This window comes from Gasterosteus aculeatus, chromosome 2 (assembly GCF_964276395.1).
Source record: "Gasterosteus aculeatus chromosome 2, fGasAcu3.hap1.1, whole genome shotgun sequence".
Classification (NCBI taxonomy): Eukaryota; Metazoa; Chordata; class Actinopteri; order Perciformes; family Gasterosteidae; genus Gasterosteus; species Gasterosteus aculeatus.
This window is the reverse complement of record NC_135689.1, coordinates 7,887,765-8,031,213: the sequence shown is the minus strand read 5'-3', so window position 1 is coordinate 8,031,213 and position 143,449 is coordinate 7,887,765. Positions and strand designations below refer to the sequence as shown.

The window sequence follows — 143,449 nt, the reverse complement described above, 5'->3', positions numbered from 1 at the left end:
TTTAATCTTGTTTGTTTTTCCCCGAGCTTTGGAGGTGCTGGAAGGGGGGGGGGGGGGGGGGGTTGTAACCTCCATGCAGACAGAGCCAGGGTTTCCCCTTGTTAGCGTAATAGTGGTGTTGGCCGACCATGTTAATTAGTTGGAATGCTTTAAGCATTCCAAGTATTGTTCTTCTAATCTTTATTAGTTGGAATGCTTTAAGCATTCCAAGTATTGTTCTTCTAATCTTTATTGTTGGAATGCATTAACGATGCATTCCAAGTATTGTTCTTCGAATCTTTATTCTTCAGCTTCTTCTTCTATTTCTTCCGCGGCACCTTTCAACTCCTTCACACTTTCAGCTATTTAAACCGTTCAAATATTAAAATGTTCAGCTCCTTTCTGGCTTGAGGGCTATGACTTTTCAGCTTTCTACCTCTTATGCTTGAATTTATATAAATCAATAATCATTAATATTTTAACATGGTTTTCAAATGGAGTTTGCTTTTCAAATCCTCTTCAACTTCTTCAACTTTCAGATTTTTCAGCTTCGCCAATCTTTCAGCTACAGACACCATTTCAACTCTCAAATGTTCACACAAGTCTCAACTATTTTATGAAAAAAACTGCTTCTTGATATCTATTGTACTTTTTTCATAATCACTGATTATGTTTCACTAGTTTTTCGCTCCGTTTCTGACTTTTACATGAGTGTGTATTGCGTCTGCTAGAGGCGGGGCCTCGCAGGCTAGAGTGTGGGGCATCGCAGAAATCTGGTTTAAAAAGTATGGAACTTCTGTCCTTGCAGCCAAAGTATACACTCTAGAGGCTTCATTTCTTCAGATTAATGAGGGTATGGTTGTGCTGATTGGATTAATGTGTTCATGGAATCCCAGAGTTTTTTAGTTTTGGCGCAAGGAGTGTTTGAGTGACACAACCTCTGCCAAAAGCCCCATAGGCTCCAATACAAATCTGCCGACATATTTCTCACAAAAATCCACAAGGTACACGTTCTGTCAACGGCCATAGGAGCCGTATTTATTACCGGACAGACATAAAACGCACATCCACGCGTTCGGTAGAGTCTTGGGTCTCATACAAACGCCGTATTTTTTAGATAGCTGTTATAGTTTTGCGCTGGTTCTCATTTGTTTGAGGTGTGGATTCTGTGTAACTCGCTGTCCTGTGTCTGCCCCTTTGCAGCCGCACAGGTGCGGCGTTGTCGTGGTTACGAGCACTCACATGCTGCAGGATCTGTCTGTGGCTCACAGCTGCTCCTTGTGACCTGATTAGTGGAGTCACATGACGCAGCTATGCTTTCTGTCAACAGACCAATATGATAAAGACACTCGCCCCCCCTCCCCCCTCCACCCTGACCTCTACTTACTGTTAATCACTCTCAGTCAGTCAGTCAGTCTAATTCTCCTCCCCTCTCCCTCTCTTCCTCACCACCATTCCCTTCCTCACCCTCTCACCCTCCCTCCCTCTATCTACACCCCCCCACCCCACCCAATGCAATAGGTGCGCCGTTGCCGTGGTTACTCGTAAACACGCTGCAGTATCTCTGTGTGTGACTCACAGCTGCTTCTATGACGTGATTAGTGGAGTCACATGACGCAGCTATGCTTTCTGTCAACAGACCAATATGATAAAGACACTCGCCCCCCCTCCCCCCTCCACCCTGACCTCTACTTACTGTTAATCACTCTCAGTCAGTCAGTCAGTCTAATTCTCCTCCCCTCTCCCTCTCTTCCTCACCACCATTCCCTTCCTCACCCTCTCACCCTCCCTCCCTCTATCTACACCCCCCCACCCCACCCAATGCAATAGGTGCGCCGTTGCCGTGGTTACTCGTAAACACGCTGCAGTATCTCTGTGTGTGACTCACAGCTGCTCCAATGAAGTGATTAGTGGAGTCACATGACGCAGCTATGCTTTCTGTCAACAGACCAATATGATAAAGACACTCGCCCCCCCTCCCCCCTCCACCCTGACCTCTTCTCACTGTTAATCACTCAGTCAGTCAGTATGTCTGTCTATTTCTCCTCCTCTCTCTCTCCCTCTATCTCTTCCTCACCACCCCTCCCTTCCTCACCCTCTCACCCTCCCTCCCTCTATCTACACCCCCCCAACCCACCCAATCCAATCATTTCAAAATAAAAGCCACATGGAGGGAATTTTTACTGTAATGTTTGTGATGAGGCCTATTAATTAAAAACTTCTTAGTTTGAATAACAAACATTCTGTCTCCCACTACGAATATTACTCGTAATTCTAGTACTACAACTGATACTTCTACTACCATACTACTAGTATTTCTACTGCTATTAATACTACAACTACTACTAATGTTATTACAAATACGACTATGGCTAATAGTATTACAGCTGTTTCTACTGCTATTGATACTAAACCTACTATTACTGCTAGTACTACTAATACCACAATTATAACTAATACTACTACTAATATTACTACAAACAATTTTAAACAAATTTAAGCTCCTGCAACTTCTGTTTTTAGAAAATCTATTGAAATTCAGCTTCCCCACTTCCTGTATTTTCAGCAGTTCTTTAAAATAATTTCAGCTATTCTTATGCCTCTATCAACAGCAATTTTTCAATATTCATTTCTGTATTTTTTTGCAATATTTCAAATTTATTTCAGCTGTTTTCATTTCTGCTTTTTCAGCAAATCTATTGAAATTCCTTTCAGCTTCTCCCATTTCTGTATTTTCAGCAATTTCAAATTCATTTCAGCTTTTCTAATATCTATAATTTCAGCAAATGTATTCAAATTCCCTTCAACTTTCTGTATTTTCAGCTATTTTAAAAAGTTCATTTCAGCTTTCAGCTTTTTGCATTCCAACGCATTTTCAGCAGGAAATGCATTTTCTAGTTAAACTTATTATTAGTTGGAATGCTTTAAGCATTCCAAGTATTGTTCTTCTAATCTTTATTTCAACTTATTCTTATTCTATTTCTTCCGTGCCACCTTTCAACTGCTTCCCATTTTCAGCTATTTAAACCGTTCAAATTTTAAAATATTCAGCTTATTTCTGGCTTGAGGGCTATGTATGTTCAGCTTTCTACCTCTTAAGCTTGAATTTATATAAATCAGTAATCATGAATATTTCGTCTAATGGTTTTCCTATGGAGATCGTGTTTAAATCCTCTTCAACTTCTTCAACTTTCAGATTTTTCAGCTTCGCAAATCTTTCAGCTACAGACACCATTTCAACTCTCAAATGTTCACACAAGTCTCAACTATTTTATGAAAAAAACTGCTTCTTCATATCTATTGTACTTTTTTTATAATGAATGATTATGTTTCACTAGTTCTTCGCTCCGTTTCTGACTTTTACATGAGTGTGTATTGCGTCTGCTAGAGGCGGGACCTCGCAGGCTAGAGTGTGGGGCATCGCAGGAATCTGGTTAAAAAAATATGGAACTTCTGTCCTTGCAGCCAAAGTATACACCCTAGAGGCTTCATTTCTTCAGATTAATGAGGGTATGGTTGTGCTGATTGGATTAATGTGTTCATGGAATCCCAGAGTTTTTTAGTTTTGGCGCAAGGTGTGTTTGAGTGACACAACCTCTGCCAAAAGCCCCATAGGCTCCAATACAAATCTGCCGACATATTTCTCACAAAAATCCACAAGGTACACGTTCTGTCAACGGCCATAGGAGCCGTATTTATTACCGGACAGACATAAAACGCACATCCACGCGTTCGGTAGAGTCTTGGGTCTCATACAAACGCCGTATTTTTTAGATAGCTGTTATAGTTTTGCGCTGGTTCCCATTTGTGTGAGGTGTGGATTCTGTGTAACTTGCTGCCATGTCTCTGTCTTTTGCAGCAGATCGTTAATGATCACAGGTGCGCCGTTGTCGTGGTTACGAGCACTCACACGGCTGCAAGATCTGTCTGTGGCTCACAGCTGCTTATATGACCTGATTAGTGGAGTCACATGACGCAGCTATGCTTTCTGTCAACAGACCAATATGATAAAGACACTCGCCCCCCCTCCCCCCTCCACCCTGACCTCTTCTCACTGTTTATCACTCAGTCAGTCAGTATGTCTGTCTATTTCTCCTCTCTCTCTCTCTCTCTCCCTCTATCTCTTCCTCACCACCCCTCCCTTCCTCACCCTCTCACCCTCCCTCCCTCTATCTACACCCCCCCACCCCACCCAATCCAATAATTTCAAAATAAAAGCCCCATGGAGGGAATTTTTACTGTAATGTTTGTGATGAGGCCTATTAATTAAAAACTTCTTAGTTTGAATAACAAACATTCTGTTTCCCAACCCCCCTCACCCAATTCCATCATTACAAACTAAAAGCTTCAATGATTATCTGTACCTTAACCATGAAGCGGTTTCGTTGAAATACGCATTGCTCTTTCAAATACTACTATAACCACTACGAATATTACTAGTACTTCTAGTAGAACTACAACTGATACTTCTACTACCATACTACTAGTATTTCTACTGCTATTAATACAACTACTACTAATGTTATTAAAAATACTACTATGGCTAATAGTATCAGTATTCCAGCTGTTTCTACTGCTATTGATACTAAACCGACTTCTACTGCTAGTACTAATACCCAAATTACAACTAACATTACTACAAACAATTTTAAACCTCTTTTTATTCATCTCAGCTTTTGTTATTTCTGTACTTTTTAAAATTCATTTAAGCTCCTGCAACTTCTGTTTTGCAATATTTCACATTTATTTCAGCTGTTTTCATTTCTGCTTTTTCAGCAAATCTATTGAAATTCCTTTCAGCTTCTCCCATTTCTGTATTTTCAGCTATTTCAAATTAATTTCAGCTTTTCTAATATCTTTTATTTCAGCAAATGTATTCAAATTCCCTTCAACTTTCTGTATTTTCAGCTATTTTTAAATATTCAGCAAATGTACTCAAATTCCCTTCAACTTTCTGTATTTTCAGCTATTTTTAAATATTCAGCAAATGTATTCAAATTCCCTTCAACTTTCTGTATTTTCAGCTATTTTTAAATATTCAGTGCAGCTTTCAGCTTTTTGCATTCCAACGCATTTTCAGCAGGAAATGCTTTTTCTAGTTATTATTCTATTTCTTCCGCGCCCCCTTTCAACTGCTTCCCATTTTCAGCTATTTAAACCGTTCAAATTTTAAAATATTCAGCTTCTTTCTGGCTTGAGGGCTATGTATGTTCAGCTTTCTAGCTCTTAAGCTTGAATTTATATAAATCAATAATCATTAATATTTTAACATGGTTTTCAAATGGAGTTTGCTTTTCAAATCCTCTTCAACTTCTTCAACTTTCAGATTTTTCAGCTTCGCCAATCTTTCAGCTACAGACACCATTTCAACTCTCAAATGTTCACACAAGTCTCAACTATTTTATGAAAAAAACTGCTTCTTGATATCTATTGTACTTTTTTCATAATCACTGATTATGTTTCACTAGTTTTTCGCTCCGTTTCTGACTTTTACATGAGTGTGTATTGCGTCTGCTTGAGTGGAGAGCTCGAGGCTAGAGTGTGGGGCAGCGCAGAAATCTGGTTAAAAAAGTATGGAACTTTTGTCCTTGCAGCCAAAGTATACACTCTAGAGGCTTAATTTCTTCAGATTAATGAGGGTATGGTTGTGCTGATTGGATTAATGTGTTCATGGAATCCCAGAGTTCTTTAGTTTTGGCGCAAGGTGTGTTTGAGTGACACAACCTCTGCCAAAAGCCCCATAGGCTCCAATACAAATCTGCCGACATATTTCTCACAAAAATCCACAAGGTACACGTTTTGTAAACGGCCATAGGAGCCGTATTTATTACCGGACAGACATAAAAACACATCCACGCGTTCGGTAGAGTCTTGGGTCTCATACAAACGCCGTATTTTTTAGATAGCTGTTATAGTTTTGCGCTGGTTCCCATTTGTTTGAGGTGTGGATTCTGTGTAACTTGCTGCCATGTCTCTGTCTTTTGCAGTAGATCGTTAATGATCACAGGTGCGCCGTTGTCGTGGTTACGAGCACTCACATGCTGCAGGATCTCTGTCTGTGACTCACAGCTGCTCCTTGTGACCTGATTAGTGGAGTCACATGACGCAGCTATGCTTTCTGTCAACAGACCAATATAATAAAGACACTGGCCCCCCCTCCCCCCTCCACCCTGACCTCTGCTCACTGTTAATCACTCAGTCAGTCAGTCTGTCTAATTCTCCTCCCCTCTCCCTCTCTATCTCTTCCTCACCACCATTCCCTTCCTCACCCTCTCACCCTCCCTCCCTCTATCTACACCCCCCCACCCAATCCATTAGGTGCGCCGTTGTCGTGGTTACTCGCTCACACGCTGCAGGATCTCTGTCTGTGGCTCAAAGCTGCTCCTATGACCTGATTAGTGGAGTCACATGACGCAGCTATGCTTTCTGTCAACAGACCAATATGATAAAGACACTCGCCCCCCCTTCCCCCTCCACCCTGACCTCTGCTCACTGTTAATCACTCAGTCAGTCAGTATGTCTGTCTATTTCTCCTCCTCTCTCTCTCCCTCTATCTCTTCCTCACCACCCCTCCCTTCCTCACCCTCTCACCCTCCCTCCCTCTATCTACACCCCCCCACCCCACCCAATCCAATAATTTCAAAATAAAAGCCCCATGGAGGGAATTTTTACTGTAATGTTTGTGATGAGGCCTATTAATTAAAAACTTCTTAGTTTGAATAACAAACATTCTGTCTCCCAACCCCCCCTCACCCAATTCCATCATTACAAACTAAAAGCCTCAATGATTATCTGTACCTTAACCATGAAGTGGTTTCGTTGAAATACGCATTGCTCTTTCAAATACTACTATAACCACTACGAATATTACTAGTACTTCTAGTAGAACTACAACTGATACTTCTACTACCATACTACTAGTATTTCTACTGCTATTAATACAACTACTACTAATGTTATTAAAAATACTACTATGGCTAATAGTATCAGTATTCCAGCTGTTTCTACTGCTATTGATACTAAACCGACTTCTACTGCTAGTACTAATACCCAAATTACAACTAACATTACTACAAACAATTTTAAACCTCTTTTTATTCATCTCAGCTTTTGTTATTTCTGTACTTTTTAAAATTCATTTAAGCTCCTGCAACTTCTGTTTTGCAATATTTCACATTTATTTCAGCTGTTTTCATTTCTGCTTTTTCAGCAAATCTATTGAAATTCCTTTCAGCTTCTCACATTTCTGTATTTTCAACTATTTCAAATTAATTTCAGCTTTTCTAATATCTTTTATTTCAGCAAATGTATTCAAATTCCCTTCAACTTTCTGTATTTTCAGCTATTTTCAAATATTCAGCAAATGTACTCAAATTCCCTTCAACTTTCTGTATTTTCAGCTATTTTTAAATATTCAGCAAATGTATTCAAATTCCCTTCAACTTTCTGTATTTTCAGCTATTTTTAAATATTCAGTGCAGCTTTCAGCTTTTTGCATTCCAACGCATTTTCAGCAGGAAATGCCTTTTCTAGTTGTTGGAATGCATTGAGATGCATTCCAAGTATTGTTCTTCGAATCTTTATTAGTTGGAATGCTTTAAGCATTCCAAGTATTGTTCTTCTAATCTTTATTGTTGGAATGCATTAACGATGCATTCCAAGTATTGTTCTTCGAATCTTTATTCTTCAGCTTCTTCTTCTATTTCTTCCGCGGCACCTTTCAACTCCTTCACACTTTCAGCTATTTAAACCGTTCAAATATTAAAATGTTCAGCTCCTTTCTGGCTTGAGGGCTATGACTTTTCAGCTTTCTACCTCTTATGCTTGAATTTATATAAATCAATAATCATTAATATTTTAACATGGTTTTCAAATGGAGTTTGCTTTCAAATCCTCCTAAACTTCTTCAACTTTCAGATTTTTCAGCTTTGCAAATCTTTCAGCTACAGACACCATTTAAACTTTCAAATGTTGACACAGGTCTAAACTATTTTATGAAAAAAACTGCTTGTGGATATCTATTGTACTTTTTTCATAATCACTGATTATGTTTCACTAGTTCTTCGCTCCGTTTCTGACTTTTACATGAGTGTGTATTGCGTCTGCTACAGTGGAGAGCTCGAGGCTAGAGTGTGGGGCAGCGCGAAAATCTGGTTAAAAAAATATGGAACTTCTGTCCTTACAGCCAAAGTATACACTCTAGAGGCTTCATTTCTTCAGATTAATGAGGGTATGGTTGTGCTGATTGGATTAATGTGTTCATGGAATCCCAGAGTTTTTTAGTTTTGGCGCAAGGAGTGTTTGAGTGACACAACCTCTGGCAAAAGCCCCATAGGCTCCAATACAAATCTGCCGACATATTTCTCACAAAAATCCACAAGGTACACGTTTTGTCAACGGCCATAGGAGCCGTATTTATTACCGGACAGACATAAAAACACATCCACGCGTTCGGTAGAGTCTTGGGTCTCATACAAACGCCGTATTTTTTAGATAGCTGTTATAGTTTTGCGCTGGTTCCCATTTGTCTGAGGTGTGGATTCTGTGTAACTTGCTGCCATGTCTCTGCATTTTGCAGCCGTTAATGAGCACAGGTGCGGCGTTGTCGTGGTTACGAGCACTCACACGCTGCAGGATCTGTCTGTGACTCACAGCTGCTCCTATGACCTGATTAGTGGAGTCACATGACGCAGCTATGCTTTCTGTCAACAGACCAATATGATAAAGACACTCGCCCCCCCTCCCCCCTCCACCCTGACGTCTTCTCACTGTTAATCACTCTCAGTCAGTCAGTCTGTCTAATTCTCCTCCCCTCTCCCTCTCTCTCTTCCTCACCACCATTCCCTTCCTCACCCCCTCACCCTCCCTCCCTCTATCTACACCCCCCCACCCCACCCAATCCAATAGGTGCGCCGTTGTCGTGGTTACTCGCTCACACGCTGCAGGATCTCTGTCTGTGGCTCAAAGCTGCTCCTTGTGACCTGATTAGTGGAGTCACATGACGCAGCTATGCTTTCTGTCAACAGACCAATATGATAAAGACACTCGCCCCCCCTCCCCCCCCCACCCTGACCTCTTCTCACTGTTAATCACTCAGTCAGTCAGTATGTCTAATTTTCCTCCCCTCTCCCTCTCTATCTCTTCGTCACCACCATTCCCTTCCTCACCCTCTCACCCTCCCTCCCTCTATCTACACCCCCCCACCCCACCCAATCCAATAATTTCAAAATAAAAGCCCCATGGAGGGAATTTTTACTGTAATGTCTGTGATGAGGCCTATTAATTAAAAACTTTTAAGTGTGAATAACAAACATTCTGTCTCCCACTACGAATATTACTCGTACTTCTAGTACTACAACTGATACTTCTACTACCATACTGCTAGTATTTCTACTGCTATTAATACTACAACTACTACTAATGTTATTACAAATACTACTATGGCTAATAGTATCAGTATTCCAGCTGTTTCTACTGCTATTGATACTAAACCGACTTCTACTGCTAGTACTAATACCCAAATTACGACTAACATTACTACAAACAATTTTAAACCTCTTTTTATTCATCTCAGCTTTTGTTATTTCTGTACTTTTTAAAATTCATTTAAGCTCCTGCAACTTCTGTTTTGCAATATTTCACATTTATTTCAGCTGTTTTCATTTCTGCTTTTTCAGCAAATCTATTGAAATTCCTTTCAGCTTCTCCCATTTCTGTATTTTCAGCTATTTAAAATTAATTTCAGCTTTTCTAATATCTTTTATTTCAGCAAATGTATTCAAATTCCCTTCGAGTTTCTGTATTTTCAGCTATTTTTAAATATTCAGCAAATGTACTCAAATTCCCTTCAACTTTCTGTATTTTCAGCTATTTTTAAATATTCAGCAAATGTATTCAACTTCCCTTCAACTTTCTGTATTTTCAGCTATTTTTAAATATTCAGTGCAGCTTTCAGCTTTTTGCATTCCAACGCATTTTCAGCAGGAAATGCCTTTTCTAGTTAGTTGGAATGCTTTAAGCATTCCAAGTATTGTTCTTCTAATCTTTATTAGTTGGAATGCTTTAAGCATTCCAAGTATTGTTCTTCTAATCTTTATTCCGACTTATTCCTCTATTTCTTCCGCCGCACCTTTCAACTCCTTCATACTTTCAGCTATTAAAACCATTCAAATATTAAAATGTTCAGCTTCTTTCTGGCTTGGGGGCTATGACTTTTCAGCTTTCTACCTCTTAAGCTTGAATTTATATAAATCAATAATCATTAATATTTTAACATGGTTTTCAAATGGAGTTTGTATTCAAATCCTCTTCAACTTCTTCAACTTTCAGATTTTTCAGCTTCGCCAATCTTTCAGCTACAGACACCATTTCAACTCTCAAATGTTCACACAAGTCTCAACTATTTTATGAAAAAAACTGCTTCTTGATATCTATTGTACTTTTTTCATAATCACTGATTATGTTTCACTAGTTCTTCGCTCCGTTTCTGACTTTTACATGAGTGTGTATTGCGTCTGCTAGAGGGGGACCTCGCAGGCTAGAGTGTGGGGCAGCGCGAAAATCTGGTTAAAAAAATATGGAACTTCTGTCCTTACAGCCAAAGTATACACTCTAGAGGCTTCATTTCTTCAGATTAATGAGGGTATGGTTGTGCTGATTGGATTAATGTGTTCATGGAATCCCAGAGTTTTTTAGTTTTGGCGCAAGGAGTGTTTGAGTGACACAACCTCTGGCAAAAGCCCCATAGGCTCCAATACAAATCTGCCGACATATTTCTCACAAAAATCCACAAGGTACACGTTTTGTCAACGGCCATAGGAGCCGTATTTATTACCGGACAGACATAAAAACACATCCACGCGTTCGGTAGAGTCTTGGGTCTCATACAAACGCCGTATTTTTTAGATAGCTGTTATAGTTTTGCGCTGGTTCCCATTTGTCTGAGGTGTGGATTCTGTGTAACTTGCAGCCATGTCTCTGCATTTTGCAGCCGCACAGGTGCGGCGTTGTCGTGGTTACGAGCACTCACACGCTGCAGGATCTGTCTGTGGCTCACAGCTGCTCCTTGTGACCTGATTAGTGGAGTCACATGACGCAGCTATGCTTTCTGTCAACAGACCAATATGATAAAGACACTCGCCCCCCCTCCCCCCTCCACCCTGACGTCTTCTCACTGTTAATCACTCTCAGTCAGTCAGTCTGTCTAATTCTCCTCCCCTCTCCCTCTCTCTCTTCCTCACCACCATTCCCTTCCTCACCCCCTCACCCTCCCTCCCTCTATCTACACCCCCCCACCCCACCCAATCCAATAGGTGCGCCGTTGTCGTGGTTACTCGCTCACACGCTGCAGGATCTCTGTCTGTGGCTCAAAGCTGCTCCTTGTGACCTGATTAGTGGAGTCACATGACGCAGCTATGCTTTCTGTCAACAGACCAATATGATAAAGACACTCGCCCCCCTCCCCCCTCCACCCTGACCTCTTCTCACTGTTAATCACTCAGTCAGTCAGTATGTCTAATTTTCCTCCCCTCTCCCTCTCTATCTCTTCGTCACCACCATTCCCTTCCTCACCCTCTCACCCTCCCTCCCTCTATCTACACCCCCCCACCCCGCCCAATCCAATAATTTCAAAATAAAAGCCCCATGGAGGGAATTTTTACTGTAATGTCTGTGATGAGGCCTATTAATTAAAAACTTTTAAGTGTGAATAACAAACATTCTGTCTCCCACTACGAATATTACTCGTACTTCTAGTACTACAACTGATACTTCTACTACCATACTGCTAGTATTTCTACTGCTATTAATACTACAACTACTACTAATGTTATTACAAATACTACTATGGCTAATAGTATCAGTATTCCAGCTGTTTCTACTGCTATTGATACTAAACCGACTTCTACTGCTAGTACTAATACCCAAATTACGACTAACATTACTACAAACAATTTTAAACCTCTTTTTATTCATCTCAGCTTTTGTTATTTCTGTACTTTTTAAAATTCATTTAAGCTCCTGCAACTTCTGTTTTGCAATATTTCACATTTATTTCAGCTGTTTTCATTTCTGCTTTTTCAGCAAATCTATTGAAATTCCTTTCAGCTTCTCCCATTTCTGTATTTTCAGCTATTTAAAATTAATTTCAGCTTTTCTAATATCTTTTATTTCAGCAAATGTATTCAAATTCCCTTCGAGTTTCTGTATTTTCAGCTATTTTTAAATATTCAGCAAATGTACTCAAATTCCCTTCAACTTTCTGTATTTTCAGCTATTTTTAAATATTCAGCAAATGTATTCAACTTCCCTTCAACTTTCTGTATTTTCAGCTATTTTTAAATATTCAGTGCAGCTTTCAGCTTTTTGCATTCCAACGCATTTTCAGCAGGAAATGCCTTTTCTAGTTCCGACTTATTCCTCTATTTCTTCCGCCGCACCTTTCAACTCCTTCATACTTTCAGCTATTAAAACCATTCAAATATTAAAATGTTCAGCTTCTTTCTGGCTTGGGGGCTATGACTTTTCAGCTTTCTACCTCTTAAGCTTGAATTTATATAAATCAATAATCATTAATATTTTAACATGGTTTTCAAATGGAGTTTGTATTCAAATCCTCTTCAACTTCTTCAACTTTCAGATTTTTCAGCTTCGCCAATCTTTCAGCTACAGACACCATTTCAACTCTCAAATGTTCACACAAGTCTCAACTATTTTATGAAAAAAACTGCTTCTTGATATCTATTGTACTTTTTTCATAATCACTGATTATGTTTCACTAGTTCTTCGCTCCGTTTCTGACTTTTACATGAGTGTGTATTGCGTCTGCCAGAGTGGAGAGCTCGAGGCTAGAGTGTGGGGCAGCGCGAAAATCTGGTTAAAAAAATATGGAACTTCTGTCCTTACAGCCAAAGTATACACTCTAGAGGCTTCATTTCTTCAGATTAATGAGGGTATGGTTGTGCTGATTGGATTAATGTGTTCATGGAATCCCAGAGTTTTTTAGTTTTGGCGCAAGGAGTGTTTGAGTGACACAACCTCTGGCAAAAGCCCCATAGGCTCCAATACAAATCTGCCGACATATTTCTTACAAAAATCCACAAGGTACACGTTTTGTCAACGGCCATAGGAGCCGTATTTATTACCGGACAGACATAAAAACACATCCACGCGTTCGGTAGAGTCTTGGGTCTCATACAAACGCCGTATTTTTTAGATAGCTGTTATAGTTTTGCGCTGGTTCCCATTTGTTTGAGGTGTGGATTCTGTGTAACTTGCAGCCATGTCTCTGCATTTTGCAGCCGTTAATGAGCACAGGTGCGGCGTTGTCGTGGTTACGAGCACTCACACGCTGCAGGATCTGTCTGTGGCTCACAGCTGCTCCTTGTGACCTGATTAGTGGAGTCACATGACGCAGCTATGCTTTCTGTCAACAGACCAATATGATAAAGACACTCGCCCCCCCTCCCCCCTCCACCCTGACGTCTTCTCACTGTTAATCACTCTCAGTCAGTCAGTCTGTCTAATTCTCCTCCCCTCTCCCTCTCTCTCTTCCTCACCACCATTCCCTTCCTCACCCCCTCACCCTCCCTCCCTCTATCTACACCCCCCCACCCCACCCAATCCAATAGGTGCGCCGTTGTCGTGGTTACTCGCTCACACGCTGCAGGATCTCTGTCTGTGGCTCAAAGCTGCTCCTTGTGACCTGATTAGTGGAGTCACATGACGCAGCTATGCTTTCTGTCAACAGACCAATATGATAAAGACACTCGCCCCCCTCCCCCCTCCACCCTGACCTCTTCTCACTGTTAATCACTCAGTCAGTCAGTATGTCTAATTTTCCTCCCCTCTCCCTCTCTATCTCTTCGTCACCACCATTCCCTTCCTCACCCTCTCACCCTCCCTCCCTCTATCTACACCCCCCCACCCCACCCAATCCAATAATTTCAAAATAAAAGCCCCATGGAGGGAATTTTTACTGTAATGTCTGTGATGAGGCCTATTAATTAAAAACTTTTAAGTGTGAATAACAAACATTCTGTCTCCCACTACGAATATTACTCGTACTTCTAGTACTACAACTGATACTTCTACTACCATACTGCTAGTATTTCTACTGCTATTAATACTACAACTACTACTAATGTTATTACAAATACTACTATGGCTAATAGTATCAGTATTCCAGCTGTTTCTACTGCTATTGATACTAAACCGACTTCTACTGCTAGTACTAATACCCAAATTACGACTAACATTACTACAAACAATTTTAAACCTCTTTTTATTCATCTCAGCTTTTGTTATTTCTGTACTTTTTAAAGTTCATTTAAGCTCCTGCAACTTCTGTTTTGCAATATTTCACATTTATTTCAGCTGTTTTCATTTCTGCTTTTTCAGCAAATCTATTGAAATTCCTTTCAGCTTCTCCCATTTCTGTATTTTCAGCTATTTAAAATTAATTTCAGCTTTTCTAATATCTTTTATTTCAGCAAATGTATTCAAATTCCCTTCGAGTTTCTGTATTTTCAGCTATTTTTAAATATTCAGCAAATGTACTCAAATTCCCTTCAACTTTCTGTATTTTCAGCTATTTTTAAATATTCAGCAAATGTATTCAACTTCCCTTCAACTTTCTGTATTTTCAGCTATTTTTAAATATTCAGTGCAGCTTTCAGCTTTTTGCATTCCAACGCATTTTCAGCAGGAAATGCCTTTTCTAGTTCCGACTTATTCCTCTATTTCTTCCGCCGCACCTTTCAACTCCTTCATACTTTCAGCTATTAAAACCATTCAAATATTAAAATGTTCAGCTTCTTTCTGGCTTGGGGGCTATGACTTTTCAGCTTTCTACCTCTTAAGCTTGAATTTATATAAATCAATAATCATTAATATTTTAACATGGTTTTCAAATGGAGTTTGTATTCAAATCCTCTTCAACTTCTTCAACTTTCAGATTTTTCAGCTTCGCCAATCTTTTAGCTACAGACACCATTTCAACTCTCAAATGTTCACACAAGTCTCAACTATTTTATGAAAAAAACTGCTTCTTGATATCTATTGTACTTTTTTCATAATCACTGATTATGTTTCACTAGTTCTTCGCTCCGTTTCTGACTTTTACATGAGTGTGTATTGCGTCTGCTAGAGGGGGACCTCGCGGGCTAGAGGGTGAAGCAGCGCAGAAATCTGGTTAAAAAAGTATGGAACTTCTGTCCTTGCAGCCAAAGTATACACTCTAGAGGCTTCATTTCTTCAGATTAATGAGGGTATGGTTGTGCTGATTGGATTAATGTGTTCATGGAATCCCAGAGTTTTTTAGTTTTGGCGCAAGGAGTGTTTGAGTGACACAACCTCTGCCAAAAGCCCCATAGGCTCCAATACAAATCTGCCGACATATTTCTCACAAAAATCCACAAGGTACACGTTCTGTCAACGGCCATAGGAGCCGTATTTATTACCGGACAGACATAAAACGCACATCCACGCGTTCGGTAGAGTCTTGGGTCTCATACAAACGCCGTATTTTTTAGATAGCTGTTATAGTCTTGCGCTGGTTCTCATTTGTTTGAGGTGTGGATTCTGTGTAACTCGCTGTCCTGTGTCTCCCCTTTTGCAGCCGCACAGGTGCGGCGTTGTCGTGGTTACGAGCACTCACATGCTGCAGGATCTGTCTGTGGCTCACAGCTGCTCCTTGTGACCTGATTAGTGGAGTCACATGACGCAGCTATGCTTTCTGTCAACAGACCAATATGATAAAGACACTCGCCCCCCCTCCCCCCTCCACCCTGACCTCTACTTACTGTTAATCACTCTCAGTCAGTCAGTCAGTCTAATTCTCCTCCCCTGTCCCTCTCTTCCTCACCACCATTCCCTTCCTCACCCTCTCACCCTCCCTCCCTCTATCTACACCCCCCCACCCCACCCAATGCAATAGGTGCGCCGTTGCCGTGGTTACTCGTAAACACGCTGCAGTATCTCTGTGTGTGACTCACAGCTGCTTCTATGACCTGATTAGTGGAGTCACATGACGCAGCTATGCTTTCTGTCAACAGACCAATATGATAAAGACACTCGCCCCCCCTCCCCCCTCCACCCTGACCTCTTCTCACTGTTAATCACTCAGTCAGTCAGTATGTCTATTTCTCCTCCTCTCCCTCTATCTCTTCCTCACCACCCCTCCCTTCCTCACCCTCTCACCCTCCCTCCCTCTATCTACACCCCCCCAACCCACCCAATCCAATAATTTCAAAATAAAAGCCACATGGAGGGAATTTTTACTGTAATGTTAGTGATGAGGCCTATTAATTAAAAACTTCTTAGTTTGAATAACAAACATTCTGTCTCCCAACCCCCCCTCACCCAATTCCATCATTACAAACTAAAAGCCTCAATGATTATCTGTACCTTAACCATGAAGCGGTTTCGTTGAAATACGCATTGCTCTTTCAAATACTACTATAACCACTACGAATATTACTAGTACCTCAGTAGAACTACAACTGATACTTCTACTACCATACTACTAGTATTTCTACTGCTATTAATACAACTACTACTAATGTTATTAAAAATACTACTATGGCTAATAGTATCAGTATTCCAGCTGTTTCTACTGCTATTGATACTAAACCGACTTCTACTGCTAGTACTAATACCCAAATTACAACTAACATTACTACAAACAATTTTAAACCTCTTTTTATTCATCTCAGCTTTTGTTATTTCTGTACTTTTTAAAATTCATTTAAGCTCCTGCAACTTCTGTTTTGCAATATTTCACATTTATTTCAGCTGTTTTCATTTCTGCTTTTTCAGCAAATCTATTGAAATTCCTTTCAGCTTCTCCCATTTCTGTATTTTCAACTATTTCAAATTAATTTCAGCTTTTCTAATATCTTTTATTTCAGCAAATGTATTCAAATTCCCTTCAACTTTCTGTATTTTCAGCTATTTTCAAATATTCAGTGCAGCTTTCAGCTTTTTGCATTCCAACGCATTTTCAGCAGGAAATGCCTTTTCTAGTTGTTGGAATGCATTAACGATGCATTCCAAGTATTGTTCTTCGAATCTTTATTCTTCAGCTTCTTCTTCTATTTCTTCCGCGGCACCTTTCAACTCCTTCACACTTTCAGCTATTTAAACCGTTCAAATATTAAAATGTTCAGCTCCTTTCTGGCTTGAGGGCTATGACTTTTCAGCTTTCTACCTCTTATGCTTGAATTTATATAAATCAATAATCATTAATATTTTAACATGGTTTTCAAATGGAGTTTGCTTTCAAATCCTCCTAAACTTCTTCAACTTTCAGATTTTTCAGCTTTGCAAATCTTTCAGCTACAGACACCATTTAAACTTTCAAATGTTGACACAGGTCTAAACTATTTTATGAAAAAAACTGCTTGTGGATATCTATTGTACTTTTTTCATAATCACTGATTATGTTTCACTAGTTCTTCGCTCCGTTTCTGACTTTTACATGAGTGTGTATTGCGTCTGCTACAGTGGAGAGCTCGAGGCTAGAGTGTGGGGCATCGCAGGAATCTGGTTAAAAAAATATGGAACTTCTGTCCTTGCAGCCAAAGTATACACTCTAGAGGCTTCATTTCTTCAGATTAATGAGGGTATGGTTGTGCTGATTGGATTAATGTGTTCATGGAATCCCAGAGTTTTTTAGTTTTGGCGCAAGGAGTGTTTGAGTGACACAACCTCTGCCAAAAGCCCCATAGGCTCCAATACAAATCTGCCGACATATTTCTCACAAAAATCCACAAGGTACACGTTCTGTCAACGGCCATAGGAGCCGTATTCATTACCGGACAGACATAAAAGCACATCCACGCGTTCGGTAGAGTCTTGGGTCTCATACAAACGCCGTATTTTTTAGATAGCTGTTATAGTTTTGCGCTGGTTCTCATTTGTTTGAGGTGTGGATTCTGTGTAACTCGCTGTCCTGTGTCTGCACTTTTGCAGCCGCACAGGTGCGTCGTTGTCGTGGTTACGAGCACTCACACGCTGCAGGATCTGTCTGTGGCTCACAGCTGCTCCTTGTGACCTGATTAGTGGAGTCACATGACGCAGCTATGCTTTCTGTCAACAGACCAATATAATAAAGACACTCGCCCCCCCTCCCCCCTCCACCCTGACCTCTACTTACTGTTAATCACTGTCAGTCAGTCAGTCAGTCTAATTCTCCTCCCCTCTCCCTCTCTTCCTCACCACCATTCCCTTCCTCACCCTCTCACCCTCCCTCCCTCTATCTACACCCCCCCACCCCACCCAATCCAATAGGTGCGCCGTTGCCGTGGTTACTCGTAAACACGCTGCAGTATCTCTGTGTGACTCACAGCTGCTCCAATGACGTAATTAGTGGAGTCACATGACGCAGCTATGCTTTCTGTCAACAGACCAATATGATAAAGACACTAGCCCCCCCTCCCCCCTCCCCCCTGACCTCTACTTACTGTTAATCACTCTCAGTCAGTCAGTCAGTCTAATTCTCCTCCCCTCTCCCTCTCTTCCTCACCACCATTCCCTTCCTCACCCTCTCACCCTCCCTCCCTCTATCTACACCCCCCCACCCCACCCAATCCAATAGGTGCGCCGTTGCCGTGGTTACTCGTAAACACGCTGCAGTATCTCTGTGTGTGACTCACAGCTGCTCCAATGACGTGATTAGTGGAGTCACATGACGCAGCTATGCTTTCTGTCAACAGACCAATATGATAAAGACACTCGCCCCCCCTCCCCCCTCCACCCTGACCTCTTCTCACTGTTAATCACTCAGTCAGTCAGTATGTCTGTCTATTTCTCCTCCTCTCTCTCTCCCTCTATCTCTTCCTCACCACCCCTCCCTTCCTCACCCTCTCACCCTCCCTCCCTCTATCTACACCCCCCCAACCCACCCAATCCAATCATTTCAAAATAAAAGCCACATGGAGGGAATTTTTACTGTAATGTTTGTGATGAGGCCTATTAATTAAAAACTTCTTAGTTTGAATAACAAACATTCTGTCTCCCACTACGAATATTACTCGTACTTCTAGTACTACAACTGATACTTCTACTACCATACTACTAGTATTTCTACTGCTATTAATACTACAACTACTACTAATGTTATTACAAATACGACTATGGCTAATAGTATTACAGCTGTTTCTACTGCTATTGATACTAAACCTACTATTACTGCTAGTACTACTAATACCACAATTATAACTAATACTACTACTAATATTACTACAAACAATTTTAAACAAATTTAAGCTCCTGCAACTTCTGTTTTTAGAAAATCTATTGAAATTCAGCTTCCCCACTTCCTGTATTTTCAGCAGTTCTTTAAAATAATTTCAGCTATTCTTATGCCTCTATCAACAGCAATTTTTCACTATTCATTTCTGTATTTTTTTGCAATATTTCAAATTTATTTCAGCTGTTTTCATTTCTGCTTTTTCAGCAAATCTATTGAAATTCCTTTCAGCTTCTCCCATTTCTGTATTTTCAGCAATTTCAAATTCATTTCAGCTTTTCTAATATCTATAATTTCAGCAAATGTATTCAAATTCCCTTCAACTTTCTGTATTTTCAGCTATTTTAAAAAGTTCATTTCAGCTTTCAGCTTTTTGCATTCCAACGCATTTTCAGCAGGAAATGCATTTTCTAGTTCCGACTTATTCCTCTATTTCTTCCGCCGCACCTTTCAACTCCTTCATACTTTCAGCTATTAAAACCATTCAAATATTAAAATGTTCAGCTTCTTTCTGGCTTGGGGGCTATGACTTTTCAGCTTTCTACCTCTTAAGCTTGAATTTATATAAATCAATAATCATTAATATTTTAACATGGTTTTCAAATGGAGTTTGTATTCAAATCCTCTTCAACTTCTTCAACTTTCAGATTTTTCAGCTTCGCCAATCTTTCAGCTACAGACACCATTTCAACTCTCAAATGTTCACACAAGTCTCAACTATTTTATGAAAAAAACTGCTTCTTGATATCTATTGTACTTTTTTCATAATCACTGATTATGTTTCACTAGTTCTTCGCTCCGTTTCTGACTTTTACATGAGTGTGTATTGCGTCTGCTAGAGGCGGGGCCTCGACGGCTAGAGTGTGGGGCAGCGCGAAAATCTGGTTAAAAAAATATGGAACTTCTGTCCTTACAGCCAAAGTATACACTCTAGAGGCTTCATTTCTTCAGATTAATGAGGGTATGGTTGTGCTGATTGGATTAATGTGTTCATGGAATCCCAGAGTTTTTTAGTTTTGGCGCAAGGAGTGTTTGAGTGACACAACCTCTGGCAAAAGCCCCATAGGCTCCAATACAAATCTGCCGACATATTTCTCACAAAAATCCACAAGGTACACGTTTTGTCAACGGCCATAGGAGCCGTATTTATTACCGGACAGACATAAAAACACATCCACGCGTTCGGTAGAGTCTTGGGTCTCATACAAACGCTGTATTTTTTAGATAGCTGTTATAGTTTTGCGCTGGTTCCCATTTGTCTGAGGTGTGGATTCTGTGTAACTTGCTGCCATGTCTCTGCATTTTGCAGCCGTTAATGAGCACAGGTGCGGCGTTGTCGTGGTTACGAGCACTCACACGCTGCAGGATCTGTCTGTGACTCACAGCTGCTCCTATGACCTGATTAGTGGAGTCACATGACGCAGCTATGCTTTCTGTCAACAGACCAATATGATAAAGACACTCGCCCCCCCTCCCCCCTCCACCCTGACGTCTTCTCACTGTTAATCACTCTCAGTCAGTCAGTCTGTCTAATTCTCCTCCCCTCTCCCTCTCTCTCTTCCTCACCACCATTCCCTTCCTCACCCCCTCACCCTCCCTCCCTCTATCTACACCCCCCCACCCCACCCAATCCAATAGGTGCGCCGTTGTCGTGGTTACTCGCTCACACGCTGCAGGATCTCTGTCTGTGGCTCAAAGCTGCTCCTTGTGACCTGATTAGTGGAGTCACATGACGCAGCTATGCTTTCTGTCAACAGACCAATATGATAAAGACACTCGCCCCCCCTCCCCCCCCCACCCTGACCTCTTCTCACTGTTAATCACTCAGTCAGTCAGTATGTCTAATTTTCCTCCCCTCTCCCTCTCTATCTCTTCGTCACCACCATTCCCTTCCTCACCCTCTCACCCTCCCTCCCTCTATCTACACCCCCCCACCCCACCCAATCCAATAATTTCAAAATAAAAGCCCCATGGAGGGAATTTTTACTGTAATGTCTGTGATGAGGCCTATTAATTAAAAACTTTTAAGTGTGAATAACAAACATTCTGTCTCCCACTACGAATATTACTCGTACTTCTAGTACTACAACTGATACTTCTACTACCATACTGCTAGTATTTCTACTGCTATTAATACTACAACTACTACTAATGTTATTACAAATACTACTATGGCTAATAGTATCAGTATTCCAGCTGTTTCTACTGCTATTGATACTAAACCGACTTCTACTGCTAGTACTAATACCCAAATTACGACTAACATTACTACAAACAATTTTAAACCTCTTTTTATTCATCTCAGCTTTTGTTATTTCTGTACTTTTTAAAATTCATTTAAGCTCCTGCAACTTCTGTTTTGCAATATTTCACATTTATTTCAGCTGTTTTCATTTCTGCTTTTTCAGCAAATCTATTGAAATTCCTTTCAGCTTCTCCCATTTCTGTATTTTCAGCTATTTAAAATTAATTTCAGCTTTTCTAATATCTTTTATTTCAGCAAATGTATTCAAATTCCCTTCGAGTTTCTGTATTTTCAGCTATTTTTAAATATTCAGCAAATGTACTCAAATTCCCTTCAACTTTCTGTATTTTCAGCTATTTTTAAATATTCAGCAAATGTATTCAACTTCCCTTCAACTTTCTGTATTTTCAGCTATTTTTAAATATTCAGTGCAGCTTTCAGCTTTTTGCATTCCAACGCATTTTCAGCAGGAAATGCCTTTTCTAGTTAGTTGGAATGCTTTAAGCATTCCAAGTATTGTTCTTCTAATCTTTATTCAACTTATTGTTGGAATGCATTGAGATGCATTCCAAGTATTGTTCTTCGAATCTTTATTCCGACTTATTATTCTATTTCTTCCGCGCCCCCTTTCAACTCCTTCACATTTTCAGCTATTAAAATCCTTCAAATATTAAAATGTTCAGCTCCTTTCTGGCTTGAGGGCTATGACTTTTCAGCTTTCTACCTCTTATGCTTGAATTTATATAAATCAATAATCATTAATATTTTAACATGGTTTTCAAATGGAGTTTGCTTTCAAATCCTCCTAAACTTCTTCAACTTTCAGATTTTTCAGCTTCGCCAATCTTTCAGCTACAGACACCATTTCAACTCTCAAATGTTCACACAAGTCTCAACAATTTTATGAAAAAAACTGCTTCTTGATATCTATTGTACTTTTTTCATAATCACTGATTATGTTTCACTAGTTCTTCGCTCCGTTTCTGACTTTTACATGAGTGTGTATTGCGTCTGCTAGAGGGGGACCTCGCAGGCTAGAGTGTGGGGCATCGCAGAAATCTGGTTAAAAAAGTATGGAACTTCTGTCCTTGCAGCCAAAGTATACACTCTAGAGGCTTCATTTCTTCAGATTAATGAGGGTATGGTTGTGCTGATTGGATTAATGTGTTCATGGAATCCCAGAGTTTTTTAGTTTTGGCGCAAGGAGTGTTTGAGTGACACAACCTCTGCCAAAAGCCCCATAGGCTCCAATACAAATCTGCCGACATATTTCTCACAAAAATCCACAAGGTACACGTTTTGTAAACGGCCATAGGAGCCGTATTTATTACCGGACAGACAAAAAAAGCACATCCACGCGTTCGGTAGAGTCTTGGGTCTCATACAAACGCCGTATTTTTTAGATAGCTGTTATAGTTTTTCGCTGGTTCCCATTTGTCTGAGGTGTGGATTCTGTGTAACTTGCTGCCATGTCTCTGCATTTTGCAGCCGTTAATGATCACAGGTGCGCCGTTGTCGTGGTTACGAGCACTCACACGCTGCAGGATCTGTCTGTGACTCACAGCTGCTCCTTGTGACCTGATTAGTGGAGTCACATGACGCAGCTATGCTTTCTGTCAACAGACCAATATGATAAAGACACTCGCCCCCCTCCCCCCTCCACCCTGACCTCTTCTCAATGTTAATCACTCAGTCAGTCAGTCTGTTTGTCTATTTCTCCTCCTCTCTCTCTCCCTCTATCTCTTCCTCACCACCCCTCCCTTCCTCACCCTCTCACCCTCCCTCCCTCTATCTACACCCCCCCACCCCACCCAATCCAATAATTTCAAAATAAAAGCCCCATGGAGGGAATTTTTACTGTAATGTTTGTGATGAGGCCTATTAATTAAAAACTTCTTAGTTTGAATAACAAACATTCTGTCTCCCACTACGAATATTACTCGTACTTCTAGTACTACAACTGATACTTCTACTACCATACTACTAGTATTTCTACTGCTATTAATACTACAACTACTACTAATGTTATTACAAATACGACTATGGCTAATAGTATTACAGCTGTTTCTACTGCTATTGATACTAAACCTACTATTACTGCTAGTACTACTAATACCACAATTATAACTAATACTACTACTAATATTACTACAAACAATTTTAAACAAATTTAAGCTCCTGCAACTTCTGTTTTTAGAAAATCTATTGAAATTCAGCTTCCCCACTTCCTGTATTTTCAGCAGTTCTTTAAAATAATTTCAGCTATTCTTATGCCTCTATCAACAGCAATTTTTCACTATTCATTTCTGTATTTTTTTGCAATATTTCAAATTTATTTCAGCTGTTTTCATTTCTGCTTTTTCAGCAAATCTATTGAAATTCCTTTCAGCTTCTCCCATTTCTGTATTTTCAGCAATTTCAAATTCATTTCAGCTTTTCTAATATCTATAATTTCAGCAAATGTATTCAAATTCCCTTCAACTTTCTGTATTTTCAGCTATTTTAAAAAGTTCATTTCAGCTTTCAGCTTTTTGCATTCCAACGCATTTTCAGCAGGAAATGCATTTTCTAGTTCTTCAACTTCATCTTCTTCTATTTCTTCCGCGGCACCTTTCAACTCCTTCACACTTTCAGCTATTAAAATCCTTCAAATATTAAAATGTTCAGCTCCTTTCTGGCTTGAGGGCTATGACTTTTCAGCTTTCTACCTCTTATGCTTGAATTTATATAAATCAATAATCATTAATATTTTAACATGGTTTTCAAATGGAGTTTGCTTTCAAATCCTCCTAAACTTCTTCAACTTTCAGATTTTTCAGCTTTGCAAATCTTTCAGCTACAGACACCATTTAAACTTTTAAATGTTGACACAAGTCTTAACTATTTTATGAAAAAAACTGCTTCTTGATATCTATTGTACTTTTTTTATAATCACTGATTATGTTTCACTAGTTCTTCGCTCCGTTTCTGACTTTTACATGAGTGTGTATTGCGTCTGCTAGAGGGGGACCTCGCAGGCTAGAGTGTGGGGCATCGCAGGAATCTGGTTAAAAAAGTATGGAACTTCTGTCCTTGCAGCCAAAGTATACACTCTAGAGGCTTAATTTCTTCAGATTAATGAGGGTATGGTTGTGCTGATTGGATTAATGTGTTCATGGAATCCCAGAGTTTTTTAGTTTTGGCGCAAGGAGTGTTTGAGTGACACAACCTCTGCCAAAAGCCCCATAGGCTCCAATACAAATCTGCCGACATATTTCTCACAAAAATCCACAAGGTACACGTTCTGTCAACGGCCATAGGAGCCGTATTTATTACCGGACAGACATAAAAAGCACATCCACGCGTTCGGTAGAGTCTTGGGTCTCATACAAACGCCGTATTTTTTAGATAGCTGTTATAGTTTTGCGCTGGTTCTCATTTGTTTGAGGTGTGGATTCTGTGTAACTCGCTGTCCTGTGTCTGCACTTTTGCAGCCGCACAGGTGCGTCGTTGTCGTGGTTACGAGCACTCACATGCTGCAGGATCTGTCTGTGGCTCACAGCTGCTCGCTCCTATGACCTGATTAGTGGAGTCACATGACGCAGCTATGCTTTCTGTCAACAGACCAATATGATAAAGACACTAGCCCCCCTCCCCCCTCCACCCTGACCTCTACTTACTGTTAATCACTCTCAGTCAGTCAGTCAGTCTAATTCTCCTCCCCTCTCCCTCTCTTCCTCACCACCATTCCCTTCCTCACCCTCTCACCCTCCCTCCCTCTATCTACACCCCCCCACCCCACCCAATCCAATAGGTGCGCCGTTGCCGTGGTTACTCGTAAACACGCTGCAGTATCTCTGTGTGTGACTCACAGCTGCTCCAATGACGTGATTAGTGGAGTCACATGACGCAGCTATGCTTTCTGTCAACAGACCAATATGATAAAGACACTCGCCCCCCCTCCCCCCTCCACCCTGACCTCTTCTCACTGTTAATCACTCAGTCAGTCAGTATGTCTGTCTATTTCTCCTCCTCTCTCTCTCCCTCTATCTCTTCCTCACCACCCCTCCCTTCCTCACCCTCTCACCCTCCCTCCCTCTATCTACACCCCCCCAACCCACCCAATCCAATAATTTCAAAATAAAAGCCACATGGAGGGAATTTTTACTGTAATGTTTGTGATGAGGCCTATTAATTAAAAACTTCTTAGTTTGAATAACAAACATTCTGTCTCCCACTACGAATATTACTCGTACTTCTAGTACTACAACTGATACTTCTACTACCATACTACTAGTATTTCTACTGCTATTAATACTACAACTACTACTAATGTTATTACAAATACGACTATGGCTAATAGTATTACAGCTGTTTCTACTGCTATTGATACTAAACCTACTATTACTGCTAGTACTACTAATACCACAATTATAACTAATACTACTACTAATATTACTACAAACAATTTTAAACAAATTTAAGCTCCTGCAACTTCTGTTTTTAGAAAATCTATTGAAATTCAGCTTCCCCACTTCCTGTATTTTCAGCAGTTCTTTAAAATAATTTCAGCTATTCTTATGCCTCTATCAACAGCAATTTTTCACTATTCATTTCTGTATTTTTTTGCAATATTTCAAATTTATTTCAGCTGTTTTCATTTCTGCTTTTTCAGCAAATCTATTGAAATTCCTTTCAGCTTCTCCCATTTCTGTATTTTCAGCAATTTCAAATTCATTTCAGCTTTTCTAATATCTATAATTTCAGCAAATGTATTCAAATTCCCTTCAACTTTCTGTATTTTCAGCTATTTTAAAAAGTTCATTTCAGCTTTCAGCTTTTTGCATTCCAACGCATTTTCAGCAGGAAATGCATTTTCTAGTTATTATTATTATTATTATATTTCTTCCGCGCCCCCTTTCAACTGCTTCCCATTTTCAGCTATTTAAACCGTTCAAATTTTAAAATATTCAGCTTCTTTCTGGCTTGAGGGCTATGTATGTTCAGCTTTCTAGCTCTTAAGCTTGAATTTATATAAATCAATAATCGTTAATATTTTAACATGGTTTTCAAATGGAGTTTGCTTTTCAAATCCTCTTCAACTTCTTCAACTTTCAGATTTTTCAGCTTCGCCAATCTTTCAGCTACAGACACCATTTCAACTCTCAAATGTTCACACAAGTCTCAACTATTTTATGAAAAAAACTGCTTCTTGATATCTATTGTACTTTTTTCATAATCACTGATTATGTTTCACTAGTTCTTCGCTCCGTTTCTGACTTTTACATGAGTGTGTATTGCGTCTGCTAGAGTGGAGAGCTCGAGGCTAGAGTGTGGGGCAGCGCAGAAATCTGGTTAAAAAAGTATGGAACTTTTGTCCTTGCAGCCAAAGTATACACTCTAGAGGCTTCATTTCTTCAGATTAATGAGGGTATGGTTGTGCTGATTGGATTAATGTGTTCATGGAATCCCAGAGTTCTTTAGTTTTGGCGCAAGGTGTGTTTGAGTGACACAACCTCTGCCAAAAGCCCCATAGGCTCCAATACAAATCTGCCGACATATTTCTCACAAAAATCCACAAGGTACACGTTTTGTAAACGGCCATAGGAGCCGTATTTATTACCGGACAGACATAAAAACACATCCACGCGTTCGGTAGAGTCTTGGGTCTCATACAAACGCCGTATTTTTTAGATAGCTGTTATAGTTTTGCGCTGGTTCCCATTTGTTTGAGGTGTGGATTCTGTGTAACTCGCTGCCATGTCTCTGTCTTTTGCAGTAGATCGTTAATGATCACAGGTGCGCCGTTGTCGTGGTTACGAGCACTCACACGCTGCAGGATCTGTCTGTGACTCACAGCTGCTCCTTGTGACCTGATTAGTGGAGTCACATGACGCAGCTATGCTTTCTGTCAACAGACCAATATGATAAAGACACTAGCCCCCCCTCCCCCCTCCACCCTGACCTCTACTTACTGTTAATCACTCTCAGTCAGTCAGTCAGTCTAATTCTCCTCCCCTCTCCCTCTCTTCCTCACCACCATTCCCTTCCTCACCCTCTCACCCTCCCTCCCTCTATCTACACCCCCCCACCCCACCCAATGCAATACGTGCGCCGTTGCCGTGGTTACTCGTAAACACGCTGCAGTATCTCTGTGTGTGACTCACAGCTGCTCCAATGACCTGATTAGTGGAGTCACATGACGCAGCTATGCTTTCTGTCAACAGACCAATATGATAAAGACACTCGCCCCCCCTCCCCCCTCCACCCTGACCTCTTCTCACTGTTAATCACTCAGTCAGTCAGTATGTCTGTCTATTTCTCCTCCTCTCTCTCTCCCTCTATCTCTTCCTCACCACCCCTCCCTTCCTCACCCTCTCACCCTCCCTCCCTCTATCTACACCCCCCCAACCCACCCAATCCAATAATTTCAAAATAAAAGCCACATGGAGGGAATTTTTACTGTAATGTTTGTGATGAGGCCTATTAATTAAAAACTTCTTAGTTTGAATAACAAACATTCTGTCTCCCACTACGAATATTACTCGTACTTCTAGTACTACAACTGATACTTCTACTACCATACTACTAGTATTTCTACTGCTATTAATACTACAACTACTACTAATGTTATTACAAATACGACTATGGCTAATAGTATTACAGCTGTTTCTACTGCTATTGATACTAAACCTACTATTACTGCTAGTACTACTAATACCACAATTATAACTAATACTACTACTAATATTACTACAAACAATTTTAAACAAATTTAAGCTCCTGCAACTTCTGTTTTTAGAAAATCTATTGAAATTCAGCTTCCCCACTTCCTGTATTTTCAGCAGTTCTTTAAAATAATTTCAGCTATTCTTATGCCTCTATCAACAGCAATTTTTCACTATTCATTTCTGTATTTTTTTGCAATATTTCAAATTTATTTCAGCTGTTTTCATTTCTGCTTTTTCAGCAAATCTATTGAAATTCCTTTCAGCTTCTCCCATTTCTGTATTTTCAGCAATTTCAAATTCATTTCAGCTTTTCTAATATCTATAATTTCAGCAAATGTATTCAAATTCCCTTCAACTTTCTGTATTTTCAGCTATTTTCAAATATTCAGCAAATGTACTCAAATTCCCTTCAACTTTCTGTATTTTCAGCTATTTTTAAATATTCAGCAAATGTATTCAAATTCCCTTCAACTTTCTGTATTTTCAGCTATTTTTAAATATTCAGTGCAGCTTTCAGCTTTTTGCATTCCAACGCATTTTCAGCAGGAAATGCCTTTTCTAGTTTCTTCAACTTCTTCTATTTCTTCCGCGCCCCCTTTCAACTCCTTCACATTTTCAGCTATTAAAATCCTTCAAATATTAAAATGTTCAGCTCCTTTCTGGCTTGAGGGCTATGACTTTTCAGCTTTCTACATCTTATGCTTGAATTTATATAAATCAATAATCATTAATATTTTAACATGGTTTTCAAATGGAGTTTGCCTTCAAATCCTCCTAAACTTCTTCAACTTTCAGATTTTTCAGCTTCGCAAATCTTTCAGCTACAGACACCATTTCAACTTTCAAATGTTGACACAAGTCTTAACTATTTTATGAAAAAAACTGCTTCTTGATATCTATTGTACTTTTTTCATAATCACTGATTATGTTTCACTAGTTCTTCGCTCCGTTTCTGACTTTTACATGAGTGTGTATTGCGTCTGCTAGAGGGGGACCTCGCGGGCTAGAGTGTGGGGCATCGCAGGAATCTGGTAAAAAAAATATGGAACTTCTGTCCTTGCAGCCAAAGTATACACTCTAGAGGCTTCATTTCTTCAGATTAATGAGGGTATGGTTGTGCTGATTGGATTAATGTGTTCATGGAATCCCAGAGTTCTTTAGTTTTGGCGCAAGGAGTGTTTGAGTGACACAACCTCTGCCAAAAGCCCCATAGGCTCCAATACAAATCTGCCGACATATTTCTCACAAAAATCCACAAGGTACACGTTTTGTCAACGGCCATAGGAGCCGTATTTATTACCGGACAGACATAAAAACACATCCACGCGTTCGGTAGAGTCTTGGGTCTCATACAAACGCCGTATTTTTTTAGATAGCTGTTATAGTTTTGCGCTGGTTCTCATTTGTTTGAGGTGTGGATTCTGTGTAACTCGCTGTCCTGTGTCTGCACTTTTGCAGCCGCACAGGTGCGGCGTTGTCGTGGTTACGAGCACTCACATGCTGCAGGATCTGTCTGTGGCTCACAGCTGCTCGCTCCTATGACCTGATTAGTGGAGTCACATGACGCAGCTATGCTTTCTGTCAACAGATCAATATGATAAAGACACTAGCCCCCCTCCCCCCTCCACCCTGACCTCTACTTACTGTTAATCACTCTCAGTCAGTCAGTCAGTCTAATTCTCCTCCCCTCTCCCTCTCTTCCTCACCACCATTCCCTTCCTCACCCTCTCACCCTCCCTCCCTCTATCTACACCCCCCCACCCCACCCAATCCAATAGGTGCGCCGTTGCCGTGGTTACTCGTAAACACGCTGCAGTATCTCTGTGTGTGACTCACAGCTGCTCCAATGACGTGATTAGTGGAGTCACATGACGCAGCTATGCTTTCTGTCAACAGACCAATATGATAAAGACACTAGCCCCCCCTCCCCCCTCCCCCCTGACCTCTACTTACTGTTAATCACTCTCAGTCAGTCTAATTCTCCTCCCCTCTCCCTCTCTTCCTCACCACCATTCCCTTCCTCACCCTCTCACCCTCCCTCCCTCTATCTACACCCCCCCACCCCACCCAATGCAATAGGTGCGCCGTTGCCGTGGTTACTCGTAAACACGCTGCAGTATCTCTGTGTGTGACTCACAGCTGCTCCAATGACCTGATTAGTGGAGTCACATGACGCAGCTATGCTTTCTGTCAACAGACCAATATGATAAAGACACTCGCCCCCCCTCCCCCCTCCACCCTGACCTCTTCTTACTGTTAATCACTCAGTCAGTCAGTATGTCTGTCTATTTCTCCTCCTCTCTCTCTCCCTCTATCTCTTCCTCACCACCCCTCCCTTCCTCACCCTCTCACCCTCCCTCCCTCTATCTACACCCCCCCAACCCACCCAATCCAATAATTTCAAAATAAAAGCCACATGGAGGGAATTTTTACTGTAATGTTTGTGATGAGGCCTATTAATTAAAAACTTCTTAGTTTGAATAACAAACATTCTGTCTCCCACTACGAATATTACTCGTACTTCTAGTACTACAACTGATACTTCTACTACCATACTACTAGTATTTCTACTGCTATTAATACTACAACTACTACTAATGTTATTACAAATACGACTATGGCTAATAGTATTACAGCTGTTTCTACTGCTATTGATACTAAACCTACTATTACTGCTAGTACTACTAATACCACAATTATAACTAATACTACTACTAATATTACTACAAACAATTTTAAACAAATTTAAGCTCCTGCAACTTCTGTTTTTAGAAAATCTATTGAAATTCAGCTTCCCCACTTCCTGTATTTTCAGCAGTTCTTTAAAATAATTTCAGCTATTCTTATGCCTCTATCAACAGCAATTTTTCACGATTCATTTCTGTATTTTTTTGCAATATTTCAAATTTATTTCAGCTGTTTTCATTTCTGCTTTTTCAGCAAATCTATTGAAATTCCTTTCAGCTTCTCCCATTTCTGTATTTTCAGCAATTTCAAATTCATTTCAGCTTTTCTAATATCTATAATTTCAGCAAATGTATTCAAATTCCCTTCAACTTTCTGTATTTTCAGCTATTTTAAAAAGTTCATTTCAGCTTTCAGCTTTTTGCATTCCAACGCATTTTCAGCAGGAAATGCATTTTCTAGTTAAACTTATTATTGTTGGAATGCATTGAGATGCATTCCAAGTATTGTTCTTCGAATCTTTATTCTTCATCTTCTATTTCTTCCGCGGCACCTTTCAACTCCTTCACACTTTCAGCTATTAAAACCGTTCAAATATTAAAATGTTCAGCTCCTTTCTGGCTTGAGGGCTATGACTTTTCAGCTTTCTACCTCTTATGCTTGAATTTATATAAATCAATAATCATTAATATTTTAACATGGTTTTCAAATGGAGTTTGCTTTCAAATCCTCCTAAACTTCTTCAACTTTCAGATTTTTCAGCTTCGCAAATCTTTCAGCTACAGACACCATTTAAACTTTCAAATGTTGACACAGGTCTAAACTATTTTATGAAAAAAACTGCTTGTGGATATCTATTGTACTTTTTTCATAATCACTGATTATGTTTCACTAGTTTTTCGCTCCGTTTCTGACTTTTACATGAGTGTGTATTGCGTCTGCTACAGTGGAGAGCTCGACGGCTAGAGTGTGGGGCATCGCAGGAATCTGGTTAAAAAAATATGGAACTTCTGTCCTTGCAGCCAAAGTATACACTCTAGAGGCTTCATTTCTTCAGATTAATGAGGGTATGGTTGTGCTGATTGGATTAATGTGTTCATGGAATCCCAGAGTTTTTTAGTTTTGGCGCAAGGAGTGTTTGAGTGACACAACCTCTGCCAAAAGCCCCATAGGCTCCAATACAAATCTGCCGACATATTTCTCACAAAAATCCACAAGGTACACGTTCTGTCAACGGCCATAGGAGCCGTATTCATTACCGGACAGACATAAAAACACATCCACGCGTTCGGTAGAGTCTTGGGTCTCATACAAACGCCGTATTTTTTAGATAGCTGTTATAGTTTTGCGCTGGTTCTCATTTGTTTGAGGTGTGGATTCTGTGTAACTCGCTGTCCTGTGTCTGCACTTTTGCAGCCGCACAGGTGCGCCGTTGTCGTGGTTACGAGCACTCACACGCTGCAGGATCTGTCTGTGGCTCACAGCTGCTCCTTGTGACCTGATTAGTGGAGTCACATGACGCAGCTATGCTTTCTGTCAACAGACCAATATGATAAAGACACTAGCCCCCCCTCCCCCCTCCCCCCTGACCTCTACTTACTGTTAATCACTCTCAGTCAGTCAGTCAGTCTAATTCTCCTCCCCTCTCCCTCTCTTCCTCACCACCATTCCCTTCCTCACCCTCTCACCCTCCCTCCCTCTATCTACACCCCCCCACCCCACCCAATGCAATAGGTGCGCCGTTGCCGTGGTTACTCGTAAACACGCTGCAGTATCTCTGTGTGTGACTCACAGCTGCTCCAATGACGTGATTAGTGGAGTCACATGACGCAGCTATGCTTTCTGTCAACAGACCAATATGATAAAGACACTCGCCCCCCCTCCCCCCTCCACCCTGACCTCTTCTCACTGTTAATCACTCAGTCAGTCAGTATGTCTGTCTATTTCTCCTCCTCTCTCTCTCCCTCTATCTCTTCCTCACCACCCCTCCCTTCCTCACCCTCTCACCCTCCCTCCCTCTATCTACACCCCCCCAACCCACCCAATCCAATAATTTCAAAATAAAAGCCACATGGAGGGAATTTTTACTGTAATGTTTGTGATGAGGCCTATTAATTAAAAACTTCTTAGTTTGAATAACAAACATTCTGTCTCCCACTACGAATATTACTCGTACTTCTAGTACTACAACTGATACTTCTACTACCATACTACTAGTATTTCTACTGCTATTAATACTACAACTACTACTAATGTTATTACAAATACGACTATGGCTAATAGTATTACAGCTGTTTCTACTGCTATTGATACTAAACCTACTATTACTGCTAGTACTACTAATACCACAATTATAACTAATACTACTACTAATATTACTACAAACAATTTTAAACAAATTTAAGCTCCTGCAACTTCTGTTTTTAGAAAATCTATTGAAATTCAGCTTCCCCACTTCCTGTATTTTCAGCAGTTCTTTAAAATAATTTCAGCTATTCTTATGCCTCTATCAACAGCAATTTTTCAATATTCATTTCTGTATTTTTTTGCAATATTTCAAATTTATTTCAGCTGTTTTCATTTCTGCTTTTTCAGCAAATCTATTGAAATTCCTTTCAGCTTCTCCCATTTCTGTATTTTCAGCAATTTCAAATTCATTTCAGCTTTTCTAATATCTATAATTTCAGCAAATGTATTCAAATTCCCTTCAACTTTCTGTATTTTCAGCTATTTTAAAAAGTTCATTTCAGCTTTCAGCTTTTTGCATTCCAACGCATTTTCAGCAGGAAATGCATTTTCTAGTTATTGTTGGAATGCATTAACGATGCATTCCAAGTATTGTTCTTCGAATCTTTATTCTTCAGCTTCTTCTTCTATTTCTTCCGCGGCACCTTTCAACTCCTTCACACTTTCAGCTATTTAAACCGTTCAAATATTAAAATGTTCAGCTCCTTTCTGGCTTGAGGGCTATGACTTTTCAGCTTTCTACCTCTTATGCTTGAATTTATATAAATCAATAATCATTAATATTTTAACATGGTTTTCAAATGGAGTTTGCTTTCAAATCCTCCTAAACTTCTTCAACTTTCAGATTTTTCAGCTTCGCGAATCTTTCAGCTACAGACACCATTTCAACTCTCAAATGTTCACACAAGTCTCAACTATTTTATGAAAAAAACTGCTTCTTGATATCTATTGTACTTTTTTCATAATCACTGATTATGTTTCACTAGTTTTTCGCTCCGTTTCTGACTTTTACATGAGTGTGTATTGCGTCTGCTAGAGGCGGGGCCTCGCAGGCTAGAGTGTGGGGCATCGCAGAAATCTGGTTTAAAAAGTATGGAACTTCTGTCCTTGCAGCCAAAGTATACACTCTAGAGGCTTCATTTCTTCAGATTAATGAGGGTATGGTTGTGCTGATTGGATTAATGTGTTCATGGAATCCCAGAGTTTTTTAGTTTTGGCGCAAGGAGTGTTTGAGTGACACAACCTCTGCCAAAAGCCCCATAGGCTCCAATACAAATCTGTCGACATATTTCTCACAAAAATCCACAAGGTACACGTTTTGTAAACGGCCATAGGAGCCGTATTTATTACCGGACAGACATAAAAAGCACATCCACGCGTTCGGTAGAGTCTTGGGTCTCATACAAACGCCGTATTTTTTAGATAGCTGTTATAGTTTTTCGCTGGTTCCCATTTGTCTGAGGTGTGGATTCTGTGTAACTTGCTGCCATGTCTCCCCTTTTGCAGCCGCACAGGTGCGGCGTTGTCGTGGTTACGAGCACTCACACGCTGCAGGATCTGTCTGTGGCTCACAGCTGCTCCTTGTGACCTGATTAGTGGAGTCACATGACGCAGCTATGCTTTCTGTCAACAGACCAATATGATAAAGACACTTGCCCCCCTCCCCCCTCCACCCTGACCTCTACTTACTGTTAATCACTCTCAGTCAGTCAGTCTGTCTAATTCTCCTCCCCTCTCCCTCTCTATCTCTTCCTCACCACCCCTCCATTCCTCACCCTCTCACCCTCCCTCCCTCTATCTACACCCCCCCACCCCACCCAATCCAATAGGTGCGCCGTTGTCGTGGTTACTCGCTCACACGCTGCAGGATCTGTCTGTGGCTCACAGCTGCTCCTATGACCTGATTAGTGGAGTCACATGACGCAGCTATGCTTTCTGTCAACAGACCAATATGATAAAGACACTCGCCCCCCCTCCCCCCTCCACCCTGACCTCTTCTCACTGTTAATCACTCAGTCAGTCAGTATGTCTGTCTATTTCTCCTCTCTCTCTCTCTCTCCCTCTATCTCTTCCTCACCACCCCTCCCTTCCTCACCCTCTCACCCTCCCTCCCTCTATCTACACCCCCCCACCCCACCCAATCCAATAATTTCAAAATAAAAGCCCCATGGAGGGAATTTTTACTGTAATGTTTGTGATGAGGCCTATTAATTAAAAACTTCTTAGTTTGAATAACAAACATTCTGTTTCCCAACCCCCCTCACCCAATTCCATCATTACAAACTAAAAGCTTCAATGATTATCTGTACCTTAACCATGAAGCGGTTTCGTTGAAATACGCATTGCTCTTTCAAATACTACTATAACCACTACGAATATTACTAGTACTTCTAGTAGAACTACAACTGATACTTCTACTACCATACTACTAGTATTTCTACTGCTATTAATACAACTACTACTAATGTTATTAAAAATACTACTATGGATAATAGTATCAGTATTCCAGCTGTTTCTACTGCTATTGATACAAAACCGACTTCTACTGCTAGTACTAATACCCAAATTACAACTAACATTACTACAAACAATTTTAAACCTCTTTTTATTCATCTCAGCTTTTGTTATTTCTGTACTTTTTAAAATTCATTTAAGCTCCTGCAACTTCTGTTTTGCAATATTTCACATTTATTTCAGCTGTTTTCATTTCTGCTTTTTCAGCAAATCTATTGAAATTCCTTTCAGCTTCTCCCATTTCTGTATTTTCAGCTATTTCAAATTAATTTCAGCTTTTCTAATATCTTTTATTTCAGCAAATGTATTCAAATTCCCTACAACTTTCTGTATTTTCAGCTATTTTTAAATATTCAGCAAATGTACTCAAATTCCCTTCAACTTTCTGTATTTTCAGCTATTTTTAAATATTCAGCAAATGTACTCAAATTCCCTTCAACTTTCTGTATTTTCAGCTATTTTTAAATATTCAGCAAATGTACTCAAATTCCCTTCAACTTTCTGTATTTTCAGCTATTTTTAAATATTCAGTGCAGCTTTCAGCTTTTTGCATTCCAACGCATTTTCAGCAGGAAATGCTTTTTCTATTTTTAAATATTCAGTGCAGCTTTCAGCTTTTTGCATTCCAACGCATTTTCAGCAGGAAATGCCTTTTCTAGTTATTCTATTTCTTCCGCGCCCCCTTTCAACTGCTTCCCATTTTCAGCTATTTAAACCGTTCAAATTTTAAAATATTCAGCTTCTTTCTGGCTTGAGGGCTATGTATGTTCAGCTTTCTAGCTCTTAAGCTTGAATTTATATAAATCAATAATCATTAATATTTTAACATGGTTTTCAAATGGAGTTTGCTTTTCAAATCCTCTTCAACTTCTTCAACTTTCAGATTTTTCAGCTTCGCCAATCTTTCAGCTACAGACACCATTTCAACTCTCAAATGTTCACACAAGTCTCAACTATTTTATGAAAAAAACTGCTTCTTGATATCTATTGTACTTTTTTCATAATCACTGATTATGTTTCACTAGTTTTTCGCTCCGTTTCTGACTTTTACATGAGTGTGTATTGCGTCTGCTAGAGTGGAGAGCTCGAGGCTAGAGTGTGGGGCAGCGCAGAAATCTGGTTAAAAAAGTATGGAACTTTTGTCCTTGCAGCCAAAGTATACACTCTAGAGGCTTAATTTCTTCAGATTAATGAGGGTATGGTTGTGCTGATTGGATTAATGTGTTCATGGAATCCCAGAGTTCTTTAGTTTTGGCGCAAGGTGTGTTTGAGTGACACAACCTCTGCCAAAAGCCCCATAGGCTCCAATACAAATCTGCCGACATATTTCTCACAAAAATCCACAAGGTACACGTTTTGTAAACGGCCATAGGAGCCGTATTTATTACCGGACAGACATAAAAACACATCCACGCGTTCGGTAGAGTCTTGGGTCTCATACAAACGCCGTATTTTTTAGATAGCTGTTATAGTTTTGCGCTGGTTCCCATTTGTTTGAGGTGTGGATTCTGTGTAACTTGCTGCCATGTCTCTGTCTTTTGCAGTAGATCGTTAATGATCACAGGTGCGCCGTTGTCGTGGTTACGAGCACTCACATGCTGCAGGATCTCTGTCTGTGACTCACAGCTGCTCCTTGTGACCTGATTAGTGGAGTCACATGACGCAGCTATGCTTTCTGTCAACAGACCAATATAATAAAGACACTGGCCCCCCCTCCCCCCTCCACCCTGACCTCTGCTCACTGTTAATCACTCAGTCAGTCAGTCTGTCTAATTCTCCTCCCCTCTCCCTCTCTATCTCTTCCTCACCACCATTCCCTTCCTCACCCTCTCACCCTCCCTCCCTCTATCTACACCCCCCCACCCAATCCATTAGGTGCGCCGTTGTCGTGGTTACTCGCTCACACGCTGCAGGATCTCTGTCTGTGGCTCAAAGCTGCTCCTATGACCTGATTAGTGGAGTCACATGACGCAGCTATGCTTTCTGTCAACAGACCAATATGATAAAGACACTCGCCCCCCCTTCCCCCTCCACCCTGACCTCTGCTCACTGTTAATCACTCAGTCAGTCAGTATGTCTGTCTATTTCTCCTCCTCTCTCTCTCCCTCTATCTCTTCCTCACCACCCCTCCCTTCCTCACCCTCTCACCCTCCCTCCCTCTATCTACACCCCCCCACCCCACCCAATCCAATAATTTCAAAATAAAAGCCCCATGGAGGGAATTTTTACTGTAATGTTTGTGATGAGGCCTATTAATTAAAAACTTCTTAGTTTGAATAACAAACATTCTGTCTCCCAACCCCCCCTCACCCAATTCCATCATTACAAACTAAAAGCCTCAATGATTATCTGTACCTTAACCATGAAGTGGTTTCGTTGAAATACGCATTGCTCTTTCAAATACTACTATAACCACTACGAATATTACTAGTACTTCTAGTAGAACTACAACTGATACTTCTACTACCATACTACTAGTATTTCTACTGCTATTAATACAACTACTACTAATGTTATTAAAAATACTACTATGGCTAATAGTATCAGTATTCCAGCTGTTTCTACTGCTATTGATACTAAACCGACTTCTACTGCTAGTACTAATACCCAAATTACAACTAACATTACTACAAACAATTTTAAACCTCTTTTTATTCATCTCAGCTTTTGTTATTTCTGTACTTTTTAAAATTCATTTAAGCTCCTGCAACTTCTGTTTTGCAATATTTCACATTTATTTCAGCTGTTTTCATTTCTGCTTTTTCAGCAAATCTATTGAAATTCCTTTCAGCTTCTCACATTTCTGTATTTTCAACTATTTCAAATTAATTTCAGCTTTTCTAATATCTTTTATTTCAGCAAATGTATTCAAATTCCCTTCAACTTTCTGTATTTTCAGCTATTTTCAAATATTCAGCAAATGTACTCAAATTCCCTTCAACTTTCTGTATTTTCAGCTATTTTTAAATATTCAGCAAATGTATTCAAATTCCCTTCAACTTTCTGTATTTTCAGCTATTTTTAAATATTCAGTGCAGCTTTCAGCTTTTTGCATTCCAACGCATTTTCAGCAGGAAATGCCTTTTCTAGTTGCTAAAGAAAGCCAATAACCGAAATATCAAACTATTCTTTTAAATGAATCTGTGTTAGTCATGTTGAGATGCTTTTCCTCCTCGAATTACAATACAAAGACATATTTTTTAACAGATGTACTTTTAGCTTTATCTCATTTGCATATGTAGTCCCTTGACAGGTTATAACAAGAATAAGACCATAACAAGACGAGAAAATATAAGTTGTGAAAATAATACACAAGAAGAAGAGATTTGTGATGGTAAGTTGTTTGATATGTTCTGCATCTCTGTCAGAAGCCGGCCTTCCCCAATTATACCTTATTCAAGGTTTATTTTTTATTCTTAAGCAAATACGTAGTTCAGCAGCTTTGAAGCTATTATTGTGTTACTCACTCTGTCAAGTATGTCAAAAAGGAAACCACAGCGAGCAACCTCCCACTGATGACACGACTCCGGGAAGCCTCTGTGCCCGGTCAAGAAACACTTGGTCTAGCACGTAACTCCCTGCAAAACCCAAACTGGAATATGTGTTGCATCACTGACGTGTCCGAGTGCAGTCACAGCCCGAAGCCAGAGAGAAATAACCCCGTCTTTGTGTTACATCTGTGAGGCTTCCTTTACCACAAAACCCCAGTTATCAATGCATTCTTATTGAAAAGATGATCATGAGTGTGAATATCAGTAATCATCAAGGAACTGTGGGCCATCCTCAGATCAGTGGTTACGTGGTGATAACCCTCCAGATCCCAGCAGTGGAATCAGCCCGTCTCTTCTCAAGAAAGGCCTGCTTGTCCTGGTGCCACCTCCAATCTGTTCCCACCAAAAGGCTTCTTTTGGAGAAGAGGGGGAACACCTGGCAGGTCAAGGTCAGAGGAACCAGATGACACCTGAAGGATTCTTGGGCCAAGATGTGGAGCGCCTAAACACCTGGGTAGTATAGTCTGGGCACTGAGGTCATTCCTTCTTGCTGGGGCTTTTTTTTTTTATCAGACTGACATGTGTTGACATGCGAAAAGAAAAGATCATCTTTAGATCTCTCTCCAGAGCCCCGGATCAAAAGCGTGGAACCATAATGATTTATCAATCATGTTTTCAGTCTGTTTCCTATCAGTCCACTTCACATCTAAGGGCCTTTCACAATGCGCTGTACTGAATTTACCTCATTCCTTTTCTCCTAAGTCTACGCGGTGACTTTAATTGGCTGTGGGAGGTTGCGGTTGGAGACGTAAGGACGCCTGACATGGCTTCTATGGAAATAGCACGTTATGAGCAAAGGAAAGCCTTACTCACAGAGAGTGCACGGGGAGAGATCCGCTCTCCATCCACTCTGTCGTCAACGTGCGAGCCTCCTCAGCTGAGAGAATGGGGTTTGAGAGTTAATGACCCCACCCAGCTGGGCTTTGCTGCCCTCATCCAAAACCTTCCCTCTCCACCTCTTTCTAACATCATCAGCATGGCCCGCACCACAACTGAGAGACATGGAAGCAATTACAGCGGCAGGCACGGGAACGCGCTGTGTAGACAGGGGGAAGTCTCTGAATCTGGGCAAGAAAAGAAAGCACTGCCTCCGTGCTAGCACGCCAGGATAACGATCACTGATTCAGGAGGCTGTCAGGAAGGGGAAGGAAAGCTGCTCCTTTTGATGAAGGTCACGTATCAGAAAGGACTGTTGGAGCCCACGAGTTTACCTGCCGCCCAGCCCTAAAACTGCTGTATAATGATCCTTGTGCGTGGTAGGAGATAAAAGTGGTTCTGTCACGAGGTTTATCTCAACTCGGGCCTGGAGCCGTCACATTTTTATTCGGAAAGCCCGCATTTCACACCGTGGACGTAGTTCGTAAGACGGGGGTGTTTCCCACAAAGGCATTGTGTGGTCAGAAATGTTAAAATGGAATATGGGTGTGTAGGTACCAGATCTTTGGAGTTGGACTCATCTCAGGATCTGTGTCTATTGAGCCTATTGATTATTCCTAATGAAAATGTCTTTTTAGGGTGCTCCACCTTTTTTTGTGCTGCTCAGACGGACAGTCAAAGCAGTTCCACCTTTTGTAATATGATGAATCAATATGAATATCATGATTGAATGCCCTTCCAGTTTTGATCATTTTGTACTTGCTTGAACTGAAACTTCCAACAAGGTATGTTATGCTAATGTATAATGTATGGATGTTTTATTTTTAAGTTAATGGACAAAGACATGACCAAAAATATCTTATTGGAAATCACTTTTTGTTGCTGGATCTACAACAGTGGCTTTTATTCCCACAGGATTCATGTAATTATTTCTGAAATGAAGATGATGACTCTTCTCACAGGCTCCTCCAACATGTGTTCTCATCCTCCAGTTCATTATTATTCACATCACATGGGGGTATTACAAGACAAAAAGGTATTTCTCCCCAGCGCCTTAGTGGCTGAGGTCTGGCCAGATCCTGATGACGTGAGGTGGATCCGTCCAAAGAGAGCGGACACGCCCGTGAAAGCAGCTCCTCGGGGACTCGACTCCTACTTGTTGCGCATGGAAACCAGTGTGTTATCACAACCAACTTTACCGGGAGAGTCAAATGTTCCGGGTTGTCTCATGTCCCTTGTCTCGGGGAGGTGACAGTGGATTTGTACATTGTGCTTGTGCACGTGTGTGTGTGTGTGAGTCAAAGTGCAAGAGAAAAACTGAAGGTTGGGGGGGGGGGGGGGGGGGGGGGGGGCCTGTGTTGTAAAGGGGAAATCTCTGTCTTTACAGCTCCCGTACCTATGCAGAACGCACACAGAGCTCTGTGCCAAATCACTAATAGAAACCAGACGCACGGCCCTCGAGGAGGGAGCCTTTCACGGCACGGCCCCGGAGGGAACCACTGGAGGAGTGACGCAGGAGAGGAAGTGGGGAGGGGAAGCTAAGCAGGCAAAAAAAAATGAAAGAATTGGGGAGATAAGAGATTTTTAACCGTTATTTGCCCTCATAGTCTTCCTGAGAAGGGAGCATCAACTCGTCAGTGTTCCTCATCAGAGAATGAGCAAGCGGAAGATGAGCACACTGACTGATAAACTAGAAGCCAGCATGATACTTAACTGAGATAACTCAACTGAGCCCGCTGCAAATGTGAGAAAATACAATATTTCTTGACGTCTTATTGGTTTGGCTTAAGGGGTTAAATCCACGTAACCACAACCACATGCACACACACAGATAACCACCCAGCTTCAGCTTTGAACTTACCGCTGACAGCATGTGGAAATTTAGCCAGCAGCGTGTTAGAAGATACACATGGGCGGAGAAAATGTGGAAAGTTGAGGATGGTGTAATAGTTTTTCTTTTTTATTGGACAAAGTACGTCTGAAATCGGAATAGCACTGGAGTAATTTGGGGCCATTGGGACTTCCGATCGGAAGATTTATGAATCAGATGGAAAACCAGACCTTTTAGTCTCACGTTGTCTACTCTGTACTCTACTCGTTGTGTCTCATCACCTCTTATCTCCTTTCCCCTCCTCTTCTTTCCGCTCTTCTCATTTTTATACAGGCAACTGAATTTTAGTCTCCTCTTATCTCCTCTTGTTTCCTCTCCTTTGCCCTCTTCCCATTTGCCCGGAGAAGGTCCACGCCGGTCATGTGTGGGACATCGGGCGAAAAAGAACAGAGGCTTCACTTCATTGTGCTTGAGCTGCATGTCAGGTCATAAGCAGGGACAGTGAGTGCTACAGAGAAATACACTTCCTTATTTAGAACCACAGTCGGAAGAGCATTGGAAGAAGTCACAAGGCATCGGCAGCACAGTCGCTCCAAAGGGAATTTGTTAGGGAGAATAAATCAACATTTTAAACACAAACATTAGGTGTTGACACTTAGCGGTCTTTGTGTTAGAAAGCTATTACCATGAATGGTCAATTTCTATTCCTAGTGAGACATTTAGTCTCCAGGTGGAGATGAATCAGCCTTCACGGCTGCAACGTCACTTCCTGAATGAGTATTAGAAGGTGGAAACCAAATGGTAATGATTTTTTTGCAGTTCCACTGCCCTTGCATGGACCAAACCCATCTTCTAAGTCAACCTTCACGACCTCCATAGGCATTAACTCAGACATTTGGGAGACTTAAACATAAAAAGACAGCATACTGAGTGGGAGTGGAAAAGTATCCCCGTACCCTGATGCGATTTAGAGGTAGGACACTGCATGCATATGTTTTGAAAGTGCACTCATTAGGTGATGGGTGGGTTTATGGGACGTTGCCTACTGGCGAGATAATGTTTTCCTGTTGTTTCCACCTGGGTGTTCCACGATGGAAAATGTTTTCAGTGTTAGTTACATTTCTATTGTTGAAATGTCCTGTTCCCACAGTGGAGGCACCACCTCTGCTCCGGTGTGTAGGTGGTCCTTTGCTAAGCCCTAAGCTATGTTATATTATATAGTTAAAGGAAAAATACCTTTGGCCAGTGTTATAACTACAATGCATATAATTGTATAATTACAAGTGTGATTGTCATGTTCTTAAATGAGACAAACAACGCAGCATTAATCATGGCCCTAGGGAGAGCAATCAGACATGAACACATTTTGGCTGAGTATGTGACATTAAATAAGTTGGGAAATGAGTCTCTTTTCCTTTGAAGGGCAGGCGATTCATCAGCAGCACCAAAACACAACATTCCTCAACACAAACGCAGGAAGACTTGGATTGTTTGTGCCCAATACTTGGCTGCGGCAGCATGGCACTAATTATGCAGCAATATGTTCCCAGATGAAAAAAAATGGCAACAACAGCCGATCAATGTCACGAAATCAGGACTTAAAAGGACCCGCCTGTGATTTGGATGTGGCAGTGAATAAATTTACCTTTGCTGTGCGGAATAAAAGGCTAGAGCTATTTTTAGTTGGGTACGGGCTGTTTGAGCTATAAATTCCTTACGGCACAGGAGAGTAGTCACAGAAGTATTAACGATTGTCCCAAAAGAAAGAAGGCCCAATAAAAAGATTTTCCATGGAGACGTCTCAGAGCTAGTTGCAGAAGCAATAACCATGCTTGACTGGATTCCCCCTCCACCAACACCAGCTATTCTTTCAATCACAATGATGACTTAGCACATGAATATACACGTCATATAATCCACTGCTGCTCACATGCTCTTTTTTCATGTTATTTAACAAATAAATGCGCAGAACAGGTGGAGATTAGGTGGAGATCCTTTTCTGATAACACGTGAACCTGCGATGTCTCCGGTTTCAAGTGGATGAAAAAACCTGCGGTTGGACCACAACAACACCGCTGACCTCGCACCCTGTCATCAGAGAAGACACTTCCCCTCCGCGCTGTTTGCTTGTGTGCATGCTTTAGGTTTGTTTGGGATGTAACTCTATACCTGGGACGAGGAAATGCTCTGTGCCAAGTCTTCTCCAAAGCCTTCATCAATCTCGCCCCCCTACCAAATGACTAACCATGTCAATCATTTCCCAGAACCCCCTCATATAAGGGAGAGGTATGGCTGCTTCACCAGACCACCCTGGGGTGTGACCTCGCCATGACTTGTACATTAGCAAGATGACAGAATACCCTCCGCGCGTTGCTTCGCACCGGCTGATACTACTAATGCACTGATCATAAACCTCTGACGGCTTCTATATAAGGCGGTGTGAGTGTGCGTGACACCTCGGTGGTCTGGACAGCATTAACATCAACATTGACTTATAAGGAGGAGCAGCACAGATTAACTTGAGGAAGGGGGAGGGGTGTAACATTTTAACTGGCATTGTGACTCACCATCTTTTTTTAATGTTCATAGAAGGTGACACGGCTGAGGACGCTCGGCGTTACTCATCAGCTTTGCACAGGACACACAGCACAGCAGGAAGCGAACAGATAAGTGAGGGGATTTGAGTAATAGAGATTTTAAAGTGGGAGTCGCCAGAAGCGGCGTGACTCGAGGGGTGCCGAGGTTGGACTAACGGTCACTTTAGTACTTCTATCCAGATGGAAATCTCTGAAACATTCCTGGTCCCCTGGGGATTAAAACACACCGTCAACAGCAAATGAAAAGGAAACTGCAGAGGTGTCTAAGCTCTTGGCATGATTTGATAAATGTCAATGTTGACCACAGGAAGGAAGTTAAACCAGAAACATTCAGGAAACCGTGGAATAATGCGTTCCACCCATCGGTGGAGATGATACATGATGCTAACAAACGTTGCTTTTGTGCACCTGCCTTACTGACACGTACTTGTTGTTGTATCATCTAGAAATGGAGGACGTGCACGTCGCTCATTCAGCTGATGAAGTGTTGAAAGTATCAGTATTGTGTCTCCTGGTGGCATCACAAGTCACAACCCAAGTGGAGCTGCCAAAGGCCTTTTTAAGGGTCCATTAACATAAGAAGACGCAGTGCAATTTGTTTTTGTCATGGGAAGTCGAGTGCAACAATTTCCCAAATGATTGTGTCAAACATGTGGCCGAGCGAGTGAGTGTGGGAAAGTAACGGAGGCGAATTGGTGAGCGTGCACGAATGATTGTTGGTGTGTGTTTATTTGCTTGTGAAAGAATACCCAGGGGCTCTTCCGCGACCACATTGATTCCCACCCTCTCTTGCTGTACCCCCAGATACACATTTTACAGCCACATTCCTCCACTTCTCTCCGCGCACGGCGGCGGCGGCTGCCCCGCGGCACGGCCGCCCTAACAGCGACGCACGGGAGGAGGTCACAGGGAGGTGGGGGGGGGGGGGGGGGGGGGGGAGGGGGCACCCCATTACTCTGAGAGACAAATAGGCCATCCAAATAAAACACGACACCCCGAGTACCGAACCTGAATGCAAAAGCTGGACGACTGGCTGTGCACACACGGCTCGTACAACGTTTTAACTCACACAGTCCTGTTCGCAGCTTTTTACAAGGACTCAGTTTTGGAATCGTACGCTCCGAGGTTCTATTTGTTGCTCTTTCATTATGATAACCTGCACATGTAGCCGGCTGTGATTCAACTCGGAGCGTTACCAAGTGCGGTATTCTGGTATTTAAGAGGCTTTTCTAGAAAGCCCACCTTGCTTTTTTTTTTTTTTTTTGCATCTTGTCTTGTGTCAGCTGGGCCACTCTGCCTGAGTGACCTTCCATTGAAGCATGTCAAGCATTTCATGCAAACACTTAGGGAGTTGTTTTTTTCAGCAAACAAGTCCAGTGGGGTTGAACGGAGACTTAACGCTGCTTGAACCAGAGTGCCAGTTGTGACAGGGGACACTTGTGTGCGTTACGGAGTGTAGCGGAGTTGTTTAGTTGCTAATTTTAACAAAGCGACTAAACAACGGGCCCTGCTGCCATCATCTCGTGCACACGCGCGTGGTCTGGATTGACGGGTTCAAACTTACAAGAGGAAACCATAATGCAGAAGTGCGGGTGGTCTTTGCCTTGTAAGGAGCCTACGTGATGATTTCTATGTCTGAAACAATCACATGATTCACTCAGCTACGATGTTGCTAAGAGCTTGTGTTGAAAACATTGGACAGTGGATGTGGCAACAGCACCGCTCAGGACTTCCACCCCTTTCGTGACAAATCTGTCATCCAGCGTGCAGTGCCTCAGATTGGCCGCAGCGTCACACAACACCTCGCCACCTTTTCCTCCTTGTACATGGGGAATGTTACAGAGGCGAGGAGGGAAAGCGCAGCCTATAGGAACACGGCGTGTGTTTGTGTTTGTGTGTGTGCGTAACGGAAAGTGTAGGCACTGGCCGAAACAGGAAGCCTAGAGAGGCTTTTACATTGGAGGAATTTCCTGCCTGTAAGATGTGTATCACTGGGTTTTCTACGGTTAAGGGGAAACGCGAGAGGGGGGAAGAGAAGGAAAGTTTGCTCTGTGTTTCAGGAGGCATTCCATGGCAGGTTTCAGGCTTACTGTTGAGATAAAAGCCGGTTTGGATCTAAGCCTCATTAGTCCATTCTTCTCAAAGACTAATGCTGTGCATAGGAACTGCCCCCTTGATCAGAAACCACGTTTTTCCATCGTTCCCTTCAATTTTCATGCTCAACAAGATATTTGATCCACATCTAAGTCACAAATCCAATACATCCGAAATTAACTGGCCTAAACGGGAAATGTTAAATTCGCCTCGCTGTTCTCACTGTTGACTTGGCTCTATACAAACTATAGTATCAAGTTGCCTGTTGTGACCATTTATATGCCGTCTGTTCCCGAGTGGTAGATGGTGTTTATTCAGAGACTTAAAACACTGGCAGTTGCCTAACGGCAGCCATCAGGGTGTCTCGCCACCCGGCTCCCGTGGAGAACAACGGTGTCAGCTCACTGTGTGTGCTACAAAGAGAATAGACATGCAGGGGGTCGGTGCCTCGGGGGCCAATGGCGATCATTTGAAAGTGGTAGTTAGATGCCGTGATGGTTTGCTGAATTGGAGTCACAGACCACACCTTTATTTTGAAGTTTAAAGGAATAGTTTGGCATTTGAGGATAGGACTTTAATAAGACTACTGTCAACAGCCACAAACAAATACAGATTTTTCCACAAAAAAAAAAGAATTCAGAATATATAAATTAATATAGAAAGTTTGCTCTATGTTCTTCATGTAATCAGGTGAAGACTTCTGGGTCAGAGTGCAAACAGAGATTTGCCATTCTAATTGTTATAAAATGGAGAAATGGAGAAACAGATACATGTAGGGTAAACTGTTCAAACTAAACTGTTAAGAGTTAGGAGATGGTTAGCGTAGCTTAGCATAAAGACCAAAAGCAGGGTGAAACAGCTGAAGCGAGGCTGAAAAGCAGTTGCATGAAAACAGTGAACTCACACCTTAGTATCTTGATATAACTTCTACGAAAGGGCCACTAAGTGGCCTGTGGGAAATGCTATTTATAATCTGTGAGAAAGCAAATTGCTCACTTATGAACAGAGAGAGTGAATGTGTGCATGTGCCTGTACATTTAAATGCCTGGCTTTGCTAAAGTACTAATGTGTCAGGTCTATATTTAGAACAGTCGGCGTGCACAGTAGAGTCCTGTCAAATGTTTTTAAAGTGTTTTGCTGCACTTCAGATCTGTTGCCATAGCGGCCAAACGATGAGGGCGAAGTAGAGGCATTGGAATAAAACCACTCCCCCCCCCCCCCCCCCCCCCTCTTTCTCAACAGAAATCCCAGTCAGAGTGAGACGGAAAATACTGTTCAGTTAGCCAGACCCAATTCTGCGTCACCAAAAGCGGAACAGGCTCTCTGTTTTTTTTTTCAAACACCAAAGTACACCGGCTTGTAGGTTAAGGGGCTTCTGCATGACAGAGAGAGAGAGAGAGAGAAGGGGGCAAAAACACTTGAAAGGAATATTTCTCCTATCTCCTGGCAAATCCTGATCCTTTACGTTGTCAAATAGATAACTGTGGGTGGACAGACAGGATTCAATCCGTGCCGTTCAATCAGGCTTTAAAGAAGACAAAGACAGAGCTGATACCGGGATTATCAATGAATCAAAGTGTTTGCTCGCCCCCTTCAACTATCCCCATGCACGAGGTCTGTATGTAAATGACTATGTGGCCACAGTGGCTAAAGTTAGTCACCGCGTTCCACAGTGCACGCTGCAAGGACCAGGCCTTGTGCATGCTAGCTATGAAGCGCACAAACACACTAGGCGTGTATTTATCTTATCGGTAGCACTGTTATCGGACGAGAAGGGGAGTGACAAATTGTTGGTATTTGGCTCCCTGGGGAAAAGGACAGTCTATATATACGGCCCTGCTGTGATGGCCAAAGGCATCAGAATGTCAGAAGTTTGATTGTGGCAGATTACACAAACACCCACTCATCTGACAGTTTGCATGTGACGGGGATTCTGAAAACCAAACCGTGACTTCAGAGGGAGAGTTTTGTCTCCAAATAACGTTGACGGCCACATATTGTCTGGCGTTCTGTCAACTCGACTCATCCCGAGGGCCTAAAAACAGAGTGAGAGACCCCTGCAGGATTAAGGCTTTGAACCACCGAGTGCCCCCAACAGCTGTGACCCCCACACAGACACTCACTATTTCTACCCATCAGTCTACGGTCAGGCTTCGCTCGCCGCGTCGCGGAGCTTCAGACGGGTTATAAATACGAGCAGCACTTGATAGAGAGTTCATGTTGCTTTACTGCCACACGGCCAAATTTGGCCTCTGTGTTCAATCCTGGAGGCTTCAAGTGAATCAGCTAAACCAACAGTCACTAATTCCAGCCGGGGCAGGATAGGTTTATTGACGGTTCAGTGAGTAGCTGCCTAACCACTTTCCTCCGTCTCGTGTGACTCAGAGGCAGACACAGCCCAGGAGGACATCACATGCCCAAATGAGACGAACGCCGCCTGTAATTAGATGGAAATACACGTGGATCACTCGTTGAGGTGCAAGGGGTGTGCGAGAAAGGGGTCATTAGTGTGGAGTTACACAAATAAGTCTTTGAGAATGGAATATTTGGGATGTTCATTGGACCAGTGGAGCATTGACAGTTTATTTGTCTGGTTTTACGTTGTTAATTGAATCATCGAAGGATCTGGAGCTTCCATAAAAAACAATTTATACTAACTTGATCAGTGTTGGTTGGCCACGTGCAGCTCCATTGACCTTCTCATCACCTTCGAGCAAATAACAAAAGCTCAAGATAACTGTGAGATAAAAATCAAAAGGGGGGGATTTTTGGATCCATTGTTCTTTCTGGTTAATTATCTTGTGTTGCCGATAAAAGTGACCACATCGGTAAACACGATAGAAACGTCGACGAGAAGTGTCTTTTATTTATTTTATATTATTTTTTTAAAGGAATCACAGACTCCTCCTTCTGTTCCAAACTTTGTCACGGGAGTGGGAACTCCCTGCTCCTCCGCGAGTCGGCGAGCAGAGGAGGCGTGGGCCCGCAGAGAGAGAGAGAGAGACAGAGAGAGAGAGAGAGAGAGAGAGAGAGAGAGGAGACGCTGAGAGGAGCTGCCGGAGGAGCGTTAATGACACACCGGCCGGTCTCAGTCACAGCGATGCAGATTTAGCTCCAAAAAAAAAAAAAAATCCCACACACAACAACTTTTTCCACGCTTGATTCGCCGACTCGAGAGGCGCCGGAGACTGGGACAAAGTTCCACACCGAACGTCAATTCGAGAGGATTGGTTTTATTCTCAGACATGGGCTTGGGACGCTCTCGCGCAAAGACGCCGCGGCCGCTCGCCCTCCTCGTCCGCGCGCTCCTCTGCGGCAGCGCGCTGCTGCTCGCGGTTCCTGCGTGCGAGGCGTTTAACTTGGACGTGGAGAAGCCGGCTGTGTACAGCGGACCTAACGGGAGCTACTTCGGATATGCTGTAGATTTTTATCTGGCCGATGCTGCCAGGTGAGTGGTTTCTGTTTTGTTTTTTAGAGCATAAGTACTGTTATTCTGTTAAGTGGAGTCTGAAAAATTGTGCGAATGTGTTGCAAACTTTCCATGGGGGCGGACTAAATGTTTTGCCCAAACATTTCTATTTCCACGCTGCAGTTTATGGAGGACGTTTTCGGAACGTGACTCTTGCACTCTTGACAATTAGGATTTGGGGATTAAACTGTTCTCCAAAGCCTGTTTCCAGCAATCCTTATTGGTCTGAAATGCGGCTGCTGATTGCGATGCTGCCCCAGCTGCGTGGGGATGGGATCCCTGTGACACCGAGCATGCCGGGATTCTCTTGCGTTCTTCCTTTTTGAGGAACTCCCAAGGACTGATTCATACATGCTTGGGATTATGTCTCCTACTACTACGAGGAGAAAAGAAAACACTAGTGTGGGGAGTCCTGACTCTGTTTTTAACAGCACGTAGTGTTAATATCAACAGGAATGCAGCAGAAAAGCCCCCCTTCCCACCAAAAAACTTGACATTTGTATTGATTTACACTCAGAACACTTTGGTGAGCCGTGGGACCAAAACCTGTAGTCGACATAATCCTTAACAAAAGGCTGTGAAGGTTTCACTCAGACGTAATCAGTCTTCCTGGCTGCGTCTGTGTCCCGGCCCACTGTCGGGACCAGCCAGCATGCTGGGATTTGAGGAAGGGCTTTGTGCCGAGTAGGCCGGCAGCGGCAGCTCTAGTGTCCCTGTGTGTCCCCCCCCCTCTCTTCCCTGGACGGTGAGACACTCGGACACAGGGACAACCCCACCCCATCTTCCCCTTGCGCTCTCTCTTGCAAAAGCCTGCTGCTCTGAGTCTTCCTCTCTCTGCCTGGATGATTTAGGACGTGAAGCTTGAATGCATGAGCCGCTCTTCTCTCTCTCTCTCTCTCTCTCCAGCCTCCCCCTCCTCACTTCCTCCCATGCTGATGTCATTTTATTTTTATTTCATCCATCCCCCCACTGTCTAGCCGCGCTCCCATCATCTCTCCTCGACTCATTAAGCGTTAAGACAGAGTAGATGTCATCCTGGTGATGACTTCATCTGAACTTTTCTACAGTGAGGGATGCCATGCTCATGGATGAGGCCGAGCTCCCGCACAACAGGATTAATGTTTAAATGTAGCCTCCTACAACCCAGTGCCCAGTCTTTTTTTTCGCGTGCACGCTGTGTATTCCGAAGTCAAATGTCAAGCACAGACAAAGTACGCAAGAGCAGAATTATTATCACCGCTCTGATGGCTCTTTATCTGCACAACACGCATATCTGCCACTTTTCATTCACAGCCTCTTAGATGTGGAGACGTATCAGCAGATGCCAGGAGAGTTACAAAACAACTTTCCGTTATCTCTTGTTTTTGCCGTCACATCATCATCATCATCGCCCACACTCGGGAGAAGCAGGGGAGCTGGAATCCAGGGGGGGGGAAGGTCAGTCGAGGGTTGCACAGGGAGTTTTCTTCTCGTCAAGATGGGCTGCTGTTCGCCTGTCCGTCGCCGGTTGGACTACAGCGCTTAGATTAGCAAAACGAGACGGATGGCAGATCCAGAGACGAGGATGCTGCGTCCGTCCGTAAATGTCCCCTGGCGAGCCCGCCAGCACAAAGGCCTACTTTCTCTCAGTTTGACGCTTGACAACAAGTTTATGTACGTGGCGGGGGTCTGTCATGCCCTCTGGCCTGGCGTAATAAAATTAAGTTTAGACACTGTCAGACAGCCCACCATGGAAGATCGCCCGAGGGTAGTGTCTGCGAACTGTGAATGAGAGCGCTTGTCAGATACACACAGGAAGTGCAAGAGGTATATGGTCCCCTGTTGAGTGCGTTATCTTCGTTACTGGAGACGGTCAACTCTCATTCTCAGTCTTCTGAGGGCCGACTCTCAAATGACTTAATAGTCAAACGACAGTAACTGCCTCCTCTTTTTTTTCTTTTGCCGGTGCCAGGCGGGGATGAGGGAGTGGATCACGGCTGCAGACAGACTGAGTCAAAGGGTCGGGGACTGTAAATGATATTAGACCTTGCCTACAGTGTGTGGAGGGACGAGACGGCTTCTGGTGCCTGTTGAATGTTGGATTCTCATGGAAACATACGTTTATAACCACTTGATTTTGGAGTGGAAACTGCTCCGTGAGTTTATAGAGCCGTTAAAAAGAAACAATGTCCGGTGATGGACGACCCTCGGCTGGAGATTTGTTGCAGTCCTGGCATGTGTTTCAGTGACGTGTCGGCGATGTGCATTAGCTCATGAACAACATTTGGCCATGAACAACAACAACGTGCCGGGTTCAGCCTGTCCGTTCAGGTCACTCGCCTGGAGTTCACCCTCCCTGACGGGGTTAGAGTCGGACTAATGTTGACGTTGGACCGAGGTCTCTCCTTTGGCCACTAAGACTGCAATGTTTTCTCACAGCGGCCCTCCTTCATATATGATCGTTCTCATTTGAGTGATTGTTTTCATTGGTGCTCTTCTCTATGGAGTTGTTCTTAAACGAAACCAGTCGGTGTTGGAGCTGCCGGAGCGCAGCTTGTATATTTGTGTTGCCAAACTTTTCTTCATCCAGGTTCTTGCCGTTGAATGCAGACAAAAGGGCCCTTTGTCTGACGGCAGGAATAGTTATCTGTTTTCTATTTAAGTCCTTTTCACTATGACTCATTACTTTCTGACTTTATTGTTCTACTAAAAAAGGCTGAGTTGATTTCCAGTTGTCAAGCGTTGTACACACCTATGATAACCAGGCCAGTAGGTTGAGAGCCTTTATGTCTGTAGGTCAGCTGAGACGTACTTCGCTTGGCTACAAAATGCAGTCTGTCTCAAACACAACGTGCCTGTTTAGCTTTTACTAGTCTATTGGTAAAAGGGGGGTTTAAATTATGAGCCCGTGTGCGTTTCACTGGAAAAAGATGTCAGCGTGGACCTTTCTGTCAAGTCTGCTTCATTGAGCTGGGAATGCCTAGAGGACGTCATGTCTATAGGAATGGAGTTAGCCATCGGTCAGGGTCGCCCTGACTCATACTTTTCTAGATTTAATCTCTGGCTGCCAGGGGGCCTGGTTTGTTTTAACCCCAGGTCACTATATAACTCATCTATGTTCATTTGGTAGAGGTTATTGTTTACGCAGCAGTAAGCAAATGACACCATCGTCATCTTTGGCCAAGGCGAAAATTCCACTGGCTGGAATTCAAATTAGCATCTCATTTTTGTAATGGAAATGTGACGTAAACCTCTGGCCATTACGGTCTGTGGATGTGCGTTTCGCATGTATGCATGTGTGGGTGTGGCCGGGATCGTGGTGGGCGAACAGACAAAATGTTTCAACAGCTGCTTCCCCCCCAATCTCCCCCCCCCAACTCCCCTCCCCCATCATCAGGTCCAATACAACCATCTCTCAATTGTGAGGTGAGAGGACCGGACCCCCTGACGTGGGCATTGTGGAGAGGTGTGAAGCCCCAGCAGTTAAACCCCCCCATGTATGAGCATTTTGGAGCGGCTGGACTGTGAAAAGGGGGAAGGGGAAGGGGAAGGGGGGGGGGTTGCCACTGGGGGTGGAGGTGAGAAAACACTTTGGATCAAGAAAATGCGTTGGCTGGAGTAAGTCAATTTGATCAAAAGTGGAAGGATGTTTAAAATGTCTCGTCATTGAGCAGCTGCTGGTTTTCACACATTGACTCAGTGTTTTGCACATCATGCTGTTAAAAGTAGCAATCGCTAAATCATCTTGGTGTGGACTTTGCTCCATCAAATACCAGACTGGTGACTTCTTGCCAGCTGCTCAGTGCCAAAAAATTCACTGGTTTAAAATACTAAAAATTGTAAAATGTTCCTGTTTGACAATAAAAACCCTTTTTGGTTACCTTGGCCGGCAGCCCTTTTATGCTTTTGAGGATGCCCGGGGATTTCTCTTTTTTTAGAGTCAGATCCTCAACAGGCTAGACTGCTCGTCTGATCCACACTGGTCGGTGTGGCTTTAGATCTCAATTGCTCCTTTTCAAGTTCATCCCGGAATGTGGAAATGTCTTTAGCTTGTCATGAAATACTCACTCCGGACTTGTAAGCAACATACAGATCCTCTGTCTGCTTCTCACTCTGCCATCTGACCATTATGATAAGAAATGCAGCTTCAGCTCTGTACAGTAGACTCTCTGTAGTCGGCACACGCCATCCCGGAAGGCACTGCTACTCTCATCATCGTCGGGCTCCTGGACAGCAGCACTGAGAACGCGTGTGTGCGTGTGCGTGCGTGTGCGTGTGCGTGCGTGTGTGTGTGTGTGTGTGTGTGTGCGTGCACCACAGAGTAGCTGTCGTCCATATGGCGGATGTCAGGACTCAAAGCGGCTTCTGTCTGGCCTTGGTTCCGAGAGGACGTGAGGATATTCATGTGATCTAGAACAAGTCATCACGCACGCTACTTGTCCTTCTCATTTCTGTCATCCAGCTGCTTTCACACTAAGTGCCCACGCGTGCTTTGGAAAGTCAATATTGCTGCAAGATGACATCATGCAATGATTCATTCATCTGTTCAGCGTGTCAACTAGGGGTCTACCCCCATTGATCCAGGTACCATCAAATTATGCCGGTGAAGTGATTCTCTGGAGATGTTGGATTTTCCCTCTAAATCCCCCCTGAGGGAGGGAGGGGGGGTCTCTATAGCGGCCTCTGGCTCAGATCAGTTCGCTGCGTCGGAGTTGCTCTGCTGATTTGGAGCGACTTCGCTGTTTAAGCACTTGTTGATAGCTCTGTGATTTCGAAAAGGCCAAAACTCCTTTGCCTGTGCCACAGCGTCCGCCGAGCCGCGTCGATGACTGCGGGTGGCGATCGCAGCCGTCACTGGCAGGATTAACATATGTGATTTGTTTTCCCTCCCCCTCTTTCTAGCTTAAAGCGGTTAGTGTTCAAGTGACATCAGCTTTTGCAGCTGGGTGGAATACAATTAAATGTGGAATGAGACTAAAGAGGTGGGGATGTGGGGAGGGGTTGGGGAGGTGGTAACTGAAGAATTTTCCCTCTGACAGCCTCCTTCTGTAGCCTCCGTGATACATTTTATTAGCTGCGATAGTGTCACATCAGCAAGTTCCAGCACTCAGCCTCACCCCTGATAACGCAAGCCCACATACGTTCGTGGTTGCGGTGTGGGAATTGCGGTGTGGGAATTGCGGCGTGGCGAGGGATTTATTTGTAAAATGCCCCTGTGATTGTTTGAGCCTCAAATGAGACAAAGCCAGTTGCAGTCACAGTGAAGCTGTTGACCCAAATTGCTCACAGTAGCTTAATTAATGCTTTATTGGTGGCTTCCGTATGGCAGCTAGTGGGGTAGACCATGCCAGACGAGATGGAGCTTCCAAAGCTTTACATCTTCCAGTTCCCCTCCAGGAGGCATTGCTCGTGTTGCTGTCTGGTGAAACAGTTTTGGTGTTCATCCACCGCAACGTGAGACGGACGAATGAGCAAGTGGGGAGTAATTTAATTCTCCAGTAGACAAAACATGTCAGTGACCTAATAATCGGTCATGGCTTTTCAGGTGCATCCTGAGCTTTGCCAGCTGGGATCCCCATCAAACGTGTGATGGTGCAGCTTTCAATACCTCCATGAGCTGAACATCCTTTTGTCTCCGAGACGTTCCCGACCACTGGTGGTCCTTAGAACGCCATCTTGTGGTCCATGTAGCTTTTGCAAAACGGTTTGATTTAATTAACAACATATTATATTTGGTAATTTTCAAAGCAACTTAGACATTATTCATTTATTAGACGTTCAACTAATTCAAATGCATACTTTCAGTGACCAGTTTGAATATCACCACAAAATCCATTAAACGTAGAGAAATGACAATAATACTATTGTGAGCAATCTAAATTCAGATGCAGTAAAATGTATACGGTTCTGAAACGAAAAAGGGATGTGGCTGACAACCCTGCGTCTGTAAAATCCCCAAAGAGTGTGGTGTAAAATTAATTGATAATGGCCGGCGGTGGTTGGTGACTGTAAGCTGAATATTTATTTGGTCAGTAAAGCTGAGACTGGATTACACAAATGTACAGCTCAGTTGAACTGTTTCACATTTACCTTGTTTGTAAGGAACGGCGTCCTCCAAAAAATTTCCTTTTTTATTCGCTTTTTTTTTTTTTTTTACAGTCAAAAGTGTCCCAAAGATTGCCTTTGTCCAGACCCGCCACAGTGGCCAGGACAGAAACCAATGTGTCTTTCCTTCAGCTCAACGGCTGAGGATTCCAGGACCCGGATAACAATTACATATATTTGCATACCCATCCCTGGAGTCGGTCATGTAGTCTGTCTCCTTCCACAAAGGAATTTGTAATGCAGCACCCAGACGACTGCAGTTACAGCTTCATTAAATGCTAATGATGCTAAGCTCCACCTTTTCGAGCACCCAGCTTGGAGATAAGGTGTGGGGCGGAGAAACACTAGTTTGGTTCTCGACTGATCCTTTGCCAGATAAAGACCCATTAAATGCTAATTCCTCCTCATTTAGTGCTTTTTAGATGGTTATCAATCGGTGTGTCCGCACATCTGTGTGTATCCGTGTACGGCAGTGAAAAGTTTCTTTAATCGCCAGTTTGCTGATTACAGCATGATTAGGTTGTTGGTCATTTCCCATATTATTTTCCCTACGTCTGGGCTGTGTTCAGATCTGCTTTAACAAATATGATGCTGCGGTTTCCTTGGCAACGTTAGTGTATTCATGTTCCTCCCAGTTGTGTTGATGTGCTTGGATCCAGATTATTTGGAAAATGTTGATTTCTGTTCATTTGTCGGCTCAGAACATTTTAAGTTCAGCAAAGGTAATCCTTCTCACAGCGAAGTGTGGTCTGCTTCCTGCTCTCTAAGTCTGATTGTTTTCTTTCTATTGTTCTCTTTTAACACAAACTAGGAGGTTCTGCTCCGCTTTTTGGGATTGACATTGCACAGTATCTCATCTCTCCTGAGGTATTGTGACCACAGCGTTGGATATTAAACCCACAAGTTTGACTCTGTGAGCTTCTCGTTCTTCTACTCGTAGTAATGTTTTTACAAAACCATAGATGATGAAATGATTAGGAAGCTTTGTCTTGACCACCAACGCACTCCGGCCTCCTTCTGCTAGATTCTTTTCCCACGGAGCCATCTCATAACGTTAGTAATTTAGTGTGTCTGAGTTGATAGGTGGGTTCAGCGGGATTAATTATGGTGGATAACAAAGCTTGGAATATTGGACGGTTTAACTGCAGTTTTGACCCCGTCTTCCTCTGAACACTGCCGAGTGCCCTTCGGGGGAGGAATGCTACTTTTTTTTACCAAAATGTAAACGTTCATGCTCTGTTGGATGATCTGGGGCAGGAAAGGGTGAGCCCTTCCTGCTTGGGAGCCCCCTAGACACCGTCTGGTCTCGGTGGTCACTTGCCCCTTTTACCCTTTTGCCAGCGGCTGCAGCTGTGATGCTTGTCGGGTCAAGTGGGTCCAGAGTGAGGTAATGGCTAAATCAGCCACTTAAGACACATTATCTACTCAGGGATATTGTGTCCAACTTTACCCTGGCCAAATCTCTGTTTTGCCCATTAACCCTCTCGTTTCTTCTTCTCTTATTCATCTCAAGAGTCACCGGTCATCTCGCGGAGTCTCACTCCGAGTTGAAGTAGGTGTCTTGTAGGTGTACAGTGTATCTCCCAGGACGTGGTGGTTTAGTAGCACAGCTGAAGCAACAAGAGCAATGCCTCGAGCAGCCTGTCTGCTTTTCTGTTTTCCTACGGGGACGCTTGTGTGTCCGTGTGTGTTTCTCCTGACTGCGCAGGCTGTGTGTCCGTGAACACCACAGGTGCATCACATGTGCACATGGCATAGTACCAGTCCGCACCGGTTGAATGGGGAATTATGCTAAACAGTGCTGCAACCTGTTAAAATGTTTTGCTTGTGAGTCAGAATACAGCTTGCAAAGCGGTTAAATGCATTCAGGCATCACATTTAAAGCTATTTAATTCATGCCAGGCTAAGAGCTACAAACCTGTGGCTAATGGCTTAGCGTGTTTGAATGGATCATGGGGTTTGGTAAGGATGTAACATTGGCTTTCTGTCCTTCTTTTGCAGTGTGAGTTTGGTGATAGGAGCTCCAAAGGCCAACACCAAGCAGGTGAACATCACAGAGGGAGGATCAGTCTTCTACTGCCCGTGGAGCCTCAGCCAAAGAGATTGTCACACCATCGACTTTGATACGGAAGGTAAGCATCATGACAGAGCTGTTGGTGGTGGTCTGGATGTGGCTCAGCAACCAGACCAAATCCTCCGTGAACTCCTCGAGTTGACTGACTGCCTGGTTGTGTGAGAAACGGGGTGTGTGTTTTTTTTTTTTTTAATTCCCTTAAAACAGCAGAGGTCCGCTGCATCTCTGGACACTGTTCAAGCCATCAGCATTTCCTCTCTGCTCGCGTTGTCAGCAAACAGCTCAGGATCAGGCGTCAGCGTTCCACTCCACTGAGCTATTGTCCGGTGCTTTGGTTCCTGAATGCAGGGTGAATCTTTCTTTCCTCTTCCTGTCCCGTCTTTGGGGATGAAAAGGATAATGGGGTGTTGAAGAACTTTTTGAAGGATTCTCTTTTTTTCACCTAGGTCGTGTTTGTGTTGCCTTGCCCCAGGAGTTATAAGGGAGATAAGTGCAACCAATAAACAAATAGGTCTGACAAAGAACGGTCCTGTTTGTACGACAGGTGAAGCACGCACTGCCGGTCCTGACAAAAAGGCTCTAGTTAGAATAAGTTAAAGCGTTTGGGAGAACACAAGGAGGTTGTCTGATGATTGGATTCATGTTTCAGGATGTTGTCAGATTACCCATTAGCCTGTCTTCTGCTACAGAAACATGGCGAGGTGAGAAAAGGGACGGTCAAAGTATAATGACTGCTGTCTTTTGGAATGAACATACCCTAAAAAAACACACACGCAACAGTGTGAGGTTAACTTGCCGGGGGGGCTTTTGGCGTCTTTCCTGAGAAAGCAAAGCTGAGCAATCTGGGCCAATTTAAATTCATTGTGTGTAATGCACAATAAGGACAATTCCACTGAGTTTCCACTTGTTTCACAAGACCTGGTTTAACAATATTCTTTTATTGGGCACACCAGTGCTGGGTACCCTTTGCTCCACTGTTTTTGTACGTTATTTTTCTTGCAACATAAAATATAGCGTTGGCTGGAGGCCACAGTGAGCGATGTTGTGTGCGAGCAGCAAGGCCTCACGGTGAAGGTTAGTCCCCTGGGCTGTCCTTCATATTTTCCAAGGGCCTTTGAAGAAGCTGTTCCGAGTGTCAGTCTGTTCCAACATCTGGATCACAGCAGATGGACAACCGGACAGTCGAGGAACAATTAAAATACGGACATCTGCAGACAAACGGCAACTTTTACACGGATGACATTTATTTCTGGAATTAATTTACTGCAGATGTGATATTTCTTATTGTACTAGAGCAATAAAGTTGCATACAGTTGAAATTTCTTGGGTGGGGGGGCTTAGATGCCTCACAAAGCTACAAAGGGCTGTATACTCACACTCATACATACCGTGTTGATTAAATCTGTAGATTGAGGGATGGATGTCAGTGAATTGGTTGAAAGTTCCTCACTTACTCGCTTAATATTACCCCCAAAAGTTTAAACTGGCATTTTCACTTCCATCTTGACTGTGTAAAAGGTGTGCTGTGTTCCACTAGGGTTTTGGGTGGTATAGGTCTCACTGTCTCTTGGTGTGTTTGAGCTCTGGCCCACGGGCCATGGACCCTCTTAATTAACCTAACTAATTGGGTCAAAGTGGCCCGAAGGCCCCCTCCCATCGCCTTCCGCCTCCATCGAGATAAAGAGCCCGTCTATGGATCTTGGAGGAGGAAAGTGCAGCGAGGGCAGTAGGGAGGGTGTGAAAAGGGCACATACAGGATGGGAGGAAGGGGAGGCAGGGTAAGAAAGCCAGACGGGGCAGGAGGAAAGAGGGAGAAACCAGAGCCCTTGTTCCTCCGCTCTGTTCTCCTGCTGTCGGTACTCCCACAGGGGCGGCTTATGTGATGAGTGAATTTGGCCATTTGTCTTCAACCCCACCGACACACACACACACACACAGAAATACACGCACTCACACATGGAGGCTCTGCCTGCACTAATGGCTGTTGTCTCACGCACGGTTCAAAGGCTAGAGGGAGTCTACGGACGCACTCCAGACCCCCACACTCCTCTGCTGGTCCCAGGAGACACTGGGAATGGCACCATGTCACATCAGCGCAGCGCTCTAACCGGACTCCCGAGGGGACTTTGGTCGGATGGCATGTTGCTGGAATCCGTCTCTGACTTTCCCCTCTATCTCCAATCTCCTCCTACTGTTGCGGATAACAAACAGAACTCGGAACTAATGCGGGTAGTAATGCTGCCGTGTGAGAGCTTGATGCTTCCATCTATTTTACATAGATAGTTCATTTATCACAGTTATGAATTACAAGGGGATTTTGGTATGGTACCTTTAAAAAAAGGTACCATGCAGTAAAACCGATTTTGGGGCCATTTATTTTGCTGGTCTTGTCATTAACTTTATCTTTTCACACATAGACTGTGGTGCAAAGGATCGCTGCTGTGTGTGCGGGAATGAATAATGTTTGAAGGGAACCCTGGTGTTTGAGATACGGTTGTGTTGTTAAAACACAACTGTCTCGGGTAAAAGGGAGCAGCACTTCCTGAAAACGTATGAGAGGGCCATAAAGACACGTTGACTAGGGCGAGATAGGGTAAAAAAAACAAATGGGAAGAATGAGCTGATTTTAAGAAATTAAATTAGAGAGAAAATAGCCGAATTGTGTGCATGAAGCGCTATGAGGAAGCAGTTGTGTATGTTATCCTTGGATTCCAGCCCCTTGGCGGTTTCCCACGAAAACACGGAGCAGCTCCAGGTTGCTGAGTTGGCTGGGAGGAAAAGCCGGGGGTCGACAGCCTGCTTTCTTCGCATCAACATAGGCCATGATCTCTTGCATTATGTAGCTCTTTTGCAATATGCCTGTGGTTTGACAACGTCTTGTGAGTCTGGGTTAAGAAAAAGGGTTAAGAAGGAGTGCATCGGTTGCTTTTGAACTTTCCTTAAAGATGTCAGCTCACACTCTGAGGCCCTCAGCGTGTGACTTGATATGGAAGGGATGCGACTTCCTTGCCGAATCAATTTGTGCGCATTTCGATCTCCATTGCTGAACTGACGTAACATCTGTCCACCTATAAAGTTGTGGTTTTAAATTTGACTCCCCTGACCATCTGTCATGTCACCTGCAGCTGTCAAAGCGTTGGTGGCCAGGTGGTCAAGCAGAGCGAAGGGTCAGCGAGGTTAAGCTCGTCCGGTCCAAACCTGGCCGAGCCAAGAGAACGGCCGTATTTTTCCTATTCTCACCCTGGTTGTCGTCAATGAGAAATAGTGCAACAACTGGTGCTAAGCTTTCTCCTGCAAATTTGCCAGATGTTTTCCAAGGGTCGTAACGGGCAGAATCAAGACACTCACGATCCACACGAAGGAATGCATGTTATTTCACAGTGCTGTCACTCAGTCATTTCCTCCTGTGTTTCCCAGGGAATCGCAACGTCTTGCTCAACAACACAGAACATCAGGGGGATTTTAAGTCGCACCAATGGTTCGGCGCCACCGTGCGTTCTCACGATGACACAATTCTGGTAAGCTGACCCTCTTGTGGTGGGTGGGGGGGCTTTGGGGGTTGGGCTGTACCACAACACTGCTGCTCTCTGCTCTTATTATTCTGGCCTTCGGTGAAGCTTTGCTGGGGTCCAATTTTCACCCCCCGTCTCAACACACCACAAATAAATATTTCGTGCCGCCCCCACATAGCCCTAAAACCTAAGCCGGCTTTTGTTTGGTCTGATAGTATGGGTTATGACCTGGGTTGAGTTACGACGGTCCCCGCTCCAGATGTACCGCTGACCTAAGCCCGAGTTCAGCAGTGTGATGTTGCAACTGGAAAAACATCTCCCACCTGCCAAACTCACGCCATTCATCACCGATTCTCCTCCCTCCCCTGCCCCGGCAATCCATATCTCTCTCCACCTCCTCTCTGACCCAGGCTTGTGCCCCGCTCTACTCCTGGCGGACTAAGCAGGACGTCCCCCACTCCGACGCTACAGGAACTTGCTACCTCTCAGTGAAGAATTTCACCAAATTTGTGGAGTACGCTCCCTGCCGCACAGGTAAGCCCTCTCTGCGTTGGTTATGTAAGGGGCAATGCTTTTTAAATTAATATTAAATAGTTATTGCTTGAAAATTGTATAATGGTGCACCACACCATTCCTGCGTGTTTCAGAGATCAGCAATGCGGTGGGACAAGGCTACTGTCAGGGAGGATTCAGTGCTGACTTCACAACGGTAAGAACTAGTTAATAAGGGGTTTGTAGGATAAACATTTTCGGGTTCAATTATAATAATTCCAAGTTTTATCTTTCAGGATGGCAGAGTTGTATTAGGAGGGCCAGGCAGCTACTTCTGGCAAGGTATGTAGGGCACAGCAATCAATTGAAAATGTGAAAAACAAGCCTCCAAATGGTCTTCAAAGTTAAATCTTCATTTCACCCGTCATACTTCAGGTCAGGTGATAACTGCAGCCAAAGAGGACATCATCAAAGCTTACTATCCAGGTTTCTTCATGCAGTCTGTGGAGAGACAGATCCAAACCAGACAGGCGATGTCTGCACACGATGACAGTTACCAAGGTAAGAGAAGCTTTGGTGCTTTTTTTTAATAGAGGCACATTTACACTTTTCTGCATTTGTTCGCGATGAAAACGGAGGCTGACGTCTGACCTCTTTTCCGCAGGGTACTCCATTGCTGTCGGGGAATTCAGTGGTGATGAGGTGGAAGGTAAGTAAAAAATGCACCCACACGGCCAATGCCTGGGTAGGCATGCATGATGTAAAACACATGGATTAAACACAAGCTACAATATTTTATTTCATTATTATTGTATGTATGTATACTGGAGTTATATTACCCACCTGCTGGGCCTGACCTGTTTGTCTCCCCACCCCTTAATCTTTGCTTCATGTCTCTGTGTGCCTCAGATTTTGTGGCTGGTGTTCCAAAAGGACTCATGCTTTATGGCTTGGTAAGAAAGCTTAATTGCTCTCATTTTGGCTCCAATTTAGATGCTTTTATGATGAAGGACCTCAGCTTCAGATTTGAGACAGATACAGGAAAGCAAAAGAAAGAAAACAAGCGTATTAATGTTTTCACAGTGGAGGTTATCTTTGCAATGAACTCCATACCAGAGACTTATAGACTTTATATTAAACTGTACACAAAAGACGTTCATCATATGTGGCTGCTGTGTTGCAGGTGACTATTCTGAATGGTACAGATCTGAAGACCATGATTAACTACACTGGTGAGCAGGTGAGTCAGAGAGATCCAGCCTCTGCAGAGCTAGAGCTCCTTCATGCTCCGCTTCCTCTGTGTTTTCTTTGCTGAGCTCATTATGAGAGTTCATAACTTGTTGATGGTATAAGCAAAAATAATTTCCTTTACAATGTTCTTAACTAGAGTTTGGTCTCTCGTGTGGTTTGCTGTAGAGCTATTGAGGGGGAAGGTGCAGTGGCAATTTGTGCAAATGGCCGTGGGAATAGAAAAGGAACCAAGCTTGTTTTAAACAGTGATGATTGACTCAGCTGAATAAATAAAATCACAAGTGAATTTGCTTACCCTTTGGTAATTCAGACTGCTCCCACAATTTGCTTTTCCAACTCAAAATTCATCACAGGAAATGCTGGAAATTAAACTGATCTGGAACCGAATCAGCACCAAACTTGGCTTTGCCTGTGAAACCCATCAGGCCTTCATGTTTCCTCCCTTTTGCACTAGTGACGCAGAGTGTATATGATGTATTATTGTGAACAAACCAAATCTTGATAAATTTAATGTCTTTTGATCATTACATTTTCAGTCATTGACACTCTTTTCTTTACAGATGGGATCATATTTTGGGTATGCAGTGGCAACGACTGACATCAATAGTGACGGGTGAGTAGTCGCCTTCTACGTTGTCTGCTTTTCTCACCATCCCAGCACCCTGCCTTGCTCTGTCCCTTCCTGGCTAGTTAATTCTCTGCCAGAGTCTAGATTGAAAGCCACCACCAACCCATTACAGGCGTCATTGTGTCTGAGCTTAAATTAGTTTGTGATTTTCCTGTCTTGTCTGCAGGATGGCCGACCTGCTGGTGGGAGCTCCCATGTTCATGGTCCGGGGCTCCGATGGGCGACTGGAAGAGATGGGACGGGTCTATCTTTACCTGCAGCGGGGCCCCGTGAGCCTGGAGCTCCGCCTGCCGAACCTGACTGGCACCCAGGTGTACGGAAGATTTGGCAGCACCATCGCACCCTTGGGAGATCTGAACCAGGATGGTTTCAATGGTAAGAATGAGGATTGTTGGAATATTGGCGATGAAATGGTTTTGCGTCAGGATTTCTTTGGCTGCCGTGGCTACATTTTTCCTCCCATTTGACCGTTTGTTAGATGTGGCTATAAGCTGTCCGTTTGGAGGGGAGGATCGGCAGGGACTTGTCTACATCTTCAACGGGTACTCAGGGGGACTCAGGGAAAAGCCATCTCAGGTGATAACTGGCCAGTGGGCTGCTGGTGCGATTCCTGCCAGCTTTGGATTTTCCCTCAGAGGAGCCAAGGACCTTGACATGAATGGATACCCAGGTGAGTGAGATTTAGTAGCCGATCGCGATCAATAGCTTTTTATATATTAAGTATGTTTTCTAATTCTGATTCTTTATTTCCCCAGATCTAATTGTTGGTGCCTTTGGTGTGAATAAGGCAGTTCTCTATAGGTATGTTGTTTTGACTCACTTACTGTATGTAATCATGAAACCTGAGTGTTTATCTGCTTATTGACTTTCTTCCTTAGAAATGAATACTAATGTCTACACTACATAAACTGTTATTCTGTCCAGATCTGCATAGCTGGCTGTTTCATAGTTATTATAGGGTTACAATAAGCCTTTCATATCTATATTGTGAGCGGGTTCTCTTCACAGTCAGGGTCTTCAATCGTTTTTCTTTTTATTACCTACAGATCTCGGCCGATAGTTAACACCAGTGCCACTCTGACTGTGAATCCCACAAGGATCAACCCTGAAGAGAAGAACTGCATGGTCACCAGTGGAAACACCACCATTCCGGTTTCCTGGTGAGTTTTCAGCAGCTTGTCCAGTGCCAACACTCCCTAACTGCAAAAAAGAAGGGTGCTTCCCCATTTCCCCAACATGCATAAAATCCTATCCTGACAGGAAGTTCTGATAAGGAAAAAAACTTTCCATAAGCAGTTGCTGTATTTTTTTTGCATCCGTTCTTATCTGACCCATTTTCCAAAAATCTTTCTGTTGAGAAATAAATTGCTGAATAGCAGCATTGTTGGCTGTCTTTTTGGCCTCAACCAAACTTGCTCAGCATTCATCTCCTGAAAGGGGGGGGGGGGGAGGAAACAGACGGCAACTTGGTCCACGCTCATGTGTCTGCTTCACCCCCCCGCCCTTTACAGATCCTGATCCATAAAGGAAGCTCTTGTATACATATGTGTCTTGATTACACTACGTTGCCTGGTGATGAGGAGGTTTTGGTGGGGGTGAAAAGGGAGCACAAGGCATAATGGGATGGGGAGGGGCTGGAAAGCTTTTGCTGTTGCTTTTGAATGAGATATTGTTTGGTGGTGGAACACAGCTGGGAAACATCAGGACACGTAGACTCCCGTGAGCGTGAACACACAGCCATGCAGGAACAGACAGACACAGTAGCTTATACATGACGTTAATACTACTCCTTGTTCTAGTTCTAGTTCCAGTACACACTGTGTCTCATTTTTCACCTCTCTTCCCTTTCCTGTGTTTTTTTTTTTTTTTTCTATTTTCTTTTCAACGTTCTCTCTTTTCCCTTTCTTACTTCTTCCAGACTTTGCTCTGCCTCTCGTGTGTGGATTTACTAGGTAAAGGATTGGGGGGGGGGGGGGGGTGGTTGGGGTTTCCAGGCTTTTAGACTAGCAGTAGAGTGTTGTGCAGATGATGTCATGGGAGACAACTACAGGCTTATATAGACGGCCATTGACTGGTCAGCACTGAAACCTGAGTCGGACCAATTTCACCCATCTTAACTTAGCCATTCCGTGTGTGTGTGTGTGTGTGTGTGTGGAAACGGAGGACCAATCAATCTGCTTGGCTGGCAAAAGTGGTCACATGCCAGCGTGTTTCCAAACATCTGGCAATTAGTAGTTTTATGCATTGTGTTCCTGTTACGTCTTGTACATTGTAATGTAAACCATGTAAGCAGCTGAGACTTGAGACGTGGGCTGTGAGAGAAAGTGGGAGAAAGCAAGGGAACTTGTGTTTACGGTGTGTGTTTACAGTGTATTTGTACTGAATCTCTGTCATAAGTTGATATGCATCCCTCTTTATGTTTTCATCCTCTCTGTCCAAACAGTGTTAATCTGAGTTTCTGCATAACTGCTGATGGGAAGCACCTACCAGACATCATAGGTGAGACAATTTTTCGCATCTGCGTTTTACTGGAGGTCTTTGTCCAAAGAAAAGTACAGTAATGTTTTGAATCCATAAAAGTCTGTAGGTTTATGTTTTTGCAGATGTGGCTTTTGGGGGATTTTGTTATGACAAAAAAGGGTGCGCAGTATACGAAAGACCATCTGTGATCCACCGTAATGATCAAACCTCTTCTGTGTTTCTACCTCTTTCCTATCAACTCATTTCCATTGACTGTATTTGCTCTGTCCTTTACATACAGCCGTTGGGTAAAAGTTACATTCCTGTTGGTCCTTCAGAATATTGATGGAGCTTTATGTGTGTGTTCCAGATTTCCAGGTGGAGGTGCAGCTAGATAGCAATAAGCACAAGCAGAAAGGTGCAGTGAGGAGGGCTCTGTTCTTGGATTCCCAGCAGCCTTTGCTTGAGAAGAGTGTGAGCTTGCGCCATGGCGAGCGTTCGTGCCACAACACCAAGATCTACCTAAGAGTATGCTCTCATTCATAACTAATAGAAAATGTCTGACTGTGATCGTTTGTCCTGTGACTCCTGCGTCCAAGCATGTCTTCAAAGAACACAAATGTCAGTACATCCCACCCGATCGCTACTGCCCATGTGCAACTCTCAGCAGAAATGAGAAAGTAGCGAGGTGTCGCTTTTGCTCATGTGCCATCAAAAAGTGTAACTTTAGCCGGAACTGGCAAAAGGCAAGCTAGACCTGTGCTACTGGATGATTTAAGAAAGCTTCATGGCATTTATCCTCTGCATGTTTTTGATCACGGTCAGCATACATTACAATGATCCGTAGCTCTACAATACATTCTCAATGTCGAACTGCATCTGACTAGACCTGCGGTGTGTGTTTCTTTAATTGCAGGCTGAGAAAGACTTCAGGGATAAACTTTCCTCCATCTACGTGGCCTTGAACTTCAGCTTGGATCCAAAAGCTGCCGCTGACTCCCACGGCCTGCGCCCCATCCTCAACTATCAGACCACCAACGTAATCGAGCAGAAGGTATTTTGATGACCTTTACTTCCCCGATATTCTGTCCAGCAGTCAACGAAGCCTGGATTTCTATACGGTGTAAAACGTGTTCACTGACAATGCCAGTTGGATTTGGATATTCACCATGTTTAGTAATCATTCCCTATATCACGGGCAAGCTGCTGAGTGACTCACTCCTGGCCCGACTGGGTCTGTTCTTATGAACGTACATTCAGACAGTCTCTGCCTGGACGAGGTCTCGCGTGTCTGGAGAGCTGTTTTCAAAATGAAAATGTAAGGCATATGTTTGAGCATTTTCCCTTTGCCAGCAGTTACTGCTTTTAGCCGTCTTGGCTGCGTAACTTTACCTAGGTGACTCTGCATTTTTCCAGTTTTCCCTCAGGAAGTGAGTAGAGTTTGCTACGCGTAGGCGCCCTTCCAGCCGTGGCACAGCATGCACCATATGAGTTCAGCAACGGCCATCAGTTTGCAGCATTCAGGGAAAGGCAATCGCTGTAGTTTTATCCCTTTCTCCATTTCTCATTCTTTGTCGTGGTTTGTTCCGATCTTTTTGGATCAGCACTAATGTGTTTCCGAGATATTAACGCTGTTGGGCCTGCAACTGATGTGTTCCGTTGCTGAACTGAGACCTTGAACCAAATCTGAGCCAAATATCATCCATAAACTTAAAAATGGCCCTTTTTGCCAAACCTGAAAAACCCGATCCGTGTTTATGTGCGTAAAAGGGGAGTGGGAGCGCTTCAGACTGCCAACGTATTTTATAAATGTTGCTTTAGACTGTGTTAATTTAATGGTCTTTAAACAGTGAAGGGTGACTCTTATACCACAGCTGTGGCCTTGATCAGACACTTGATGCCCTATTGATTTACACATGAGAATATGTGGCAAGCCTACGTAACACTTCATTGACTGCCAAATTCCTACTGCTTTTGAACTGGAGTGAGAATGATGTGGTTGATGTATTGGGCACCGTCTCAATCTCTGTCCTCATATAACATATTCCACATGTTTCCATTTGGAGCTGAGACGCTATGATGGATCCATTAATTGCGGGCACATGTGTCTGCAAAACCACACAGTTTTCACCTTTCTTAGATTTTTTTTTTTTTAAATGGCTAAAATTGGGCATCAATGACCCCATCAACCAGCCCACAAACTGAAAGCTACCGAACAGTTAATGGTAGTCTAGAAAAAGTTTATTTAAAAAAAACTTGATTTTCTTTTCCGATCATGGTAATTACTGTTAATAAAGCCCGGTAGAGACTGATTTCTACTTTCACCTTGAGGCATTCAGGGCACTCCCTGGACTTGTTGTTGTTGGACTCCTTCCGCCAAAACGGAAGGAGTCCAACAATGCAAAAACAATAGGGTGTATTTTTCAATATTAAGAATACGAAAATGTTCTTGCATGAGTACTGACCAAATCAGTGGGACTCTGGCCTCATTGTGCTGAGGTCACTGTTGTTGTTAACTACAGCAATAGGACTACAAACGTTGTTTTCCTGGTTTACACAGACACTCAGACCCAGGGTGCACATGTGGCCAGGTTAGCCTGGTGGATACCACGGTGTCCATAATTACTGCATGGTGTAATGACAAGTGGCTCGTTTCGCTCTCTCTAATCTCCTCTATTTCTATATGTTATCCTCCATCTTTATGAGCATCGTCACGCTGTCACAAGGCGCAGCGGGATGCAATTTGGTAATCCGCAGGGCCTTCCCCGCCGCTGGCCCGCCACACGTTCAGCGGTCATCCACTTATCCAGCAGTGTTTCTGCTCCTTTCTTGTGTTTCCCTCAACTGTAATCTCTGAACCCCCGCTACTGCCTTTCAGGTCAACAGAGATATCCGATGTCTGTAAATTTCTCTAGGATGAAGGCGCCTCCCTCTCCATATGATCATACTATAGTGCTGTGGTTTGCCGGGTGGCGGAGCGTGTGGTGAAAGCGTGGCTTGCCACACGGCCGTGTGATGTGGGGCTCTGGTGGGAGCCGGCGGCTTTGTGCTCAATCTCCACAAGCGGTACCTCCTCTGGCACAGCCGCTTTGGGCTTGACACCCCCCCTCCTTTCCCCGCACTGCTCATCGTTTCGCCGCAAACAGAAAGCATGTGTCTGCCGGCACAGCTGCTTCTGGGGAGTAGGTCTGTGCCGGTCGTGACCTCACAGTCAGTGTCCCACAGAGACACTTTTTTTTTTTTGACTGTGTGATTATGCGACGATGATGTCATGTAGACAAAGCGGACAGCGGCGCAGGTGTGTGTCGGGGGGCTGCGTGGTGGAGCGCGTTAGTCATCCCACATGTCGCATCTTGCTTCACGCATCCTGTTGTGTCCCATAAACAGGCGTTTGATTCATCATGTGCGCCTAATTGTCTCCACGTGTAAAAGTGTGTTTTTAGTCATAAATGATAAACATCGCAACAGTCTTTGGCCCCTATTACACCTCATATCACCCCCACAATCTTCTAGGCTCAGATTCTGTTGGACTGTGGAGAGGACAACATCTGTGTTCCTGACTTGAAGCTGACTGTTCACGGGTGAGTCTGTTCATTTCTTTATATACATTTTTACCAATCCCATTTGGTTTCATAAAAAAACAACATTCCAATTTGATGGATAATACATGGTAAACTGTGAACGGGGTCACTGAACTCCACACCTCCACAGGGTGCTTGCATTTTAGTGCTAAAGTGTAAATACAGCTGTTTGTGTTGTTCCTGCTGCTTTGTTTAGTTTAGCATACCAGAGAGGGAGTGTTAATAGCCCTGGAGTAGCGGTGCCCGAAGACGGGAAGTAGCGCCGCTCTACAGGTGCTACGCGGACACTTAACGGGGAAAAAGACAGGAGAGATGAAAGGCAGAGTATGCGAGCTGCGTGGCAAAGTCCCAACACGGCCTTTTGCTTTCTGACGCCCTCCCGAGCGCCCGGCCTTCCACACCATGATTCAAGAAATCTGTTAGCATTTTTCTCCGAATCAACAACTCCCTCCTCCGCTCTGTCATTTTATTTTACATTCCTATATTTATCTACCATCTGCCTCCATTTCTTTCAACAAATGACTTCTCCATCACACGTGGAACCACCTGCTGCGAGTGCATGCGATTCCTGGGCTCCGTCCAAGTGCAACTCCAGAAACTGAGCCGCAGAGAGTGTGATTGGTGCAATTTCAAATAATAGCTCAGTGTTTTTGTCTACTCTGCTGTAAAGGAAGAACGCCTAAGAGAAGTAAGAAGGGTTGACAGGATGGCCGTGATTTAGTGGAATTTCAGATAATGTATTCAGCGTTTTTTTCTTTTCTGCTGCCAAAGCACATAACACGTTCGACCTCTCTGGAAAGCTTTAAGGTCTTGTCCTTTATTTCACTTTTCTAGCCATTGTTTGAATAAAAAAAAGTAAACACGCAATGCCAGTTAGAGTAAGACGGCGGTCCACTTGTAGGCTGGCAGAGGATCAGTTTGAGAAACCTTGTCTCTCAGGCTCTCCTGCTCTGCTTTACGAGACTGGGCTGTAATTAAAAGCGTCTGTGTGGCCCTCCAAATGGAATTTTCTCATTGTTCTTAGCTATGGAGGGAAGCGGAGGGAGGGAGAGAAAGCAAGGAAGTGGGGGGTGATTTTACATTCCGTCACCGTGTTAGGCTCTTAAAAAAAGAAATGTCAAGCACAAAGCCTGAACTTGGTATTAGTGTAATTTAAGCTGTTTGTTAATTTCAGGAAATTACATATTTGTCTTATAATGTTTCTTTTTTAAAACGGGGAAAGTAACACCCGTCATTGTATAATTTCCAGACTCAAAGACCAATCTAATCTTTTGTTGACGTAATATTGATGCAAATTTCAGCCCTACATATACATTTGCCTAAGGAGTCCTGACACTATTTAACCTACACATCAACCTTGTTAGTGATCCACCGTTTCCTCTGTCTGGGTGCTCAGGAACAGGAAGGAAGTCTACCTAGGCGATGACAACTCGCTGACCCTGACTTTCAACGCCAAGAATGAGGGAGAGGGAGGGGCGTACGAGGCCGAGCTCTATGTCGTGCTGCCCCCCGAAGCGGACTACAGCGGTATTGCTCGCAACAATGAAGTAAGAATTCAAAATACAGAAAAAAACGGGCCGGTGTTGTTCTTGGAACATTGTCACGGCTGCCGGGCTTTGTCTCGATGATTGTCCAATCCCCTGTCTCCTTGTTTCGTAGAGCCTGTCCCAGCTTACCTGCAGATATGACACGGAGAACCAAACCCAATACCTCAGCTGTGATTTGGGCAACCCGATGAAGTCTGGCACCAGTGTATGTACAGCGCCTCTGACCGTATTCATGCTCCGTGACCGTTGAACGATATACTGGTATTGACTATAACCAACACAAGAAAAAAGCAATCCAACATTGCTGTCGTATCAACAATGCACATGGTAGTATTGTGTAATGATCTACACTAACACTACACTTGGTATTGTGTTAAGATTGTTATCACACATTATTTGGGCTAGCATAAACATGTTGTGATTTCCTGATGTAATGACCGCCCTAGTTGTCCAAACATCATGATTTACTGCTCCTCCTAGGAAAACGATGTAAGTTCGTTGTACGGCTGGGTGTGAACTGCAACAGGAAAGGTCCGAATGTGTTAGGAAATGTTGTGACAGGAAGCAAAGATTCCCATCTGTGCCCCTTTTTAATGACCCTTCTACATATTAAACAAACACTTTACTTTTTGTAATATATATACTTGTTTTCATGGTAACGGTCTGTGGTTGTAATGTTATTGATTGCGTTGGTTGCTCATTAAAAGGAAAGCTGCAGGCGGACCTAATGAAAGAGAACTGGATGCAAAGTTATTGATAAATACTTCATTGATATTATCAATAGAAATACTTTACCCACCAAAACCCCTGAGAAAATCACAAAATCCATCAGCGGGAGGCAATGAGTACATAAGGAATGCCTGCAAGCGAGTCGTTCATGTGCTACTTCTGTTCCTTCTGAATTCATGGACAGTATAACATTCTTTTTTTAATGCTGATTTGTAAGTGGACTCTTTCTCTTGGCAGCTGTGGGCTGGTCTGCGCTTCACAGTGCCGCGGCTGAAGGACACGCACAAAACTGTTCAGTTTGAGCTGCAGATTCGCAGGTACAACTTGCTGTCAACAACTACCATGAGCATATAAACTAAAGATACACTAACGTGTGGTTTCAGCAGAACTGATCTGCAAAGCTCTCGAGTGACATCAGCTAATCAGAATCTTTTTTTTTTTCCTCTCCCTGTTTCCACAGTAAAAATGAAAATAATTCCCTCAGTGAGGTCGTGCCTTACAAGCTGGAGGTGGTTGTTCAGGCTGAAGTAATTCTACAAGGGTGAGTTCGGTGTCAGGATTCCCTCATTTGAACTTTAGGAATTTCATTAGGTCTCTGGGGCCTTCCTACACATTCTCTCACATCCCCGCTTCTCTTTTAAGTGTGTCTCGACCAGATAAGGTCTTCTTCCCGCCGGCCAACTGGAAGGTTACCAAGACCTACGAGGCGGAGCAGGACGTTGGGCCCGCAGTGGAACACATCTATGAGGTAATCAGCCGTGCTGTTAGCGGTGCAGACTCATCAGGGCTGAGCAGATTGGGTCCGAAAGCAGACACTACTGTTTGAACTTCCCTGTGCAGCAATGAAGGAAAGCCAAAGAAAATATAAACCAGTTTAGAGCGCATGATTTATTGTCAGCTTTTTCTGATCTAGCTGAGGTTCAGAATTAGATTAAGAAAATCTGTCAAATATAAAAGTTCCAGCATGAAAAAAAAGCCTCCCAGCTACAACTAAATATATTTTCCTTATACATCACTGACTACAGTGTTCTTTTTAATTTCCTTCTTGCAGCTGGTGAACAACGGGCCCAGCCGGATCAGCAACACCCTACTCGAGCTGCACTGCCCCCTCAGAGTTCAGGGTCAGACTCTGCTTTACCCCCTCGAGTTCTCCGTGGAAGGCCCCATCAACTGCACCGCCGACAAAAACATGAACCACCTCCGCCTCAAAGTAAGCCGGGCCTGACTCGGACAGTGAACGTCTCCCGCTGGTTTCCACTGTATGATTAACCGTTGCGCCGTCCCGCTGGTTGGCCCACACCCACCTCCTCCTCCCAGCTTGTTAGCCCCACCCAGGACACTAACCCCAGCACCGCTTTGAAGTCCCGTCTCTTCCCTGTGCTCAGAACAGCTTGATGAACCACCTCGCCCAGCAACTCGCTCGTCCCCCACATCCAGCGACGCGCCCCTTTATACCGAGCTGTAGTGAATCCATGTGGAGAAGATCTCACATGCTTCTAAATAATTACAAAAAGCCTCATACGAACATTTGGTCTTCTATTGACGATGCTCTTTTGCCTGTTGGGAGGTCATCGGTGTCTGTCTTATTCTAATTGGTGGCGTGTGTATTTGTGTCTTGTATCTCCTTCTTTTAGCTCCAGCACACGTCCACAGAGCCACCTGTCCTCGCGCTGCAGGCACATGAGCACCGCGTCGAGAGGAGGGACGTCCAGAGAAACCCGCTCGCCCATATGACTAATCTGGTAGGAGGCTGAAAGTGCGAATTGTCAGGTTCTGTAAATAAAGCTTGTTACATGCATAGATTGGGCCAAAAAGCCAAGTCTAACAAACTCTAATGTAATAGGGGACTTGAAAGTGAGGAAATGAGGAGCTTGAGTTTAACGTTACGGGTTTAATGGGCTCATGTGGTTAAAATAATTTTTATGTCGCTTACAGAGGAGGTCGTGTCCTCGTTGGATAAAAGAAACAGAAGGTCTGGACAATATAGGTTGCGGTTTATCTTCCATCCGGTTGTGCCGGTTGATATTCTATTTACAACCTGACTGCAATCAATAAATCAAGTAAAAGTGGAAAGGTTCAGCCTGCCTTAGTTTGCACGCTGCCCGTTTGCTCCTCAGCGTCACAGGAGTCTCTCACCAGCAGCAAGGTCGACAGCTGTGAGCACCAACAATAGCAAAGTTCCTTGTTTATTATCATCGGGAGCTGTTTTGGAAGCCGGGCCGTATGAACGGGCCGTCAGGGTTGGAAATTTGCCGCTGGATTTAGCGTCCGTTAGCTAGTACTACTACTATACTTGGATTTGACAACACCGGACTGTGCGTTTTAATAGTTTGCTCGGCTTACTTTCGCCGGTGTCTTGAGTTACCAACCGTAGCGTTGGGTTAATCGCGCAGGTCTGGATCTAGCTTGGCGACACTGGCCCTTACACGAGGCTCCTGGGATCGGGTAATTAGGTTGTGATGTCGTTAAAAGGAAGGGGTCAGAGGCCACAAGCTTGTCCCGTTGTGGTGATTAACATTAAAGAGTCTTTGATAATGGTGGAGGGGCTTATGGGACCTAGGAGGCTTTTCTTTTTTGGTCGGTGATGCACTGGTTACTATACAGACTGCTCTCTAATGTTTGGCTCTGGGTGTTATGAGGCCCCGAGCCCCCACACACTGGCCCTATTGATACAACCAGCTGCAGGTAGCCTTTCTCTCCGCTTCGCTCTTTGAATACCTGCCTCCACCAAAGGGGTCTTTGTCTGCGGCTTGTCGCTTCTAGCCGTGGTCGTTTATCAAGCATGTCCAATGACACCTCAGCATGAAGGACCCCATTCTCCCGTTTACCGCATGTCTGCACTTTTCTTAGACCTTTTTGAAAGGAGACCTCTCCGCTCAAAGTGTGTCTTAATCGTGGTAGTGTAAAGCAATGCTCGGGTGAATCTGTCAGCCCGGGTCATGGTGTGATCATTTAAAAAAACACGCTTAGTCTCTGAAGAGCGCAGATATGCGCGATGACATCCACTAATAATTGAAGGGCATTTTATGATTACTTTTATTACTTACAAAAGTATTTTGTCGTAGCACTCTCATGTGCTGAATTGTGGATGTTCCAGCTGTTGTACAACTTTATTGTTACAGTAATTTGTGGCACCTTTCTAATACGCGATCAGTGCGAAAGGTTTCATTGGTTATTTACAAATGCTCACTGATCAGTTATAGGAATTTGAATGACAGATGTTCAACATGCAAAAGGAATTTTTAAATATATACTGTACAATAAAGTCCTCTAATAAACTTATTAAGTAATGGTTGCTAACAATTATAACTGTATTATTTCCAAATACAATGCTAACCATGTACTGTAGCTGTGTAGTTATTTTACAAAGCTGTGGGAACAGCCTCCTTATTATGACCACATAATCCCACCAGGGAGGATATGTGGGTCTTGGGTCTGAAGCGTCTTTGGCACTGGTCCATGTTCAGGTCATTTCCACAGCCCTTTGTGGCCCCGGGGCTATAAGGCAGTCTATCAGGGGCAAGTGGACTCGTACTGTCTGTCATAGTACACTCATTACGTCTGCACAAGCCTACGGGAAGCAGGCAGGTCCTCTCTTCTCCTCCTGAGTTGGCTCTACTCAATGTAATAAGTAAACTAATGCACTCGTGCTGGAAACTGCCAGAACCTCTCTATTTTGGGGTGGTCTAGCTGCGGTAACGCGTTTAAAAAGCAGTGTGTGTGTCTTGTTGAGCTGGGTTATGGGGATCTGATTAAGACTATATTTTACAGTCTTGAGAAGGAATTGGCCAGTTTTAGTGGTTGGGCAGAAATGGGGAGAGTTGTGCGTGTTGCATTTTTACAGTCTCATGACATTCCTTCAATCTAATTCGAAGCAGGCGTAGAATACTGATCATAACATTGGGCTCTTTGTTATATTTATTTGACCTGCAGCATTAACATGGCTGTTATTTTTCAAGTTCTACCAGTTTTCAGTTTTTTCCCTGTTGGTAAAGTTTTCTTGCCATATCTTCATTTAGGTTGTACTCATGCACAATAATGACTTAAAACTAACATGTTTTTAACTGCTTTTGTGTCTGTTTCCGTAGTCCTGCTCCAATACGGAGTGTTGGAAGCTCCAGTGCACCGTGGGTTTGTTGGAGAAGGGGAACACCGCTATCCTCAAAGTGCGCTCTCGCATCTGGGCCGAGACCTTCACTGAGGTTTGTCGAAGATGACCCTTGCCTGAAAAACTGTACACAAACACGTGTTCCCACCAAATGACAGCAGGCATAGCAGAGGAAATGGCTGTTCCCTGTAGATTTCTGTATTTTCTCATTCAAGGCTTTTGCAGGAAAGGAGAAGCCATTTTTCTTCAAAACATTTAAAAAAAATTAGATTAAGAAATGTGAACCTGGCCCAGGTATGTAGCCACTGTAGTCAGTCTCACCGCTGGTTCTGTTTCCTCTGGATCAGATTTTAAGACTGACATTATGTACAGTCCCACATATTTGCCTCAGCAAATTGCTGTGGCTGCCTGTCCCATTGGAGCCACGCACAGACCATTACCCCCCCCCACTTCATGCTGTAGCACTAGGCATGCACATCAATGTATTGAAAATGAATTTGCTGGTATCAGACAAAGTCCTGAAGGAATTTTCTCTAGGAAAAAAAACACGGTCTCTGTCGCCGCCTAGTGTATAAATGTTGGATTGTGGTAATAAAACAAAAATGATATTAACGTTTGCTACTTCCTTCAGAGATCTTACAAGCAGTATGTGCTGGAGTGCCTGGCCAGATACAATGTGGAGAAGATGCCTTACGCCATCTTACCCAAACAGGCTCCCAGTGGACACAAAAAGGTATGTTCATATTTTGTTCTTTCATTCTCTCGAAAGGGCCTACTAGCGGTTGTGATGTCTGAATTTTCTGCGAGAAATTGACAAAGTGTGTCGTCGTCCACAGGTGGTGACCCCAGTGGTGTGGAATAAGCCAGATTTAGAGAACTCCGTTCCTTTGTGGATAATCATCTTGGCCATCCTGGCCGGTTTGCTGCTTCTCGCTCTGCTCATCTACGTGCTGTACAAGGTCAGTGCTCCTGCAAAGCAGTCGATTGGGCGCGTGCTCGTTTTCTAAATTCTGGCTCGTTCTAAGCAATGTTTTCGTCTTGCAGTTGGGCTTCTTCAAGAGATCGCTGCCTTATGGCACCGCCATGGAGAAAGCACAACTCAAACCACAGGCTGCCTCTGAGGCTTAACCAGCCACCGGCGCTACCAGAGCCACAGCACCTGGCCATATGATTGCAATGGAGATGCAACAATGTAGACTGAACCGCAAAGCAGAGGAGAAAAGTAAAAGAGCAACCACTGGAACTCCACCGTGCTGCACTAGAGGAAGACAAAAATTCAAAGTTCTCCAAGCCAAATGAATGTTTCTTTGTGTTTTCTTTTGTTGCTTTTTTTAACTTATGTCTTGTTTGTTGGAAGGTTGGGAGATATTTACTTAATGTGGGCTTTTTCTCAATGCCTGAAGGCTGACATCAAACTCAAAAATGAGAAAAGGACTGTAAAGAATGCGCAGGCCTGCGGATGCAGTGAGACGCCTGTCGGGTTTCCTCGCGCAGATTCTTGTGGCGGAGAGTTCCTTAATATCGTTTTTGACTGCCCTGTTTTGGTGCTAATGATCCCACAGGACACGTGTAGCCTGCGGCAGCCAGGAGCTGTGAATTCTGCCGCCTGCTGAGGCCTGAAAGAATTCTCCTGTCCTCATTGTTGACAGATTGGTGAACAGGTTTCAGGTGGGAACATTTACCTGGCTATAGAAACCTCAATACTACAGGCCTAGATGTCCAGAATCCATCCATTTAACACCTCTACTTTTAAAACAACATTTAAAGGTTTTCTTTGGGACCTGACCTGCTTGAGGTGTTCCCCTGATTCTTGCTCAATGCACGCTGGTATATGTGCTCCAGCACCTCGCCGCCCTGAACCGGATAAGCAGGCGCAGGAAACAATAGGTGGATGCTTCCTAACGCGTCTCTCTCTGCCTCAGGTTGGTGGACAGCGCTGGGTTCAGTTGTTTTTGCACTCAAAGGAAATCTACTGATATAATTTCACCCGGGACTGACCTTCCTTTGAGTTCTGATAAGGACTCCCTGCTGATCACTTTGTTTAAATCCTGTTTGTTCGTGTTCATGGTCACCACTGCTACCGTCGTTGTGTAGTCGATTGGAGACCTGCAAAACCTCGTATCCGACTTGAACCAGCGCGGTACTTCCGTCAAACAAAACAAGGTGGCGTTCTCCTCAAGGATATTTCACTCCTGCTCGTTTTGAATCAAAACCACATGCAAGAAATGACAATCAACAATGTCGTAGGCTTTTGCAGAGAGTTTTGAGTGTGAGAGCAGGTGGGATCATCACTCTTTTTAGCGGAGCTGGGTGATATTTCGACTCTGTATCAGTTTATTAGTGTTGACTATTGATAATTTTACAATTTCTTTATGGAATCAAGTCATCAGTTGTGTGGATGCTAAAACAGTCTGATGAGTTCATAAAAGGACTTTAAATCCAGCCTTTAAAACTAGGAAATATCAACATTACGATATCTAAGATGATCTCTAGTCTCGTATTACTATATCAGTGTAATAGTAATATACTGCCCAGCCCTGTTGGAGTGTGAAGGATCCAATTCCAGCTCACAGCGTGTAATAGTTTTATATTGTATTTGTGATTGCTTCTTAGAATAAAAGCTACCAATGTTGAGGAAGAGTTGGTGGAAGTCATCCCACTATCAAAAGGCTACAAGCACCGACGATTAAAATGCTTTGTGTTGGTTTCTTTCACTTGTCACGCACATAGATTTTATGTGCCTTTTTTTATATGTAAATACTTCATGTTTGTGGGTAAGAGTTAAGGTTGTGTGTGTGACTTCATGCATACATGCATTTGTGTGAATGGTATATTTATGAATGTTTGTTTTGTGTATGAATTGGTTAGTACCTTTCCCATTGCCTAGTCCTGTTCATCTGGAGATTGAGGTTAATCGAGTCTACATTGCTAGTTTTACACATTGTAAATCTCTCACCAACAGTAAGCTTGTGGTAGTCAAAAATATTAAAGATTCCATAAAAATCTTATTTAAAAAAAAAAAGATCTTATCAACATCACTGCAGGACTTCTGTCATGTCAAACAACAACAATGACAGAAGTGTATTGTACCCATCCATTCCAAAAAGTATTTCTTTATCTGCTGTCCTTTTTAAATCAATTTCAATAGGTTAATACAGATGTTACTACATTTAGGTGGAATGTAGTGTGAAATTGATTAGAAACATTATATTCTATTCATTGTTACAGTTGGATTGCGAAACCCCAAACCTGCAGGATGCCTCGTAACCTCAAAAAGGAGAGCAGCTAGACTCTGGGAACTAAATGTGGTTTGGAAGTGCAATATTTATATTCACTCTTTCGGTTTTCTTTTAAGGTATTACAGTGCTTTCTTTTCATTTTTTTTTTGTGTCTAAGTTGTATTAAACCAGGTGGTCTTGTTTAAAAGTATGAATTGACCGCATATGGTAAATGATTTCTACGGTTGTTGTTTTTTTTCGTTTCACTTGCTTCCTCACTAAACCCAACTCTGATGTAATCGCCACTTCTTCACTGGACCACTTATCTGATGGTACTGGCTTATTTTGTTAATGTTTACAAACTGACAAAAAACAGAACACAGAGAACACATATTTTTGTAATTTATGTGCTCTACTGTTGCACCTGACCAAACACAGACGTTGTATTAACCATAAGTTTTACATGTGTCTGCCTCATCATCACACTCATAAACCTCTTATCAGCTAGCGATTTACAATTTGTCAAATGATCCATCAAATCCCCCTTATAGTAGTTTATATAAAACATCAACAATCAATTTTCTGTTCTCGACTCAAAATATCAACCCATTATTTATAATGACGGAATCATTTTACTACTTCTATGGTGACATCAGGGGGAGAAGCCGTGTTTTACGTTCTTTTTCTGGTCTTGGCCCATTTTCGCTCTCAAGGACTTCCAAAAGGTGTTGTACATATTTATGACAGGGAGTATTTTTGAAATCAAAGGTTAACTGATTTGTTGTGAATTTCTTTCACCCCATATTGGGGAGAACATTTTTCAGGAGAAAGGATGGGGAGTGGGAGGGTCTTTAGGTCACTTTTTACCTGTTACAGTTTGTACTTTTAATAAAATATTTTCCTTTTTACAAACTTGTGCTTTCATTGACACACATAATAGTTAAAATAATTTATTTAGAAAACATATGAAAGTTAATGCAGGTCAGTTAGTGGCGTCATTGCCAGAAAAAAGGATAATTGGGTAAAATGAAACACTACTAGTGCACAAAACCTGAACTAAAGTGATAAGCTCTGTGTTGTGTGTTCTTATGGCCCTTTTGTACATCCACAGACTGCGGTAAGGACTTTTTTCATTGCCACCCTGTTGCTAGGGCAACAGCTTTGGTCCAAGTTTACCTCCCTTCAGCTACTGCATTAATAAACATTGCAACAGAATATACTAAGTGACCCATTTGTAATGTTAATATATCAACAGTTTTATACAAAATGTTAAACATCAAGGAATCTTTACACTTTGCTTCACTGTACATGTAGCACAGCTTTTGTTTCCACTGTGGCACACACGCTGTTGGCGTGTAGGCTTTTTGGATCGAGAATTGGATCTTCTGGTTCACTTTTAAGGATACAACTGTTACCAAAAGACTTTTTCCCCTCTTGATGGTGTGCAGAAAGCTCATCAATCGAAGTCCTTGCGTTAACACTGCAAACAGCACCTCCAGACGTCCATCTTATTTAGGCGAGTGTGGATGTTTTTTTGATCCAGCTTTTAGTCTGTCTCATTTGCGTTACGGTTCTATAGTCTTTATACATTTGCGGGATGTTGCTCTAGCATTCTATTGTTCTGGAGAGCTGTGTCAGCTTGCGCTGGTTATCGATCACTTTCAGGTTCTGAATGTAGTGTCTGATGCTGCTGGGACTCCGCAGAGGAAAGGCGAGCTCGGAGTCTAGGTGAGAAGAAAAAAAGCACTTTTGACTGAGCTCATATACTAAATCTTCCTTTTCATTTTTTTTAATCCAGTACAATTTAAAAAGACTAATGTCAGAAGAAGGCAAATGATGAACCGTTTTAAGTCTGTTGAGCCTCACCATTTGCTACAGGGATTGCGTATAACAAAACATGACCAAACTAACTGTTAATGTTATATTAATATCACTAACATGTAGATATGCGAGTGGAAGGCCCCTCCAGAAACATCCGATCTGCCAGGCCCCTCTGTGGAGACGATGGCACTGCAGAAGAGAAATCAAAGTTTATCTTCTTCCTGCATCATTCGACAGAATCCTTATCCATTAACTCCGGCCTGCCTGCCTCTGCAACGGTTGGGGCATTTGTATGGATCCCATGCCGGTGCTATCGGTCTCAACCATACTCACCATACGGCTGGCTTCTGCACCCTCGTACAATTTTCACTGTCTTGGCAATCATTCGCTGTCAGAGTGGAAGGACGTGGAAACATTTCAGGTCCATGGTGTAAGGAGAACATAATGGAGCTTTCCAATGCTGCAATGTTTTGATTTTCTCTTACCACTTTCTCAAAATTCACCAATTTGTCTACGTAGTTTGGATTTCCATCATTGATGAACGTCATGTCTGCAGATAACAGAGCACATGTCAGAGATTAATTGTCATTTTCATCCCAACGCTGTGCAGGTGAAACTGGCGGTATCATCACCTTTGAGCAGCAGAGGCATGAAGGGGATGTAAGGAGGACTGAGTTTGGCCACAGCCAACCTGTAGGCCCTGTGGTTGCGTGAGGGATCCTATAAGGAGCGCAGAATCAAGAAAGCACCTTTTTAGTGTTAACATACTAAACAGTTAATTAAGAGTTTGGGAGCATGTACACAATGTACTGAATACGAGCATCTTGTGCAACTCACCATCAACCTCTCATAAGCGCAGTAAATTCGTTTGATCTTGCTGGGTATTCTCTGGAATAGACAATAACACTTTTTGTCATTTGGTGGATTATGATTGCATCATCATTTACGGTTGCATTCAGGTGTTCCTCACCTCCCAGGTCTTGTAAAGCCTGTGCACTGCACTGTTGCTCAAACCGAACATCACGGCAAAGAACGAGTTGAGATTCTTCTGTTCCTTTAATCTGCAACAGAGAAGACACATGGTTACAAACCATTGTTCTCCAAACGTATCGATGAGGCGTATTGTTCATCGGATTGCAGTGGTTTGAAATGTTCAAATGATGAGGGTCGGTCGTGAGCATAAATGTCGTGCTAGAATAAAAGGGACCACAAAAGTCAGTAGGCCCAATCCTCTGTGGGACACGAATGATTGTAAAGAAAATAAATAATATACAGTTCAGTCGGTGTGGACAAGCCTGCACTGACCACCAACACAAGGTTTTATGCAACTAACCCTTAACTTACACTGCGGCAATCTTTATGAACTTCTTGAGCAGAATGGCTCGTTTCACCAGGTCTTCACAGATGCACAGCTCGGTTACCACCCAGTACTGCACCTCGTTGAAACGACGCACAAACCGCTCCAGGTTAGCCGTGATGGCACCGGGGAATTTATGTAGGCCGAATATGTAGTAGACCAGCTCCACCTGCAAAGACAAATTTTTTTTTGCATTACATTAGTTTTTTTTAAACTAATAAGCATGATTTGCTTCAGAAACATGTGAAGCATGCAGGAAGTGTTATACTGGAGAACCACATGCTCTGATGGCTCAGGGCCAATAGGTGTGACTCAGGTACATTCATCAAAGAGATACCCTGTCCTTTGTTTTAATGAGGACATTTTAATACTGTACATACAGAAGTGGTTTATTTGCTGCGGTGAGATATCTGCTGGAGTTACCTCATGCATGGCAGTGAACAGTTCCCAATCGTAGTTGGTGAGCTCATTGGCGATGTCTTTGGAGCCCATCTGTTCAAGGAGGTCAGTCGTTCCTCGCTCTGGACCTTGCTGTTCCTTCAGGGGCATCTAGGAGAACAACACAAAGAGGGAGAGGAAATGAGAGAATAACAGATTCATGTTATAATATATGATCAATTATAAACGTAATGAGAAATCTCCTGGTTTATTTAAAAAAAAAACAGTATGGAGAGCATCTACTCCTCACCAGTTTTTCTGCTTGGCTGCTTGTGCAGATGAAGAGTCTCTCGTTGAGTCCCAGAGCCGTGTAGACTGCATTCGCATCCATCTTTAACTGAGCTCTTTCTGTATATAAATAATGAATCAAACAATTTTTCAGCATTCTGAAGTGACAAAGATACTTAGAAAATCACATTAGTATCCAGCTCTGACCGCAATTTAAATAAAAAAAGATTTCATGAATGTGTCTCGTCACACCTCCCATGGAGTTCATTTTGACCAAGATGTGATCCCCGCCAGGTTTGACGATAGCTGACATCACATCCTTTACAGATGTGTTCACTGGGAGCATCAGAGTGAGAGGTTTGTTGTCTGGCCTGTAAATCTCATACAGCACTGCAGTGAGACAGAGGACAATATGTCAATATGTCAATATGTTGACAAAATGTCAAAATATGAAGATTTGATCGTCGCTGAAGTGAATATTGATGTTTTATTATGAACCCACAGATACATAAGGTTGTGAAGTTACTCAACATGTATTGCAAAAAGTTCTGGTGATACACTGATAGAAACAAGTTAAGTTTCAATGATTTGAACTGACTTGATGGGTTAATTTGTTTTCTTACTCGCCTTTATCTTGAGCTCTGATTGGTTGTAACCTCCCCACTGGCTCCTCGCAGTTTGAAAACCAATCGAATGGCTGATTCTGTCGAGAGCATCAGAGTGACTCAGCCAGTCAGTAACATTAAGCTGACAAATGACAGAAGCTTGGCATTCTGTTTTCTCATTAAAATGTATCGGCGATGGTAAAATGGTGCAGCCGGCTGTCGTATGCAAAAAGACAAGACGCTCACCCTGCTCAATGTCTGGTATCCGTTCTCCGACCTGTAAAACAAGAGATGAAAAAAAAGAGTTCAGGCCTTCATGCTGCAATAGTCGTGCCGTGGGGAATGTCTCAGTAACAGCAGAGCTTATGAGAGGATGTGGATCATTTACACTTTTGTTCTCCTCCTTTCCCTGAATTGTTCTTTCAGTATGCTGAACAGACGGAAATCTCCCGCCACCTCCTTCTTCAGCCTCTGTTTGAGCCCAACCATGGAAATGACAACACAAAACAAACATAGGTATGGATTCTACTCATCAAAAAAAAAAGAAAAATCGTTGTTCGTATTGAACAAAAGGATAAAATGCGGCATGCAATCCCAACCTCCAAAGAGTCCAAGGCAACAGGGTCTTCTTTCAGCAGAAGGCCATACAGTGCCACCCACTGGCCGATCAGCTTGACCACCTTCTGCTTGGTGGTGAGGATGTAGGAAGCCTGCTCCTGCTCTGAACCCTCCGACGGCTCCGCCTGATAGGTGCGACGACGGTTAAGGGGCAATGTCACAGCAAGCTTAATCATCGCCAGCGGGGGCGGTACACAGTGAATTCATTCATCGGCATCGCTGCGTGCTAATATCTCAGGATATTGGTGCTGTAGTGCGGCACACAGCTGGCTGGTGGGCATGAAGACCTTGTGAGTGAGGAGAAAGTCACTCACACACGGATCTGTGAGAGAAGAACCACAACAACACGAGTTGAATTGGGACAAAACTATAGACACGAATGGACAAAGTAGTAAAATAAACCCCTACATGTGTATTTTGGATCTCAAAATGAAGCAGTGCTTTGGAAATGAGCTTTAATAAAAACAGGGAAACTGCAAGAAGGGTCCCACCTATTGAGTCATTTCCATTGGAGTCCAACTTTATCGTTTCCAGTAGGTGTTCTAGGATTTTCTCAGGTGTTCCTGACATAACTGTGTACCTGCACGAAACAGAACAGAAGAGAGAAAGAACAGAATATTTCTCCAAATGTTCACATTTCCTTTGTATTACTCTGCATGCATGTGCTTTTCTTGCATGGTATTGTCCGTTGTGTTATTAGTGACTGATAATAGTATGATGTCACTTTCATTGCAATTTCTCTTGTATTCTACTTCAGATGCTCGTAATTTATATTTCTGCATATTGAGTTGATTAGACGGATGTGAATGTAGGAACAGGAGTGTCAATCGCAGTGGCTCGGGTCCGAAGATGCCAACCTGGAAGTGCGTTAGGCCTCTTTGTCTTTCGCCTCTCGTTTCAGGGACATACTAAAACGCAGCGTTAGACACGCACAGTGATTCTAAGGTGCCAAATGAATTGGATTGTACATTCGTACCTTTGTAGAAAAAGGGATTTAACTCCGACTTTCCCACTCAAATATTCAGTGGTGGTGATTCTTAGGCGAGCCTAAGAATGATATGATACCAACGTCAATCTGCCAACTTATTGAATGATTATACAACTGGGTGTTGTTTTAATGTGAAAATCTGCCCTGAGGGAAATCAGGGCAGATTATTCTGCTGATAATGTTTTATAAAATGTTTGACTGTATATACTAGATTACAGTTGATTGTTCATGTGACTGTTAAGGCTGGAGGAAATGCAACAATATGGCTGCATGTGTTGTGTGAACTTCCTTTTGATTTATAGATATTTATCAATAAAAACAAAATATTTGAGACTTGAAGGATCTTACAGTTAAGATATCAGTTAATTTCTCTTCAATCCCAGTCAAGGGCTGATTATAATCTTTCAGTTTTATTTGTTGGATAACACTGCTTGTTTTTTAATATTTTAAGCAAACTATTGCTGTCTTTGTGTGTGTGTGTGTGTGTGTGTGGCTTAAAACTGCTTGAACTGTTGCTTTCGAATAGCTGTATTTATCGCTTTACTCCAGGCCACAAGAAGATAGTTGAAGGTGTGCAAGTGAGGGAGGTCAACACCATTCTTCTTGACTTTTTCTGTTTGCTAAAACACTTTCAAGACTGATAACAGGTAATAACACACCGCAGGGTTGAAGTCCATTCCTTCTCCCCTGGCGTGTCAGATAACAGCATTTAATTAGACCTTAACTGCGTTCGACAGAAAGATCTGCATGCTCGTTATGATGACAAATAGCTGCATTGGTGTTGTTGGCGCAGAGTGCGGTATCGGCCCACGCCCGCGTAGAGGAGCGCTTTAAATGGTCGTAAACCCGATCGTGGCGTGAGTGTAAGGGTTGTCTCACTTGCTGTTTCCTGCCCCTCCCTGCTGGGCCCACTCGGTTCTCTTCTCCAACACCAGCACAGTCTTCCCATGCTCCTCCAGTCGCACCGTGTTGGCTTCCACATCCTGAAGCGCGAGAAAGAAATACACGGAGGAGAGCTCAGTCAAATGCATATTGTGTGTGTGTGGATTTGAATTTCTGATGAGTCAAGGACACACCTTGAGGATGCGTATGAAGTCCTGCTTATCAACGCGGAGGAAATGGCAGTTGTCTTCTCTTAAGATGATGGTGGCGGAACGAGGGGCATCATTCAGCAAAGCCAGCTGTCCAAAGTCCTCACCCTCATGTAGCGTAGTGACCAGGCCCTGCACGAACAAAGCACTTCCAACATCGCGCTAACAGACAATCTCACCAATGCCAATTCAGACATTTCTTATTGGCAGAAAATGGCAGAAAAGAATGAATGGATTTACCTTCCCATGTGTGATCACATTTACAGAGCCTTTCCAGATGATGTACCAAGACGTCCCTTTTTCCCCCTGACTGAACACTGCGTCACAAAAAGACAGTCGGGACAAACGTTGGTCCCTTTACATGTGCCGTTTTTTACGAGGGGCTTTGCTATGTACACATGACTAGAAGGGCACAGTGAGACGAGAAGAGAAAAAAGGAACTGACTTCATCAATTGTGATTCCAGGCTGTTTGACTATTATGCAGATAATATATCCAAAAGGTGTGTTGCAGAAAAAGTGCAAGCTTAAGAGGCCATTTACGCCCATGTTGGTGGTTAAACTGGCCCAATGAGCATGAAGCAGAGCACTCACAGACTGCTCCGGCCTTGGCATGTGATTCAAAGACCAGCACCGCTGCCAGCTCCTTACGCACCTACACGCACAGCAGGCAAAGAGATTACAAATGCATTGATTAATGCTAATGGTTCTTTGATAATGGTTCTCCCACAAACACAGCAAGTTCAAACAAGGGTCCAAAAGTTATCTGGCCCTGCTCCATGGACTTCACTGCCTCCCTTTTTAGATTTTCTATTCTTTTCTTCAGTCTCGTTTTGTGGATTTCGGAGTTGACGGTTCGGTTCAATTTGTTTTCTATGCACAGAAAAACTGCATACAGTGGCTTTAATTATAAGGACACAGATGTGAGGACTTGGCCCTAAAAGTAACTCACCGAGGTGGAGAGATGAGCTACAGCCTTGACATGGAGCAGCTCCTCATAGATGACCTCCAGGTCCTCGGCACTCCTCTGACTGGGGCTAAACACAGACGTCAGTTGTAATCGCCCGCGGGTGCACGTTGTTAAAAGATGCAAGCTGGGCTGTGTTACTTATTGGTACTTATTAGTTATGTGAAGGCTGAACATACTTACCACTTGCGTAGAATCATAGTGAGCAGAGCGTCGGGTCCCAGCTGAGATAACAGCGACAGGCTCTCCTGCAGCTCCTCCTCAGAGTCCTTCTCGTTGGATATGTGGTTCAGTCCAAACTCGGAGTCCTGGAAGCGGTAGAATTGGGTCTCCTTGTCATGGAAGTTCAATTCATGTTTCACTTGATTGAGGCAGAACACAGAAGAGAGGAAACATGAATGTAAATATAAGATCCTGGATACAAATGAGGTGATTAAAACACAGGTTATTTTACAGAAGGAAATAATTAATAGATTTTGACCTTCAGGAGAATAACTTGTGGTTACTTCACGAAACTGAATGACAAAGACATATGGAAATAAGATTAATTTATTCAGAGTGATCCCCTTCATCTGATGATGAAGCATCCATATCCTGATTGGAGTGGTCTCGTGCAGGGAGACAGAGCCTCGCCCAACGAGCAAAAGCGTTTCATGAAGACTGGACTGAGTGGGAACCTTTTGTTAAATCTACGGCCAGGCAGGCTCACTGAACCGATTTCCTGCTCCTCAAGCACTTCGGAGGAATTCTTAAGTGCAGCCTGAGACGTGAGTGTCAGAATATGTTTTAGAAAATACATACTTCTACAGCCCATTAAGGCATGAGCTCGCCCAACATATATGGTAATTTGGTAGACGGTATTTCTGTCTGTTGTGAAGCACGAAGCAAAGTTATAAATCCAAACAAAGGTGGATTTATAACTTTTCATCGAACACAGTTCGGCAGAATGCAGCAGTGTATTTCTTACCATGAACAAGGATTCCTTCGTCCACCAAGACCTGCCACATTCCAACTGCTTGACTCCTGGATTGAAGGCATTCATTTTGTTTCATCAGCCAATCCACAAGTTCCTTCCCCGAACTACATTGTCTGTGAGAGAAACGTAATATTTGAATCGGCATACATTTTGCAAAACGTTATTTCCCGATATGGAAGAGAGTGTTGGTACCTGTATGTTTTGAGGTGATGCTTTCTGTCTCTAATCAGACCTGGGTTCCCGTCGATCATGACACTGTGGACCGACCTCGCTGCCTTTACCACACGATCTGAAAGAAACTTAACAAACAGGAAATAAAAAAAGCAGTTAAGCAATTGGATCTTACTGTCAAAGTTATTTGTGAGAGTTGTGTTCACATTTATCATGTGACGGTTAGCGAGGGGGGGGTGTACTTAAAGAAGAAGAAGAATAACACTGGCGGTCTTGTTAACTGAAACAGCCACCCGGGGTGCTGGAAAAAAAGGTGGCAACCAAAAAAAAAAAGAAGAAAAGTTTGCATGTATAAGTGTTCCTGCATGCGAGGATCCTGTGACGAGATGCGCGTCATGCATGTGGAGCCCACGTGTGGGCGTTTAGTGCTGTATTGCGGTGCGTCTATGGGTTGCAGGGAGGCGCGGAAGTGTTAAAAGTGTCTGTGCTAAACTCTCCCACGTTGAGCTCCGTGCCTCTGCCACCCGGCGACAACAAACTCTCACTTTGTGACCACCCTCAGCACATTTCCTTTCTCAATTATTTCCACTCCCCTCAATCCCACCCTCTGACACACATACACACGACCTGCTTGAGTCGGGTCGGGTCTTAAAAGAAACGAGCCACTGATGCAGAAGCAAGGCTTATGTAACGAGATTGGGCTTTGTTTTTGCCCTGTCCCATTTATTGCTTTACACGACACACTCTGCTTCTATTTAAGAAAATAACTAATTGGACGGTATGGTTGACTGGAGGACACATCTTTGTTGTGCTTCCCTCTGTTAGGCTTTCTCTCTCACAAAGTCTGTGCAAAGTCTTGTGACTTCTCGAGTGACTGAGATGGTTTCTTGTTATTCTTTGGATTTTCCCATTTTCTTTGAAGAGCCTCTGGCCCAGGGTGTTGGCCTAGAGATGTAAACCCAACAGCAACCATTTCCTGTTTTAGTGCACTCTCTTCTTAGTACCAATGTAAGGAAGAAATGCTTGCCTACACATTTGACCTTTTATAATGTTCTGCAACTCCTTCATGATAAGCTGCTGAAGTGCGACCGATCAACTGTCCGCTTTGCGTTCGATGGCGCCATCGCAGTCTTTGCTCTTTGGGGACTGTGACATGTGCTTGTTGGATCTACGTTCATGCAGGACTGCTTGTTATAACAGACTACTGTGGGCAACTCTGTACAGCAAAGACTGCAACCTATCGCCTCAGCATGGGGCTGTTCCCAGACCTGACATCGACAGAGTAACCCAAATGTGCCCCAAAGCGTCGGCTGTGCCCCTCTGGAGCTGTGCTGTCGAGAGGTCAGCGCTTTTCCCAGGGGCCCGTTTCCCCCTGGGACTCACATTCTCAGGCATGTCAGAGGCAAAAGCCATTTTCTTGATGGGGCCATTTTCCATTACCTAACCCCCGTCTCTCTAAAAACAATATCAAGAGCCATATTTCACGAAGGAGAACCTCCGCTGCTGAAACTGACCATCGTGTAAACATGCAGAAACATTTTCTGTCACTGTGATTCATTCTAGTTCTGGCAGTCTGCCTTAAACAGTGTGTTGCCTATTCTATCAATGTAGGTCACCTAATCATGGCATCTAGAAACTACTGTGGGTAATTGTTCCAAGTGAGTTGAATTACAGGACAAACACCTTTGCCCAAAAAGGTATTTGCACCTGTAAGTGTAGCAATGACCGACACTGCACGGCAGTTATTACCAGTATTCATCTAAAAATACGGATAAACGTATTACTTATTTCATTACTCCACAGCCTGTACATGTTTATACATATATGCTCACTTGAATGCAAGAAAGTAGAAATATCGCAGCACAATCACACCTGTATATTAGTTTCTTTAATGTCATTGTGGCCCTTTCTGAAAGTGTGAGTCATAGTCTTTTGAAGTTTATTGTACGTGGTTCGGTTCCATTGCATGCGTTTTTGTCAGGTGGAATAATGATGAGAACATTTATCCGCTGTGTCTCTCCTCTGTGGGCGAGAAATATCTTTCTTACTCAGTGACCTTAGTGGGCCGTGCTGAGTGAGAAGTGGCTACAGATGAACACTGGGAGCTGAATAGCAGCGTTATGCAGCTTTTTGGACTGATGAGGCCCTGTTTTTACTTTCTCCCTCTTTGAGAATAAAACCCACACTTCAGGAGGCAACATTTCTATCCGTGACAGATGTGGGTTCTTTCTGGCCTGCGATTGGGTTGTTTAGCATGTGATCTTTCAATTTGTAGCTGTACGTCATGTGAACTCGCATGTGTGAGCATGTGAAAATGGCCTGAAAAGGGCAAACACAATAAACAGTATAGTTGTGCACGATATGTTTCACGGCTCCAAAGCGCTGCACCTGCAGAACAGCACAAACTCAGTCAAAGGAAAGTAAAAAATATGTGAGAAGTATTTTTAGAATATGTCAACAATGTGTTATTAACCTTATGGTCACATTTGATGGTTATTAAAAAAAGCATCCGTCTCGTGTAGTATTATCTAAATGTATGATTCTCATTAGTGACTTTGGATCTGGAGCCGACACTCCCATTAACTAAGCAACTGAACAAAGCTAGAAGGTCCCAGGATGTGGGAGTATGAGGGGCCCTTGTGTGCCCTTTAGACGCCCTGTGACTAGATGCTCGTCCGCTGTGTTTTTTTTAGGATTTGCTTGGGTAGTAACGCAGGATATTATAGCAGCTAAAGAACAGCTTCAGCAGTTTGAGAGGATGCAAACACTGCAACTCTGGTTGACAGCCGAGTCGAGTCACGAGAAAGGAGCGACGTCCAGGCTGGTCAAAGTTTAAGGACTCACATTTAAGGGATACGCCAACAAGTGTCAGCTAATTTTGAGTGGCAGATGGAAAGCCTGATGTGTGCCTTACAAACCTGATTGTGAAATTCACCGCAGGAATTTAAAAATACCTGTGAGAAGGATGGATTGCTTCTGATGTGTGTGTGTGTGTGTGTGTGTGTGTGTGTGTGAGTAACAAAGCTATCCATCTCTGGTATACACACCTGCTTCATTGTGTCCTTTGAATTCAGGGCCTCTGGCAGCGGAGTCTAAGAGAAACAGGAAGAGAGACATTATCACACCCGTAGCTGTTTCTTCATATCCAAAGCCTCTGAAATAAAGCAGATAACTTGCTTTGGAAAAGCATTACACAGGAACAAGCCGGACTGGTCGCCGATAATAATCTTGGTGCAGTTCCACCAAATAAACATATTAACCAAGCTGGACTGGCCAGATAGAAAGATTCCTTATTTTCCTTTCATTGTGATGAAGGTCAACGCAAATACATTACAGACCTACGATGTGTTGCCATCGTCTCCAACGAGGAGTGGGTGCGTGTGATGAAGTAGGAGGGAAGAGTACAAAGTACAACGCCTGTGGCCACGCGTTTTGTCAAGTGAAAAGGTTGCTTTTAACTGTGGACAATTATTTTCTACTGAAAAGGCTTTTGAACATCCAAACCACGGGAGTTCATGCGCTGCAGCAGTGCCAACATGTAAACAAGTGTAGTCTTTTTTATTATTTTCTGGGGAATAACACTCTTCACAAAGGCCACGTCAGCCCTATTCTCCTGCCCAGGGACAGGAATGTGAAGTGCAGACTTGCGTGCCGTAGTGGCTGAGCGGCCGTTGGACCACCATAGAGGGAACGAGAACTTGATTCTAATACACCTGCATGTCAAATAGAGCACGCCGTAAAGTAAAGAGCGAGACATGTATGTGCCCTCGCACAGGTAAACCCAACCAAATGTAAGCTTATCCTGCACAAACTTTACCCAACCCCCCCATGTAAAGCGCGCCCAGTATGGAACGTGCGCGTCCAAAGTGGTTGGAAAACTACAGCCCATGACAGAAATGTTGGACCAGGTGCAGCTGATCGCCTGTTGGTAGTAACATGAATAATTTGGATTAACTTCTAGAGCATTAAACTGTTACTCTTAAAAGCATCAAGATATTAATCAGAAACTGTCTGCGAATGCAAACGGGCGTTTGAGAAGTACAACGCAAATTGAGGGGAACAGGTATGTTAAACGTTGTGTGGGAAATGTGAAAAAGCTCAATGTTGCCAATTGAAAAAAATGTGTAATTTTCTATATTTGCATCCATGCAAGGTATTTGTTGCCACTGAATATTCAACATTTACATAATATAATATTTTACAGGCACTGCATTTTTTACTACCGTCTTATCATGGGTGGCTCAGGTTGCAAAGCCACACAGTTACCTCTGTAAATATTAATCTATGTGCTGTGTTGATGCATTGCATGCGTTGTAAAATGTGCCAACTAAATCACTGTCATCTATCTCTCCCATCACATCACTGATATACATCCATGAAGTGTCTCCAGCCCTTCAACACTTTACGACATGTTTTGTCTGCTGTGTCACATGATCATAGCCCAGATGACACACGGCCAATTGTTTAATGTAACAAGCTCTGTTACTGTACAGGTGAAGAGCTTGATATTGGTCCTAACTAAAGAATAATTGACTAAATCCGACAGAATATAACAGTTATGACCCAACAGAATTGTTACCTGCCCCCTGACTAGACAAATACCTTGCATTCATAAAATATCTTTTATGGTGTCTTCCTGTCTGTCAGGTATGAACGAGCAATAAAGGCACGATAGTGCTCTTGCTTCTCCTGATGATGCCAGACGATAGAGCTCAGTCGGGCCCCTGAAGCTGTTAGTATGTATTAGCTCAGCGGAAGAATTGACGAATGCCACAATGCAAGTTAAATTGAGCTTATTATGCCTAAATAATTAGAGAAACTGGACCCCATTCTGGAAAAAATATTGCTTTACACAACTTTGATAATTGCACATTACATGTTAGACTTGATATTAATGTAATAATTGTGCTATTGCCGTAGATACCACGGCCTTTGTGACAGTACAATCTTCTCAAATGTGAGATCTAAATTGTAAAATATGATGATGTCAGTGAATTTAATCATTAGTACTCAAGTTATTGTCAGTAAACACAAAGTGACTTGGTGGAAGTTAAACATCTGAGAATATGGGTTATATATAGTATATAATAGTTCTTTTTACATTCAAGGATGCATTTAAATGGTCGTGAGGTGTCAAACTGGCATGCCAGATGTGTACGTATACGTTATTTAGAATATAATATGTCTAATTGTAGTTTATGCTTTTGAGTTGATTTATGAAAAGATATTTGGCTGGTCAGCAGGAAGTTCCGTCTTTTAAGATTTACAATCACCGTTTGGTAGTGCTGGTTAAATGTCAAGTATATTTAGAGCCTCGCCGCTGTTCTGTGTCTTCCTGTGACCTGCAGACAAAACCTCCCTTTTGTGAATTCCTCCACATACTCTGTAAACTTAGCGGGGATGTTGTGGTGAAGGTGGACAATCGACAATACAATACAATAAAAAAAAGAGAGACTGTGATGATGTGTTGCAATCCTACACTCATGTCTGCTAAAACAATAGAGAGATCTGCTTCGAATCACTTGAAGCATTTTGTAATATCGTGCCAGCTGCTATTTTGGGGAACCCGGTGAACACCTTTTCCCCCCAAAGCTGCTCTCTGACAAACAACAACGTTCTCCACCTCTCATGCAACTCATTTAACCACAATATGTATTGCAGTGTCCTCATAATCCACAGGGTTGTGACCTAAACATATAAAGGCAATTTTACTCTATTTAATACCACAATTGACGACCTTTTTTTTTTTTTTTTAAACAAACAGCTTCTAGTGACTAATTCAAGAAATTCACAGATACAAAGTGACATCTTGCAGTGGATGTTTTGCGATGAAGTCAAAAGTTTACAACAGACAGACAGACAGGATGATAAAGATGATCAAAACAACCCCAGCGGTGTGTGACCCGTGCATGCGAGTGGAAGTAAAGCGCTGCGTACCCAGCTGATGCCCCGTATGCTCGGTGTCTCCACCGAGGAGCGGTCCGGGTACACTCGGTAGTTGTGACTCCGAAACAGATGCATCTCGTCTCAGATCCCAACGATCGACACGCGACTTTCCCAATCAGAAGATCCGCGCACGGACTCGGCACCTCCAGGCATTCTTTTTTTTTTTTTCGCAAAGTAGATCGCTCATTCCTGCACACGGACTACACGACGCAGCCACGGCGCCGCCTCGGGGCTGCGCATTTCGTCCCTTTAAAAAAAACTGTTAAAAATAAATAAATAAAAAATTCCAGTTAGGATCCTGTACGTCGTCCCTGCTTCCAAACCCGGACAGACGCGTCTGCCTCGGTTAGGGTGTGAAGTCTCCGGGCATCCCACGCAGCACAGGGGCACTGCTGAGCTGCGTGCGTGCGTGCGTAATGGAACTACTCCGGACTCCTCAGAGAGAGAAAGCCTCCTCCGGCATTTCTCACCGCTCAATCACCAGCGTTTGATTGATTCAACTTGACCGCGTGGGCTGGTGCGCACCGTGGGACAGTTTGTCCGGTGCGTTAAACCGTGCCGGGAGGTGTACTGGGCTCATACTAAAGTACACGGGTTTCACTGAGGGCACAGCTGCTGTTGAAATGTGACAAAACCTGTAAGGCACGTTTAATTGCGCTGTACGTTTCAGCCACCTGGAAGTGCTTCATGCGAAACGTCAAGAGCAAATGCGATAAAGAAACGCATCAGAAGACATGCACATGCAAAATTTCATTTAAAAAAACTAAAGCTAAAATGTGATTGATGAAATACAAGAACAACAGTGCAGTGTAAAAAAATGATTTCATTAAAGGCAGCAGCAAACCAAAAAAGCCTTCCTGTTTAAAAAAAAGCCTTGTGTTAAAAGAAGTGAGAGTTTTTTGGGAGTTTGTCCTCAGATGTGTGGTGCATAAAAAAAACCAGAACTCTGCTCTCCATGTTTTGACTTTGGGGACAAAGAGCAGACTCGCTCCACACGACACTGAAAAGTCCGGATGGTTGGCAAACAATCAGAAATAAACCACTCGGTGCTTTAACCAAAACAGCAGCGTTAAATCAATTCTCGGACTGACGGGAACCCAGAACTCTGGAGTAATGGAGCATCTCTCCATCTCCTCTTTTAAAAAGGCCTCGTCCCTGTGAGCCACATCTCAGAGAAACGGCCCGTTTGGCAGTTCACCTGCCCTGTAAAATCACAGGACTGAGTCAAGGTTAATAAAGGAGTCATAATGTTCCATGCGGGCACTATGTGGTCTAGTTTGTTCAGTGCAGTAGCTCCTTACGGCGCACTTGAGCTTCAGAACTCTGTACACACACACACACTTATCTGGCTGTCCAGCTGGCCGGCTCAAGCGGGTCTGTTGCACATGGACATGCAGATAAACTCTTTCAAGGGCAGAAACCGTTTAGTTTGTGGAACAGCACTTGGTGGTCTCATTAATAGCTTTGCTCAGTTGTAATCATCAATTTGCTGACAGGTGTCCTTTGCACAAGTGTTGAACTGTCATATCTGTTTTATGGATTCATAAAACTCATAATGTTGTATATTGTCCCGAAAGGTGAATAGTTTAGGTCTGAAGACACATTTGGCCTGTTACAAACTCACATGGATGAGTGGATGATGTTTGTAGGTCAGACCAGACATTGTTGTTCCATTATATTTGATGGACCTTATTCATGTTGTGTAGGCAGATGACTTACTTCCCCGTCCACTGGTGTGCAACGTCTCGGTGTGGAACAGACAGACTTCTCCATAGAGAGGATGGCTTGAACAGTAACTGTGGGAAATCAACAAGAAGACGGGATACACTTATTTTCTTTAAGACACATGTGAAAGCATCAGTCCAGCCTGTTTGTGGATGATTGTCCGAGGATTTGCAGACTGCACGTCGAACAAGGACAAGGAGATCCTCCACAACCCGTGTACCTCCAGTTCGAACTGTGTGCCGGAGCCTGCCGATGTTACGTGAGACTTGTTTAAATCCCTGCTATTGTTCCAGCGCAGGGCCGCCCTTCCTGTACTGACCTCAATGAGTCAGTTTGCCACGGCTTTCCCCAAGACACACACACACACACACACACACACACACACACAGACGAAAACACTAAGTCTGTCCTGCTCCTGCGCTTTGGTTTTGGTTGTTCATCCTGCTGAAGAAGGAGGGCAATTTATTTAAACTCCCTTCTAAATATTATTATCTAGTCCAGCACCTGTTTGTCACGTCTGTTTAGGCCTTAGTGTTACTTTCCCGGAGTTGCACTCCGTTAACATTTGTGTTGAGCGAATGCCAGAAGCCGAGAGAGAGAGAGGGAGAGAGAGAGAGGGGGAGAGAGATCAATTCGCTTTGAATGAGAAGGCCTTTTCATTTGAATGTCACAACATAAGTGACATCCATCGCCTGCCCTGGAATTTAAAGCTGCTGCGAGACGACATAATATCATCATAACAATCCCTCTGAAAAAAGACAGTAACTTCTTACCAAGTTTAGACCCCGTGACCTCGGTGATGGATCATGGGGAGGCTGCAGTCAACATAAGCGATTTCTCCAAGTGAAGCTGATTCCTTTTTCTTGTAAACTTGTATGACTCTCCGTCTCCACGAAATGCTTCACAGGGTCTCTGCGATGCCGAGTTAAGACAGTACACAATGAAGGAATCCAGCTTCCCTTCTCATGACCTCCCGAGGGTATGTTAAAGAGATAGTTTGGCTGATAAGGACCAGCACGTTGCCGCTCGATGATATCTGACAAAAGTGTCTGTGTCGTGTGCACAGCAGGATTTCTGCAGAGAATAATGTGCCTGGGATACATTGTTGTTGTGAGTTAAACACAAAACAACAACAGAACAAACTGCCTCCGTTGTAGAGGTCTGATCTGCGCTGGGTGGGAATCATAAACGATCGGTTTATGAAAAGTTAAAAAAGCAGAGAAGGGATGGCGATCACTTTGCTGACCTCGTATTGAAAAGGAAAGAACATTCCACGTGCTACAATGTCGGGTGATCTTGTTTGAGGTTCAGAACATTTTGTCTGTCAAAAGGTTCCTTCTGACAGAAGAGTAAACTACTGACCACTTAAACTCTTCTGGTACTCTGGTACCTGATCACCCATTCACTTTAAAAACAAATGCTGCTCTCTATTGAGAGTACAGGTGCACTGCAATCTCAATAACTCAACTAAGTGGAGAGAAAATCCATGTTAACATCAGGCAAATGTTAAGTATATAAATGATTATAGTGGATTCAAGTCTGATAGACGGCTTACCTTTATAGGAATCGCTAAACAAAAAAACAACTAAAAACGGACTGACATGGATGCACTTATATTTTATATCTTATATTTTATATATATAGTTTATTTTTATAAACTAAACCAATAACATGTGTTGTTTATCTGTGGTTCTCTCTCCATTTCTTTGTATTTATTTTTGTGTTTCTATTTAGATCCTCTGGGAAGGGGAGTGGGATTTCCTGCAACACATCTACGCCCAAGGAATGTGTACTTTGCCAACTGTCTTTGTTGTGCCTGTCTGGTAGTGCACACACACACACACACACACACACACACACACACACACACACACACACACACACACACACACACACACACACACACACACACACACACACACACACACACACACACACTAATACGCCTTTTCCTCCCTTTCCCCTGTACAGTTATTAGCAGTAACAGCCAGTGAAATATCTCATCTGTTTGACCCCGAGGTCAAATAAGGACTGAGACAGAAAGTTTAGCAGACAACAGCGTTAGAACAAATGGTTACAAAAATAAGTAGCCACCTCCCCAAAAAACTTTGTCATATCGTTCTAAAACATCTACCTCTCGTACGTAGTCACATGCTGATGGATACCAAATGAATTCAGTCATAGATGGTTGAACAAGCAACAAATAACTCAAAGATTATTCCGACCTGCTTTTGGTTTCCTAATGTAGGACTTGCTTTGTTTGAAAATGTGAAGCCATTAGTGTTGAAAAAAATCAATATTTTAAAATCTGCACGTGTCTGACAAGATATCTGATAATATCTTGTCAGACACGTACTTGGTCAGGCACCCTAACACGTCCATAGCGTACCATGTAAAGTCTGTTATCCATCTGAAGAAATAAAAATGATAATCATAAACTAACCGATGTGTCAGTCCATTAGATCATTTTATTAAGTGATCAAACACTCACCACTGCACGCTGGTACGGTTCTTTCCCCAGTTTGGAGGTTTTCTGCCGTCTCTTTCCACCCTTTGCGCTTTTCAAATGTTCAAGGATGATTTTTTCAGTCATTGCGGTTAGTGTGAGTGGTGGGGAGTGTTGCTGTGCTTGGCTTCCTGTATCTCTCTGATTGGCCGTGATGAGAATGCCCCAGGACTCATACAGCAAAGTCTGTGTGACTGTAAAGACACGATCAGAACACGAGCAACTGCACAGATGTTTATGTAATTCACGTTCATTCTGCCAGCTTCAAATAGAACACTGTAGATATGAGATGTTTTCACTTTCTATCATTTTTCTAATTGTGCAACTTGTTTTTTTTATTAAACAGCTGTGGAATGTAACAGAACACTCACTGAAGCTGTTGGATGTTACTCGTATGTTGCTTGACTATTTTCAATTAATGCCACGCTATACCAGTTGAGCACTACAACTTGAATGTAAATATTGATGTACTGGATTAACTTATGCAAGTATAACTTTTTAATGTGTCAAATGAAGAAAAACGCCCTCGCAGGGAGCTGTTCATCGGCAAAGAACAAGACAACAAATGATCATACGGTTTAACGTCAGTGGGCTTTCGCTGCAGTTCCTCTTTGCTCTTCCTCTGGTGTCCGCTAGGGGGCGCGTGTCCACTAGGGGGCAGCTGTTGGCGTGCCGTTGGTTTTCCTCGCCGCAAAGATATTTGAATGTTCAAGTGATAGATGAACCCTCGCAAAATTGTGTTAAAAAAGGCACGCACACCACTGGTGTCTTTTCCCACACAGCAACTATCTCCAGTGTTGTTTTGACGGTGACGTTTATGCACAAACACCAGTTACGCCGATTCGGTGCCGTCTCTATCTGCCGAGGATAGACGGGGACCGACGGTGGGCGGGTTTTCTAGCTTACAGCCGGTCATCTTTGCAGCTCCGATAAACACGATAAACGCTGCTGTCGGTACTTTTGTATTTTCTTTCTCTCCCTTTTAGCCTGAAATCGAACTTGCGTGACTTGAATCGTCGTGTCGTGTCAGGCGCACGGACCGACTGTTTAGCGTTTTCTAAAGCTAGCTAACGCCAACTAGCGTTGGCTGACGTCGTTGTCGCTCGTAGGAATTCGATGTTGTCATTTTCGCGTCTCTGGTGTCGATGCTGTTACATAATGTGGCGGTAAGCTGTTAGCTTAATACACGTCTAATAGCCATCGTATAACGTTGCGTCTGTGACTCGCGGACCCGCTACAAACACTCCGGCGGCCCCGTGGTTGGATTGTTTGTTTACAATGGGAGTCAGCAGGATTTACATTAGCATCGGCTATGCTACCTTCGGAACTCTGGTTGGATTCTCGGCGTTCTTGGTCTGGAACGTAGCGTACAAACAGCCGTGGACGGCGGCCATGGGAGGCCTGTCGGGTATGTTTACACACACATAAAACCGGAGCATCTCACCCAGGTTGCTTATTTCATTTCTGTAAGGCCCTCGCAGTCAAACGTCACGCGGTGGTCACATTGGTTTGTATTTACTCTGGTCACTGACATGCTAACCGCTAACTGTTAGCATGTCAGTGACCAGAGTAAATACAGCAGCTAACACATGCTTTCCTGTCAGTGTGGTGTATATGTGGGCTCCAGCTGATCCACATCCCCTGCAGGCTTCAGTCCGGCATAAACAATACCGGTTTTAGTGAATGGCGCTTTCAGTATATTAAAAATATATATAACATAGGCTTGTTTTTAGAATAGGCCCTAACGTTACACTCAATAAAGGTGTAAAACTTGTCTTTCAACAGGTGTTTTGGCCCTCTGGTCACTCGTCACACACATCATGTACCTGCAGGACTTCTGGCGTACTTGGCTCAAAGGCCTCAAGTTCTTCATCACTGTCGGCGTGCTCTTCTCCGTCGTGGCAGTGGCCGCCTTCATCACCTTCCTGACCCTCGCCATCAAACAGAAGCAATGTAATGAGCAATCTTCATTACAATACAGACTTAGTGGACAATATTTATTGTTAGGACTGCTTAATAATTCTAATATTGGTTTCCTAAGTATTCACCACATTGATCTTTCTGTCCCGCAGCTCCTACTGACCCGAACAGCCTTTATCTCTCCTGTGTGTGGAGCTTCATGACTCTCAAATGGTCCTTCCTCTTGGCCTTATATTCCTACAGATATCGCCAGGAGTTCGCAGACATCAGCATCCTCAGCGACTTTTAGTCTGTACTGATTTTTTACCCTGCGATGGACTTTGAGAGGTTTTAGGCAGCCAGAAGGAGCTGGCCAAAGAGCTTTTGTAACAACGAGGCGAAGGAGGAGGAGGAAAAACAAGAAAAGCAGACCTTGCTAGGTTAAGAAGAACCTGACTTTTACCACTTGGATTTGTGTTGTCAATTGTTCACCTACTTTTACCGACCCAAATGTTCCTGTAAGTAGTCATAAGTCTGACCTCCTGAAGACCAGCTGCTTTTAATACAAATGGCTTGAGGCGTTACACGTAAAGACATGCTGGGTTTTTAAGAATTTATCTTGGGGATGTTTAATCTTAAAAACGCTTAAAATACACATAATGGAATCCCCAATGTAACAGGCTTTTAATCTAATGATAAACTGTGAAAATGAAAGAGAAAATACCCCCAAAGCTTAAAATCCCCAGAACCAAAACTAAAACCTCCCACCTGAAGCCACTAATCGGGAGGTTGACGCTGTTTGTTGGAGGGCTTGAATGTTTGTACCCAAATGATCTTTTTCATAGTTTGCAGATTTGAACAACAGGATACTTTCATTACTACAGTCACTGTTTTAGTCAGTCCCTTGGCTCCCTTTGATAGTTACCCTTTTATTACTCTCATTTAATGTGTTTTGAAGAGAGTAGTTTGTAGTTTATTTCTTCTTTTTTATTCCATATTTACTTTTAGAAGAACTGAAGAAAATGCTTTCCTCTGGAATTTATCATTTGTTCCAAAATAGAGACTTTTTCTATCAAGAGCTCACTGTAAAATAATGACATTCCTCTTAAGAGAAAACCTAAATTAGTTGGACATATAATTGCACTTTAGTCTTTAATATTGATGCCATTGTTTTGCACACAGATCCTACTACAATGGAAATAATCAGGTTTTACAGTCATCTCTGTCTCACCATTTGAAATTTTTAATTACACTATATGTAATTATTTTACAGTTGGCAAGTTAAACTAGGCCTTGTAAGTGGTTTATATCCAGCTGTTGCTCATTTTACCTTCTACGATAAAAACATATTAAACATCTATGTTTTTAAAGAATGAATGTCAGGATGTTACATGTAAATACCCAATGAACCAATTAAAATTGCATTTATTGTTAATTAGTCTCTTTGCTCTGTAGCACACAAATACAGCAGCACCTAACGCGTCGACAATTCAAAGTTGTGCTGAAGCTTTTTCCTTCACTAAGCTCCACCCAGGAGGTGCACATGGTCTTAAGCGCAGCTTCATAAATGATCAAACAAGTGGGTAATACGCACATCCGAGGTTGTGCTTCAACAATAAGGTACAGTGCCGTCTCCTTTTTAGACCTATAACTTTGAAACAGAACGATTATCCCATCACTTGGTGATTGGTCATTTTGATTCTTTTATCTGCAATTATTATAAAAGGACGCACATCTTTAAGAAAGTATATCTCCGAGATAAAGCAGGATAAAACCTTTTGACGAACCAGAAGCGTGATTAATTTAAGTAAGTCAGTAGTTAGTGTTTGACCAAACCGGTAAAAGGCAGATGTCATTTTTTAATTGTTTTACTTCAAATAATGGAATGTGGTACAGTTATTGGATCTTTTCCACTGAGGTCAGACTGCGATGCAATGAGTGGTCTCCTGTGTGCTATTATTTACCCAGTGTTGAGCTAATATTTTAGCAGTCCACCTACCTGTGGGCTAATCCTTCAAGGTTAGATTAAGGCTTTGGATATGACATTAGCTCCCTAAATGTAAAACACTACAGGTGTATTTCATAAAGATTACCTTGTGTTCCCACTTTTATAAATATAAGCCTCATCAAGTGTATAAACTTGTTCCAACCATGTACTGTTGAAGTAAAATTATATTCATGATGATACTACTTTGACTTGATTTTGACTCATTTTAAGAAAATATAGTTCTTTAAATTGGTGTTAAGGACATAGTGTGAGAACATTTTCCATTTCGAAATGCTACAGCCATGCAGCGGGGCCGCCCTCGATATGTGATTGACAGGCCGGCATATAACCTCCCAGACTTTGACGGAGAGTTTGACAAGAAGAGCCGACAATTCTCCGCTGGAGAGAAAGTGAGGAAACTCTTCAGGTACAGAACTGCAATCTCTCCACACAGTCAACATGAACTACATGTCTTCCCATCACAAAAACGTTTTCCGCTGACAAGCGTCGTGTTTGTGATCAACCGGTGGAGAACCCTGTAGCTACTCCTCAATGTGACGTCATATATGAGTAACAACCAGCAAACCGGATCACTTCAAAGAGTTTCCCCTGTTTGTGTCTGTCAGATGCTCCGTGCTGAGACTGAAGGGCTTGTTGTTCAGACACCTGCCTATCCTGAGCTGGCTGCCAAAGTACAAAGCGAAAGAAAACCTGCTGTGTGATGTCATCAGCGGGGTCAGCGCTGGCACCATTCAGGTTCCCCAAGGTCAGTGGATACCCTCATCGCTCTGATGCCTCCGTACTCTACAAAACCCGAGCTGGCTGCAGCACCGTCGGCCTCGGTGTATTACACAGCGATTGTGTTTTATATATCGTCATGATTTATGTGACAGCTGCCAAACTGTCTCCGCTCTTTCCAGGCATGGCATTCGCCCTCTTGGCCAACCTCCCGCCCGTCAACGGTCTCTACTCCTCTTTCTTTCCCCTCATCCCGTATTTCTTCATGGGCACTGTTCACCAGATGGTCCCAGGTAAGCCGGAGTGATTTATCTGCAGGGATCACCCATAAAGACAGCGATAAGTTGCCTCAGCCAGAAGAAAATAACTGTGATGCACTACTTTCCATAGGTACGTTTGCTGTCCTCAGCATTATGGTGGGGATGGTGTGTCTAAGGCTGGCCCCAGAGTCTGACTTTAGTCACTTCAACGCCACTCTCAATGCCACAGTAGTGGACACAAACTTGATGAATGACGTTCGCCTGGGAATATCTGGAACCCTGGCCTGTCTCACCGCAGTCATTCAGGTACTCGGCACTAGAATCATTGTCTTTCGAAGTGTTAAGTGTTAAGTAGTTTATTATAAAGCTGACCCATTGAAAACCTACCTGTGTCCGTGCAGATTGGCCTCGGCTTCATGCAGTTTGGATTCGTAGCCATCTATCTGTCCGAATCCTTCGTCAGAGGCTTCATGACTGCTGCGGGGCTACAAATCCTCATCTCAGTGCTCAAGTACATTTTTGGCATCCGGGTGCCACCATATAGCGGTCCGCTGGCGGTCGTCTATGTAAGGGATCAGCCAGGTCTTCAGAAGACGAGAAATTTTGATTGTCATTAATTCGATCTATTTCTTATAGACGCTTGTAGATATTGTACGTGGGCTTCCGGATACCAACATCGCATCGCTAGTGTTTGCTCTGGTCAGCAGCATAGTTCTTATTGTGGGGAAGGAGCTGAGCGCGCGCTACCGCCACAAGCTGCCCTACCCCATTCCAATGGAAATCATAATTGTAAGCAGCTTTTAGTTCAGCATTCATCTAGGGACACAAAAGTGCACTTCTTTACGATTTGTTTAAATTCCTGAATTCTTGATCCGTATTCCCGGGTTCTACACAGGTCGTGGTGGCCACAGCCCTCTCAGGGCCGCTGCATCTTCCTGAGCTCTATCACATGGACATAGTGGGAGAAATTCCATTGGGGTAAAGTGAAACTGCACGTGTACTTAAAATCAGCCTGCAGGGGATGTGGATGTTTGCCTTTAAAATGACCATCTTATGACTGTTTAATTAAGATATATATTCTGTCTCTATTTCTCAGTTTCCCAGCACCAATCCTGCCAACAGTGAGTCAGTGGGAAGACATGCTGAGCACAGCGTTCTCCCTGGCGATCGTGGGGTACGTGATCAACCTCGCTATGGGCAGGACGTTGGCAGCCAAGCATGGCTACGACGTGGATCCCAACCAGGTACAAATACCGCTCATTTAATAGATCAAGACGTGCATGTTGCATTAAACGTTGTTGACACAACATGCGTCTTCTCGTGCAGGAAATGTTGGCCCTGGGCTGCAGCAATTTCCTGGGGTCTTTCTTTAAGATCCATGTGATCTGCTGTGCCTTGTCTGTAACCCTGGCGGTGGACAGTGCTGGTGGAACATCACAGGTGAGTGTTGCGCTGCCGCGCAAAAAAAGCAGGTCTTATCTTTATCAAGCAAAGTATCTGTTAATCAAATTTTGTATTATTGGTCTTACGTGGCAAGTGGTGTTCAAAAATGTCAAAAAGCACTCAAAAAGCACAAAAATTTGACTTGATTACAGCTCTTGAGTTAATGTACTTAATTACCAAAACAGTATCTCCAACCTCTGAATCTCTGTTGCTGCCCTCATAGTTTGCCAGTCTATGTGTGATGCTGGTCGTAATGGTTACCATGCTTGCATTAGGAGCCTTCCTGAAACCTCTTCCAAAAGTAGGTGGTCATAGGTTTATGATTTTTGAAAAATTCAACAAAAAAATTGAACCAAAAGCAAAAGCAAATTCCCGGCATAAATTGGTGAACAATGCGTTTTGGTTTTGCCAGTCGGTGCTTGGAGCCTTGATTGCAGTGAACCTGAAGAACACGCTCCTACAGCTGTCTGACCCCTACTACTTGTGGAAGAAAAGCAAACTGGACTGCGTAAGTCAAAGCATTGGGGGTAATATTGCATGGCAATGTGATGTATTTCTCTTTTTCTTAATCTTTCTTTCTCTTCCAGTGTGTGTGGGTTGTGTCATTCTTGGCCACATTCTTTCTCAGCTTGCCCTACGGAGTAGCTATCGGAGTGGGATTTTCCGTCCTGGTAGTTATATTCAAGACACAGTTGTGAGTAAATTCTAAATATTTTCTTATGCAAAGATTACAAAAAAAGACAATGAAACTCTACATAAAGTGTTCATTATTGTGTTACTCATTTTAATGATGTGTTCCCTGAAGCCGTAATGGTTCGGCCATGGTCCAGATTATGGATACGGATATCTACAAAAACCCCAAAGTGTACAGTAAAGTATGGAAACTCCATATATCTGTGTTTGTTTATTGTCGTTAGACATATTGAATGATTCACTGCATCTCATTTTTTTGTAATAACTCCACAGGTTGTTTCAATAACAGGCGTAAAAATAGTGAACTATTGCTCACCACTCTATTTTGCAAATGCGGAAATATTCCGCCAGAGGGTCATCAAAAAGGTACAGTGGAAAACAGGACCTCTTTTACTGTCACGCAAAGCTGGGTATTGTTTCTCCGTCAGTTGTTTACACAGCCGTGTTTGTGTCTAGACAGGGCTGGACCCAGGCAAACTTCTCCTGGCCCGGCAGAAGTTCTTAAAGAAAGAACAGAAGGAGAAAGCGAAAGAAGAGAAGAAGGACAAGGAGACCAGAGGGAGGGAACCCATCTCTCTGGTTAACATGAAGACTCAGGTGGGATCAAGTATAGGACATACATGACATGCGTGTTGGATTAATCTCAGCCGGTGTTTTCATTTCCTTAAAAAGCGTCCTGTCTACCTTTCTCCTTTTGTGTTGCCTCTATATCTAGACCTTATCTCAGCTCGAACTACAAAGTGACTTTGACATGAGCAACGGCACCGCCAGCGGACCTGATCCTCCCACCAGCTACGTCAACTTCGGCTTAGGGGACAATGAGCTGGACGGGAAGGCGCCTGACCAAGAGCCACCCAGTCCCACACTGGAGTCCCAGCCCATGCCCTTCCACACCCTCATCCTCGACCTGGCAGCGGTCTGCTTCGTAGACCTAATGGGCATCAAAGTATTGATAAAGGTGTAGCATATTTGTACATTTGGTGTGAAATACTTTAATAAAGCAACCCAGGATGTAGGGAAAACAAAATAGAAAAATAAATCTCAGACACTGGGACAGTTAACTGCCACAATCATTATCAGCATGATTCGGCATTCGCTTTTCTGACGTGGAAATGTTCATGATGAGGATGAATGTTAAATGATTACAACTAACCTGATTTGGACGACGTTGGGTTGCAGACAGCCTCGGCACAGTGCTTCTTTCTGCCAGTCAGAGAACCCCATAAATATATATATAGATACTATAGTATGTGAGGTCGGACGCTGAAGTACCCTACCGAACCTTTTTATGAGAAAGAAGAAATCTAAAGTAAGGGTATATATAACAGTACTTTCCGTCATGCCCATTGACTCTCCTTCTCTCATTCCCCATGCAGATGAACTCAAGCTACGCAGCGCTCGGCATTAAACTCTACCTGGCTAATGTTCAAGGTGAAATCATTAATGACTTCAGTGCATTTCCCACCTGCATGGTTAAATAGACCTAATCATTGAGCACAAGGTCTGTGAAGGACACTGGTAGAAATGAGTGTACAATTGTAAATGACAGATTTAATTAGTAAACACTTTTTATAGGACTAGTGAGATAAAGATCGAGCAGTCATTTGTTGTGATTTATTGCATTTAAGCATCAATCAGAGTTCTTCTCCTGGCAAAACCCCCCCAGATATTCAAAATCAGTTGTTGTGCTTTACTTCCTTGTGTGATGTTGGTTGTCCTTCTGCCTGCAGCCCAGGTGTTTAAAGATCTGGAGGTCGGAGGAGCTTTTGATGACGGCAATATTGGCCGCAGTAATCTTTTCCTTACCGTCCACGATGCTGTTGTGTTTGCTCAGCAGACCTCAGAAGAGAGGCAAGTCTCCCCAAAGGTAGGCCCCCACTGTATAAAATAACCGTATAACCTTACCAATCCTTTTTATAACTTCACATACAAACAACAAACAAAGGTTCTAAGATTTAAATAAAAGTAAGATGAGTAGAAAAACAAAGTTTATTTTCTAAGGACCTAATTTCGCTTTCTTGCACAGCCTTTGTAACCTTATCTAGAGTAAACACAAATATCACCTAGCTTTTTTGTGACACATTAAGTGCCTCAGCAAACAAAGTTGCAATTTACACTAAGGTCATGCTGCGCATTGTTTGCTACACGCCTGATTCTGTCTGCTCCTACTGCCTGATGTGCATAGGCAACGATTTTAGTATCCGACTAGATAATCATTGTTCTCAGCAGGATTTTGTGTGTAAAAAAACAACCTGAAATGAAGTTTCTCTTTAAAATAATATAGTTAAATCAAATGAGTATGAACTAGGGGGACTGGAGGGTGCGCTCCATTTAAGCGACAGCACTTTGGGCCGGGGCGGCGTTATCAGCAGTTTCAATGTATTAGCAGAGTGCAGGGTGGTAGCGATTAGCAGGCCAGTTAGAGACATACACACACACACACACATACACACACACACACACACACACACATAGATGCACACATACACTAATATTAATTAACATGAACTCGTGCCAGAGAGCTGATTAAACAAAGCACATAGAATCTCAGATTACCCTAAGCGGGAGCATGACTTCATTTTCTGCTCAGGTGGACATTAATTCAATAAGTTTACACAGCAAATAGTTGTTTGCGGTTTCATAAATACCTGGAATTTGTAACCTACTCCATTCGTCAAGGCCAAAGCTTGCCTTTAACACCCGTATTTACTCTATTTCCAGTGGAATCATAGAACCGGGAGTAACACAATTTAAGTGTTTGCATTCATGCCTGTTTGACTTTCAATTTGTACATTTACTCTGTTTGCTGCAGGCAGAGAGAGCGAAACAGAAACTTGTCTTTAACATTAACGAGGAGAAGGATCTGGAGCAGGTAGGTACTAGTTTACCCCAAAAGGATAAATCACAGTTCTGCTATTCTACCTTTATTTTTCCACCAAGCCGTTACAGTAGATCTAAGTGTCGTTTTACTCTACAGGAACTGTTTTGAGCACTGGTTGCTGCAGTGAAGACGAGGATGAGAAACCTAAAGAAGATACAATCAGTTCATTTTGTTGTTGCCAAAAATACTTTCTGTGCTTTTATCTCAATGCAGATCAGTTACGTAAGGAAATCGTTTTACTCTGTGGTCGGGCACAGCCAGTACTTGACTCCACTGACAGGGGGTGGTACATACCAGCACAAGAGACACCAATAACAAATTAGGCCTTGAGCAAGATAATGAAGCACAGACCCCCGCCCTCACAATAACTGTGGCGTGAACCTGCTGACTGAGCAGTCTTACAGGAGTGGTCTTGTAATTAACTGAAAGTGTGCATGGCCACAGCTGAGTGCTGCAACCAGCTGAGCAGTCTTCCCAAGTCCCCGTGGAGGCAAGGCACTAACAAAGGATAAACAAAAGTGAAAGGAGAAATGCATCAGCAGTTTTCCAGACTTAGTTGTCTTGCAAACCCTATCAAGGACCGCAGTGTCCCATCATTTACCATACGGCAAAAAATAAAGCCCCCAACGAAACAAAAACCCTTCCAATTGTCACCGGTTGCATTGGACTGTTATAAAGAGAAATATTTGTGCCAACTACCTTGTGTGTTTGTGTAGCAGGGGCTAAAAGGCATGTGGTGCCTCGCAGCGGGCTGACAGCAGTGTTGCTATGCTTGTGACGCATGAATGGATTTATGAAGCTATTAAGAAATCATCCTAAGGTATTCTGGCACACATCTGCTCCTCTGCTCTCCTTCTTCTCTGCAGCAAATTGGCACCACAAGTGATTACAAGGTTTCAATGGCCATCAGCTTTAATTTGGAGCTCTGGGGAAGTCGCTCATCACCTAAAGTGTGTGTGTGTGTGTGTGTGTGTGTGTGTGTGTGTGTGTGTGTGTGCATGAGTCTAATTTCATCAACTGCAGCTCGTCCTTTTCCTTCTTTTCGCCCTTATTGTTTTGAGACCGACTGTCAAAGCTCTTTGCTGTTTGGGCCTGATTTAATTAATTAGAATTAGGGAAATATTCAGATTGAAACAGTTAGTTCAACTCTGGGTTGTCACTTAGTAATGAGCCATATGCTTTTCTTTTCTTTGAATGTTTGACTTTATAAAAAAAAAACAGAACTTGACTTTCACATATGTCCCAGTTATACATAAACATAAGCTGCATACAGTGTGTGAAATCCAGACGCCTCAGTAAATCTAATCAGGTGTGTTCAAACTGGAATGAATTATTCCAAACTGTCAGACAGATTGAGAGATTGATAGGAGAACGATTTTTGAATGTATTGTTGATGCAATGCACAAAAGAAACAGACGAGTTTCCAATCTCAGTATTAAGTATTAAATGTTTGAAATATATTTAATCCATGTCATCCCAAAGTTGCAGTATTGCACATGTATCCACGGACGCGTATTAATGCCATTATGCACTTCCCTGTAAGGTCAAAAATGTATACCAACATGCAGTATATATATATTGTGTACGTAATGACGAGGTCTATGTGGTCTTAGTGGCACGCAGGCTGGTTCAGAGCAGGATCAGTCAGGCTAAAGACCTTTGCCCTTCTATTTGTCGAGGCCAACCCAGAAGTTAAAATCACCATGGTTCCTTCAACAAAAAGCCAATGAGATTTATTCTTTGGATTTGACTGAGTCAAACCCTTACATATATCTATAATAGTAACACGTTTTTAAAGTCATCACCACTGACCTAAAGGCAAAGTAGTGATAGCTGTGAGTCTCATTTAGACCCTTTTACGCAATCGGCTTTTTTAAAGACACATTAACGCTTTAAAAGACTCATAAGGGAATTCACTGGTAAATATTCCATAGGACGATAAAGTCTTTGGTTAATCGCAGACCTTATTTTAGTCATCTAACCAAGCACCCATTCCAAATAACCATTGAGTTCCAGACCAGGGAACCAAAATGCTCAAACTCTGTATTTCTTTTCTCATCTGCTTTTCTTATCAAAACGCATGTAACGGAGCTTTTTTAAATTTGACTCTCCTGATAATACGCCATATAATTACTCCATAACAGTAAAGCTATGGGCAAAATAGGCTTCTTTCTGCAGGTCAAATGTTGATTACACTGAATTATGAAATGCTTCTTGCCAAAACCTTTTTCAAATGAGATTTTAAGGGACTAGCTTCCCAATACCTGTAAGTTCACACAAAAAGTAATTTTACATCTCTTGCACATTCATTAAGAAAGGTGGTTTAATTAACACGGCTCCTTTTCGTGTCATAGAGATTTATGTGTTAGATTTGTTTACACGCGCAGTGGTTTCATCCTGTTGAGACTAATTGATTGGTGCCGGAGTGAATCTCCTTGTTGAGTCATGGGACCTTGTCATTTACAGCTCGCCTGCTGTTATGAAGAGCTGTCAATGAGAAGAATATTTTGGTCTGACCTTTCACAATCAAGATTTAATTTTAAAAAAAGCGCAAGGAATCCGTTCTGTTTGCTTGCATGGGACAGAAAATGGAAGATGACGGAGCAACCGAAACCATTTCTGGTGATTAAAATAATATCCGTTTGACACTGATCAAGCGATAGCAGTTGATGCTTTTCATGCATTCTCTGGACTTATGTGCGGCGATCTATTTCGCTTAATTAGCAAGCCAGTTTGTAGCCGGGCAATCATAAATCTTGATTGTGCAATGTCAGCACATTGTCTTTGGGCCAAGTTGCTCAGGGGCGAATCTGACCACTGATGGCTGATATTAATTAATGTGCACATTGTCTCATTCCAGTTGTTCAACAGCAATTAAATGCACCAACATCCTCTAGTGATTAATTAAAGCATAAAATGATTGAGTATAGTTTAATTAAACCACAACCCCATGTCTGATTGAAAATACCGCTCAACCTGCTTCGCCAGTTTTACTTTTTCTCATTTGCAGAGTTCCTTAATTTAACGGTAATATTGAAATGAAGTCACTGTCCTGATCATTTCTAAAGACAGTGACCTTTATGAAATGATAGATACTGCACTCGAAAATTGCTGCTGCAGCAAAACGCCAAGATGTACGTTTATATTTTTTGTATGTTTGTTATGTGAGAAAGGAAGAAAGGAATTGATTTGAATTTCATTAACAGTATCATAGAAACCACAGCTGGCAGGAGAAGATAATGCTTTAGAAAGATAAATAAACATTTGACCTTGATTCTGAACACGCCATCGAGACAAAGAGAGACTTGCAGCTATTGTGTTGGGCAGACCGGTGAGTTGTTTTGTCATCAACTCATTAAACCAAGCATCAGGAACTGTCTTCTTATTGGGTGTGATGACTTCCAGATACTAACTCCTTACTGAGGCGTTCGGTATCAGCGGGGAAATTAGACAACACAATGCAAAAACAACGCAGTGTGGTGCACCGCTAAGGGAACTCATTAGAGCACTGCAGCATAGGAGGAAGCCGCGTGATGCTTTGCAGCATGTCATCAGGGGTGTTGTAAGTGTTATTACACAATCATGATTTGATAGCTTGTGCACAATTACTTCATTAATTTTATGAATCTTCGCCTGACTCGGGAGCCATGAAGAGCCATAAAAGAGGGGAAGCTTTTAATGCAATACGTTGGACCAGAGCTCATTATCTGTCGTGCCTTATTTGTGTATAACGATCTGTCTTAAAGTTTTTTAACAAGATCTTCATCGACATTGACAGGATGCCAATACAGCTGTGAATACATGGTTTTAACTACAGCAACCCTTTATGTTAACATGCTCTTTGCAGGAGGCAGAGTTGGCAGATATTGAAATATACTATAAACGTCAGGTTTAAAAGAATTGAACCATCAGCAGTCTGGCTCAGCTCGTACTCGAAGTGGATTTCACAGACAAAGATCGGCCGTGTCCGAGTGTCCACAAACGTCTTTTAGGCAGAGATGGCTGAGATCACGAACCACGCAAGCATTAGTGTAATTGCCCCCTACTTCGACTGTTTAAATATATCTGATTAATAAACACAAGCAATTGCAAATTAGCTTTCTAGCTAATAGTTCCACATGTAAACCTTCCTTATAGCTCATCAAATTATATTCACTTGAAAAAACAAGGCTTACAAAGGAAATATACAGTGGGCATCTCTTTCAGGTCAAAAATGATCATGAAGGCGATGATCATTGTATATTTATTTCTAATGTATCTAACATATACTGTATCTATTGGAATACGTGAATACAAAATACATACATGTAGTTCACCAAAGCTATTTCCGCTGTAAGCGAAAAGGAGTAAAACAAAAATGTTTCTCACAAAAATTGTGGTTCAGACCGGTTTGATCTGCTCTCCCGTTGTTTAGTGTCCTCTGGGTTCGTCTGCAGACGGTAACCTCTTCTTTTCTCTCAATAAAAAGGCAACTCAGACAGCCGTTATCCAACGCACTTTACTGCTTTAGTTTATATCTCTATCGTGACTCAACTTTCAGCAGACAAATTCAGCCTTGACGGTGATTCATTAACTATTAAATCGGAAGTCAATCAAACTCATCCATTATATTCAAGCATGACACAAAGCATATTGCCTGGATTTTAAACAGTGTGTGATGATATGATAAAACCCAAGTATATTTTGGGCTTTAGATGCTTAAACACAATATGCTTTACACCACGCCGCAGAAACCGGCAACTTTTATTTGCGCAGGAAGAGTGAAATTTGCAATTCAAATGTTGTTTTGTTGCACATCTACATGCACACAAGTGCCCGAGACATTCCACTCAAAGCTTTGGCCTTTAACCATGTTTAGGCTGATGAAGCATTTTGCCGTTATTGTGACAGCCGCACTGCTTAGTTATTCATCGTGCCGTGCTCTTTTTAAGCAGCTGTCTAACCGCACCACGTTATGACCATCCACTCACCCCTCTTTTGCATTTAACAGCTACAAATCTTCATGCAGTAACCGTCCAGAGCTGCTCCTATAGGGAAAGCAATACAAAAACAACATCTAGAATATGTCATTTTGGAAAATATGTTTGTGATTGACACTGAACCTATTCCATTAGTTGGGTTTATACAGCATACATTAACACTGTGGGGCAAACTTTTGTGTAGGGAATAATCCACATGGTCATATTCACAAGAGGCCCTTCACCTCTAACCCACAAGATGCCCAAAGTCCCTCTTTATTTGTCCGCTTTATGCTAATCCCATGACATTTGGGGAAAACACACTGCAGAATAAATATATGATTTGTGCATGGATCCAACCAGCCCAATTGTATTCATGAGTTATGATAATAGATAGATGGTTACTTATCAATTGCGCAAGGAGAATTTATTTTTCTAAATGGGATATTTTAGAGGGATCTCTGACAATAACAATCTTTTCTTTTCGGCAACTTACTAAGTCTGTGATAAAGAGGAGTGAAGTAGAAGATGTTAAAACTGACCATAAGTATAATTGACAATTTATGACAATGCAATTCATGCAATTTTTCACAAATTCTGTACACCGCCTTCTGTAATGACCCATTGTGACCACAGGATGGCACTGTGGCTTCTCAAGTAAACCCCAAAAGCCGCTCTCCTCTCATCGGCAGTGAAAACTTTGAAGAAGAAGAGTCACCCAAAGGAAACCATAAGAGACAAAGTTGTGAGCTTCTGCGGCCGAGGCGATTAAAAGAAGTATGACGGTGAAAGAGCTGCTGCTGTGATCTTGTTTCCTGTGATCCATATATATTGAGCAAAAGGGAGAGTGATGGCTGAGCGGGGACCGCGGCACCCCAGCGGCCTTGCAGATGAATGAAGATGCAAATGGCGGTGGTACTTAAAGCCACTAAGCACACCCCAGAGGCTCTGGTGTAGAATGCGCAGCCTCAGCACATCAAGGACACGGCCTCTCCGTGCGAGCGTCCCCTTGGACCGCATCGCTTCCGTCCATCTACGTTTTCATCCAGACAAACACTTGACTCCTCACGCTGAGCCGAGGCAACGGCAACAGACAGATGTGCCCTCCTCAGACAATCCAGTGTGATAAGCTGCTGTGCTGCTCCACAAAATCCCCAAAGAAACCATCTCAATAAAAAAAGAAAAATATATATTTTACATGAGAATAGATATGCCTGGAAACCGTAGCCTCACACTTTGGCTTTGCCTCGGCTGTAAATGTCAATTTCATGTTAGATTCTTTCTCTATTCATCCATGACGCCTGTGATTGCTTCATCCTTTTGCATGAGAATGGCTTGAAATGAACATTGGCCTATTCTGGCATTCATTTTCAGCGCCCTGTGAATGAAATCCATCGAAAAGTGCCGGGGAGCAGACAACCACTCTATAAAAAATGGAACCGTGCACTGTATGGAATGTTCCTAAAGTTATTCAGTGTTTCCTTAACATCCTTGAGGTGTTTTATAGTTTCCTTTACCCACTAAGAGCAGCTCCCGGATGGGACCTTTGCTGTGCTAAGGAGTGCCACAACCATGATGTAGGCCCCAAGTGGCATGTTGTTTCTGTGAGTCACTCGAGCATACGGCACTCCGCCTCTCCTCTCCACTGGTTACAGAAATACAGGTGAGCCCACAGCAGGCGAACCTGTCACAGTCAGCACCTGCAGGATCCAGCCAGCAGGGGAAAAACTGGAGGACGGAGGAAGTTTTGTTGTGAAGCCACCTGGAAAGGTTAGCAGTAAAAGGTGAAACACAACGCTGTCCTAAACCATCTGTTTGCCAAACATCCTTGATTGGTGATCATGAACAAAAAAAACCAAGTGTCATTGCAACTACCCAACATGACTCAACAGTTTACCAGCATCCATCACAGTCCATTCAATGCTGTTAAGCTGCCATTCAGTGCAAGGCCAAAGCGTAAATAAAATAAAATCTAATCCATTGATTTATACGCTGCATTGTTAACTAAAAAGATCAATCTGTATATTGAAGAAGTAGCATTGTTGTATAGATCATTAATTAGGTAATGAGTCATAACTCCGATCCATGATGCCCTTTTGGCCTTTCAGAACATTGCTCATACAGTTCTGCTTAGTACAATAATTTGTTAAAATGTTGATTTATGAACTAATTGTCTGTAATTGCTGCTTAGTGCCACTGGTAATCCAAGCTGTCTGCCTCCTGAAGCACATTAGGGCAGATTTGTATAATGAAGTAATTAGTTTAATTACAATGAAGAAAGTAGGGATAGCGTAAGAAACAGGGAACAACAGAAAGTGTCCCAGTGCCACGAGTGTGTTTTCCGTCGAGCTATTAAGAAACATCCTCAGCAGAGCGTACGAAAATAAGAGCTGCTCATTTTCTCAATTCAAGCCCACACATATTGACAGAGTTCATTTTAATCTCTTTAACTTTTATTGAGTTTTTCGTCCCAGGTCACCTACCTCGCATTCGGCATTTCACACATCAACTTATTTCATCTCCCTTCTTCGCATGTTGAACAACAAAGCATCGCCCTGTGTTTTTTTTTTTTTTATACTTGGCTTCTGTCACCTGCCAGCAGCTGCCATCACATCGCCAAGACTGCTCTGTTGTCTGCGAGCATTGTCATTGTTATTAGTCTTTTGGATTGCCTGCGGAGGTATCGGCAGGCTCCGGGGGAAGCAGAAGCCAGGCTGGATAATTAGTTGTTCTTCGATGCCAGACGGGCACGTTGCCGTCACTTGCAGGGGAAATGGAAAGTGGCATCACTATCACAGTAACACCGGAACAACCTTTGGTGTGAGGGCCGGGTTCCAGCGCATCTGTCACACTAGTCATCTACCCACTGGCAAGGCAATAATGCTTAGCAGTGTAGGAATACACAGCAGGGATAATTACTTCATATGAAATGGAATTATTTGTCTTGTTTGTCGTAATTAGTAGTTGTGCGGTGGAATCGATATTAGGTTTTTTGCTCCATTGTCGGAAAACAAGAGCCATGAAAGCATGAAAGAGACGCCTCACAAAGAAATATAAAGTATTTTTTTCCTTTACTTAACAGTTCATCAAGTATTCCTCATTCCATTAAACCCTCTAAGCTGCTTACATCGCAGCCTACCACCTGCAAGGACCTGCATGTTCTGCAAGTCCTGCAGAAAACGTCCTGCAGGTCCCTGGGTTGACGGATCTGCTGGTTTCCATGCCAGATGTGCACGACGGCGAGAACTATAGAGGTTCCAAAAATCAAGGTCCCTCCGAAGCCCAGCAGGATGCCCCACAAAAGGGGCAGAGCTACAACCGAAATTCCCTTCTGGTACACGGGTACAGGAGACCGCTCCACAACCAGATCCAGGTCACGGGATGTCAGGTGCCTTACTAACACACACATACACACACACACACAGCACAAACAGGAAAGATACACAAACAGGGTTCACATGTGTCCTGAAAAAACCCTTATACCAGTATTACAATCATTTTAAAAACACAATAAATAAGAACAATTAAAAATATTCTGGAGATCTTCTAGTGGAGGATTATTTGGATAATCTTCGGTTTGTCTTTAGCTGAGATAACTATCTGACCAGAGTAACATTCAAGATTGTATTTACATTTAAATGGTAGTTTATGGACAGGAGTATTTAGTTGTGGAAACACTTGATTTACACCTATGATGACATTAGATATGTTACTTTCTCAGGAAGAAAGTTGAGGTTGTAAAAGTTGAGGCCATGGCTTGTTTGGCCTGTAATGGTGTAATGTTTGTGATTCAACGCCAGGAGCCTCTTTCTAAAATGTGTGTTGGTCGTTGTTGAGAGAGTTAGATAACAACGATTAGGAAGACAAAACAGTTAATGGGATCACAAAATACTGACTGAGTAATAGCAAATTGTGCTGTAGTTGAGCTACAACTGCAACTTTTTCAAAAATGTATTGTCATAATTTTTAAGCATGTGAGGATTCTTTTGATGGGTTACAGCCATAGACCACAGGCCTTATAAAAGGACTTCCACAGGGAGGAACATATTACTAGCAAGATCATAACATCATAACAAACAGCTGAAAGGCGTGTGGCTGCTTCAACTTTCAAGTTTCAACTTTGATGAAGAACCTGCGAGAATTCAAAAAAACTGAGCAGGTGACGGGTGATAATTACATCTTTGCATCCTGGGAAATACTCGTCATATAGTGAGAGTGTTGATGTTGAGAAGTAATGAGTTGGAATCATGCCTACGGCCACCGGATCTAATCTGGCATCTCATCTAAACACTTAATAGAATCACGGTTCATTGGAACATTATACAATTTGTTATTCAGTCTCTAGGGGGATAACCTAAAAATCTCTTCATGACATCACTAGCCAAAGATATTTACACTTACACAGACTTCGCCATCACTAATGCCAAACTAATATGACTTTTTAAGCTATTGAGCTGAAGGGATAAATTACCTCTTCTTTTTCTGACCGTGTGGGTGTCATGCTGTCGGTCATCTGAGGCTGGTTGTTCCAGCGGGATGTTTAAAGACTTCACATATTCGTGGTAATCTTCAACGTAGCGTTTAATCTTCAGGACTTTGTCCTGGTTGATGTTCTTCCCCACTTCTGTAAAAACACGAGCACATTGCCGATCTTAAAGATGGTCTTTGTCACTTGCATGTATTTCATCAACAAGAAACAGAATATTTGATTCTAATTTTGAACATGATCCGTTCTGGCAAGAGAGCGACTGCCGTCCTTCGCTTTCAAAGTAAAACCAAATGAGCCCCTCAATTTTCCACGTATGAGTACATGTCTTCAGAACTGCAATCAAGTGTACAATAATTGCAGAATTCTGCATGTGTAAAGTCGCTTTTATCAAAGCTTTTATCAAATGTCTTATAACTCATCTCCTCTACTTGTATTTGTTATTTTGTTTTACTCCAAAGTTGCCTCTGATGAAAGGAGCAGATGGTTTGTTCCGTGGCTGGTGTCAGCTCCACCGAGTCCTCTGTCAGATCATTTGCACCTCCTTCTATCAAACGCCACTCGGCTGTGGCGTTGTGTGCACACTGGACTGTGGCGCTTGCCAGAAACTGGCAGCGTGCAAAATATGCCACTTTTGAAATTCCAATTAAAACAAATCTCAAAGTAACGAAGCAATTATGCACTTTTGTCAGAGTCTCGGGGAGGAAATAAACCAATTTTAAAAATACACCGACGTCCACCCAAATATTTCTTCCAATTTAGTTTCACCGAGGGACGGGCCGAGGCCACACCGTGCTGTAAATAAAAAGTGAACCATTTAATGTGAAACTCATTATCTTTGGCGGCGCCACACAGTTATTGTCTTTATCAAGAAGGCACACGCGTTCTTCCCCTCTCCGTTTGCTGCTCACCAACGGCCACATCGGTTCTGCCGATGTGCTGCAAGGCGCGAGCGAGCCTGTCGTAGTAGGTCTGCTCGCCGTGCCTGAGCATCCAGTCCGTCAGGCCCGCGCGGCACCGAGCCTCATCGCCTAGCAAACACAAAAAACGGGTGGCAACTCAGACACAAAAGGGCTCTGACAGTCCGCCTGCTGTCAGGAACTCAACAAAAATTGACCTGGACGTGTGAGAAACAGACTGGAGGTGGACTCCCTTTCTACCTTATTACATACAAGTGTATATGAGTCTCAAAGGATTCACCTGAAACCTAAACCGGCCCCATACTGACTAAAATTGTTGACGAAGCTATTCAAATTAGTTACGTTTATACATTATATGGTACATATGAAGTTTTGACGTATCTAATGCTATATATGAAAAATTGCACTCTGTTTCTGATGTGCTATTTCATTATTCAACAGTGAAGGAACTTTAATTGTACATTTTTGTTAGAATAAGTTAAGAAAGCAAAGCAAAGTCAAGCCTTGTAAAAATGATCTATGACAGTACTTGTTAGAGATCATTTCCATGACATAAAGTGCCTGAGGTGTGTTTCAGAAGATGCTGGGGAGTAACCTGCAGCGGTTGAGGCTTCTCTCTTGGCTCGCGGCTTCGAGGCTCGAGGTTCTAGCTGATTCGTTTCCGGGGAGAGACGCTCAACGCGCTGGAAGATGTTTTCCTCGGGGCGGGAGAGGACGGACAGAAGGTCCTCGCACTCCTTGGACGTCAGCAACTCCACCAAGCGCTTCAGCTGATGGGCACCAATGTCATCTGCAACTGAAGAGCCATGAAAGACGCCGATTATTAAAAATAAGTGCTGGGAAAAACTGTAGGGAGAACACCGGTTTTGGAAATAGGACCGAGGCTTGTGCTCCACCTTTCGCTTGACAGCACGAGCATGCATGCGGATTCCAGTTAATGAAGCGTAACGCTGAGACACCCAACAACATTTCTGCTGCATGCTCGTGCTTTCAATTAGCAAGTGTGGCTTGTTTGCCATGAAACTGTCATATTTGCCACCTCCCCTGCTTTGAATAGAAACTGAATAATCAACATTTTACAAAACGGGAACCGAGTTATCAGCAGCTTCGGTCTCGCTGTCAGTTTCTTCAGCTGATATTTTCGGTGGGAACGTTCGCTCACCTGTGTCCTCTCCGAGGGTTGGACTCAGAAGCAGAAAGACGAGGAAAAATAAACTCCAAACTTTCATGTCCGCTCAAGAAGTGTAGACTCAATACGTGCTGCCCAAAGTATATGAGGTTTATTTTTAAAACTTTGACAAGTTCAATACAAGTTCTAGAATGTTTTGAATAGTACAAAGTATTATTCTTTGATTCGCTGAATCAGCCAATCACCATGCGGGATAGATACACGTCGTTGTGTTTTGAATTAAGGAACACAATTTGTAAATGATAGCATCAGAAAATCTTTGATTAGTCAAATATTGCATGTGAATTATAACCAAAACCCCATAAATGAGTTTCAAACCACTTTTTTAGTATAGATATTCAATCTACAATTATAGGAATAGGAAAAAGCAGCATTTTTAATCACATTAACGGTTTTAGTAGTGTGATATTGCAATGAATATATATGTAGACAAATATAGATATAAGATGACATGTATTGCAAATCATTATTATACATATTTTGAGAATTGTTTGTGATAATACAGCTATTCACGTTGTAACGTTCATTCCTGTTACCTATGCGACACAATATATAATGGAAAACCTCTTTTGCTATCACACTATCACATCTCACATCTTCTAACATTTAACTTAGAAGGTTATATGTTATATATGAGGTGAATATGTTTTTCTCTCTCACATTTTGATGTGTGCTGCTGCAGTTCTCTCTCTAGCTGGGAGAAACACGTTAAATAGCATTATTGTGTTGGCTACATGTGGGCGTGTTTTACATTTTTAATAAGCTTAATTTGCCAAACAGTAAAGGTTGTTTGTGTGGGCCGAGTCTGAAAATCTACATCTTTGCTAATGTCAGCCACGGCGTGTGGGTGGTATAATGGCTCCGTAATGATTTGAGATGTTGAAATAAAGAACTGGACAAAAGGTCAAGATATTTATTCATATTAGTGAGTTGCGCAGTACAATGTCTTATTAATGGAAATACATGCAAAATATATCTTGTACAAAATAGCAGGGAAAAACCATTAGAATATATAGTACCATACATCACAACAGTATCATTTGTCAAAAAGATGAATAATTGAATCAAGGGGAACAAGCTTGAGTTAGCTCATGAAGCAGTATCCCCATGTCTCTTACACTTCACACCACTGAAATCTGGTGTGAAACAGACAGACTCCGGTGGAATGAAGGACAGAACACATGGGATTTTCCTTGCAGAAAGGCTCTGAAATATAGAACACAAATACACACAACACAGCCTTTGTTCACATTTGATTGGGATTCTTACTTGTTACAGTTTCTATCTAGTAAAGCTTTAGGTTTAGTCTATTTAGTTTTAAAGATTTTAAATCTGAAACTGGATGCTGGGAGCAGGCGAGTGGGGCGTCTCGATGCCTCCGGGGTGGGGGGGTTAGTGAGTGCTGCAGGGATTCAGTGTTGAGTGTTGGCCTCTCCCCCTTTTCTAGAGTGTAAGTCTGAGCCTGGGCGAGACCGGGCCTGCCCCGCTCTGAGGATCCAGCGTTTCAGGCGGCTGTTGAAATCCCGAGCACGTCACCGCGCGTCTGAGCCGAATCGGCTGTTTAGTCGTCAGCGGCGCGACGCCAAGTCCTCCGCGGGCCCGCCCCGCCATCTGTGTGCCTCAGAGGGGAAAGGCTCGGCCCGGAGCTCTACGGTAGTCTTACTTCTCCCTCACCTCCTACGCCCAAACGTCTTTGTGTTGAGATCAACTGAAATCCCATCACAAAGTTTGCTTCTCGGGCAATTTGATTCCTCCAGTTGATCCTTTGCTTTTTAAATAATTCAACACAGTAACAAAAGTTATAGTTTAGCGATACACAAATCCACCTTCTGAAGTATTTGCAAGATTAGATTTTTCCCGTGCAGAGACAAATGCCTCACCTGGCTTAAAACCCATCACTCACCTTTGTTGCCTCTTTAGTTCCCCAGTGATTCTGTGAATGCAATGAAACTGAAACAAGGAGATAGCTTGGAGCTGTCCTCACCAGGGACTGCAGCCACAGCGGACACCATGGCTATCTGTCTTCTCTCTGTCTTATCTTGCTGCCTGATTCAGGTATTGTTGTTTTTAGAGGCCTACGCCGACCAATAAGACACAAGCACCTGAGCAGCAGGGCCACCCATTTGTTGGGTGAAAAGCTGCCACACCCTCCCAGGTGGAGTGGTTGTATTGCCCAGCATTAACAAAAAAAAGAGCCGATAATCACAAAAACAAGTAATAACGGTAGTGTTCCCCCCAAAAAAAGGCTGTGGCCATGCAGCAGTTTTAGTAAAATAATTATGCCCCAAAATAGATTTTGTCAAAACAACAAACAAATCGTATCCACTTCAAAGGCTTTGAAAGAAGACTCTAAAGAAGATGTGAACTTACAAATGTAATTAAGGAATTTCGTGTAATATTCATCTAATAACAGCAGAGTGTTTATTGTTTGATGCTGCTGTAATTTGCCTATTTTTTAGTCTCTCTATGAAGTAAATCCCAATCTCCTCAGACCAGAGCTTTTCTGAAGCGTTTCAGAAAAGCTCCTCCAACCCATTTTCACTGGAACATATTTATACAAGAAAAAAACATTGCTTCTACAGTCAGCTAAACAGCCCCCATTTCAAGCTGCTGAACATTATTCAGCCCCAAAATGACTGTAATTCATATTTACCGAAATTCTAAATAAGCAAATAACGATGCAATTAACTTCCTGTGATAGAAAAAGCACTTTGTTTTCAGGGAAACACATATATACATTTAAGACACTTTGAAGCTCCGTTCTCCTCCTTTCAGCCTTTAATGAAAAATGGGTCGACACCCGACATCCCTCAATGTGAAAGGACGGACTTCTTGAAAAGCATTCTTTCCCCTTACAATGGCAGGGTTGGTGTGGGTTGAGGTGGGGTTTTGGGTTTTGGGGAGGGGGGGGGGCATCGCCCACACATTCCTGAGGTGCAAAGCTTCATCAAGCCTCAAATGACAAGATATTTCTTTGGTGAGCACATTAATTTGAGCGCAATCGCTTTTATGTGTGATTTTACCGACAAGAACGCCAATATCTTTGAGTTATGGGAGACAGACAGAGACAGACAGAGACAGCGCTCTACCTCTGTGTTCTGCGTGGGCCAGATAGCTCCTTCGGACCTCTGGGAAGTTACGGCTGAAAAACGAGCCTCTAAAAAACACTCGCAGGCAGTAAAATGTCCACGCAGATAAATACCATAAACATTTTTAAACATTTTTTGCAGCCAGACATAACCACACTGGAGATTTGTACTCAAATGCACCAACTGATGTTGTTGAAGTCTCTGACAAAGGTGTGTTATGTTACTGGGGAGCCGACTCAAATGAGATTAAATGCCCCACTGTTAAACAACACTACATATCCGCAACAACAGCCTTGTTTCAACATTTTTATTAATATTGCAAAAGCAATATTGCAAAAGGGGAACATCAAGCACCTAATGACATCAAGCGATCAACTTTTGTTTGCAGTGTTTGCACTATTGCGGCTTTATAGAAGTTTTACCAGACATGTCGCTGGTATGATTTGTGCTAGTAGGAGACATCCAGCAGTGCTTTCAGTTTAGGCTTTTTACATGTATAATTATTTAAACATGATAACCGAGCCAGCTGGTTACGCCGTCGTTCAGACGTGTTGGGGTGTGATGGTCGACCCTTAGACAGAGAGACGCGTTGAAAGAAGAGGTGCTGTGTTTCAGCTTAACACTCCCTGGAGGCAGCGCGTGTTTCCGTTGAAACACGTCACAAATGTGCGGAATGCGAGCTTCAGCACACTTTCACCGTTAGTGCACATTTGTTGGTTCAAACGCATGTTGTTTGTGTCAAACCCTTTCACGGCCTTAACCCTTCACAGATAACCCTGCCTTATCATATTGCTATTAAAAAATATATATCTATATATAGAAATGGAAGCATTACCTTTAGCTAAACTGCTGTATTTTACATAATGCATCATAGCTTGTTAAGTGCTGTGGTTAAGAAGGTCCCAAGTTACCGTGGTAGTTACCACTACCAGGTCATTTTTAATGAAAATATGTCTTAGTCCAAGATGTCTGTGTGAACTAGGCAACACTACTTCAGCATGTTTTCACTAATGACACACGTACACAGACATTGTTATGCTCATTGTTTATTCACGTCTGTAGCATAAATGTGCTGCATTATGAACACGCATTATTGCACGAGCTGTCGTTGCTTAATATGTATGTTCTGCATCTTGTACTTCTGTACTTCGATTTAGTGTAGATGTATCTCAGAACAAAACAAACAAACTAATCCCTGCTTCAAGTGAAAAAGCAAATGTGCATTTCATTTTTAAATGAGGGTATTTGCTTGAGAGGCCTTTGGCATTTGTTGTAAGTTGAATGTTTTTAATTGAGATTCCTGGGTGTCTGCCTAGTCTGCAGGCTCTGTAGCCTGAGGCCGCCCACAGGTTGTCCTTCTACCTTGATACTTCCCTCATCTCTCTCTCCCTCTCTGATGCCTCATTGGCTGAGTCTGTTCTGACTTGCCTGGACAGGAATGCACCTCCCTTCCATCGTACTTTCATGTTCAAGCAATTTGACGATGAGGAGTGCCATCATTTTGCAGCATAAATATTTCATTCCCCCATTTGGATGCAGATTTGAAATGTCACACCCAGAATACAAATGGGCTGCTGCTCCCACGGAAAATAAGGGAGGCCGTGTAAAAAATATGATTGGTGTGAGCTCAAGACAAATATGGTGCAACAAGATTAGGTCTTATTGAAAACCACTGTCTCTGTGAAGAGCAAAATGAGAAACAATGCAGCCTGAATCGTTGAATATAATTCAACAGATTTAAACAATCGGCCGCGGCTGGGAGATACAATTAACCAAATTTCAGATATTTCTCCGAGCCGTATTGCAGTTATTCTTTTTACTTCGGTCTTGATCAAAATGGATCAAACAAAACCAAATAAAGAGAGCTCGAGAGTTAACCGTTTTCAGGCAGTTTCAGTGAACACTTCACTTCAACACTGCTCTCATACGGCGGTTACAGTGACAACACCCCATGAAAACCTGAGGTTTCCCTTCAGGTAAACAGACGTTGGCTCTGTCGCTGCTGTTTGAAATGTTACGGCATTTGTAGAGTTTGGGTGAAATGCTTAAAATATCTTAAACAGCTCCTGAATGGAGCAGCGTGTACTTATTCTCAACGCGTAAAACGTTGCGTTGCTGAAGGAATGTGAGCTGGATAATTCTCCCATTCATGCGTGAGACAGGGGGTCTGTCAGTACCCTGTGTTTATGTACTTCTCTCGCTGACATGGAGCAATGGGACGTGCAGTAATAACAGTGGAGGGATGGCATCGCAGCGGGAATCATCTAAAACGCTTAGCTTTGCTGCAACGTCGGGCCCTATTTGAATATTACTGGAGCGTGAACTGCTTGTCGGGCCGTCGCCGCTGAGCGCGACACGCAGACATCAGCTCTTCGTTTGTCCAAACCATCAAGGAGCTCATCGTCTCCTACTGTTGCCATGGGGATCAAACACATCGAGATGCAAAAAGAGGCATTGTTTCATCAGGCCCCGCTGCACTTTTAGCAACACATTTTTCTACCGTGACTGCGCTCTTTTAGTGAGAGTACAAACACAAAAGCTCCCAAAACACCCCCCCACCCTTTTTCTTTTATAATGGTGCCTGCAGCTTCATCAGTGAATAAGTCTGGGCATGCTTTCAGTTCAAAATACCTGTCTGGTTTTTCCCCAAGCCTATACTTCTAACGAAAACGGTGCACATTCCAGGTGGGTAGAGGTGCTGATTAGACCTGGGTTGCTCTGAATGAAAGCGCGTGGGGCTTCTGTGTCCGAGTTGTGGGAGGGGGGTCTTGGGCAGGAGGAGCAGCCAGGTTAACACTTATGCATTGACAAAGGCGAGACGGACACGAACGACACCCTTTGATTAGCGAGTCCATTAGTTAACCCGGTCACACAACAAAACAGACATGGAGCACTTGGGTCGAATGTCGCTGCGCCGGGAATGTTGTCTTCCCAGAGGTCTGGTGGTTGTTTGAGGGCGAGGATTCGGGCTCCTGTGTGTTTCCGTCACGCACACACCTGCAGCTCGAGGCCTGATTTTCCAAGACGTATAATAAAGCAAAGGTTATTCAAAGTAAACACAACCTGAATCATTGTTTTAAAAATACACAGATTCACGGATGGATTGATTTCGTTATTTTCTTCTGCTGACCTTAAAGGGCAGCGTTTCTGCACGGGAAAAACATAAATATAGCGTGATGGAACACAAAGTGTACAGAGCTTGTTCCAACGAGACTCAAACTGGGGTTGGTTTATACTTGTGCTGCCGTATGTGATGCTGCAGCTGGTACAATGAGTGGTATCTGCGGTCTGGAGGCCTGTGCTTTGGGTGTCTTTGAACAAGGGGAGGGGAGGAGGGAATTTGAAAGTTGCACGTACATAAATGAATCAACAATTTTCGCCCCCATGTGTCTTTAGGGGAAAAATGAGTACAGAGAATGAGGAAATCCACGCTTTGACGTCTCTGTTTGTCTATTGCTTTGTTTGCTGAATTATGATTTGAGAATTCAGAGAACGCTCAATTACATTAAAAGTGACTCCTAATAATTCAAATGTTAATATGAAGAAGGATTTGCATATACAAAAACAACTCCTCTCAGATCTTACTTTTGACCCACAGTGTTTGGTGTTGTGCGTATGTTTTGCATTCGTTCAAAATCCGGCCCCTCCCTGCATGGTTGTGCAGTGGGATTGTTTATTTCTGCCTTGCAACGTAACTGGAGTGAAAGCATAATAAAATAACACATAATTGCTCTGATTCACTTGTTTGTCCTCGCCGTGGGGCTCTCCCGCCTTCATTCACTTCATGGATAGCTCATCAGAATGGGGAAAAAGGAGGAGCCAACTTTGGATGCTGGGTGTTTACACGCCGCTACTCAGTTTACCTTCTTAAAACAAAAAGAACCTTGTAATTACTACGACTGTTGACAACCTCAGGAAGATGTTTCTACAAAGGACGGCAGCAGCTTGTAATAAAAAAAGCTCCCCGCTGTCTCCTAAGCTCAAGGCTTGGTTGTGAACTTTTAGAAGGCTGAGGCTGAAACTAAAACCTTTATGGAGTTATTTTCCTCAAAGAGCTCCCATCCCGTTCTATCTCGAGTAGCAGGATTATCTGAGCTAAGCCAAAAAGAGCACATTACCGGTGACACCAAACTCTTTGTGGCTCAGTGACATTTTTTTGTGGCTGCTCCACAACAACCTCAGAAAAAAAACATTTTTGTGATCCGACGTCATTATCAATCCAGTCATCTGTAGTGTGACAACAATGTTCCATCTTTATATCACAATCCACATATTCAGCCGAGCTGTTTTTTTGAAACGTCTGAAATATAGTTTTTTCTCTTCAAAACTTTAATATTGGCTTGAACGTGACTACTTGAAACATCCACCGCCGGATCTTCAGAGTGTAGAACAAGAAAACGTAAACATAAAAAGTCCACGGTCGTGACTTGAATTATCGGGCACACTTGAAGTGACATATTTGTGGCACATGTTGTTGGTTTTACATTTCTTGAGTGCAGAGCTGCCGTATTTACATTTCTCTTCTCGTCTGATGAGTGGAGCTCTTGCAGAGGCTGCTGTGTGTCGGCAGGCGCTGTCATCTCTGAGGTAAATAGATAAGGAGCCTCCCTTAACTAAGACCGGGTTTATTTCTTCCTCACAGGTTGTAAACCTCTTCTAGGCCAACACGGTGGTGAAAAACATAGGACTTTTTTGCTAATCTACATATGTGTATGTCTAAGTAAGCCATGTCTGCCATCTTGTCCCCCATATTGTCTTTAGCCTATTTTATGTCAATGCATTTACAATAGTAGGATAGACGGGTGTGAATAATGAGATAATAAAATGCTGATCCTGTTTCAGAGGCCTGGTTTTGTGCGCTCTCACACGGTCGCTGCCTGCTGGGAGTGAAGCATTATTAGTGTGATTAGTTTCACCTGTGCTTTTCCTACTATTACGTCAAATAGTCTGCTGCGAAAAGGCCAATTAAAGCAGGTTCATTGCTCCCAGCAATACCTAGTGCTATTTTTCAGACATTCACAGCGCTGGCTCAGGATCGATATCTTCATCCTGTGTGCGTGTGTGTTTAAGAGAATTGTTGTGAATATCTAACAGGAAATTTGCTTTTTTCCTCCGAATATTTTATGGGAGAATCCTTGGTTCCAGTCAGAGGGGAAAGTGTGCTAAGAGGTAAGTGCGTATTTTGCATCCTGGTAGTGGTGGAAGGTAACAGACACACCACCGTACTTCCAGGCTCCTTGTAATATTTGCTCCACTACATTCCTGTGACTGCATTAGTTACCTCACAGATTCACTGATACAACATTTAAATCATACAATTGTGATATTGTATAAGTTGTATATTGTATAAGTGTATATTATCAATGCAATGTGTAATATCTAATCAGAAAATTAGTTCAAAGTAAAACAAATGAACCAACATCATCCACATATTATGAAGAGGTTACAGTGTAACCCCCAAACTACTCAACAATATATTAACTAAACTTAGAACCTTACAATGTGGCTTTTCTGGCCGCCATAAGGATATTTAGCACAAAGACATTGTTGGTATTATTTTTAGGTAGGAATGTCGTCATCTGGCTTTGGTTATTTTGTAAAATGATAACCACAGCTGCTGGATTTACGTATTTATTTGGTTGATACAGCAAAATTCTGTACCCACACGGGTTCATCTTCCTGTGCTCTATAGCTCTCTGAATGAGGAGAGGGAAGCATTTTCAGCTCTGCTAAGTGCCTATTTTTCCTGCTGAAGAACACAAAGACAGAATAATTGTTCCTACTTTACATGTGCATAAGAATTGTGTTCTGTGCTTGGGATTTGATTGAAAGCACCGTTATCTAATCTGTGATAAATATTCATCCCATTTACTTTTTTATTCAGTTGTTGTGGCGCACAGAATTAATGGGAATTTATGTGGTCAACTTAAATATGTTCTGTAGATTCATAACGTTTATGTCTCCTGTCTGGGGGAGCGTCTTTCGCCAGGGAGGGTTTTGCATCTTATTGTGACATGCAGCGAGTAACTAAGGCATAGTTTTCATCTGGGTAGAGCTGATGTGAAGAAACAGCCATCGATTAAAAGATTCCTTCTTCTAGTTAGTGAAACGCTTAAAGAAACACAATTTCTCAGCGCTTATTTATTTCAGAAAGGAATTTTCCAGCGGTGTTTGGGCAGAACTGTGGAATGCGGACAGGATGGAGCACGTCTCCAGTTCTCACACCATCTGCACATTTTGTGTCTTCAAAACTCTGCGAAAACTTGCTCAGACATAAAAATGGAACAACTTCGAAGTTCACGTTGTACAGTTGAGGGATTATAGTTGAAACCTGTTGTTTTTAAGCACGTTATTGTGGTACAGGCCTTGGTTAGGACCATTCTGAATTTTTACTTATCAAATAAATAAACAACGAGGCAAAGGAAGGTGGTACACAGATGTGTATACTGACTTTTGATAATCTGAGAACATTTTTTATAATTCAGTAATTTGAGTCAAAAAGAGTCAAAAATTCTGACTAAGAGTTAAAGGTAGGAGAAAAATGGACTTCTCATTTGGGTCCAGAAGGAACAAGGGAAGTGCTGGGACTTCCTTCTACTGAAACTACAACTCACAGCAACATCAGCCTTTCTGCTGCTTCGTTTACCCGGAACGACTGACCTTATTTCTGAGGTCAAATGATAGACAGCCTTCATGCCCCAGTGAACGAGAAGCAATCTGAGGTTTCACCATGAAAAATCTGCCAAAGCTCTACATGTGCTTTAGGCTTCAGTTCTGTTTCCTCTACCTTCATTCTGCACAAACTGAAGTATCCTACTGAGATTACTGCGGGAATTTGACTTTGAGAGGAGGACGCCTTCATTTTCTCCCAAACGAAGCCGACACAGGGCAACACGAGCTGCAGCTTTGTAAAGCTTCTAGTCCTCTGTGATCAGCTCCGGTTAAGTCACTGGACCTGCATGCCTGTGAAACCTGATCCAGCGGTGATATTTTCTTTTGAAATGGAAAAGCAATACGGTTTGCCTGCCACAAGCACAGATAACAGTCTGGCGCTTCTACGCTCTTTCTATGTGGGAGTACCATCAAAATGCATCAGTGCAACACATCTCTGTGGAGATAATCTGTCCGAAGTCACGATTCCTACGATAATGGCTTACAAATGTGAAACCTCATTTTGCAGGGTAGTTCAGCCTTAACCCCAGCAACGCTTGACCATAATCCTCCTCGGTGCTGATAAAGTTTAGGAGACCATCCTGAATGAGTAAAACTTGACCGATGTCCTTTTTTAATAGGAAAGATGGTATAACAATCTGAGTTTAAGAAGAACACTTATGACCTGCTGGAGCATCAGTTTTGTTTGTTCCTATCCAAGTGGGAGACTGAAGATGCACTTACGCCATCTACTGTAGCAGCGGGGGAAGTATCTGGGGCAAAAGCTTGAATACTCAAGAGGCCTCTGTGTTGGCAGACAATTGAAAGAATCTGAAAACGTGAAATGCAAGAATACCCCCCCCCGCCCCAATATTACTTGTAATAAAATGTCTTCTTTTAAAGCTAAACAGTTTGTTGATATTTAACCGCGATGGATCCAATGGGTGAAGAAGTCCAAAAGACGCCAATGTCCATCATGTATTTGTAGACACCTTTTTATAATGTTATTATGTGCATACAATTCTGTTTAGTTCTATTTAAGAACTTAACATGCATATTCATGACGCTTTCTCTGTATTTTGAAGGAGCTGTTCCCGTCAGTAGCTGCCACAGCAGATCATTTATTTCCACGGAAGTCCAGGTCGAATGATCCTGCATGGAAATCTGATTTTTATGATGTGCATTTGTTTTTTCACAATGGTGCTCGTTGAGAAAAGTTCCTTCACAAAACAAGATAGTGTATTTTTGTCGTGATTTGTGAGGTCAGGCAACGGTTGAGCTCTCTGCACGGTATATTCGCTACATTCTAAGCCTTGGATGAGACTATTTCCCGATCCGTCCCTTTCAGCGTGAAGTCTATTTTCACTCCTGAAATCTTTATATTGCCTTTTAGAACTTTGATATAGATTTTGGGAAAAAATGTGCTAAAACTAGATTTTATGTATAATCTCCTTTCTCCATGTGAGAGTAGTCTCACCGAGGTTTTTATCTCCTGCAGGGAAAGAAACATAAAAAAGATTGTTGGCGATATTATTTCTGAAACCGAGTTGACGTTATTGCAGTTTTATGTGTCATGGGAAATCATTGTGTCCTGGGCTGCAGCAAATGATTATTGAGAACTAATAGTGTGTGATGTTTAATATAAGGGGAAGAACAGACAAAATCACTCATAGCACCTCTGGGAATAAATTAAGGGCGAGGGAGCGTGAGGGTATGTGGCATCTCAGCAGAAAGAGAATCTTTATTACCACCTGCCTTGCTTTGGGTTTTGTCATTACCGAGACACAACAAATGTCATACTGTACAGCTGTTTGAGAACTCCATTCCCAGAGTCCGCTGCAATGAGAACTGTGTGTGGACTGCGATGGTTTCTAAAGCCAATATATCTAGCAAATATTGATCTGAGAAATGTAGAGGGGTACCATGGTGTCTGCAAACTCCTGAGGCAATCTGCGGCGTTCCTTCATTTTTTTTCTTTGCCACTCAGTTCAACTTAACAGGTCCTTTCTCGAATGGGGATGATGATGATGATACATTTCCTGTCCGTAAACAACATCATGTATAATTTACTCGTCCTCATTGGAATGGTGCAGCCCGATGGTGGCAGGTCATTGCGTCTCCTCTGCATGCTGGTCCCCAGGCAGGCGGAGGCAGATTTCTCCCCCGTTGACCTTCTGCAGGGCAGATGAGCGCTCGTGAGTTGTGGAGAAAAGCCGTGTGGTCTCAGGAGGCTTGCCTGGGCCCGGGTGTGCTTATCAGCAAGTGGAAGAGAGAAGCCATTTTCCCTTATCCTTCAACGAAGGGCAGCTGGAGAGGATTCAGCACAGGTGGGACCAGCCACCGTATGAATATGTAGCTGCAGAAGGAATCAATGAATGTGCAAAATGATCAAGAAATATGGCACAATCCGTTATTTTATTTTTCATTTCTAATATTTAACCATATGGCCATGGTGGTTTCATTTATATATTGAACGTGTCAGTAAGATAGCCAGCTCTTTCTGAAGGCTAGAACAAATGTGAGTCTTGAACATAACATATGGGAATTGTCGGCACGTTTTGGTTATTATGTAAAACGAGTCCAGCGTACTCGTCCCGTGCTGCCCACAAACACTGTAAATATGACCTGACCTCTGTGCGTGTTTTACCTCAGACCTAAACCGTAAAAAGATCCCCCCGGCCGTGTGAACTCCACACCAGCCTGCGATTTTAAATGCCATTTCTCCCAGCCAAAGTGTGTGTGTGTGTCAGGATTTTTTTTTAACTTGCGAGACAGCATACTGGTCTGGACCGCAGACTTTGATACTCAAGCCATGACTGATTTTGCTGCAGCTTTCTAAAAAAATGTCAGGAAAAAGGATTCTGCTCCTATAAAAATTCATTAAAAACTCTTTTGTTCAGTTTATTGGTTTTCAAATGTCCAACACAAAAACAATCATGGGAAAACTCAAACACAATCCCTACAATGCAAACCATAAGAAAGAAATGAATAAAAAGAAATGGGTGAGGCTGATAATAAAAGATAAGAAATATGCAATAAAACCACCAATGCACTAAGGTAAATCAAAAGAACGGCATTGACATGAAGTGTCAGTGCTGTGTACTGGGAGCAATCGGGAACATCACCCATTTATCATTAATTAGGATCTTCCCTCAAGAGGCCTCACCTTGCTCAATCCTGACATTCATTCCCAGGATAATCGGTCTTCTCCAGATTTAAACTTTTTGTAATCTGTCAGTTTACCAAAATACTTAATCCATGTTCATGTATACACCAAGACAGAATAATTTAATCATTCAGGAAGTTTAAAAAAAGCGAGTTGAAATCCGTTTGAGGCACTTATTGGCCGGGACATTGCTCTTAAGTAATAAAAACGTGCGTACTTCAGCTTTCTCCAGTGACTTCTGGACCTCTGCAGGCCTTGCCTTCTGCATTAAGTCATCGTGCTTGAGGTCTCCAGAGCAGCAGTGAAGCGAGTGGTGATTAAGTTGGAAGGTCAGGTGGAATTGATCATTTTCCCCGCGGTACATCCTTGCAGCACAACTGGCAATTTGTTTTGAGAGCATAGGATTATTTTTGGAGTTTATTTTTTATTTTTTTTCCCCTTACTTCATTTCCCTTGTCTCGCTCCTGGGATTTTTACCATCTCTTATTGGCCCTCTGGTGCTGCTGTGACGAGTTAACTTCTGCTGCTGGCTAGAGGTCAGACACTGGGTGGACAGACATCGGGAGAACAAGGCAAACCCTGCAGAGATCGGCTTAGTTGAGCTCAATTACTTCATGAGAAGGCATGCTCTGAACATAAGTGATCACTTAATGATTCATTAGTGCATTAATCACCCATTTCGCTAATGGGAATAGCCCTTTATGCTTTAATGGCTGCTACTAACAAAAATAATTTGTCCTTGGTATGTGGAAGGCTTTCCAGTGATAAGACCACCTCACAACTTCTGAATAGCTTGATCAAAAAGTATATCTGCTGCTTCTATTTAAGTTGGCGCAACAAAATGTGTTGATTTAAGTTGTCACACAAAATGTTTGCTTCTTTTATTATTTGTACCGGAGATGTGTGCGGTTTGCACGTTGCTTTGTGTGAGAAGCAAAGGCAGGCGTCATGTGTTTCATGTCATGTAGACAATATCTGAGCAGCGTGCTCTTCAATCTGACAACTCGTTCTGTTGTCTTAATGGCTCATCGAGCACTGACGGAAGCCGTAATTGTGGGTCGAGCTTTGATAGAGCTGTCTGACACAAAGCTGACAGCACATATACAGCCTCCGTCAGTTATGAAGCCTCCGACATTGTCTACATGTCTACATTGGGCTTCGCTTATTCAAAGACACCTGAAGTGTGTCAAACAAAAGCACAAAAAATGGGCATCTTTTAACCATAGTGGCTTGAAGAAATACCACAAATAAGCTGGTATATGAAAACTATTCAGTAAATATCTATAACCTCAAGTTGCATATTTAGTGCTGATCGAATCCGTATTGACGCACTTCGATGTGTTTGCTGTGTCAATATGTAATTTGGGAAAAATAAATTATGGATACATTGTACAAATATAACCCAAACTGATTTTAATCTATCCACCGGGGAGCTGTGATGCAATACCAACGTGGTTCATATCCCAAAACCCATCAGCATCAGCCGATGGAATCAGCAAGAAGAATGGGGATCAGGGGGATCCTGACACCATGCCTAATGCTATGTGTCGGCACGGTGATTGAAGTTATCATGCAGACCTGGTGGGTTATAGATCAGACAAATGTCCTTATGCTTTAATAGTATTGACACTGAGCATACTAGCATTGCATGGAATATTGGCGTTCGTACATCTTTGCAGGAGCGGCACTTTGCAAATAGAGGGACAACCAAATTGTTTCTCGCATAGAGCAGCAAAAATGCATGTGCATTACAGTGTGCAAAGAGTAAGTCATTAAAAAAACACGGCTCAGGTCAGAGCGTTATTTTCCTTTATCACCCGTGTGTGTGTGTGTGTGTGTGTGTGTGTGTGTGTTGTCCTCTGGGACTGTATGCATTTCTTTTTAACATCCTTTTCATCTACAGGTTGCCGTGGTTCAGCTACAAGTCCACAACTGTAGCCATCCCCATCACTCCCGTATACACACACACACACACACATAATGTGTGGTCGATGGAGGCACTCTGACTGTGAAGAACAGGTGTAAAATGTGCTGCTGCTAAACGCCTCCCCACATATCCCAAAGGAAATGCAGCCTCTGCACTCTCCCTCACCCTGTGTGTTCACATCCGTAGGCCATACAAAATGGGGGTCGTAGTGGCGGTGGGGCGGTGCTTGGGTGGGTGCAATTGTTGGTTGGGTGGAGCGTTGGCAGAGCAACAAATGCAATCATGACGCAGGTAGCGGCTGCTTAGAATGGTAATGCTATTATAATGATTTTGAGGGAATGTCTTTATAAATGCCTGCTCTCTGGGGAGGCAGAGGGAGGATGCGGGGCCCTTTGCGTGTATGGGCTCTTTTTAACCATGAATACATTCATGTCCACTCCTGTGCTGCTCTGTGTTTGCTCATCTCGCATGCAGCTGGTGCCGCGGCCCGTCCCGGGAGACGAAAGTTTGTAAACATGAATAATAATTAGGAACAGGTCGACGGGCAGGTAATCTGCATGCGGGTTCCAGTGGCGTACTCGCCCAGCGTGCGTCAAGATGGGTGGCCTTCTATTAGCATTTTGTTTCCCACGATACAGTTAATGTTTACTCTCTTTTAAATGCAAACAGATTGGATGTGAATTCTCTTTGCGTTTAAAAGAGATTTTAGACCTTTTTTACAAAGACTGAGATGAGGAGCGAGTCTTTGACTTCAGGGCATCTTTTGTCTTTAAACAATAATGTTAGGACTTTTACTCACAGGTAAATAAGCATTGCATCAAAACAATACTTATAGGCAGCAATGCAAATGCAGCAGTTGCAAGGTGTTTTCAATTAAAAGGTTAGAAAAAAATGTACGTAGACAAGCTACCGGAGCCCGTGACGCAGAGCCGTGGAACATGTTTGCATAGCCTAACCTCCGCAATGCTATTCGGTTACCTTTTAGCTAAATGCTCTGATTGGAATTTGAGCTTTCCATGTTAAACACACTATATGAATAAAGATAATTTATAGTGAAAGGTGAGATAAGAGTGCATCTGTTATGTGCTGGACAAGTTTGAAAGGCGTAATTTTGGATTTGACAAAGTTCTACATTATCGTTGGAGGTGCTCCTGCACGTGATTGGTGGATTCCTTTTGTCGCTCTTTGAAAGCTAAAAAACTATTAACCTCCATTAAGAATGACAATTTGTTGTTTTCTGCCTTCCTTGTAGAAGTGCTCAAGACAAAAATTGGTAAAATATATTGTCAAGCAAATTAAACGTACAAAAAAAAGGGCTTCGTTCCCCACACACTGCCCATAATTAAGATTAATTATGAGACAAACACTGAGTCGGCCTAATTACTAGCGGGCATATACTACTGGTACCAACAGACAGAGCTCTTACCAAAACTCATAGTGCGTGAGACACCATGACAGGATGCTAATGATTAATTAACAGCCCGATTTTCATTATTACTGTGTCAAGAAAGAGGTTTGATCTTCAAGTGACTTTGGACACGAAATCAAGGTTTTTGCTATTCTGCAGCCATACCTTCTCCTGGCACTAATAAGCTCCTGACAGCAAACAAATCTTTGACACGTCCCCCTCATCGCCCAACCCCCTTTTACGGATAGTCCTAAGACTTTAATCCGATCCAGTGACGGGCTCATCCCCAGTCAATAGGGTAAAGAGAAGTTCATGCGAGGTTTGTGTGCACTGATTCAAGTGCTCGTGACCCGAATGTTAAACTTTAGCTCACCTTAAGTGAAGGGTATTGAAGAAGGGATTGACGTATGTTTTGTGAATAAGGCGCAGCTCAGATTTTATTTTGTGACCATTTCTCCAGCCCAGAAGAGTTGAAAAGAAAAAGTTTTCCGTTAATGGTTCCGTTTAAAATGACGATCTGCATTAGATTAACTTTCTGTCTTTAACTTCAAACTTTATCCTCAATCCTTCTGATCCTTTTTTAGAAATATATTTTATATTATATTTCCTTGTGTGTGTCCCTTGTGTGGGTGGTATCTGATGTGATCCATGCGCGGTCACATTTCAGAGCTTTGAGCTGGAGCGTGTGTGAGCGGATCTGCAGGTTATTGCTGTGTGCCCTTCGGGTCCCAATCTGTCTTTGTTAGGATCGCTGCGCAGACCATCGCACCAGACTTGGGTAAGACTGATCACCGCCATCTCCACCGGCGTGTGCAGCTGCAGCTAATATAACAATTCACATCCACTTTGTAATTGTTGCAGGTGGCACTTTAACTCAGTTCGTTGTGCATTGTGACCTTATCTTCACAAAACATGGTGCATTGGGGGGGAAAAAGGGAGTTTTTTTAGATGCTTGCATATAGTCAGTGTTAAATATACATCTGGTTGAGTAGCAAGTGCTTTTACTCAGGAGCTGTGCATAATGAAGCACTCTGAAAGCAGCTAATTGCACTTCATTCACAAAGCTTTTTGTCAATGTGATGGTAAAAAGTATCACGTCGGATTTTTTGATTACTGAAAATATTTATCAAATACCAAGAACGCGAGATGAAAACTTAGTTCACACAGTGGCTGATGACATGGTGACAATTGTTACACATTCTATGGTAAAATATGTATGTTATTCAGGTAAAGCAGTTAACTAGTTAAAGAAAATTTTAAATAGAATAAAGTTACCTATATATATGGCTGTAATGAATTCCCTTTTGATAACATTAACGCTAATGATTACTTGTGACCGAGGTCATACAAAGAATTATCAATTGACTCTGCAGTTCCTTTCTGTTGTAAAAGGCGTCACTGCACTTGGACGATATGTCAATATTTTCAGCAGTTTTTTCAGTAGGCGTCAAAAACTCTTGCAAATAAAGTGTCAGTGTGGTGCACTTCCTGTCTTATTTTGTAGTTTTCTGCTCGTGTCCCCGGGTAACTTCCCTTCCTGCCTGGTCCTGTCATCCCCTGTGATTGTCAGATTGTTTCCACCTGTGTCCAATCACCTGCACCTCCCTAGTGTATTTAAGCAGTGTGTGTTTGTCAATTGTGGCGTCATTGTCTAACGTCCTGGATGGTCCTCGTTCCTTCCTGCCCCCCCGCCCCCCCCCCCCCCACCCTCCGGTTCGTTCGTTCGTGCGTGTGTGTGCGCGCGTGTGTGTTTGTGTTTGCCCGATGGCCTTTTACTTTGTTGGAGTTTTGACTATTAAAGTCTCTTTTGTTTAAAGTCTGCGTTTGAGTCCTGCCTCCCCACACAATCCTGACATAGTTACCAATTATCTGGGGACCACTTTGGAGCACAGTTGAAGAGAAATACATTTCTCAGGAGATAGGGGAGACCAAAAACCAAGATGAAAATGTTTTTTGGACTTATGTAGCTTTTAATTCATACCATTTTTAATAACATGTTTCTTTTAATTTAACAATTCCACAACTGGCGTTCCCACGTCTTAGCATGAAAAGATGCCTTAGACTCTGCTGTTTATACACTACAAGGATGCACTTTGAATCATACAATTACATGTGGATTAAGTGAACCTCAGCTGGCCCCCATTATTTGAACACAAAGCACCTCTTTATTGACTCGTTAACTTTATCAAGATGTCAATAGTCATTATTGCTTATCTTGTCTTGATATCCACTGAGCTGTAAAATCAATTAGGCATAATCCTATTCCATTGTGCAGGTCAAACCTTGATACTTTATGATTCACTATAGAATGTCAAGCCTCTTAAATGTATTAATAATGCAATGCATTTCTTCCTTAAAGCGGTTGACATTAAGCTTTTTGAGCACCTCAGGAATACTTTGTCATTCTCCTAATAATGGCATCCCATCATTTGTTTCTCAGTGGGAGAGGTCATGCAATACCAAAGACAAGGCTAATAATGTTGGATACAGTTTAATCGGCGCTACACAGAATGTCAATGATCAATAGGGGTGAGACAGTGTGAGCAGAGACATATTCAGTGCAGAGCGCGCAGGTAACAGGTGGACATCACGACCTAGCTTGATTTAGCGGCTCACAGGGGATTTTTGTGACTTTCCATACCCAAGGACGGACTGCCGCACTGGTCCACATGGAGCATATTACTGTAAGCTCTGTGAATGACTCGATCTTTTCCTTGCCAGATGATTTTCCTTGCAAATACAAGAGTGACAAAACGCAGGGTACAGAAACACTGAAGTAGTAATAATCCCCTTACTTCCCCCAGTAAATCCAATTTCAACAGCGCGCTGTGTCTGGATAGGTGTTCATCCCTCACTGGATTTGATAGAAACCTGCAGTAACATGTGGACTTGGCTGAGGTAATGCAAAGTGACATTTACACGAGTGGCTTTGTTTTCCACATTTCTCTCCTGATGTAATTAAATGAGCCAAGGTGGAGTTAGAAATCACAGTGATTAAGAAAAAAACAGGTTCTGGTAATCATGCGGAGAAATCCGTAAATCAATAACAAACTGAGGTTAAAAACACAAAGTCAAAATAAATGCGTGTCCCCAATTTGAATAATCAAAAGACTTTCATGGGGTGGCGAAAAGCTGTAGGTTATTGAGGAATTGTCCCCGCCTTAGCCCTGGCCTTAGCCCTCCACGTCCCTGGATGAGAGTACACTAATTTGATTTCGCGGCATGCCGTTAAAGATGCATTAATCTTTCCCAGACCATCGCATGCCCCCCAGCAGTTGGAGGAAGAGGTAGAGTGAGAGACAGAGAGGGAAGTGAGGTCGAAGCGACGTGCCTCCCATGCTGAAAATATTCTCCGCGCCGACAGAAGCGCATCCCTCCGGGCAGTCTGTGTAAACAGTGCACACCATCTCAAAATCACTTTCACACCTTTTTGGAGACTTCCTGAGATCTCTGTCCCTCTCTGTGCCGCCTTCTCTCCCTCCGTCTGAGGCCTGAGACCACGGGGGTCTCGCAACATGTATTTTCACAACATGGAAATGTGCAATACTCTTTATCAAAACTATGGATTCTGGTATAGATGCACATATAATTTATTTCTTCAATAAAAAGTTGAAATAGCTATGGGGCAGGCTACCAACTACTAGCATCCTATTGGCCCAAAGAGGCATCTGGCTGTCTATGTATGGTAATCTTTGTGACTACTATGAGCTATTTGATGATTTATTTGTATTAAAATGCAGGCAATTTAAGAATAGTGTCCATTTTATTCTGCACTTTGGGAGGCATGAACCCCTCAATCTCACACAATTTTAGAATCCCTCCATCAGGTTGTGTCTGATTTTCATTATTTTAAACGATTGTATTCTTTTGGTAACATTAGTATTCCACGCCATTTATCTCTGGTCCCCATATACATAGTCCGGACCCTACAGGTTGGCCCCCAGACAACTGTGTGCTTTGATAACTTCTGTCACAAAATCAAAGCTAATCCACAGCCCGGAGGCAACTTGTCGTATCTCACTTTACAGCAAAGTGGAAATAAAAAGATCCATCAATGAGCAAATGTCCCCAAGTCAATTTTGGTCAACAGTAATCAAAGCATTAAAAGGAAGAAAGGAGAGTGAGCGAGGAGATAAAGGGGGACCACCAAAGATTCTTTGTTGCTGTTAACCCCCACCCGCCTCCTGTCCCATTGGCCTCCCCAACCGCCATCTCACTCTGGGGAACAGCATTGCTTAGCCAACATCTTTCTTGTCCCCTTCCATTGATCCATTTTAACACACAGTGGTGTTAACACATCAAACGCTGCATGCCAGGCAGGATGCATACCCCCCTCCCTTTTACGGTTTTCAAAAGAAACGATGAAGGCATGAAAATATGAAAATGCTCTTCACAGGGGTCTGTGAAGAAGGCAATTTCTATCATGCCCATGTCTATTTCCTATGTAGAGGAAAATAACACATTTCTCTGATGTTCCTCCACATGGAGCAGCAGTGACTCCACTTCTGCTGAAGCTTAGTGTGGGTAGAACAGAATGGGGAGTATTAAATTACTGAGGAGGCTGACATTTTTTTTTTTTTTTTAACTCTTTATTTAGTTTACACCCCTGGGGTATGTAATCATAGGCAATGCAAATCCTGGGTTTGGCTTATTAGCATATTCATACATCCTGAGTTATTTGTTCACATATAACTTTGTGGTTGTCCTTGATAAGCATTTTAAACTGGTTGTGTGATTGCGAAATTATATATATAATTATATATATATATATATATTACATACATATTACTATGTGTGTATAATTTTACTGTATAAAGAGCGAAGGGAACACTGAAGCAGCAGAAGTGACTGCAGTAATTTAAAGACTGCAGGCAAATGAACAAATGAAGGAATGAATGAATAATGCATGTTGATATTCTAAATAAAACCCACACATTAAATATGATGCTGAAATATATTGAGTGTGCGTTTTAGAAAAATATTGTTCAATTTACTGGCATTGACAATTACCATGACATGTGAAATAATAATGTCAAATCTATTTGACCGGTAAGTTGAACTCTTTATTTTCTAGTTATTGGGGAAGTTTTGTTCATAGTTTTGGACTTTAAGACCCTGATGTCCTTACTTCATTTTTGTTGTTTTACACTCTGGTAACTCAATGTTCATTGAATGTCACTGTTACTGACCCATACTACCTATTGTCCATTTTGTTTCCCCTTTTGCACACAGTTCATTTAGTGCTTACTTAAGTTAACAGTGTACCTGCCTCGCAACTGTAGTTCTTTTTATGGATGTCCGGTTTCAAGCAAAGGCAAATCCCATCCATATGCATCAGAGTTGATTTGTTCGTATCACGCAGTGAAGTGGGGCTTGTGTGGTGGAGACGTGTCCGTATCAGACTTTGAGGAGTTTACCAATTACTTGGTAAATAAATGAATTAATCCCGTCTATTGTCCTTCAGATTTATTCAGCTGGCGTCCTCACAGGAGAGCAGAAGTTAATTAAGATCATCATGAGGGATGTGGCTCTGTCAAGCTACTCATAAAGATGTTGTGGTTGAGTAGCGATCCTTGGGCTGACTACAGTGTACGAAATAAACTTTTCATCCAAAGATTTTATTTCTTTGCGCAGGTATATTTACAGTAAATACAATTGATCAGGTTTCAGGGGACTGACAATTTTGAACTATAAGGTAGTAGTGTTTTTACTGGGAAAGTCTTACAAATTGGCATTAGTTCTTAAAAGTACAATGAAAACAAAGTATTTTGAATGATAATTGAAGAAAATGCCTACTTTGATTGGAGGCTAAAATTCATATTAGGCTGTTTTACAAAAGCAACAGTGTATGCTTAAGCTTTATTTTGCAACATTATTAAGAAGTATTATACCAATATACAATGAAGGACAACAAATGAAACAGAAAAATGAATCAGCTTCAACAACAAAATGAATTTGGGGCAAAATAATGGCTCTCATGCAATAAATAAACCCTTTCCAGAATGTGGACAGCTGTGGTAATGTAGTCTTGAGACACTTATCTGGAAGAGCAATGCTTTCGCTTGGTTATGTGTAACTGCAAGTTAACAATTTTCTTGCATATAACTCTTTTCAGATGAGTTCAAGTGTATTTGAAAATATTTGCATTAATCAACATACAAAAAACAATGTACACGTGTGATTACTGTCCCTTGTCCTGTATCACTGAGATGTTTTTAACACCATGCTTTAATTAAGACGTACGCTAGTGATATGCGTAAACGAGCGCTGTATCTTTATTTCCCCCTGTTTTTTCCTTCCTTTGTTCCCTTAAAAGATTTAAGTCATAAATGATGTTCAGTAGTTCAAACCTAATGATCCCATTGGTCCTCATTACTACTGCAATTTGGTAGATGTCTAGTTTATGGCTTTGCAGAAATTACCAGGTCCCATAGAGCTGCCCCAGGATGTTTCATAACCGTGCACTATTTAAATATATATATATATATATTTTTTTATTGTGGCTTCTTTATTACATCCTGGCACTGAAGCAGTTTTTAGAAAAGCTGCTAGGGAGGGTCAGGGGGGGGGGGGGGGGGGCACCATAGC

General features: G+C 42.7%; 5 protein-coding genes and 1 long non-coding RNA gene across 12 annotated transcripts; 3 read left to right on the top strand and 3 right to left on the bottom strand.

Moving 5' to 3' along the window:
- Positions 1-49,555: 49,555 nt before the first annotated feature.
- On the top strand, positions 49,556-80,643 carry itga5 (integrin, alpha 5 (fibronectin receptor, alpha polypeptide)). Its single transcript, XM_040192481.2, has 30 exons — positions 49,556-50,026; positions 58,133-58,263; positions 61,623-61,723; positions 62,128-62,251; positions 62,365-62,426; positions 62,506-62,551; positions 62,645-62,770; positions 62,874-62,918; positions 63,119-63,162; positions 63,393-63,449; positions 64,021-64,073; positions 64,255-64,463; positions 64,567-64,758; positions 64,844-64,889; positions 65,135-65,248; positions 66,532-66,587; positions 66,919-67,076; positions 67,465-67,602; positions 70,062-70,129; positions 71,526-71,676; positions 71,789-71,881; positions 72,643-72,722; positions 72,866-72,946; positions 73,048-73,153; positions 73,457-73,615; positions 74,040-74,147; positions 76,494-76,607; positions 77,145-77,246; positions 77,350-77,472; positions 77,558-80,643. Exons 1-30 carry the CDS (start codon positions 49,824-49,826, stop codon positions 77,639-77,641), a joined length of 3,174 nt encoding a protein of 1,057 aa, XP_040048415.2. The 5' UTR covers positions 49,556-49,823; the 3' UTR covers positions 77,642-80,643.
- Positions 80,644-80,665: 22 nt separating this feature from the next.
- rapgef3 (Rap guanine nucleotide exchange factor (GEF) 3) lies at positions 80,666-100,413 on the bottom strand. 6 transcript variants are annotated; one of them, XM_040192485.2, is made up of 29 exons: positions 99,742-100,413; positions 99,152-99,360; positions 96,655-96,731; positions 92,037-92,081; positions 89,011-89,117; positions 88,810-88,931; positions 88,026-88,203; positions 87,828-87,912; positions 87,470-87,530; positions 87,118-87,194; positions 86,863-87,009; positions 86,666-86,769; positions 85,290-85,378; positions 85,042-85,120; positions 84,780-84,930; positions 84,569-84,651; positions 84,427-84,457; positions 84,203-84,278; positions 83,828-83,965; positions 83,598-83,695; positions 83,333-83,458; positions 82,897-83,078; positions 82,523-82,613; positions 82,390-82,440; positions 82,185-82,272; positions 82,038-82,102; positions 81,886-81,940; positions 81,670-81,741; positions 80,666-81,455 (listed from the first exon to the last, which is right to left on the bottom strand). In XM_040192485.2, the coding sequence occupies exons 3-29, from the start codon at positions 96,706-96,708 to the stop codon at positions 81,337-81,339; spliced, it is 2,574 nt and encodes an 857-aa protein (XP_040048419.2). In that variant the 5' UTR covers positions 96,709-96,731; positions 99,152-99,360; positions 99,742-100,413; the 3' UTR covers positions 80,666-81,336. The 6 variants fall into 6 exon arrangements, with proteins under 6 accessions (XP_040048419.2, XP_077946078.1, XP_040048420.2 ...); XM_078089952.1 differs by lacking the exon at positions 99,742-100,413 and having other exon boundaries at positions 89,011-89,107; positions 99,152-99,238; XM_040192486.2 differs by lacking the exons at positions 99,152-99,360; positions 99,742-100,413 and adding an exon at positions 97,434-97,566.
- Positions 100,071-102,500, top strand: slc48a1a (solute carrier family 48 member 1a). Its single transcript, XM_040192491.2, has 3 exons — positions 100,071-100,574; positions 100,952-101,119; positions 101,239-102,500. The coding sequence occupies exons 1-3, from the start codon at positions 100,445-100,447 to the stop codon at positions 101,373-101,375; spliced, it is 435 nt and encodes a 144-aa protein (XP_040048425.1). The 5' UTR covers positions 100,071-100,444; the 3' UTR covers positions 101,376-102,500.
- Positions 102,501-103,233: 733 nt separating this feature from the next.
- On the top strand, positions 103,234-109,763 carry LOC120828847 (solute carrier family 26 member 9). The gene is made up of 20 exons (XM_040192488.2): positions 103,234-103,479; positions 103,679-103,818; positions 103,973-104,083; positions 104,181-104,356; positions 104,452-104,616; positions 104,687-104,839; positions 104,946-105,028; positions 105,147-105,294; positions 105,377-105,490; positions 105,717-105,794; positions 105,906-106,001; positions 106,081-106,187; positions 106,299-106,368; positions 106,460-106,552; positions 106,643-106,783; positions 106,902-107,144; positions 107,563-107,617; positions 107,917-108,053; positions 108,999-109,058; positions 109,164-109,763. Exons 1-20 carry the CDS (start codon positions 103,355-103,357, stop codon positions 109,173-109,175), a joined length of 2,307 nt encoding a protein of 768 aa, XP_040048422.2. The 5' UTR covers positions 103,234-103,354; the 3' UTR covers positions 109,176-109,763.
- Positions 109,764-117,079: 7,316 nt separating this feature from the next.
- tmdd1 (transmembrane and death domain 1) lies at positions 117,080-120,799 on the bottom strand. 2 transcript variants are annotated; one of them, XM_040192489.2, is made up of 5 exons: positions 120,594-120,799; positions 120,027-120,227; positions 119,423-119,542; positions 118,497-118,649; positions 117,080-117,421 (listed from the first exon to the last, which is right to left on the bottom strand). In XM_040192489.2, the coding sequence occupies exons 1-5, from the start codon at positions 120,658-120,660 to the stop codon at positions 117,123-117,125; spliced, it is 840 nt and encodes a 279-aa protein (XP_040048423.2). In that variant the 5' UTR covers positions 120,661-120,799; the 3' UTR covers positions 117,080-117,122. The 2 variants fall into 2 exon arrangements, with proteins under 2 accessions (XP_040048423.2, XP_077946048.1); XM_078089922.1 differs by having other exon boundaries at positions 117,080-117,417.
- A 720-nt stretch (positions 120,800-121,519) lies between these two features.
- On the bottom strand, positions 121,520-122,663 carry LOC144388434 (uncharacterized). The gene is made up of 2 exons (XR_013452818.1): positions 122,524-122,663; positions 121,520-122,388 (listed from the first exon to the last, which is right to left on the bottom strand). It is a non-coding gene; the product is annotated as an uncharacterized LOC144388434 (long non-coding RNA).
- Between the last annotated feature and the right edge of the window lie 20,786 nt (positions 122,664-143,449).

Coding starts and splice junctions, on each gene's coding strand:
- itga5 (XM_040192481.2), top strand. CDS start 49,824: ATGGGCTTGGGACGCTCTCGCGCAAAGACGCCGCGGCCGCTCGCCCTC. Junction 64,074..64,254: donor ACTGACATCAATAGTGACGG/GTGAGTAGTCGC, acceptor TCTTGTCTGCAG/GATGGCCGACCTGCTGGTGG. Junction 73,154..73,456: donor CAGTGGAACACATCTATGAG/GTAATCAGCCGT, acceptor TCCTTCTTGCAG/CTGGTGAACAACGGGCCCAG.
- rapgef3 (XM_040192483.2), bottom strand. CDS start 95,010: ATGCATCTGTTTCGGAGTCACAACTACCGAGTGTACCCGGACCGCTCC. Junction 87,010..87,117: donor ATGTGATCACACATGGGAAG/GTAAATCCATTC, acceptor TTGTTCGTGCAG/GGCCTGGTCACTACGCTACA. Junction 84,931..85,041: donor TGTGCCGCACTACAGCACCA/ATATCCTGAGAT, acceptor CCGTCGTCGCAC/CTATCAGGCGGAGCCGTCGG.
- slc48a1a (XM_040192491.2), top strand. CDS start 100,445: ATGGGAGTCAGCAGGATTTACATTAGCATCGGCTATGCTACCTTCGGA. Junction 100,575..100,951: donor GGCCATGGGAGGCCTGTCGG/GTATGTTTACAC, acceptor GTCTTTCAACAG/GTGTTTTGGCCCTCTGGTCA. Junction 101,120..101,238: donor CGCCATCAAACAGAAGCAAT/GTAATGAGCAAT, acceptor TCTGTCCCGCAG/CTCCTACTGACCCGAACAGC.
- LOC120828847 (XM_040192488.2), top strand. CDS start 103,355: ATGCAGCGGGGCCGCCCTCGATATGTGATTGACAGGCCGGCATATAAC. Junction 105,295..105,376: donor ACGACGTGGATCCCAACCAG/GTACAAATACCG, acceptor CTTCTCGTGCAG/GAAATGTTGGCCCTGGGCTG. Junction 106,002..106,080: donor AGAAAAGCAAACTGGACTGC/GTAAGTCAAAGC, acceptor TTTCTCTTCCAG/TGTGTGTGGGTTGTGTCATT.
- tmdd1 (XM_040192489.2), bottom strand. CDS start 120,660: ATGAAAGTTTGGAGTTTATTTTTCCTCGTCTTTCTGCTTCTGAGTCCA. Junction 119,543..120,026: donor AGAAGCCTCAACCGCTGCAG/GTTACTCCCCAG, acceptor TGTGTTTGCTAG/GCGATGAGGCTCGGTGCCGC. Junction 117,422..118,496: donor CACGGTCAGAAAAAGAAGAG/GTAATTTATCCC, acceptor TGTGTGTGTTAG/TAAGGCACCTGACATCCCGT.